We start from the raw sequence: 122977 nt of genomic DNA, 5'->3' as shown, positions 1-122977 counted from the left end.
ATCCAAAAAGGAAATGACATCATCAGCACCTCATCAACAAGTTACAGAGTTTGGGCTAAAAGTTTTAGTTTATGCTCTCATATTACGTGCCATGTACTACCAAACATAATGCTTCATCTGAGCCAATCTGTTTTCATCTTAACATAGTGACAAGTTTTGTGTAATACAGTAGTTGCAAAAAGGCACACACATGTATCATATTTACTTATACTAGCCATAGCCTTGCCTTTTGTATAGAGAAAAAAATTGATGCACACCCCACACATTTCACAACATTACGTTAATATGTGCAGGATCATATATTTTCGTGAAGTTTGTAGCTTGAGAATGGTCATAATTATATAATGATATCCAGTGCTGGGTAGATTACCTACCAATTTGTATTTCATTTCTGACTCCAAATTACATTACAAAAATTGTAGTTAGTATCGTAATCCATTACATTACACATTTAAGGTAATATAATCTGTCTACTTTTTGATCACTTTTGACCCAACTCGTTTATCACATTGATTTAAATAGGATAATATTGTGTTGATAGAAAAATACAACGAGAAAGAAAATATATTCTATTCTTTGTTATCAACAACAAAGGCTCCTTAAAAGTGAAATGATTTCTATAAATCCAGTGGTCAAATGCTTTGTGGCCTCTCAATTTTCCATGGATTTATAGCCACCTGAATAGTGTCTGGTCGACTGGGTGACAGAAACATGAATATCTTTAAATCTATAAGCACATAGCTGAGTCAAAAGGAAATACATTTAGAATACATAATTCAGTCATGAAACTCTAACCGAGCACTGATTGGTTCCTCTAACACTGTGACCAGAATAATTAGGGAGAATCAATAAATTATGAATGATTTGCTGCCATTGTGTGAATAATATGTAAGCATGTAATCAATAAAAAGTAACTGTAGTCTGATTAGGAGTATTTTGAAATGTAATCTAATTACAAGTACTTAATCTGGATTACATAATCAGATTCCAAAAATTATGTAATTAGTTACTACCCAGCAATGATGATATCATTATGACATGTAAATTTTTTATATGCAGATTTGAAAACATATGAAATCGTAGCAGTTGAAAAACGTTGCATGCTTTCAATCATAGAAAATTCTTTCATTTTCTTTTTTCCACCATAAATCATAAAACTTAACCACACATACAAGTGTTATCTACATTGTAAAAGAGAGAAATGCAAAGAATTATCAAGAGTGTTTCAGAAATGGATAATTGACAAAGTAGGTAAAGACACACTGTACCTATAATATGGCAGATTCTGAAAGATTTGAGGGTGTAGGGATGAGTTTTGAAAAAGCTGTAATAATGATATGACTTGAATTATTCTATGAATCAAACCACTTTCTCTGAATTTTGAATATTTATTTTGTCATTTAAAAATAATCATTTTTGGTCTAACCAACTTGTTTTCTTTAGTCAGACTTTTCTAGAAACTTTAGTGTTCCAAGCAGCCAATTGAAAATAATGTCACTTTTGTCATTGTTAAGATTCAAGGCCAAAAATGTGGCAGTACAGTCATTCATAAGTGATGCTGTGAGAGCTTTAGATTTTATATGCATAGAGATTGTTGCAAATAAAAAGTTACTTGTGCTGCTGTTTCCTTTTCGATTTTTAATTCTTGCACTCGATTTGTGGACTGAACAGTATGACTATTATGTTAAGTTCTTGTTTTTCACTTATGTGAAAAACATGTCTCCATTCAACTATATCAAGTAAACCTTTTCGTTTAGGCTAGGCTTTCTGTGTGTCCGTAGCAATCACAGTAAAGCCTCAGACGAATTTACAGAACAGTTTGTTTAGATTTACTTGTTGTTATATTGCAGAAAACACTGATTCATAACTGCAGATTTGCTGGCCACCGTGTAGGTTTATAGACAGGGTGGGGTTTCTCTGCTCTCACACTCCAGGCAGGTCAAAGTGCTAATGGCATTTCCCTGCCAATAGCCTGCTATAAATTCACATTTGAAAATTAAACGGGGAAAAAATGTGTATGTTCTAAGCTAATACGGTAATATGCTTATTATTCAGCCACACTCTCTCTAAGCGAGTTGTAACGTTGAATTAGGGAAAGCATGCTTTTCATTGTTGCCTTTTGCAGGAGGGGAAAAAAATTGTGACTCACTACATGGTTTGGAGGAACCCCAGACTTTCTCAAGGATGTATTTTTATATTTCTCTTCACATTTTAAATGACAGCTTTTAGTTTATGAGACAGCAAGTAAACTATTTTAAGCTCCGGGTTCTGCTGTAAAACTCAAACAAAATACAGTGACATATCTGAATGTCATCTGATGTAATTTTTTATTCATTTGATTTTCTTTACTTTGTTACAACTATGCTATAACATATATCAGTCAGTGCTTTTTGAAATTATTTTTGAAAAGTACTGTGTGTAGCTATACATTCATATATTATTAATCTAATAAAAACTTTATATATCATACATTTAAATAATTTACATGGCAACTGTTAAAAAAATCCCACAATGCACCATGTTAGTTGCAGAGCTTATTTTTATGACTTTATAATGTGGAAAACACTACGCTAATAATAAACAATGAGCTGTTGTATTAGATTGTAGAGAAAACCTATACTTGTGCTTGTCCATCAACAATTCTAGACATAGTAGAATTTATCTACATTAATAAATAACCATTTGTAAGTAGTATTTCAATTAATAACTTATTCTGACTTTAATATGTGAAAGATGGCATATTTTGCACAAAGATTAAGATGATTTTTAAACATGTTTAGTTGCAATTATAAACTTGGAACAGCTTATAATGTCCTTTATCCCTAAAATAATTGTCTAAATACTCTAATACATACATATTTATAATACACTTTACCCCTGTTTCACAGACAAGGCTTAAACCTAGTCCCAGACTAAAATGCAGGTTTGAGCTGTTTTAACTAAAAGCAAGTTGCACTGTCATCCATTGTTTTGTCTCAAGATGCACACCAGTAATGTTTTTTTCGAAGGCACGTTAAAGCTAAGTAAATGTCATGATTGAACTAAGGCCAAATCCTGGCTTTATCTAAGCCCTGTCTGTGAAACCGGGCCTTTAAGTCACAATGTATTAAAATTGATGAATGGCATTACATAAAATATTAGTTAGCATTTATGTTTAAAAAGCAAGCCAAACATTTCACAAAAAAAGTTTATTGTTTTAAGTGATAAAACATTAAATATACCATTCAAAACTGAGCCAAAAGGCATTTGAACTTTTGGACGAAAGTGATTCTACATCTGATTACTCTGCTAGGAAGGACACCTGTGTGAATCTGAAGGGGACTGACTTTATCTAGGTCTATAAAAATCTCCTTGAAAGTATACATTTACTGAAAATGCCTGAATACGTTATTTCTGATAAAAGCTTTAGCAAAACCTGTTTGCAGATGGGGAATTGCTTAGGTTTCTAATATAATGCAGTGACATTCGACGTGTGTTTAAATGTGAAATACTGTAAATAAACAATAGTACCGTATTATTATTTCTACTCTATTAGATAATTCGTTCGCATTCGCCCTCTGCCAGTGGCCCCAGTGAACCCTGAATCTGTCTCCGAGTTAAAATTAAACTGCATTGCCCAAGAGCGCGCTCACACATTTCAGCTCGCGCGCCAAGACGCCGCGTGTCAGAACAGCGCTGCATCTCCGTAACGCGAGGAACTGCAATAAACAATCTTTCCTGAAATCCCAAACTAAAGTAAGGTTTAAACACACACATGTGTAGTCCGCAGCACTATATCACGCGGCTTATGACCACATCAACGTACTAACTAATTCCTCTAGGCCTTTTCAATTTAATTACGCATTACATTTCACTGAGACACTTATTAATGATAAAATAACAAATCGGTTTAAAATGCGGCAACACTGCTATAACATTTTTTCCTTCTCGACATAGGCCCGGAATCAGAAAATGACATCTAAAAAGCAAAGTTTATTGAGAGAGGCGTCTCATCAGATCATTGCGGGTGGATCAGCAGGTAAGACGCCTTTCAAATTTCTATTTCACACAATCCGCAACTTTGTTTACCAACTCGTTCAGTCTCGCGCGCGGCTCGTGCACATTCAGCACCAGTTAGGCTAGCAGACACTTCAAACCGCCATGAGGTGCGTGTGAAAGACTTTTCGTCAGGTATTTTGTAGTATAATAAATCTGTTTACATTAAATAAATGTGTTTTGATAGTAATTTTCAAGTTGACTAACGGACGAATCCTTTAACCGGATGTCTGTCTGGAGATGTACGCGGGATACACGCGCACTTCAGTTAGTTCCGTTTACAAATCGTTCCCTCAGTTTAAGACGCTTTCTGTTCACGGATTTATTTGCGTAATAATAACCTATTTAGTTTATTCTTGGTAAAAGTCAAATGTTGCTTTAGCTCATCCTTATTGTGTTTACTTGGTTTAAATGCCATCAGTATATTCTATAAGTGATATTTTCTTTTATTTTGTCAAGAAATGTCTGTTTTTTTTAAGTTCAACAGCCAACAACGCCCAAATGACGCTTGCGTACATAGAACACCAATTGTTTTATTAATTGATGTAGCTAATATACATATAGCCTATATGTGTATTAGCTATATATAGCAGACAGAATTGAAGTCTGCACATTCGTAAAAAGCAATGATGCCAACTACTTTGCAAAAGGCTTCATTATGCGTTTTGAGTTGGTCAAAATGTATTGGCAGAGAAATAGGAAAATCTACTCATTAGGTAGCTTTAATAAGAAAGTGTGCCATTACAGAAATTAAGTCTGTGTTCATCAAATTCTTGATGTCATGAGGCTAAAAGAATCTCACTTGTGGAATAATTTCCTGGAATTATTGCCTGGAATCAAGCAGACTGCAAAGTTTGAGCTTATATTGCTTGTATTATGATCTACCAGGCTATTTTAGCAGTGACAATGAAGGATTTTGTTTGTTTGTAACGTTAAGAAAATTAATGAATAACAACATCCCCTTTTCATTTGATGAACTTTGCATCATATTTAGCAAAAAATAAGGTTTTTCTTTCTTTCTTTCTTTCTTTCTTTCTTTCTTTCTTTCTTTCTTTCTTTCTTTCTTTCTTTCTTTCTTTCTTTCTTTCTTTCTTTCTTTCTTTCTTTCTTTCTTTCTTTCTTTCTTTCTTTCTTTCACAGTGGTAGAATAACCAGTGTTATTAGCTCGCACCTCCTGCACTTGTCATATTCCCTCCAGCTCCCTGTTAACGAGGCTGGGGAGCGAGAAAAGTTAATTTGTGTGTGACCTGGTCACAGGGCTTGGATTGGGTCTGTGCTTGGCTTCTCTCAGACTTGGACTGACTCTCCAAAATTGCTTTTTTCCCCCCTTAAGGACACAAGAGTTAATGTCACTGCAGTGCGTTTTATATATCCTACCAGGACTCATTTTACAGCCTTTCCATCCAAGCATATATGGAGAAATTGGGGCATGTGTTAAAGTCTGAAATTGGGGAGAGTTAGGCTGTATCTAATAATAACAACCCAGTAATCCTGATGTCAAGTTTTTAATCTACCACAAGGGGGAAGCATTGTACTTGGCATTGATTGTAGTCTCAGAGCTTTTTTCAACTTTTGGTTGTTTTTCATGGCTTATGGAAATGTAGCAAATGTGACTATCATTCTGTGACAGTCCATCTGTTGTAAAATCGTTACATTTTAAAAACAAAATACACAAAAACATGTGAGAGAAGGTCATTATGCGACAGAATTACTTGAAAATGTATTTAAAAACACATTTTAAATATCCTCTCCATCCTTTAAGTATTGTCTCTTTAATTAATCAATTAAGTAATTAATCAAATCTGTGTTGTACCAAATCAGGTTTTGTTTCTTGCAGTATATGACAGTATATTTATTTATAAGTACACTAATATTTACTGACATGCCTTTTATTTAGGAAATATTCCATCTATATTGAACTATTAGCTGACTCACAAGACAATACACAGTGCACTGTGCAATCCAGCTTTAATTGTGAAAAATGGGCCTGAATTAGTTTAGCCGGATATTGCGATCTTTGCATTTGCCCAATTATATAAAAAATCCTCCTTCATAAGTGTTCTTAATGGGACTTTATTTTCCTTTCATCATTTATCTTAGTATTATCCAGAAGGTCCGGAAGAACGGTCAGATGTTACCTTAAGTGTTTTTGGTATTGATTTCCTCTCCCTGCCCCTGTTATGCAGAGTAATTTGGTAAGATTTACACAAAAATGTTTTAGTTATGATTAGTTTCTGTGTAAACGTATCCGCCGACTCCAAATGGAGTGTGACGGGAAAAGACAGACAGCCTAAGTATAATTGAACTCAGTCCACAGCAGACCCTCACTTAAAACACACTCAGACCTCTACAGTTTTAACTGGTGCTGCATAAGTGTGAAATAAAGTCTAGGAGAATCAGACGAAAAAATCCATGTAGCCTCAATCGAGAAGAAGAAAGGAGTAAAACAAGATCAAATAAATACAGGTAATTAAAAAGAGGACCCTGGGAGAAACATTCACATTAGATGTCTGCCGCAAACGACTGTTTCCTCTCCGGCCCGCGACTGGCCGCTACAATCAGAGCTGAATTAGCCCTAATATTTATTTCCAGAAACAATTGTACATGCCTCAGCAGGGCAATGATTGGACATGTTGTGGACAGATGTTTAGATGAGCTCATGTTTGAATGTTGATTTTGGAGGGTTCTTCTAGTCTCTAAATCGCCGCCTTACACCCACTTCTGTCGTTTTAAGACTTGTGTCTTTTTGTCACTGGACACTATATACAGCTATATAACCAGAGTTCTAATGACATTTGTGTAATTATGCAGAAAGTTTGACTGCATTTGTAGTTCGCTCCTCGATGTGTAGAAAACCGTTTTTGAAATGGGGCAAAAACGCAATTAAACCATAATAAACATTACAAAAACAAACAGAGGAGATTTATTGACTGCTACGACTAATTACCTCTAGAGGAAATGTGCAGGATCATAATGTCACAAGAAATCAGTTGACTGCAACCAGGCATGAAGTATAATGGTAACATATGCAGCAAGGAGCTTAGACTCTCCAAACAGATCATATACCTCCCACATGTACCTGAAGTAGATTGGAGCAACCCTTAAAAGAGCAAACCCCACAAATGTGCGCAATATGCGTTTGTTTACACCACGGATTACTTTCTACTGGTGATAAAACATCACTCCCTCTAAGTCTGACCCATACGCCTGCGAGAACTACCGTCGAACTACTGTTTGTATGTGGGTTGTCGCTGTTGTGTCAGCTGTTTATCAGAGAGCCGGGTCTTGAACGGATGGAGTTTAGTCTGCCGGGGTAATGTACGAGCCAGCCAGGGGCCGCCGACGTTATCTTAATGGTATGATTTATGGAGGTCGCACGCTGAACTGAGCAGAGGATCCGCGACAGATGGGGACGTGCGTGGGAGATGTTTCTGTAGACGCACACACACATACTCTCATCCATCATGCATTTTGTGTTGCTGTAAGCAATGAGGATAATTGCGGTGTTATGGTAAGAGTATAGCGTGATTATGATTGTTCGACATGGGAGGCTGTGTCTGGGCTAGCGCTCGTGCTCATTTTCCGGGGGAAATTGTTCAAATGAGGCCTTAGGAGCGAACTGAAAAGACTGAAAGGAGCTGGCTGGCTACTATAAACACAATACGTTCTATCGCCCGATAACGATGGTGATCTAATCAGTGATGTTAATGTTAACCACATTCATTTTTGATAAAACATAGGCCTACTCTTAGTGTTTGAATGACGTAGGCTGTGTGCCATTGGCATTTGAAATGCCTTTAAATGTTCTGAAATGATTTTTCTATGAAGAAATCTTGGCATATCTAACGTGAGTGGGTAAACGCATGCCTTTTAAAGTCTTTTTACTCGTTCCTGGTAAAGAAAAATGTTTTCTTTCGTATTCTTTTATTAAATGTTAACTACTTCTGGCTCGGAAGTTCCTTTCGGACCTATTCCGAGTCAGAACTATTATTAATCAGTAGTGAATAAAGCTATTAAGGCATTAATGTTGTAGATAATGCAGCCTTTCTAAAATCTTGGCCTTAGTTAATGAAGAAATTGGATGCCTGTTAATGTAATAAAGTTTACAGCAATAATTGCAAATAATGATAACAACTAAAATTCCATTGGGATCCATCAAGATGCTCTCAAGGGTGAACTTGACCTTCACCCTTCATGTCTATGGTCAAAAAAAAAAAAATCATCAACAGTGTTTGAGGAGGGGAATGGTTTTCCACAATCCAATGCAAACTTGTATTCAATCAATTTAGGCTATGTACAGTAACGCCCACTTTTCTAAGTGTAGTATATTTCCTATGTATAATGCACAACATTTTTCATCAAATTTGCTGTGTCACTTGAAAATATGTCATAGTGCGTAAGTAAAATGGGTTGCGAAGACATTATCATATTGATTTTTTAAACCTTTTACACAGTCCCTCAAATAACCAAAAAAACAGGTGGTCTGACATAACATGAAAACATAAAATATGAGTCAAGGGAGGGAAAAAAAAAGAGTCTGAGATGTCAGAGATTTCCAAAGGAATGAATATATTAGAACATGCAGTCATATTGGCCGAACACACTGTATTACATACAGTACCGTAATACAGCACATGGCAGCAATAACATAGCTGGAAAGGAAACTGGCTAACAAGCTATGCTTAATTGAGCACTTAGTCTAAGTAGTCAAGGGCCATAGTTTGAATGACCCTGTAGGAAAATGAAACTGCACGGTAGATGATAGACTGTGTGTGCATGCATTTGCGTGTAAGCATTCACTTTTTCTTGGACCGCTGTCCAGTTGGCTGTTGTTCGACCTTGTAATTAGCACAGAATGCTGATATGTCTTTTGGCTGGTGAAGAGCTTTTGATGGAGTGATCACAACATTGCATTGATCGTAAAGTCTTGTATGAAACGTATTCCCATAAAGGCTAAAAATAATCTTCTAAGGAGCTCTCCTTAAATTCACTTTAAATTTGTAATTGTTTCTCAATTCACCATGCTGTAATTTGCAATGACTTAACTGTGGTGGAAAACTTGTGTTTTGCTCTGTTTGAGAGACAAATCATTGTCCCGTTTCAGCTTTATATTGTCTGGAAACGTCGGGTGAATCTCTGCCCAGAGTTACAGTTCTGTTGTCGGCCTAGTTTGTCATTTGAAGGAGAACCAAACATGTCCGAATTTTTGGTCAAGTACAAATGTCATAGATGAAACAAAGTCAAAAAGTAATGTATACATCTTAACTGAAGCTAATTTGAGAAGCTAAATTGTAGAGGATTACAAACCTAGTCGTTTTTATAGTAGAAATGTATGACTTATAATTAAACACATAGGTACTGTCAAAAAAAGATTTAAGAACAGTTTTCTTGATTGTTGAGGTTTATGACTTTATAGGTTCTTTGCACTCGTGTACAGTGGCTAAATATTAATGTCAATGAATTGCATTACAAATATACACTACCGTTCAAAAGTTTGGGGTCAGTGAGAATTTTATTTTTATTTTTTGGAGGAAAGAAATCAATACTTCTATTTATCAAGGACAGTAAAGACATTTATAATGTTACAAAAGATTCTATTTCAAACAAATGCTGTTCTTTTGAACTTCCTATTCATCAAAGAATCCTAAAAACAAACAAAAAAAAACTGTACAACTGACAGACCAACAACTGTTTCAACATTGATAATAATAATAAATGTTTCTTGAGCATCAAATCCTCATATTATACTGATTTGTGAAGGATCATTTGATACTGAAGACACTGACACTGGTGATGCTGAAAATTCAGCTTTGATCACAGGAATAAATTACACTTTACTATATATTCACACAGAAAACAGCTGATTTACACTGGAATAATATTTAATACTATAACTGATTTTTGTTGTATTTTTAATCAAATAAGCGCAGCCATGGTTAGCAGAAGAGAATTCTTTTAAAAGTATTTAAAATCGTACCGACCCCAAACTTTTGAACGGTAGTGTAAGTTATTTTAAAGATGCTATTATAATGTATTATTTACACTACCATATAAAAGTTTGGGGGTCAATATGATTTTTTTTTTTTAAAGAACATAGGCTAATAGTTTTATTCATTTCTGGAAGCATTAAATGATCAAAAATGACAGTCGAGACATTTATAAATTATTGCTGTTCTTTTAAACATTCTTCATCATAGAATCCTGAAAAAAATGTATCACGGTTTCCACAAAAAATATTAAATAGTAAAGCTGGTTTCAGCATTGATATTAATAAGAAATGTTTTTTGGCCACCAATTCAGCATATTAGAATGATTTCTGAAGGATCATGTGACACTGAAGACTAGAGTAATGCTGAAAATTTAGCTTTTGATACATTTTTTATAAATCATTATAAATGATTAAAATAGTTATTTTACATTGTAATTTATGTTAACTGTATTTTTGATAAAAGAAATGCAATCCTAGTCAGCATAAAACACTTTTCAAAAACAAAACAAAATCTTAGTGTTCAAAGTAAATGCAGAAATTACTAAGTAAAGGGAAGTTACTTCTGATTAAAAGTCTGATGTAATTTGATGCAGATTCCACTTGCTTAATATTTTTAATGTAATGCAATGAAATTACATTTTAAGCGCGGCGTTTAAGTGTCCAAAATGTCCAAATCGTTTGTGGGAGCCGATATAAATATGAAATCCCGTGGACATCAATGAGTTTAGATATATGTGTGTGTGAGCGTAAATGTTGTTCTTTGTTTCTAGAGAGTCAGGGCACGGGTCTTCAGCAGGGAGATGGTCTCTTCACTCTTCAGCTGGGTTAACTGACTCAAGATGAGCGCTGTACGGGCAAGAGCTCAAATCATAATGTGATTTGTTGTGCTTGGGAGCCAATTTGAGTGTTTTTTCAGGAGAGATCCCTGCCCGGTCGCCGCTTGTGCGCTTGGCGAGGAGAGAAGCTCAAATTTATAGACACTTTTGATTATGGCTGATCTTGAGTTGTAAAAGGATGACATTGCCTAGGAGGGGGACGTTGGCAAAGGAAGCCGTACAATCTGATAATGAGAACCAAAGCTTAGGAGAAAGGCTTGTTTTGAATTTGTTTACACATTTATTATCCTTTCAAAAGGAGCGCTTCATCCAATAAAATCAGGACAGACACAGATGTCACAATCAAGAGGCAATAAGAAGGGATGGGGGGAGAAATGAAGCGGTTTCCATTATTATGTTTGAAATAAGGGCAATTATACAATGGAATAAAGATATAAAAAATGATGTTGGGTCATGGAAAAGTGCCCTAGTCTTGAATTCCTGTTTTCTCATGTTACAAAGTGGCACTGGGTGGGCAGTGGCAGGGAAGAAGGAGGGGATTATTGCACAATTTTGATGCTGACTAGTTTATAAATTAGTTCTGAATGATTGACAAGATCTTAATCCAATAGGGGATTTGGCCAGAGAAGCTGTTTAAGGTCGAATCATAAAAAAGAAAAATGAAAAACAGTGCTGCAAGTGTTGTTTCAGATTTGATCTGATCTGTGATTATATCCTCACTTTGATTGGGGTAATTTTTTTCCAGTCTGTCTGTGAAAAAGGCTGCATCATACCCGAATAACATGTCCACTAACATTTTTGGTCAGCCTCTAAATCTTAAGCTGTCATAATGTTGCAATAATCACTTCACTCTTCTGGTTTGTCTCCCCCTGTTTTCTGTCATTATGGAACTGTTGTAGTCAGCTGTCTTGCTTGCAGTTGCCAAACTTTGTGATAGGTGGCAGTAAAGAGCTATTTTGAAGTTTCACTTCCAGCCTTTATAAATCTTTCACCAAGTGATGATGTTCCATGTTAAGGTTCAAGCTGAAAATATAAAGCTTTTTATAGTCATAGAGAAGATTTATTCAGTTATAATTATGTTGGAGAATCGTATGGAACGAATGATAGTAAACCCTTTAATCTAGAAGCTGTTTGCATTGTGTACAATTGAGGAAAAACCCACATATAGGTTCTTTTTCCTTCCAATGCAATGGAGTGATTTTCTCTAGTGCTGTTATGAATTTTCCGTCACCTCACAAAAATGAAGCACAACTTCCTGTTTCGTTTTTCCTCTCTCTCCTGCTGTGATTCCTACGATGGTTTAAGCCTCATCAGTAATGAGTCTCAGGACTTCAAAGTCCCTCTGGACTTCAAATGACGTGATCAAATAGTGCTGATTTAATTTCCCACAAAAGCAATGGCTTCTAGCCAGTGGCTTAGCTAACATTCCAAGAACACTCCAATCTGTCATTTGCCCATCACTGTCTAACGCTCGGGCAACTCCACGGCAGGTGGCACTGCTCATCCTGACCGCGGCCTGACGTAGTTGGCCAGCTCGTTCTATTCCAGACGCTGAAGTCCTGAGAACATGTCCGTACCAACGTCAAGACTCTGGATGTTTGATAGAGAAATAAATGAGCTCAGAAGGGAAAAGGCATCTTCATCCTCGAGCGGTGTCTCGTACAGAATGAGACGTGCATGCAGAAGTCAGTGGTGCAGAGAGAAGACCACACATTCTGAGGGATCCTAGGGGCTCTCTGCTCGTTTTGAAGTGCAGTATGGTGGAAAGGTTAAGCTATCAGTCTGCCGACTGTGGCAGCGGCCTCTGATGAGAGATGACTGATGCTTTCTCCAGATAAAACTGTCCGGAAGGACACAACGACTGCTTTGCCGTATCCGCAGATGAGACTGAGAAGGGTTGTGGATTAGAATCATATACGCATATGAAAAAACAATCTATAGTAATTGTGCACTTTTTGTTGTTGTTGTTGTTGTGTTTTATATCATGGCCATTTATTCATAGATACAGTGGACACATCACACTTAAATTTGTCATTCCTATAACAAAATGTCAAACCACGTTGAGTGCATGTCACTAAAAAGTTTGAGACTTGCACCACATAACTTTTTCAAAAGTTTTGTAAAAAAATATATATAATAATGTAATTATTTTATGAATAAATATAATATATACAAATATTTTTAAAAAGCAGTGAAGCAGTTTTGTGAAAATAATATATATATATATATAAAAAGGTTTATGCCAAACTACTTAAGCTTTTCTTTTACATGAATTTTATTTATTTAATTCAGAATATAATTTCTTCATTATGTTAAGACAGTTGTATGACCCTGACAACCCCCAAAAAACAATATTATTTTAATTTAGAAATTAAAAAGTTCATAATTGAAAGGGTGTAATTACGTCCTTTGTTTTTATTGTATTTTTGTTATATGATTTGGTGCGTGCCGTGTATATATATATATATTAAGGTAAAAAAAAAAAGATCAGTTCATTGACCCCCAAGGTGTAAAAAATAAAGAAATAAATAGAATGTGCAAAATTTGGTGCCACTGTATATAATTAGACTAAAAGGATACATTTAAAACTTCTATTTTCAGTTTTATTCTTTATTCTACCTAATTGCATGAGCAGTATATTATACAGAAGCGTGTAATGTTCATAATCTGATGGCTCAGCAGCAGGTGTGTGTTAGTATGAGGGTAGAAGCAGAGCTGATGAGATGGGAGATATATCTCCTCTGTAAGCACTTGTTTCTTCCCAGGAGCCCATTGCCGCCCATGTAGAAAGGAATCTAGTATGGCTCTGGTGTCAGGCTCTGTCATGCATGGCCAGGCTCTGGGGTGCTTTTGAAAACGGCCCTTTCCGCCTCAGTCGGATGAATAGATGGAGCCCAAGGGGCACTTTTTCCACAGCCACCAATTTATCAGCTCATATCCAGACCGATATGGCCTGTCATTGCCTGCGCTTTCCCTGTTTGTCCCTCTCAATGTTTATAAATGGCAGTGAGTGAATGGCAATGCCTGGCGTAGAGGAAATGTCTCACTGTGATTATGTGCAGGTCGCTGCCGTTTTTGTGGGTCTGTTTGTGTTTTGATTGCTTAGGGAAATGTTTTGTTTGGTCATTTTTTTTTCAACCCACCCGTGCACTCTCAGATTTAAATACATTTATGATATGTACTTGTGAGTATCCTGAAAGAAACGGGCACATTACGCACACTACTAACACCCCCCAAAATGGCTGGTCAGAGGGCTACAATAATTGTCCCGGGGGCAATTAGGTAGAATGGCTGCGGGAGCTGCAAAGTCATTTTGTAAGCCAAACATCCTGGTGCTGGGCTGAAGAATCCAGTCAGCTTGCGGGAAGCTGTTTTTGGGGAAGTGGATCAGGGTTTGTTTTCTTTCTCCGAGAACTCTGCCAGATGAGCAGCACCTGAATTTCAGCACCATTCTTTTCTCCTTCATCTTCATGTGACCAAAGCAATAAATAATGGGAAAACCATGTCTAATTTTAATCTGAATCGCACAAATTATTTTATGGTGAAATAAAATAACATTAAACATATTGTTCTGGCTTTAAAACCAGATTGAATGGGCCACATTTGAAGCATTTATAGTGCAACAGTCGGGTTCCAGAGGTAAAAATCCCATTCATTTTCTACTAATGGAATTTATAAAAACAAAACAAAAAAAAAACTTAGAAACCTTTACAGACAGACCTACTGTGAGCTACATTGCTAGATTGTTGATTGATGGTACAGTATATGCTTTTGTTAAAGCCATCAGCCTGATTATTTGTTTAAATAATTGTGTTAAAATGATTTTGCATTCTTTAGTGGTCGCTTGTTCTCACAAAGCACTGCGAATGAAGTAAGAGAGTCAGTCTCTACGGTCTCAAAATATTTTGATATTTGCAATAAACTTAAAATTTGTTGTTTGAATGTATTTACACAGTAGACAGTGTTTTACCTTTTGTCTTTTTGTCCGATTTTCAAATACTGGTAAAAATGAACTGATATAAATAGTTCCACAACCAAGACTGCTGAAAAAGTGGGCGGACACTGTTGCACTCAATCCACCTTATATTATATTCTGATGTGATGAATGTGAGATGGACTGAGACACTTAACTCTGCATTTAAAATTTAAAAAATTTAAAATGTACAAAATCTGGTGGTAAACATTGAATTCTATATATATTCTATATTAATGCAAACATATGTGATTCCTGTAATGATTGGCCTAAAATATTAGTGCCCAAATATTATAATTATCTTAAATGGTCTTTATCGGTCTATCACTCAGGGCATTTATATTTATACCTTTTTTTTCTCCATAACATTACCAGAAAAATTTACCAGAAATATGTAAATAATAATAATAATTATATTACAATAGATGAATCTATTGCTTAAAGGAGAACTCCGGTCAATTTTAACATTGAGCTCATTTTTTTGTACATTTGGAGTGCTGTCAGTACAGACAAAAACGACAAAAATCGGTGTTGCCTACACCGTGTTATCCTCTTTTTAAAATTCGCACCCTGTTGACTTCAATGGGGCAAGTTCTAAACCTGCTTTTAGCCTCTTAACATCCTTGATTTGTCATTACAAGTGCACAGCCATGTGTGAGTGGTGTTATTAAGAGTGACCACGGTCAATCTGACTGCAATAGATGTGAAAGATATTAATAAAAATGATGTTTATTCAGCCAGCTCACATACCTGTATTTACTTCCTGGTTTCGTTCGAAGTCCACAGTAGTCGATTGTCGAGTTCGCGCGCGCGATCGTTAGTTATATTACTTACCAATGATCGCGCGCGCGAACTCGACAATCGACTACTGTGGACTTCGAACGAAACCAGGAAGTAAATACAGGTATGTGAGCTGGCTGAATTAACATCATTTTTATTAATATCTTTCAGATCTACTGCAGTCAGATTGACCGTGGTCACTCTTAATAACACCACTCACATGGCTGTGCACTTGTAATGACACATTAAGGATGTTAAGAGGCTAAAAGCAGGTTTAGAACTTGCCCCATTGAAGTCAACAGGGTGCGAATTTTAAAAAGAGGATAACACGGTGTAGGCAACACCGATTTTTGTCGTTTTTGTCTGTACTGACAGCACTCCAAATGTACAAAAAAAATGAGCTCAATGTTAAAATTGACCGGAGTTCTCCTTTAAATGTGTCACTGTACCTATGCACATTACTATATCTATATATGTATGTATTTTGCTGCCCCCCCACCCCCCCTTGTATGTGTGTTTATGTCATCAGTTCCTTCCTTTGTATAAGCTATTATGTCATGTTGTCATGCTAGCTTTGCTTCATAGCTCAGCAAATACATTTATTTTTATTATTTATTTACTTATTTGTTTATGAGGTTAAAAAACCCCAGTAATGTTACCATGGCTGACATTGTGTAAATGCCTGAACTGTGGTAAAATGCACAGTTATTGCTTCATTGCAGGGTTCCAGCCATCAAATCCAGCCATCTCCAGCAGCGTTTAGCTCCATCCCTAATCAAAGACACATGAAGCTAATAATCAAGGTCTTCAGAGTTACTAGAAAAATTGCAGGTTGGTGAGTTTGATCAGCTTTTGAGCTAAACTCTGCAGGACAGTGGCCCATTAGGGCTGGATTTGAGGAACCCTCCTTTATTTGCAATGATATTGAGTAAACGTAAGAGTGGAAAATGTGATAAATGCATTCAATGCTGAAAATCTCCAGAAAACAATGCAGAAAACGTGACCTGGTCAGACAGAAAGCAGGCACAAATGTGGAAATTTGTTGTATCTCAGCGCTCTGTTAGGTCACACACCTGATATAAAGCGGGCCAGCTTTAGCAGTCTGAATAAGTCTACGCTTTATAAACCAGAAGCTGAGCAGCTCATAAGTGATATCCATCATCACATGGGGCAGAGCCGACAGACCTGTCTTTGAAAATGGAAAAAAAAACAGAGTGGTGTGGGAAAAATGAGTGTAATGTGCATTTTGCATGTGGGTAAATTAAGTGTCATTCTGCCTGAGGCACTGAGCTGCCTAAATGGAAGACACAGTCCATTTATTAGTCATGCTAGAGGACCATATTATTTTCCTTAACTTCACTTAAATACTAAAATATGAGAAAATGAGCAAAAGAACAAGGCTTATAATTGCCTTCACAAATGAACGAAAATTAGTTTAGGCCCAGATCCAGGAATTGCTAATGAACAAAACAGCAAATGACATCATTCTAGTGTTGTCTGAGAAGTAACTTGTTTAGAATAACCCATCTCTGTCACTTTGGCAAGGAATCTCACGTTTGCATAAAACGGCCATTTTTCCTACTTGAGGTTGTGTGTTTAATGTGGAATAAAGGTACTTTTAGAAGGGCATGAAAAATGAACAGCACTCTGTCATTTTGTTTGGTTCTCTTGCATTTTTGTTTAGTTTGCTTACATTTGGGGGAGGAGCAAAGGCATATTTATCACTCTTGAGTTAGCACAGTCTCTTTTGGCCGAGACGAGTGAGGTTTGCCATTGCTCCCCTAAAAACAACATGGCACTCCTGCCAAGCTTCCTAGTTAATTAGCGAAGCATTTCACACGCTGCATAACATCAAAAAGGAAATGGAAAAGTGACAAATTTGGAGAGCTTGGCAGGGTGTGAGAGTCAGGCTGAGCTTGGGAGCTTGAGGTTTCCCAAGCAGTCCTGTTACCTGAACAGGTTCTACACTGTTCGGTTCTTTTGCTCATTATATTCAGAACGTATCAGAGGCATTCGTTTCCATCAGAAATATTTTCCCCTAAAGTCATCATTAGTTTTATTTACGAGCTCTTCCCCAAACTGACTGTGAAAGCTAAGAGAAGAACAAAAGGAATGTGTCGAATTGAAGTTTAGTTGTACCCACGGAGTGAAGTCTGTGCGGAAAGACAAGTTGAAATATTTTTGTGGCGAGCAGGACGAGGCCGAGGGCAGTGAGAGAACGACACGAGGTCGGTGGCGTGATTGATAATGAGCAACACCTGCGCGACACACCGGCCCCGTATCTCTCACTTGAGGAGCGGAAGCATAAAAGGAAGAGCTATGACAGTGAAGAACGAGAGAGGCCAGGCCTGGATTAATGTTTTGTTTCTGTTTTATGTGGCAGCAGTCGTCCGTGAGGGAGTGCTGCCTTTACTTTCGTTTTGTATTTGTTTATTTATTTATTCAAATCTGTTGATTGTTCGCCGGTTCCCGCCTCCTCCTTCCCATAACATCTAACCTTGCTACAATTTTGTTTTTAGATTTTTTCAGCAATACTTAGATCGGATTGCGTTTTATATTAAATTAAATCGTTCTGGCTAGAAAACAGTTTCCGACTCCTTAAAGGATGATTAGTTTGTTCATTTGCACTCTTTTTAAAGGGACAATGTGTACACTCTAAAAAATGCTGGGTTGTTTTAACCCAATTTTGGGTTAAATATGGACAAACCCAGCCGTTGGGTTACATTTTTAAATTGCATTTTTAATCCAACGTTTGGGTTTGTCCATATTTGACCCAAAATTTAGTTAAAACAACCCAGCATTTTTAGAGTGTAGGAATTTCTCCCATCTAGCGGTGAAATGTATTTTGCATTCAAACGAATTGTGCTGTCCAGCGCCTCGCTTTTTCAAATGCGCGTTGCATCTACGGTAGCCGTTATGTACCAAAAAGCTATGACAGGATGTCTTCTAATAGCACTTCGTCGAGTTTTCCTTCGGCTGAACAGGTTTGTTATTTCAAACAAACAGCAACTTGACACAACGAACAAACGAATGTTACAGAATGAATTACTGACTGTGAAAAACATGAACTATTGTAATAAGTAGTTATGCCTTCTTTATTCGTTATATTTTCTGAAGTACATGCATTGTTATATATCATCATCAACTTTTAACTATAAATGTTCATCTATCTATAAAATAAAGTACACAACCAAACAATGAAAAAAAGCTTGTAATTAAGACAGTAACATTGACTTACCTGTCGAGAAGAAACCAGGCAACTTCAGCGTCTCTTTTGAAATCTTTCTCCTGCATTAGCTCTATCCACCTGGAAAAAGCTATCCCGACATTAACTCGTGTTTTTCGTAATCTCCGGTCACGTTTCCTTTCACGGTCTATTTTGGACTTTTCTGGCGACGAGGATTTGCAATGCAGCCTTTTAAACTTGCCGGGGCAGTGACAAGCGCCGTTTCTGCTGCTTTCAGTTACGTCACGCTGGCTCTGAACGAAAACGCGTAGTGGAAATGCGTTGGCCTAGTACTTTTGTCCCTCTCTGCTATTATAGTTTTTTAAGATGGCGGAACTACATGGAAGCCTCCGTGGACCTACCCGTCCCATGTATATAAAGATAATAAATTCTTCGTTTACGAGGATAAGTCAGATAATTGGCATAGGTATTTGTACACCATTGAGGACATATTTATGAATAAAAATATTGATTTTAAATAATAAAATACATAAAAAAGTACACATTGTCCCTTTAAAGTAGGTGAAAGCTAGTACATTCATATGTTTTATTAATCTCCTCCGACCAAATAGTCACTAAGAGCCTCACTTCTTTGCGAAAAATTATAAGAGCTATCCTATAAATTACAGAATGTTAAAAAAAGAAATACTGATCCCTCTATTTCATGCCTGACTTTTATAGGCTGGTAGGCGTCAATATCCATGTAATGATGACTGCCAAATGTTACAAGAAAAAATAGCAATGCTTTATTTCCCAGCACTCTCAGCATTTTCAAAAATGTTAACCAGAGAATTCTACAGCTTGATATGGCAGCTCAAACCTTCATGAAGCATGATTGACATACATCACACCTGTTCTTAACCTAATCATATCTTCATCCAGAATCTTCCCTCCTGCAACAGACTGCTCAATCCCCACCCAACTCCGCTATAAGCCTGGGCAAACTGTCACCGCATCAGCCGCAACAGTCTGGGGAGTTGAACTTGACTGGAACATATGTCTTCAATTGTAATAGCCCTTCAATCCCCCAGATGGCCTGGAGGGGGGAAGGTTGCCTGAGAAGCTGCGTTTCATGTAAGAATAATTTGTGTTAAGTAGCTGGGCGATCTGTTTGTTACGCTAGAGCTGACAGTTTGTTTATGTTTCTTGAGGAGTATGATGGATGGGGCAGGAGTTGATGCTAATTAGGCTAAATTGTTGCTAAGAATGCAGTGGGCCTGCGCCACACTGCATAGGCCAGCTCCCATTGTTTCTGTCTCTTCGCACTCGAGGCGTAATTGAATGGAGCTTGCAGCCATTCATCATTGTAGCGAGAGGCAGGAACAGGAAGTTAGAGTCTGAGGCACTATGGACAGGGAGGGCCGGGGGACGAACTGGTTGGGCATGGGCGACGGTGATGGGACACGTCACAGCGACTTCATCTCTCATGTTGTCTTTAAATCTGTATTGACAGACACCCTCAGACTCTGTTCCAAAATCCTAGGGAGCTACCTCGCTCCCTAATACTGCTTACATTGCCAAATGGTATCATCCTAACAGAGATGGAACCTCATAAATGGGCTATTTGGAACACTCTACACTCCACATTGATTAAAGGTGCAATATGTGATCTGGGAAATGCTAACTTTAGCCTGCTAGCATTGAAAGCATGTGATCCCACCCTCCATGCAAATCACCATCCGAAGAAACGCCTCCTCCAAAACACAGGAACGCGCATGGACCAGTAGAGAGATGACCAGAGACAACGTTATTGGATTACATCATGTGTCATTCACCGGTGAGAAAACTTTACGTTCGTTATTGTAGTGTTTCTCATTGCACTGTAAACAACAAGCTGCCATTCTCACTCTGTCTGCACAGCGTACGTGAACGCGCTGATGACGTATGATGTCTGCGTGAACCGGCTGCACAGTGGTATGCAAACACACGTTGACTGACAGGGAACACGAACATTTCATGGTCCTACGCCTTCCACAGACGAGAAATTTATAAAAATACATTTAGACCGCTTAACATAGTGATTGCTATCTGGATATGAGGAGACTTTCAACCAGCATAAAAAAGAAAAAATCACCTATTGCAATGGTATAATTTAAATGGTATAATTTTATTATGAACTATTTTAACTTTGTTAAATTGTTGTTGGTATTGAATGACTTCTGAGTATTTTTTTTTTACTAAATGGTAAGTTGACATACATTCTGGTTTGTCCTCCATCTTGAATTTACTTTTTTCACTGAGCTTGTTGCAGTTTATTCTTGGATTACATTGTCTTTGAAGAATACATGCCATTCTGTCTTAGAACTGGGGGAGAAAACAAATTATCTTTGGAGGCAGCTTCTTTTTTTGATCTTTTGGAATAGACTTTGCATTAGGAGCGTTCCTATGATGTTTAAATGTCTCACTAAAAACCTACTAGGTTTTAAAACAGCTGAATTCTCACAGTCTGTAAATTGAATGTGACCCAGTTAGCAGTGGAATATTTGCATTAATAATGCTAATAACGTAATGTTGGATCTCTAGAAATTAGTTCTTTACAAAAAATGGTGGCTTCAACTTCAACTTTCTTGCATCATATAGTGAGAAACTGTATCACTTCCTCTGTACCACTTCCACTTCCTCTGTTCTTCTACCTATCCCTCCATGCGTCCTGTTCCTTAATTTCGCCCATATATTGCTAGTGGCACCTTCTCAATGTTCACCTTAATTTGTTTTCTCCCCTTTCCCCCTTCATTTATTTTCTTTGGTCTGCCCTTTTCCTGAAGCAGGAAAGTGAGGAAATGACCATTACAAATCTGTAGACCTGTGGTCCACAGCCCAGCAGGCCAAGACCCCCAATCATCCACCCCATCCACACGTGCCCCTGACAGCCATGGTAATGACCTCCACTCAGATTGCTATGCCTCTCACTATAAGGGTGTTACAGGGTAACTTCCGCCTTACTGTAACTTTATGCTAAACGAAGACACATGAGGACCACACTCAGAACCCTCGTCTCACATCAGCTCTGTATTATGTTGCAAACGGACAGAACCTGGCACCAGTCAACACCCTTGACCTTCTAAGTCTGATCTCCTTAAGCCGGAGAAAGCATTGTTTACTGTGCCCCTACAAATGTTTGTGTAGAAACATATGTTAGAAATTAACCTTAAATACGTACATTCACCATACAGCAATGCCATCTGCAAACAACAGCGTTATGACTGGGTGGAGGGTATGGGTTGGCTCGTGAAAGAGAGCAGAGCATGCTCAAGATGGGTTCAACTTCAGAGAGGTACACTTAAATTGTTTTGGATGACTGTTACTTAACTAGCCCCTAGCTAGCATGGAATGGGTTAGCATTGTCTCTCTAGTCATGAGCTAAACAAACAATGTCCTTTCAACAGTGCTTCAATCGACTAATTATGTTTGCAAATGTAAGACAACCTCTTGACATGTTAACTTAGAGATCTTGCAAACGTACAAAATAAATGTCTGAACAAAGGCCTAGCATTTAGCAAATATGCTCTGACACTTCGATGTTCCCTCGTGTGCAATGCAAGTTTGATTGAGCTAGGGTTGCCATCTTTCACAAAAGAGATAAATGGACACTCCCAGTTTCTTTTAGGGAAATAGGGGGCACTCTTAATTTCTTTGTACCACATATGCCTTTTGAGATTTAAATCTGATTAATACTACATGCAAAACTCAACAAATAAAAGTTAGTTGTACCTTAGTTGTCTTTGATCCTTCCCCTTGGTAGCACTCTTCCACCATTCACAAAGTGTTTTGTGTTTCACATCCATCTTTTGTGATTTGGTTTCCATTCTTGCATGTTAAATCAAATCAAAATTTCACCCTTACATGTCAATAAATAATCTCTAGTCACACTACTACGATACTCCTTACTAACACATGTTGCTACTAATTATACAACTCTGTCCAGAATTGTACATCCAATATTGTTATAATAACCCATGACCAAGCTTTTCTGGCAAACACAAATGCTTTCAACCTGAGCAGTTTATGCGTGACCTCGCTAGATACTCTGGGCAAAGTCTTATTATCATATAATCCATCCATCAAGGTATGTGTCAGATGATTGGTGGGACACATTTCTGCAGGCTTAAAAGCTGCATATACATGTTTGGTAGTAGGTTACGGTCTTGATGGGGGAGGTCAGAAGAAGGAAGTGAGTGTGTTCGGATGGGCGAGAGTGAAACCTGAGCATGATTGAGTTAGGGAAAGGAGAAGAAGCCCTCCGGCCCAAAGTCGGATGTTGTGTGTATACATAGGAGTCCTGTCATGCTAACCCTTTAAGCAAGCGGAGACCGACTTACAAATTGCAATAGGACTTTTTTGAATGCCATGGGTAGTTTTGCGTCCATTGCGGTGCACATAAGGAGGTCGTGTAAGTGTGTGTGTGTGTGTGTGGTAGTGTGCAATTGTACCTGTACATTCTCATTTTGTATGAGCACTGACAATGCAAATGCACACAGATGTTTGCATTTGTTTTTTAAGGCCATTCTTGATCCAAGATCACACAAGACCACATAAACGGATTCTGATTCTTTATATTTTTCCCAAATTATGTCCACTTTCTTGTGGATTTTGTAAAACACAAATAATGAAGAATCGATTCAATTAACTAATCAAATTCTCAGCCTCCTCAAAAAAGTCTTGTGCTTCCTTTTCTTGTTTTCCTTGTGCTTGTTTTTTTAACTAGGAATTTGTTCTTGCTGCTTGCTCCACCGTTCTTTGTCTTTGATTTGGCACAGCTTGTGAGGTGCTTTTTTAACTGTGGGAAAAAATGTCCCGAACGAAGAGCGGAGTGGAGGCGCCGTTCAGCGCTGAAGAAACGTTAAGCAAAAGCAGATGTTATAAAGTTTACAGAAATCAGAACATTATTTTCCTGTTTCCATCGCATTCTTCTAAACACTTAGTGAACAAGCTTTGAAGTCACCCAAGAAATCTAGTCTGCGGGAGGAACGATAGTATCTCGTAGGGGAACAGCATGAGGGAGGGGCAGAGGCGTCTCTCCTCAGCATTGCTCTGTCAGAACCAGTTTTGCACTGATGCAGACCGAGCCATTCAAGGCCATGGCAGATGCCGCCCCCTGCACACGCCAACACCACTGTGGTCCTCGACGTAGATGGCTGTGTGTATAGGTCCATGTATCCAAGAGAGATCAGATAAATCCCGAATCTCTTAGATTAGAGGCACACCACAGGACGTGAGCACAAGGGCAAGGGACCACTTTGCTTTTATTTCAGTAAAGCAAAGCAATCAAAGAGTCTTCGAGTGTCTCTAACCTGAAGCAGCCTGTTGGCCTCTACTCTATTGTTTCAAAGTCGAAATTCATTTCATGTGCACTTGTTTTTGATTTAGCAAGGCAAATCACTCTTATTATCTTGAATTAGGAGGAAAGGAGACAAACAAGTGTGTTTTCCTGTTTCAGTTCTGCTAGTTGAGCTCTGGGTCAGCTCAGCGCTTGTAGCATGGTGATTTGTTGTGGCATGGGAATGGGACAGATGGCCTTGTGTCTCTGACACAGAAAAAGATCTCAGTGTCACTGTCACTTCCTGCTGTCAGGATGCCTTCAAACCTCATCATAATGTATAGATGTTGTTTTCTGATCTTAATTCAGCCCTCCCAACCCTGCATAAATTGCATTCAGTCTTTTTCCCCTTTTCTATGTTTATTGTGAGCCTTTGTTTGTGTTTGGATAAGGGGCTGGTACAGGCCTAAAGCGAGGTGAGCTGTTTCTCTGTCCTCTTTGTATATCCTTTGTGGTCAATGTTAACGTTTAGGTGAATTCTTTCTTTTAAGGGATGGCATCTGTGCCCAAGGTTGTTTTTTCTCATGTTTCCTTCAATTTTCTTTTCTCAAAAAGTCAGAACCTTGCTCAACTAAACAAGACCCTACTGTAGTATAAACCCCACAAAAGATGGCATGAAAGCTTTAGTTACTGTTAGATTTTTTATTTTCTGTAGAAAACATGAATGGTACCCGCCACCATCATTCTGGACATTTTGGGTGGTTTTCACAGTGTTTTCAAGTTGTTTCCAGGCTGTTCTGGCTGTGAGGTAACTTACCACTTAAAATTCACATAGCTTACTCCTAAAAGGGTAGCCATCCTTGCTTCTGGAGGCCTTCCTTCCTGCAAACTTCAGTTACAACCTTGCTCCAATGCACCTTCTGTTCCTGAAGATCTTATTAGTTGTGTTTCAGGTGTGTTTGGCTGTGTCTGAAATCACCACCTATACCCTTAAATAGGGTACTATTTGAGCGGACGGCCATTTGTAGTGGTGTCCGAAACCATGGTGGACGTTATCGAGTGCAGTCATTCAATCCCGCAATGCACCGCAACAACGAGTGTACAACCGATTTACACTCAACGGCTAGAGTATAGTCAAGTCAAGTCACGTCACCTTTATTTATATAGCGCTTTTTACAATACAGATTGTTTCAAAGCAGATTTACATAGACATCAGGAAAATAATGTTGTAATAATATTGTTAAATATAAAATTAAATGTCCCCAACTAAGCAAGCCAAAAGCCAATGATGACAAAGGCGAAGAAAGGCGACAGTGGCAAAGAACCAAAACTCCATCAGGTGACAGAAGGGAGAAAAAAACCTTGGGAGAACCCAGGCTCAGTCAGGGGGCCAGTTCTCCTCTGGCCAACAAACAAACAGTGTATGATTATGATTCAGGCAGCATTATAGGTCAGAAGTCAGATTGGATCGGAACATTCACAATATTTATCCAGTTCCATCTGGTTGGAGGTCGGAGTCATCACGCCGGTATGGAGACGAGTTTGTTGAGGTGTCCATGAGGCCTTCACAGGACTGATGAGGCTGGCACTTCAGGGATGCGTTGTGGTCGTGTCCAGGAGGTGCAAGTCCACCATCTGATCTGGATACGGCCCGGGTCCGGCTGATTACAGTTAACCTCGTAACAAACAGAAAGACTAAAATTAGCGTAGATGCCATTCTTTTTATGATGTAGCGAGTACATCAGGTGTTATAGGAAGTGTTCCCGGTTCCGGCTGATCTAATTTATGCAGCCTAATAATCATTTAACTGATTTGAATAATAGGAATGTATAGTGTTCTATGTGTATTCCAGGTTGAAGAGATGTGTTTTTAATCTAGATTTAAACTGACAGAGTGTGTCTGCTTCCCGGACAATTTTAGGAAGACTGTTCCAAAGTTTAGGTGCTAAATAGGAAAAGGATATACCGCCAGCAGTTGATTTTGATATTCTAGGTATTATCAACTGGCCGGAGTTTTGAGATCGCAATAGATGTGACGGACTATAATGCATTAAGAGCTCGCTCAAGTACTGGGGAGCTAAACCATTTAGTGCTTTGTAAGTAATCAGCAATATTTCAAAATGTATACGATGTTTAATAGGGAGCCAATGCAGTGTTGACAGAACTGGGCTAATATGGTCATACTTGCTGGTTCTGTTCAGTTCTGTTCCTGGTTCTGTCCAGTTTTTTATATCAGCTATGCATTCCGTTAATTTTGTTAATTGGTAAGTTTCGTCAGGACGTGAAGAAATATAGAGCTGAGTATCGTAAGCATAACAGTGAAAACTAATGCCATGCTTCCTAAGGATATCTCCTAAGGGTACAGGGTAAGTGAACAGCAACGGTCCTTGTATTGAGCCTTGTGGTACGCCATACTGAACTTTTGATAGATAAGACAGTCAGTAGTCATGTCAAAGCAATAACTAAATCAGCATACTATCATCTGAAAAATATTGCAAGAATTAGATGCTTTGTTTCCAATCAAGACTTAGAGAAACTTGTGCATGCTTTCATCACCAGCAGGGTGGATTATTGTAATGGACTCCTCACTGGCCTTCCTAAAAAGACCATAAGACAGTTGCAGCTCATACAGAACGCTGCTGCCAGGATTCTGAGCAGAACCAGAAAATATGACCATATCACACCAGTCCTCAGGTCTTTACACTGGCTCCCAGTTACATTTAGGATCGATTTTAAAGTATTATTACTGGTATATAAATCATTCAATGGGCTAGGACCTCAATATATTGCAGATATGCTCACTGAATATAAACCTAACAGATCACTCAGATCATTAGGATCACATCAGCTAGAAATACCAAGGGTTCGCTCTAAGCACGGAGAGTCTGCTTTTAGCTATTATGCCAGCCGCAGCTGGAACCAGCTTCCAGAGGAGATCAGATGTGCTCCTACAGTAGTCACTTTCAAATCCAGACTCAAAACACATCTGTTTAGCTATGCATTTACTGAATGAGCACTGTGCCACTGTCCGTCCGACTGTTTTTACTGTACTGGTTTTGTCTTTGTTTGTTTTCTAATTTCTAATTTATTTATTTACTTATTTTTATAATCTCTGGAAGAGATTTTGAAGGAGAGCGGGAGAGTCTTCACTCCGATGAGGCGAGTGAAGGAGTAAGTTATACTGCTGTATAAGAAGTCGCTGAGAGCGTCGTTAAGGGTAACGGCAGCAGACAGCGCACACGAAGCGTGCTCTGTGGGGGCCCCGCTGGGCATTACTGGTGTAGCACCACCCCAGCAGAGTACGTCCCTGGGCTAGAGGTCCAGTGGCACCGTAAACCGGCTCAATCTCTTCCATCTCAGATAGGGGTGGACCAGTACTACTTTATTTGATTTTTTATTCTAAACTGTTTTAATTATTCTTATTTGTTTTGATTATTTTAATTTCTTCTATGTAAAGCACTTTGAATTGCCATTGTGTATGAAATGTGCTATATAAATAAACTTGCCTTGCCTTGCCTTGCCTAAGACATCTCCTCATTTACTGCTACAAACTGATAACGGTCAGATAAGTATCATTTAAACCATGCTAATGCAATTCCACTAATGCCAACATAATTTTCGAGTCTATTTAAAATAATGTTGTGGTCAATGGTATCAAATGCAGCACTAAGATCGAGAAGCACTAATAGAGAGATACAACCGCGATCGGATGATATGAGCAAATCATTTGTGACTCTAATGAGAGCTGTCTCAGTATACCCATAATGCATTGTGACGGTCGTGCCGAATGAATTTCTGTTTCTCACAAACAGTGCAGGACTAGTTCCACACCAAAGTTCAATACTTAGGTTTGAGGTTTTTTAAAACTGTAGTATGAGCAATATTAATTGAGATGGTTCCCTTAGGAAACACCACAAATTAGTGCTGTAAGTCATTAGCGGAGAGCTCAGGGGTTCCTTGAGTGTGAGTTAATGTCCAAGTCTCGGAAGGCCCCTGGAAAGAAATGACGTTGAGGAAAGATGGCTGCAGGCATTTCTGCAGCAGAGAGCTTCTCCTTATGTGTTTAGATTGCTTCTCCACGCGCGTCAAACTGTTATCATTGGCTGGACGGCTGGTGATGCTGCTCCACTGGAAAGGCTCTGGTGTGAATTTTACTGGAGGACAGGGAACACAGATCATAAAAGCTGCCTGAGTTTGAGTCGTGAGCCCAGACGAGCTGATGTGGCCCTTACCTTCACTTCCCACCATCTGCTCAAGCGCCCACACACTGGAATGGAATCGGAGTGTGTGAATGGAAGACCAGAGGGAGCCAAATAGAGAGAACCTGGGTGAGAAAAGGAGAATCTTACCTCACACATGTGGGCACAGGGCTGTATTTTGACAGTAAGTGCCATAAAAGCAAAACCAAAAAAAAGTGCTTTTCCCTACCTGTGGCTCATGACATCATGAGCCAAATATGTTTTGAGTGAAATCCATTTATTGCCCAGTGTAAACGGCCGGTGGGGTAATCACAGGGGAAGATAAAACAACAGCCTGTCTTTGCTCTTTAATGGCAGCACTGCTCATTGCCTCCCCTTGCGCCGTGGCATTAGGGCTCCAGATGCATTGGCCACCCTGCAAGCTCTTCCATCTATCTAGTTTTTTCCGTAGCTCCTTTCTTTCCCATCACATGCTTTTTCCAACGTGCAGACCTGCAGCAATGCTGCCAGGCTGAACAACAGAGGCCCAAGGTAGATGGACGTTCCTGTCCACTGTCCCAACCTCTAACCTCCTCTGGACTCTGAGACTGTCCATGGTGCCCAGGAGGGGTCAGGACCCCGATGTGACCGAGGGCCTGGGGTCAGCTGGAGGAAGAGGCTTCCGCTGCCCGCTGGCTTTGGGTGTGAAAGAGCAGAAAACAAGGAGTGAAAGATGGCCCAGGAGAGCATGAGCCAAGCCATGAAAGTTTAAACAAATACAAGGAGGAGAAAAAGTTACCTTGGTGGTCTTGCACTCTTTCCCTAGCTGATGTTTTTTTTTTTTTTGACAGGCCTTATTTTGAGAATCAGAATTGAGCCAGAGACAGTACCTTTCGTTGCCAGTGAGGGGCGTAATTAGTGATGCTCAGAGACATCATTAGTAATATTAGTCTTCTGCCATACCCCAGAAGTTTATCATTATAATTGCAAATTGTTGTAAATAATAATAGTCATTTTGAATAATATATAATGATAATAGGTACTTTTTTCCCCCAAACTTTTTACCATTACATTTCATGCAGGATTGTGTTGGGAAAGCATGTTGCCCAAGCTTTTTCTTTGTTTATGAGAGTGTAGGGCATATGATATTTATCTCAGGGAGAATGTTTATATGTATTTTTGACCATAGAGGATTATACGGATGTAGCTCTGATATTTTGTGTGAAGTGTGTGTGTGTGTTCTTACATAATATATGGTTTGTGTGATGTTATTCATTTGACACAACAATTTTAGAAACACTGATAGAACGAGTTTAGGACATTTACAAAATCTGAAATATAAATATGATAATATTATATATTTATGGTTTAGTTTTTATGTATTGCGTTCTATCACAGCATTCTGGTTGGTCAAATACTGTATTTCTGAATATTGACTTGTGAATAATGTGGGCCGTTTCTTAGATTTCTATTTTCTTATTTTGCTTGCGTTTAGTCTATCGGTGGCCTTAACAAGAATGCTTATAAAAATATTTGAACTCAAATTAAGTATTTATTTTTATTTGTTTGATATCATAACAATTGCAGTATAATACATGGGATAAGCCTGGTATTAACACAAAATAGACCCATTCAAGGTGATACAAGCCATGATCAATCTGTCAAGATTGTATTCAGAGATTTACAGACTTTTTAAAATTTTATTTAGAGACTGTATAACTGTAATCAGTGAAATACTGTCGTTAAATGGTCTCCAAACCCTTGAAATGAAAACAATATGAACTAACAAAACATGGCACATCTCCTCTGCAGGTTATCAAAGCATATATATATACTTTTGCAAAGAAAAAGAAAACACTTAATGAAATGTATTTATTTTCGGGCCAATTAAGAAAATTAACAAAGTTATTCAGTAATGTGAGGTATATTTTCTGTTTGCTGTAGAAGTTAGACTTAAGGCAATGTGGTACTGTCCATAGTCTAATTTGCATACACTGTATTTCTTTGTCACTTACCCATAAATAACACTGTAAATGATTTGAGAAGTAGTTTGTGTGACCTTAGTTGTCACCAGATAAACTCCCTCTGGTTTCGGGCAAGTTAATTTATGTCTGTATCAAACTGAGGTGAGTCACGTGAAGATATCAGCTGTCCTCTTGGACTAAGAAATAGTTTGAGCAGAAAATAAGTTTATTGGGTTGCAGTGAACTGTGTTGTATCTTTTTGGGGGACTCTGCTGGGCTGAAGTCGAGGTGTTTCTTACATGCCTCCCTATGGAAGCGATGAAATGTATGCTTTAAATCTGCTAAGTTTATCTATGGAGTGGAGGATGGAAGAATAACACATCATGCACTTTGTTCACCCTAGCCTGCAGTAAAAAATTAAGAATTACACAGTGAGAGACAGTTTAACTTGTGGTCGTAAATAACTGTTTTACTCTTCTCTGGCTCAGTGAGAGTGACTTTGGTGGCGAAGAAGCTGCTCTGGTCAAGTCCCGTCGTTACCAACACAATTCAACAAAACTTGCGACCATAGTTGGCTAAAGATTCCTTTGGGAAACGCACCCCAGAGTGGTATAAAGCTATCACAGGCAGCACTGTCTCAGGTTTAACGTGTACAGTATGTAGCTGTGACTAAAGATACACACCCTCTGATGACCTGTGCAGTTATCGTCAGAGTTTTGCTAACGTCTAACCACAAATACAGTAAATGAAAGAAGAAACACAAGCATCTGCATGCAATCTTCATTTTTTTTATTGAAGTGAACTACTATTTAATAATCAGCAGGTCGACTGCCTTGTTTATTCATCTGCATGTTAATAGTGTTGTACAATTTGTTTTCTGCTTTAATGTTTAATTACTTTGGCAAAGACTACTTTCACTATGAACAGTTCATTAATGATCATCCAAAAACTTTGACTTTCTCAGTGAATGTTCTTTTATAATACTTTCTAAAGTACATATGTTGTATAATAAGCTTAAAATCATAAATTAAACTAGAATATTTTGAGTATTTAGAAATACTCAATACTACTTTTATACTCAATACTACTAGATATTTTGAAGAACGATTGGAACCAAACAGTTGTTTGGCACCATTGACTTCCATAGTAGAAAAAAAAATACTATGGAAGTCAATGGTGCCAAAGTTCCAATAGTTCTCCAAAATATCTTCCTGTGTGTTCATCAGAAGAAAGAAACTCAGACAGGTTTGCAACAACTTGAGGGTGAGTAAATGATGACAGAATTTGCATTTTTGGGTGGAGTATCCCTTTAAATAATTTTCTATATAAACGCTTAAATTCTTGAAGGTCATGAATCAATGCATTCAGTCATGTGTGTCCAAACTTTCAACTCTATATGTTTTCATTTCCTTAAATATTTCATTGCCATTTATTTTTGGCATTTATTATTCCACCACTGAAAATGGCTAAAATATCTCTGCTTAAATATAGTAACAGTTTTAGCCCTGTATTAGCCCCAAAAATTCAGATGGTTGCTGTATTTGACTACACTCTTTTGAAGCAGAGAAAGAAGGTTTGTTTCCAGCCTGTAGCAGTGTCCCCTCCCATACCACAGGGGGGTAATAATCACTTAACCCAAATCAGAGGCAATCAGACCATGGTCCACAGCTGGGAGAACACACATCCCTGGTTGGGAGGAGAGCCACAGGAAGGAGAAATGAGAGGGGGACAAAGATGAAGATGAGGGTCGGAAAAGAAAATAGCTTTTTAAGACTGCTGGGTCTGCTTCACATGAAATAGTTTGGCACATTTGGACTTACACATGCATGTCTTGCTTGAAACGGCATGAGTTGCATTACATTACACTTTACATTCCTGGTTTTTGTAATTGGAATAGATCTGTTTTACTAGAACTACCTAAACGTACATTTGTACTACATTTGACGCTAGGGGTCTAACAACTAAAAATCAAGTCAGGAATCTTGGTGTGTCTCTAGAGTCAGACCTTAGTTTCAGTAGTCATGTCAAAGCAATAACTAAATCAGCATACTATCATCTGAAAAATATTGCAAGAATTAGATGCTTTATTTCCAATCAAGACTTAGAGAAACTTGTTCATGCTTTTATCACCAGCAGGGTGGATTATTGTAATGGACTCCTCACTGGCCTTCCTAAAAAGACCATAAGACAGTTGCAGCTCATACAGAACGCTGCTGCCAGGCTTCTGAGCAGAACCAGAAAATATGAACATAGGTCTTTACACTGGCTCCCAGTTACATTTAGGATTGATTTTAAAGTATTATTACTGGTATATAAATCATTCAATGGGTTAGGACCTCAATATATTGCAGATATGCTCACTGAATATAAACCTAACAGATCACTCAGATCATTAGGATCACATCAGCTAGAAATACCAAGGATTCACTCTAAGCACGGAGAGTCTGCTTTTAGCTATTATGCCAGCCGCAGCTGGAACCAGCTTCCAGAGGAGATCAGATGTGCTCCTACAGTAGTCACATTCAAATCCAGACTCAAAACACATCTGTTTAGCTATGCATTTACTGAATGAGCACTGTGCCACTGTTCGTCCGACTGTTTTTACTGTACTGGTTTTGTCTTTGTTTGTTTTTTAATTTTTTTGAAGGAGAGCGGGAGAGTCTTCACTCCGATGAGGCGAGTGAAGGAGTAAGTTAGTTATACTGCTGATAGTATAAGAAGTTGCTGAGAGCGTAACGGCAGCAGACAGCGCACGCGAAGCATGCTCTGTGGGGGCCCCGCTGGGCATTACTGGTGTAGCACCACCCCAGCAGAGTACGTCCCTGGGCTAGAGGTCCAGTGGCACCGTAAACCGGCTCAATCTCTTCCATCTCAGATAGGGGTGGACCAGTATTACTTTATTTTATTTTTTATTCTAAACTGTTTTAATTATTCTTATTTGTTTTGATTATTTTAATTTCTTCTATGTAAAGCACTTTGAATTGCCATTGTGTATGAAATGTGCTATATATATAAACTTGCCTTGCCTTGCCTTGCCTTGCCTTACTATTAATATTTGAAGGACGTTTATATATATTATTTTTTTGACAGTCAAAATTCACAACTGCAACCGATAATGATCAATATTAATTGAGTTGGGTCATGAAAGATTCTTTAGTTGATACACTCCCAATTTGCAAAGTTACATCCAAAGATAATCCTGAGATTTTCACTCATCTCGCAAATAGGATAATTCCGATGTGACCTGAAAGGAGCATGATTTAACCCCCCACCCACACATACACACACCTTTTTAAGTGGTTCCTACAGCTCTAATGCACTACAAGATTGATATTTTAGTCCCTTACATGAATTCGCTTCCCAAGCCCTCATTGCTTTCATTTATCCCGGACGAGCCCCCAACAACCCGTACTATCTGTGGGTAGTGACGTGCCACGGTCTTCTCTGTACTGTGATGTTCTGTAGTGATCATGTCGAGGCAGAGATTCTCTTTATGTCCAGAGTTAACACGGCCCCTGTGGCAGCAGCGATCTTTCACCGGGCTTTGCCACAGCCAAGACCTCCAGCGTTTCAGCTCGACTTCAGGAGTCTGAGTCCTTCCGCTCTGCACGGCTTTTCTTAGCATACTCACCGCTTAGCAGCCTGGTCTGCTCTTAATCAACTGGAGATTGCAGCAATAAGATATCAGGAACATAAATCTGTATGTGAGAGTGTGTATGTGTGTGTTCTCTCTACTGCCATCATCTCAGGGCCATTCAGAAAGGCCTCGCTGTTGCTTACAGCTTCTCACAGCATCTGCCATTCATTTGGAGGGGAAGACAAACACACTGATGAAAATGTAAGGGAGCGCAACATTGCCTCTACTTTCTCTCTTTGTGTCGCTTTTTGGTGTGGAGAGCAAGCGGTATTTCCACTCATTTGTGCACATTTAGACATTGTATGCTAACCTGCAGATGGGCCACATTTTAAATTAAATATAGTGAATTGAATTTTAGGTTGTTTAAATACAAGCTCATGAGAACGTGGAGTTTAGTCTCCGCTTGGATCCAGAGTCCTGTGTGTGTTTAAGGACATCTATGCATGTTAATTCCTCCTGATGATCTGTGATTGAGAAGATGATATAGAGTTGGGATGAGGTTCATAAAATGGTTAGACCGCTTGGAACGAAACATTGACAGCATGTTGTGAAATGTTGTCAACCATTAAGATTACATGACGGATCATGGAGATATGGTGCTCTACTTTTTCCATCCAGACCTTGCATTTTTTCGGAACTTCTCATCTCTCTCAACGTAGAGTTTGCTGTTAGTCACCAGGGCTGTCATGAACTTATTTTTCAGTGCTTTTTGCCTTCTTGACAGGACAAAGCTATGCCTTCGAACACATTTGGACTTTTTAACCTGTAACTAAATGTATAAAATATATTTTTTTTCCACCTGGCCCATTATATAAACACCAAAGGGGAGAGATGTTGACTTCCGAAATATTATGAAAGCGATTTTTTTAACTCTCTTTGTTCATTTTATGTTTACTACTACAAGAAGCAACTGCACAATCACAGACAATTGGGAGATATTTGGTGTTTATAATATAGATAAAATCAGGTATTGGCCGATTTTTATATCCTATTTCATTTGGAAACACATCATATTATGGAAGTAAAATGGGTTGTGGATGCCATCTCATATTGACTTTTATCTCATAAATGTTAGTGCACACATATGGACAAACACACACATACACACACTCATAGTGGCCGCTAAAGTTACGCCCTAATTTTCTCCAGTTAAATGAACATGTGGGATTCCTTCCTCAACCTCCTCAACGTTGTTATTGTAGGTGCTTGTAATAGCTATTCATGTTTGTTAGAATTTTCTTTCAAAAAAAGAAAAAAAAAAGAAGCTACGGCAGAATCTTCAAGGCAGAACATAAAACATGTTGAGTTGGGGGAAGGTGCATGTGCGTGCGTGTCTGTTTAATGATGAGGTGTTGAAGTGGAACTGCACATAGATCAGTGAGGGACACCTGCTTCCCGCTCTCTGTGACCCAGAACCCCCTAAATCGTCTCACACACACGTTAATGCCCGACTAATGGGTGAGCACCCCCCCCCCCCATACACACACATTCAATATATGTGTCTCATTCTCTTTCGTTCTTCTGACAGGCATGTGTTGTGCACACTGTCTAGACTGAGAGCGAGTGACACGACAACAACACTAAAATGCCCCTGAAACCAGCTAAGCTTAATAGAATTATTGTTTTTATAATGTTGATAAGACACTAATGTTCAATAAATACATTGACACTGTTAATATTAAATTAATTTGAACGCAGCTCATGCTGTCAAAATAATTGTATTATAAATTACTATTAGTATTATGATACATTATTATTATATATTTATGATCTTGAAAGTTACTGAATTATTCATAAGTTAACTTATTAGTTTTAAATAATTATAAAATGATATTGGTTTTTTTATTATATTGCTTTTATTAAAGGGACAGTTCAAACAAAAATGAAGAACTGTCATCTTTCACTTACCCTCATGCTGTTCCAAACCAGTATTACTTTCTTTCTTCTGTGTAACATAAAAGAAGATATTTTGAGAAGTGCATTCAGTGGATGTAAGTTGTAAACAAAACGGTTTGGTTACCAAAATTCTTCAAAATATCGTCTTTTGTGTTCTGCAGAAAGTCATACAGGTTTGGAAGGCTTAAAACTGTCCCTTCAAGCTTTCACCATGTTCTAACCAAATCTCACTTGACAAATTTTGCTACGAATACTACAGCATAATGTGACAAAATCACACAGCCAATCAGGATATATTTGATGTTACATTTTGATATTTGATATGGATGGTTGATGGTTTACACTTTTAGATGTTTGAGTTGCTTTTAAGCAACAAACTTCTCAAATATGTCATAGGTATTTTACATCTTGAAACTTGCTGGGCGTCTTGTGTCAGCCAAGGAACTACCATTGAGATGAATGGGAATGATAACAGCTTAATGTAGACCTCCTTGGTGTGGAGCTCACATGATCCACCTCATGAAACAGTGGATACTGCAACGCCTACTAGCAACCAACAGTACTGGAGCGACTGGAAGGCCTCCAGTCATTTTTGTCACAACGCATTGTGTCGTTCGCTTGTAGCGCAGAGTTTCTCCAGCACACTGCTCTGCTGCGAGGTGTTTTTGATAAGATAATGGTGAGGGCTGTCATTCCTCTGAGACTGCTGACCTCGAAATGGGTGCTGAGTGGAGTCTCGGGGTGGTTTCATTTGCTCGGGACAGCCTGGACGTGCTCATGCACTGTTGACTTAAGCGTTCCGCCTGAGCCATCAATCATCGGCCGGGTGACAGGCGGCTTCTGAACCCTGCAGAACTTCTGCCAGCAAATATTCCCCTCTCTCCCCATTCCCTGCATGTAGCAACCAGCTCTCTGAAACAACAATGAAAACAGCCCTGTTTCTCTCACACGCACATAACAGCACACACACCGCATTTAACCTCACGGACCCCCACCACCACACATACAGCTCGCCCCACTCTTTCAAAGACCAAGAATTGCTCCTAAATCCTTCCTTCCCATTTTTTTCAAAACCGCCAAGGCATTTGGAAGAGGTTTTTTTGCAATTATATTTAATCATACGCGGCCGCCCCAATCAGTGGGAGCGGGAGTGATCACATTTGCATGGGTTTCAGGTTCTACCCCTCACGTCAGATCACTGCCCAGCGGCCACAGTACACAGGACCACCTGGGCGATCTTTCTCTCTGTCTCGCTCTCGTTCTTTCTATCTCTCCGACGGTCACTCTTTCCATCCCGTTCCCTCGCTCTCTCACTGTTTCCTGACTTCAAATGTTTAGTGACTGGGTAATGTGGATGCACACACACACACACACACATGGGCTGTGGTGTGAACTGTGGTTGATCTGACTGGAAAAGCTGCATCAAAGTTACATGTGGTCAATCTGAAATTGGTCAAGTTATATTTTTACTTGGATCTATTTCAATTTGTTCTGTCAGAATATATATTAAAGGGGTAGTTCACCCAAAAATGTTGTCATAATTTACTTTCAAATCAAATATGGTTTTGTTTCAAAGTTTGATGTCAATGACATTTTTAAAATTACATTTATATAAATAAATCAATAATGGAAACAATGGTTCCAAGTGCATCAAACAATTGCAATGTACAGTATAACAAATTTAATATTCATTTTGAGATTTACTAAAGATTACATTTAACAGTGTTATTAAATTGGTGTTTTTGAAGATTAACTTTAAGTGAGCCTTAAATGGTGGCAAAGGTAATATAAATGTAAATATTGAGAAAAATATTTTTATATACGTATACTATGTTATTTTTTCATATAGTTATTTATTTATTTATTTATTAGGAAAGTAAAAAAAAACCTTTATCCATGAAACATTTCCATTTTATAAGCGGGTCTAATTATACATTTGATTAAAATGAAATTAAAATGATCTTAATAAATTAATAACTTAAAAAGTCAAATATGGTTTCAAATGGTACAAGTGAATCACGACATTATAATGTATTCATTTTGAGGTTTGCTAAAGATACCATTTAACAGTTTTAAGGTCATATAAACAAAATTATTTAGAAAATTAGCATGCATATCCAGCAAAAAAAAACAACAACAACTTGTATATAAACATTTTAGAAAACTCTAAAAACTCAATATATCAATACCAATATATATTGTGCATCCCTAGAACGTTTTTGGTGATTTATTTGTATGTTTTTAAGCTTGACATTAGAGCTCATTAGTGACTTGTTTTATGTGAAAGAGCTGTGTGAAGGCTCTTTTAAACAAGTGTACTTTTTGTGCTGCACAGAAAAAAAAAATTACAGCATGCGGATTTGGAATGACTGTCCCCTTTAAATGGAGACAGTTGAAGTCATGAATATGCTTACCGGTTGATTATGAGTCTCTTTGCGTCTATGTCTGTGTGTGATTGTCAGTTTTGTCTGTAGGGTTATTTTTTAAACTCCCTGATTCTCATCACAGAGTACAACAGTCAATCGGCCCACCCAGTCTGTGTGAGAGCATTCCATCATTCCTACAGATGTGTGTCCGTGTTTGTGTGTGTGGACATTCTGACCATTGTATGCATGAGTGTGCATTTGTATGTGTGTGTGCGCGAGGAAAGCCGGTCCTCCTCTAATTTTCCCCAGTGAAAGGCTGCATTATAACCCATTTCCATGACCTCAAGCCAAGCCCTTCCAGTCTTCTCCGTGGCCTGCGTTAGTGTATGTGTGTGTGTGTGTGTGTTTGCGTATCTGTTGCGCATGTGCACGTGGACGTCCTCTAACTGCTTTCCATGTCCTGGAGCCAGGGCTCTCCTCTGTAGCCTGCCTTACAGCGCTTGTTTAGACAACAGTGGCGCACATGTTGGCTGAAATACGGCCGCTGAGCTCCTTCGCTCGGGTGAATTAAGCTACGGCATGTGTGCTTAAACCCAGACAGCTCGCTGATTTAGCCATAGATTTAAATGATTGATTTAAGAACCCAACAGCCCACACTTGTTGAAGCGATGACCTTTCGGAGCTTAGGTGGGTCTCAGCGATGGGAAATAAGGGGGGATGAGGGTGAATTTACAGCTGAAAACATACAGCTTCCTTACAGGCCGATATGTTTACATTGTCTACGCAATAATATTTGTTTTACATTTTATGATATATAAAAAAGAAATTAGGTGTCGCTTCTATTCCCTTTACCCAACTATGAAGATGGAATCTTAATGTTAGTTATCAATTAGATATATAAAAGTATGTGTGGGTCTATAAAGTGGTGGCCAAAATTATTAGAACGGTAAGATTTTTTAATGTTTTAAAAGAAGTCTCTTCTGCTCACCAAAGCTTCATTTATTTGATCCAAAATACAGCAAAAACATTAATATTGTGAAATATTTTTATAATTTAAAATAACTGTTTTCTATTTGAATATATTTTAAAATGTAATTTATTCCTGCGATCAAAGCTGAATTTTCTGCATCATTACTCCAGTCTTCAGTGTCACATGATCCTTCAGAAATCATTCTAATATGATGATTTGCTGCTCAAGAAACATTTAGGCTTAATACATTTTTTTTTAACTGTTTTCAACATTGACGATAATAATAATAAAAACATTCTTGACCGTCAAATCATCATATTAGAATGATTTCTAAAGGATCATGTGACACTGAAGACTGGAGAAATGATGCTAAAAATTTAGTTTTACCATCACAGAAATAAATGACATTTTAAAATATATTCAAATAGAAAACAGTTATTTTAAATTGTAAAAAAAAAAAAAAATCACAATATTGCTGTTTTTGCTGTATTTTGGATCAAATAAATGAAACTTTGGTGAGCGGGAGAGTTCTTTTTCTTTGTTCTTTTGTTCATGTTCTTTTAAAACATGAAACAATCTTACATAAAACACCTTCTTCCAGCTTCCTTGAGCCTCCCTAATATCATAACATTACTTCATCACTATTTTAATAATAAAAATAATAATTCTTTAAATTTAAAGCATTCTGCATACAGAATAAAGTGGAATTGCGTAACCGGTGAAATGCTGACTCAACTGCCTTCAAATATGTGAAATCTGGACAGTAACATGTTATTTCCTAGGAATTCTGTCAATGAAGAAATGACTAAAAGAGGAAAACATTTTATTCAGTGAAAAAGGCAGTCTAGTCGTAAATACACTCTCTCCCTCTCTCTCTCTCTCTCTCTCTCTCTCTCTCTCTCTCTCTCTCTCTCTCTCTCTCTCTCTCTCTCTCTCTCTCTCTCTCTCTCTCTCTCTCTCTCTCTCTCTCTCTCTCTCTCTCTCTCTCTCTCTCTCTCTCTCTGTCAGCGTACGGGACTAAGTTAGGCATAAGCGAATAATTAGGTAATTGCCCTCCTGATTGAGCCCAATAGGAAACGTTTCAATTAGGCTAAAACTGCACGAGGAGGAAGTAGGCTCTTACAAAGGGAAACATTTCTTGTCATGCAACTGTCAGCTCCTCAAGCCCACACCACAAGCAAGGATTTACTGGATACGAGGAGGAAATGCTCAGAACGAAGGGAGCTCGCTTTTTAAAGAGCAAGGAAAATAAATGGGGGGATGGGGGGGTGGGGGGCATGCTAGAGGAAGAGAAAAAAAAAAGACAGCAACAAATGATTGCAGTAATTAGGGCTATATTTAAACAGGCCTCTTCTCTGATATGATTTGCCAGTGATCCTCTGTCCAGATAAGAGGAGGGCTTCTCAGCCCGCTGAGCCTGTTACAAATTACAACCTTCCAGCCATGGAAGAGACATAGTTCCTGGAAAGAGAAAAAAGAGTTGGGGGAGCGAAAGGGCTTCAGCCGTAGACTGAGAGAGAAAGGTATCAGAGCACACAGATGGGATTGCATCCTGTTGGACATTATCAGATGTTAGCTGTATCATTTCTTCTCTTGCCTCAGCTCATCTCATTAGCATCATCTTTGCATCTCTTTTTTTTTTTGTGTGTAATTTCTCTTATTCTATGTTATCTTATTTATATTACCTGCTTTATTGTACTGTTTTAGTGGTGCCTTATTTTCTTTTTATGCAAAACTAGTCTCGCTAATTAAAATGATTATAATAGTAATTGTTTGGCTGCAAGAGTGAGGTTAAGTTTGATTAAAGATTAAGAGCACATGAATTTAAAAGATATAGTGATGTGCACGAATAAATCACTTATAATTCCATATTCCATAAAAAAGCAATTGCCCATTTTGATTTCATGGTGACTTTGAAAGCATTAACACTACCGTTCCAAAGTTTAGGGTCGATAAGATTTTAAATGTTTTTAAGTCTCTTATAATTTATTTGAGCAAAAATACAGTAAAAACAGTCATATTTGATTAATATCAGTCCTAAGTTCAGTCCTAGAGAGCAAGGCTCCAACCCTGAAAAAAACCCTAGTAATCCCGAAGACTTTGATTAGCTTGTTCAGGTGTGTTTGATTAGGGTTGAAGGTAAACTCTGCACGACAGCGGCAAAAGTCTTTAATTCCTCATTGTTGCAGTTGGTCCGATGCTCCCAGCGCTGCTTGCATAACCTTTTTTTTTGTATGTGCTTGGCCCCTTGATTGCTGCTTCCAGCTATTTGTTATTATGGTTTAAACCATTGAAATATACACAACTACTAATGGAAAAACTCTTTATAATAAAATGATTCTTTTTACATTACAAAACAATAGTCAGAGCTATATCAAATAATGAAATTCAGTATCCTGTTAATGATGTCAGTAGGCACACAGCACACAAATGGCACTTAATGTTTTACTCCTGTCATAGTTATTGATGGTGAGAACTACCTGTCCTGATGTGTAAATAAACTAGACCTCATACAGTGGCTCAAACTGTACCCTCAGCAGAGGAATGTGCCTGTGCTGCTCGATGTTTGCATAGGCTTGAATCCTTTCGGTGGGAAGCCAGTCAGACTGTGTGCTCACTGCAGGCTCTCTCTGAAATATGAACTCACACAGAGCATATATTTGACAGCCATGTTCCACAAATAATTGTTTACGACCAGCCATAGGCAAGGCAGCGGTTCATCGGGGGTGTTAATTGATCGTCTATGGATGTTTATATGAATAAAAACTGATGGTAATAAATGTACGAGAAGTTGGGTAGTGTTCTGGGGTGTGTGCGCTCTTGTGTTTTTTGTATATGTAAACAGACGCTGCCCTGCAGGCATGTCCCACAGGGCCACAGTGTGGTTAACAGAGTAAACTGTGGTCAATGTTAATACATTTCCTGTGTCTGACGGACTTACCTGAACGGTTCACACATGCCGATTAAAGAGAGTTTCAGTCTGATTTTCTCGTTCTGTTAGTCACTCATTCCATCTCCTTCTCGTTCAAAATCACTTTTTTTCTTACTCTCAAAATATGAGCGCGCATCTACGGGCAGTGGTCTGTCAATTGTGGCCAACCGTGGTGTTCCTGTGGTCAGGCTTGGCACTTCACTGTTCATTGCTGGGCTCCCAAAGTGGGCCGAATTGGGCTTATACATCTCTCTCGTTCATTCATTTGTGTTGGGCTTCACGTGACAGCTGTGATGAATGAGAGCCCTGCAGTCACATGCCAGCCTGAATCGTCTTGCTGCCTCTTGCTCAAGTGGATTTATAACCCGCTTGCTTTATCATGTATACCTCTGGATTTAAAGGGTTAGTTTAGTCATATTTTTTAGTGGGACACAGAAGGAGATGTTTATCAGACTGTGAATTCTTCTTAAAAAGTCAATTGGGACAGGCACTGTTGAACTCTAAAAATTACAAAATGACAAAAAAGTACCATAAAGCAGCATTTAAAGGAACACAAAAGATGATATTTTTTTAAATAATATATTAGCTGCTCTATCTAATATGATGGAAGGCAGTGAATGTAAAAATTGGGCTGTCAATAACTGCAAATATCTCACAAAAACACTATGAACGTGCGCTATATTCCAAGTCTTCTGAATCAATTTGATAGCTAAATAGTAATATTTGGAGATCGGCATTATCTGCCCTCATTCAATTTCATTTTATGGAATATAGTGCACAAGTTCACATATACAGCGAGCTACCATTCAAAAGTTTGCTAACGGTATTTAAGTTCTTTTTTACAGTATTTTTTATTAATTGATTCATTAATGTAATACTTTTATTTAGCATGAAATTGATTAAACTTGATGGTGAAGACATTTCTAGTGTTATAAAAGATTTCCATTGAAAATAAATACCGTGCTTTTGAACTTTCTATCCATCAAAATATATCACATTTCCACCAAAAAAATGAAGCATCACAACGGTTTTCAACATTGATAATAATACGAATGTTTTAAATCAGCATATTAGAATGATTGACTGGAGTAATGATGCTGAAAATGTATCTGATTCACAGGAATAAATTACATTTTAAAATATATTCAAATGGAAAACAGTTGTTTTGAAATTGTACTAATAGTTCACAATTGTTACTGTATTTTTGATTAATAGTTAAAAAAAAATCGAACCAACCTCAAACTTTTGAATGGTTTTTGTATGTGTGTATAAATGTGTCTAAAATGTCCTTGTTTCATGGAAGATAGAAAATTTGATGATTTTGGAACAACATGTGTTATGATGACATGCCTATATGGCGAACATGCCGTTTTCCCAGCTTTCACGGCAAAGCAAAGATAGTGCCATGGCCCTAATGTCCACACACGTTCACTGCCACAACTTCTGCATTTTCCAACCTCAACATTAACATCCTCCTGGGCATTTTTCATCTTAAGCGTATTCTGTCATCAGGGTGGGGGAGGGAGTGAAGGGCAGCGAGCTCATTACCGGGATAGGAGAGGAGCAGCGCTGGTAATGTTTTAACCCCAAAATGAGTTCCATTCCTGAGGAGTACCGTGTGGAGTCAGGGATGTAATGCTCATATGGAGCAGTTTATGAGGATTAAGAGCTTTTATTTAGTCTACAGGGCCAGGCCTGCTCTCAGCGTCTCTCTCCTCTCTGACTGTAGGCTCAGGCTGTGGGTATTGTGTGGCTGAGCTTGGGGGCAAAGACTCTAATTTTAGTCATCCATGCACAACACGCTCCCACTTTATGTAACACGCCACACTAGTAATAGGCACAAATCTATTCAGCATTTAAAAATGGTTTTAACAACCATCAACATATTATAAATGATAATGTAGAAGGATGTTCTGTATTATCATTGTATTGTTTGTGTATGAATATACATTGTTCAAATGTTTGGGGAAGTAGTTATTGTTTTTAGTTTTTTTTTAATCAAAAGTGACTGTCAGTGCATTTTAGTCACACTTTAGTTTAGGGTCCAATTCTCACTATTAACTACGAGTTTTGCCTCAGTAAACTCCTGATTAAACAGTTTTTTATTAATAGTTAGTTATTACGTTTAGAATATGGTCATGCAGAATGAGGCATTAATACTGTATGTGCTTTATAAGTACTAATTAAACAGCCAATATCCTAGTAATATGCATGCTAATAAGCAACTAGTTAATAGTGAGAATTGGACCCTAAACTAATGTGTTACCATACTTTTTATAATAATAATACATAATAAATGCTGTTCTTTTGAACTTTCTATTCAAGGAGTCCTGAAACAAAATTTCCCAGTTTCCCCAAAAATATTAAGCAGCACAAAGGTTTTTAACAATGGTAACAATTAGAAATGTTTCTTGAGGAGCAAATCAGCATATTAGAATGATTTCAGAAGGATCATGTGACACTGAAGACTGGAGTAATGATGCAGAAAATTAAAAACTACATTTTAAATCATATTAAAACAAAAATAATATTTTTTTTATCAAACAGATGCAGCCTTAGTGAGCATGTAAGACTTCTTTAAAAAACAGTAAAAATTCTTACACCTTACCAAATGTAATTATTATACATATATGGTATTTGTGTATCATCATTGTATTATTATTATTATTGAAACCTACATTTGCTTTTTTAAATGGATAATATAGCATTATCTAAATTTAATCATTTGTTTTCATGACTGGTCAACCTTTAATATGAACTTTATTGAAACTTTCTATAACATTTATAATAATGTTATTATGCATATATGTTCTTATATTTAGGTTAGTATAATTTTGATCATGATTTGTTAATGGAAGTTCTAACGCTTGTGCAAAACATGTAATAAAATGATTTTTTTGGGTGTTGGTAGAGTTTTAATTGTGTTTGGCTAGAATATTTCTGTTAAGTTTCACAAATTTAAGTGATTCAGATAATTCAAATAACACCAATCATTGTATGAACCTTTCATTACCTGCTAGGGTTTCAAATGTTCTATAGTGTTAAATGTCTGACAGGATTATGTGTTTACTGTGGGTTACTGTGATTTCACCACATCCAGTGCCGTTTACTGTGTGTGTGAGTTTTATGTTCTCTCCTGGTAGTGGCCTCTCTTGTAATGGCACCCAGGCAAAATAGACTACTTGTGATGATAACTTCTAAAGATTTCCCCTGTGCATTTACACCGTCTACAGCTGAAATATTATTGCACATTCTAATACAAACTCCATGTTTATTCAAATGATCTGTGTTCATATAGTTCTCTGGTAGCTTGATGTCTCCGCTTCTTCTCTGTGATTTTATTTAGTGTATGTGTGTGTAGTTTTTGTTTGTGGGGGTCTGTTTCCTCATTTGCATGTGTCCTTGCGTGTCTGAGCTTGCAGTATGTGTGTGGCTTTCCCCTCCTTCTCTCTCCCAAAAGGAAAAGTTTCATGTTCGCTCACTAACTCGTCCCTGTAGAGGGTCAATTGCAACCAGTTGGCCACCAGTCTGGTCCAAAATAAACATTTGGAGAGAGGAGACTATATAGGCAGGTACCGGGGGCCCCTCTCTCTCTCTCTCTCTCTCTCTCTCTCTCTCTCTCTCTCTCTCTCTCTCTCTCTCTCTCTCTCTCTCTCTCTCTCTCTCTCTCTCACACTCTCTCACTGGTTTTTTTAGCTGTGTTTCCTTGGGAAACTCTCTCTCTATGCATGTATATATGTGTGTGTGTGTGTGTGTGACTGCTATACTAGATGACATTATATAGCGCTCTGCAACCTTTGATATGCCTATCATTTGATTTGCAAAAAAAAAAAAAAAAAGCTTTCCTGTAATCATCTTGTGAAATGTGCTTTTTATTTCTCAGGCTCTCCCGTGTCTGACACATTCATTATAAACGCAAAGCTGTAGGCTGTCGCATGGCTCTACGTCATGTATGTGATGCTTGGTGTGGGCAGGTGTGTGTAATTCATGGGTACAGTGTGGCGGTTTGAGGCTGATGACCAGGGACTGGTTTAACTGGGACGGGGGCTCAGCAAACGTGGCTCAATTTAGGCTACATTAATCACACTGCCATTTCCTCACATCAGCCGGTGTCTGTTTGGCCAGCGAGTGCTTTCAGCATAATGAGCTCAGGTGGCTGAGCAGAGAGGGCCGCTCTGTTCTCCTCTTCTCTAGAGGACCGGGGCAGCTGCCCACTGCCACTTCAGCGAGAGATTTCACAACAAATATCAAATAAATCAGATACATTTGAAGTAAAACAGCTATCTCTCTACAAGAAAAATATCGTTCTAATTAGGGCTGGGTATTGACACCAATTTCATGATTCGATTCCATTTAATTTTCGATTCACAAGCTTACGATTTAAATTTTGATTCTAATCATTAATCTAATCAAATCAAGCCTTGAGTTAGCTATATTATTGTTTAACAATCAAGAACACCAGCAGTTTTCTTTTACAATTTAATTCAATATATTAAATAAAAGATATAAGTGATATATAAAAATGTATTGTTAAATTATTAAATTAATATGATTTATTAATATAATTCAATATATTAATATAGTTTAAAAGGGTCCTATGCCCTTTTACAAAGTCTTGATTTTGTTTTTGGGGTGTACTAGAATGTTTACATGCTTGATTGTTCAAAACACGCATTATTTTTCACATATTTTACAATATTACAGCTCCACTCTCCCCAGTCTGGTTGAACGAGTCCCAGATGTAAATATTAACTATGTAAATATTAACTAATATTTAACCCTTAAATATTAAATATTCAGATGTAAATATTAACGATGGCTTCAATTTCAAACCATTTCAAGCCCGATTCAGACCCTGACAATGTTAACAAATAAGATTTTGCTGAACTGATTTTGACTTTGCAAGCGCGGATTTCACAGGACGTTTCAGAGTGGTATGTTTTTTTGTAATTTATCCACCATTTAATCATATTTGTCGGAACACTATGGTAATACAAAAAGTAATCGATCGAAAAATCATGGATAATTTTCCTAAGGGGCAGTGAACAGTCTCACAAAAGCTAAGTAAACACTACATCAATACTGTAATGTTAGTTAGCAGGCTAGCGGAGGCAAAGCTTTGCCCTTCTTTTACATCACTATCATAGCAACTACATAAAGCTTATAATTGGAACTGTTAATAGAAAACACAACTACAAATAAAACATGCTTACAAGTTGTGATCCATAAACAACAGATTGTCCCGACAAAATGGGAATGGCTACGTCTTTCAGGAGAAGCTTTTGTGCTATAGCCTGCATTGCACTCTCTTCTGGAAGCTGTTCTCCGTAAAATGTGCAGCGCACAGACAAACGCTGAGGTTATAATCTTCATGAGCAGTGTTAAAAATACATTTTAGCAGCCCAACATGGCCTGAGCCCCTTTGTTGCGTGTTTCCCGGGTTTGTGATGTCACCAACTCGGGAAGAAGCTCGTTGTAGTCCCTACCAGCCGTTTGTTGTAGTCCTTAAAAAGCGATTTTTGTAAAAGAAAAGATCTCCCTTTGCATTAAACTTGAAACGTCATAACTTAGTCTTTGCAGATGTTGTTTATGCTCAAACAGCAACATTACATAACAAAGTTAAAAAAGGGAAATCATAATCAATGACCCCTTTAAATATAACAAATCCTTTTTTATATAGGCATGATTGTATTCATTTTTATATTTAAATTCCATATCATTTTTATATTATAGTTATTTTATAACTTCATCATTTATTGCATTTAATTAATGTTTTAAGTACTTTTAGTATTTTAGACTAAAACCTGTACCACCACATTCTTGCTTAAACCATTATTAAACTCAATTGTATTAATTGTGTTTGACAATACAACACTTTTTATTATATTTAATTAATTACTAAATTAACTATTGGGTTAACCTAGACTATAATTACAACGTTATTAGGATTTTAACATTTCTTATATTGTCAAAAACAAGCATTGTAAAAAAGTATATTCAAAAACATGGTTTAATAACTAACAGAAATACATTTTCTGCCGGATATTGTCAATAACCTGCTAACAAAGAAACATGACATAATGAGTTTACAAAAAAGTCGGTCATGTTTTTATGGTTCTGATTTATTTACTTTCACTTTCCTTCCCTGAGGATGTTTCCTCTTTGCTCTTGCAGCGCTAATTCTTTGCTTATACGTTCTTGTTCTGAACTTGACATTTTTTGTTTTATCTGTCTTTTGCTGAAAGAAATATTGAGTTGAGAATTGCAGTCAGTTTGGCTGAGGGATAATGAATCTGAAATGGGTCATAATGTCCAAAAAAGAAGATTAGGGTTAAAATCTGAATGGAAAAGGATATTTAAAAAGCAGAACAAGTAGTTTTATGCAGGTTGGCTAATTCGTGACCTAGATGAAATCAGCTAATATTCCCACAACATGGTGCTATGTTTAGTTTTACACAAATGAGGCTGCGATGGTTAGACTTCTGTTCTATGAGTTTCTCATTTCGTTTGGTGTCAAATTAAATGCATATTGATACGGATTAAGAAATAATGATGATTCAGTATTTGCACAAAAACTATAAAGGTGGTATAAAAGCAAAACTCACCTCTTGACCTTCAGATGTTGTTTAAAGATCTGTTTTTCGTAGCTGACCCGCTGCTTTAAAACATAAAAAAAAATACATAATTAAAAAAAGTTAGAAATAAAAAGATTTGCTTAGTTTGAAGAGAGAGAAACATGTCAGACCATAATTTTGAGTAATTTCCTATATAGATGCTTTAGGACTGAATGGAATTACAGTATACCAGTATTTAATTAAAGGCCCGGTCACATCTAGAACAATAAAGATAACTACCAATATCAGCGTCCACATTGAAGCACAATATCGTTCTGCTTATTCTAAGCGCATGCTGCAGTTTTGTCGTCTGCAGCTTTAAATGCTCGAGATCTTAAAAGCAGGATGGATTCTGATTGGCTGTCAGTGTTTTTATCATTCATCAGCTGAAAACAAAAATCGTTCTAAAAGTGATTCAAATATTGTTTCTCTTTGCCGTTATCGTTGTAGTTGTGGTGTGAACTCTGCTATTCTTTTAGAACAATTTTTAGAACTATTGTTATTTTTATAGTTATGGTCCTTGGTGTGAACTGGTATCATGTTCATTATAGAGTGTTTGCAGCTTTCATGGCATCCTGGACACATATACAGAGATTTTAACTATGTGAAGTATTTAAAGATCACTTACATTTCAACAACTTAAAAAAAAAAAAACTAGCATAAAAAACCCTGTGTAAACTAGCATTGGCAATATTAGCTGGCTATGTGTACGTTGTTATGTATACGTGTGTCGTCAGACGAAAGAGAGACGCAGTGGAGTGTGTGTGGAAGGCGATCTGTAGCCTGTCGTACAGGTGCTTATAATTTGCAGTGATTAATCATTGTTGTGTTTGGGGGTGACATGTTGTTTAATACATCTGTCTGTCTTCCCTCTCTCCATCCTGGGCCAGCAGGCCACGGCATGCTGGGTGTCACTGAGGGGTTAATGTGCCGAAACACACCAACACACTCTGATTTACACATCACACATTTAGCATTGTAATAGAGACGCCTCTTTGTACAATATTGGAAGAGTAGGTAGGATCCAGTTTAATGTATGCTTTCTCAAAGCCTTTATACAAATAGTGTGTGTGTGCGCGTGTGTGTGTGTGTGTGTGTGTGTGTGTGTGTGTGTGTTTGCTTTGGGTACAGGGCAGGCAGCCTGGTCAGTGCAGGCTGTAAATCAGCTGCTCTCTGATGGAATTCTGACAGACAGGAAGCTAATCTGTCCCTCGTGTGTCATTACGGCCAACCTCCCAGATTGCCACATATCCTGCTGCTACGCTCATCTTCTGCACACACACACACACACACACACTCACACACACACACACACACACACACACACACACATTTAGCCCGGCTGCCAGAGACAGTAACAAACACACATGTTGAACATAAAGTGGCTTTGGCTGTGTCAAGAGTTCATTGTCCACATCTGCCAGAGGCAAAGAAAGAAAGAGCTCACACAAGTGTTCTCTCTCTCTGGCTCCATCCACATCTCCAAACCTGCTTTCCCTCATTTATTGTTGATGGTCATCATTCATTCATTTTAGAGATGTTTCATTCAGCGTGTTGCTTCTCTTCCTGCTTAAAGAGATGGTTCACCCAAAAACTGTCATTTACTCATCCAACCTCATATCGGTTCAAACCTGTATGACTGCCTGCCTTCTGTGCGAGATATGTTTTGAAGAAAGTTTGGGCTGTTTTTTCATATACAACGAAAGTGAATCCGGACTAGAGACAAAAAATAAAATAAAAGCACCATAAAAGTAGTTCATTTGACTTCTGTGCTATATTTGAAGCCTGTGAAGCCATATAGATTTGAGGAACAGATAAAAAAAAAACTTTTCTTTGAAAATCTTTCTGTAACTGAATGCAATGTATGAATATACAGAAGTTTAATTGAGATTTAAGAGCGTATAGCAACTTCAGTTGTGATGTATAAAATTATCTTCAGAAGACTTAGAATAAAATAATTCTAGAGAACCAATTATGGTGCTTTTTTGTCCTGATTGATTTCTGAAGGATCATGTGACACTGAAGACTGGAGTAATGATGCTGAAAATACAGCTTTGATATCACAGGAATAAATTACATTTTAAAATATATTCAAATAGAATTTTTTTCACATTTTACTTTTAAATTGTAATATTTCACAATTTTTACTGCCTTGTTGATGTTTAAAAAAAAAAAAAATTTAAACTTACCGACCCCAAATTTAGAGGTGTGTGTGTGGCTTGTTAAACCCTACATTATGGGGACAAAATGTCCCCACAAAGATGGCAATATCTGAAATCCTTGTCTTTGTGGGGACATTTTTGGCCCCCATGAGGAAAACTGTAAAACTGTAGTACTGTAAATCTTACTAAGTGATTTTTTTTGAAAATGTAAAAATGCAGAAAGCTTTCTGTGATTAGGATTTATAGGGTTAGTGGAAGGGAATAGAATATACAGTTTGTACATTATGTCTAAGTCCATAAAACATGAAAACACAACGTGTGTGTGTGTCCAAACTTACAAGAGTTTAATTTAAAGAGCTCTCAAGTAAGTGTGTGCAAGCAACCGTAGTTTCACTCGTACGCCCCATCTTTGCGTTTCATATCTCAACCCACAGCTTGCTTTACAGCTCTGCTGTAATACCACAAGCTCATGAGCAATTTCAATCTGACAGTTTGAAATATTTTTTTTAATACTTTGACAAATTGCTGCTTGAAAAAAGCCCAAAGCATAATCGGCTGGTTTGGAAAGTGTCCAGTATTAGGATCCTGACCCTTCAATTATGGAGTTATGGTGCTTGTTTTCATGCATGGTGCTGAATTTCATTAGTGGTTATAGTACTTTTTTGTAGCATGAATACTGCTGCTCAGCAATAAAGATGCTACAGTATGTGAAAGTCAGCTATGTTTTAGTCTTAAGGTATATGAAATATTATTGTGGCTGTTGTTTCTCTTCCTTGTCATGTTAATGGAGTCAAGTCTTGTCTAAGAATGTTGACTTATTCAACAATTAATACAAACAGTGGAATAGATACCTCTTCTATGAGGAGTATATTTTTAATTTCGAAATTAGTACAAAAAAAATGCAGGTTTAAATAAATATGTCTGATGAAGCTTGTGTGCTCGAAACATCACCTTTGTGAGAGTCTGTCAATACATTTTATAGTTTTGGAGCTATGGTGTGCCAACTTTATTATTTTTTTAACATCATAAATAGGCTATATATTATTTGTATTATTGTTATTGATGTATTTATTTTTTGTGGAATAAATAAAAAAAAATGTCGGGTTGAGACAACTGTCCTGATATCATAATGAAAATGTATTAAGTAGTTTGGCATCTTATATTATTTCCTACCTCATTGCTTAACATTTGGAAAAACCCTTATGCCAAATCAAAGTCATGAGATGTTACCAATACCCTTATTTGTATCCGGAGAAATTCTTTAAAATGTAATGGTATTTATGAATTAATAATTTAAGTTTTTTCATGAAAAATATATAGGCTATAAAAACTTAAATAAATAAGGAAATAAATGAATAATAAATAATAACTGATTAATACATTCACATGAATTAAAGGTGTAATGACAATTTTAAGTTTTACTTGATGGTTATACCACACGCCATTTTTAGTCATTAAATTGGAACTTTTCTTGAAAATGGTATAAAAGTTTTTCAAAACCATATGAAACCAACATGAATACAAAGAGTATGTTTCTAAGAACTTGAAACATGTGTTTTAAACTAGATTTTTAAAAGATTTTTCTTTTCTTTTTTAGTCACAGACATTATTTTTCCTTACCTTTAATGCATTTTCTGTGTATGTGTACCTGTGTGCACATGTGTAACTGTGTGCATTTGTATGCCAACCACGGATTATGATGACAAGTTGGATTTTTCCCAGTGCACGTGGAATCACTGGCGTTGCTCTTGCCAGTTCACCCGGTGCCAGCCGCTGTCAGGGCTGCCATGTCATCAGATCGGACAGGTTACTCGCTCTACAGATCAGGATAATTCATTGCACCGCCTCCAATAATGACAATACATCACACAACGCACAAAAAAAGGCAAGGCTGCATGGCTGATTTCATAATTACTGCCGTATGTAACACAATCACACGCTCTCATCAGACCCAAACCGCCACCATGGCTGGCCAGCACCGCTTATGTAACGTTTGGAAAGAAAGAGTCTGTGTGAGATTGTATGAACTTTATAAAACCGAGACTTTTAGAGACAGTTTAGAGATGCTTAATGTGTTTTTACGTGTGTGTGTGTGTGTCGTTGGTTTTCTCTGAGGCTGGGTGGTGAAACATGTTTCTCTTGTGTTTGGCCAGTGCTGGCTGAGTGCGTTTACACTTCAGTAATGGCTTCCTGCTTCAGTCTCTCACGCTAAACTCGAGGAGGGGACACACACATTACAGCACACACACATTTCTAATCTACAAGGCAGACAAACACACTCACACAAACACACATACTGTAAACCCTAAATTGGCAGAATTCAAAAAAATGTGAGGTCATCATTTATCAAATATAAGAAGTTTCAAATGATTTTGTAAAGCACAAGCATGTTAATTGTGATATAATTAAAATATTGTCTAAACAGTTTGATACCATTAATGTCATATCGTTTGCGGTATGCGGTAAACAGCAACATAAGAAAAAACCCGGGTTATTTTAGGGTGTCAGTGATATTAATTTACATGTAATTGCTATACGGTTAGGATTAGAGTTTGGTTTAGGGTTAGTTGCATGTAATTATGCATAATTTATTGTTATTATTACAATAAGTAACATATATCAAGGACACTGTAAAATAAAGTTTCCGAAACCCCTATATATCCCAACATAACATAACAACTGAGACATCTCTGCCTAGTTTTCAGGAAACACAGGACGAGATGTAATACATCCTTTAAGTGCAAGCGCGTACCAGGAGAGTGTACTTGACCTTGGCAATGTAGTTGTCTTAGTGGAGTTTTCCGGTGGGTATCCTCCCTTGATGGGTGATCCGAGGGACACATCATCAGTAGTACACCTCAACCTTCATTGGATGTTTCGGCCATTATAACTAGACATCCTTGGCTGAGGAAGGCCCTACGGGGGTGATCAAGTCCCCGCAGTGTATCCCCCAATCACCTAATCAAGCTGGAGCCCAGCAAGAGTCTTGTCTCTTTATCCACAGCCACTGGCTGCTTCTCTCAGCTGCCTCAGACATTGCTTTGATGGCCTGGCGCAGACTCTGGCCTCTGATTCCCAGGTCTCCAAGCAGTCTGGTGGTAGACACTGCCACGAACCCCCTGCACCCCACCTCCACTGGACGGACTTCAGTTTTCCATCCGCGATCTTGTGCTTCAGCAGCTAACTCAGCATAGCGTAGTTGTTTTCGCTCATATGCCTCATCCACTGAGTCCTCCCAGGGTACAGTGAGTTCAATGATGAAGACCTTCTTCAGAGAGAGGGACCAGAGAACTATATCAGGCCTGAGTGTGGTGATTGCAATCTCTGGAGGAAAAACGAGCCGCTGACCAACATCCACTAGAATCTTCCAGTCACAGGCCCCTCGAAGCTGACCATGCTCCAGAGAAGTGGGCCTGCAACTGGCTACCTTTGCCCCCATGCGGACAAAGTTGATATGCAGTGGATTGGGTGCTGATGGTGGTAGGGAGTTGGAAGCAGTCCGTTTGTTCTCCAGGGTGGCTGCGAGGATCTTAAGGACTTGGTTATGACGCCACGTATAACGTCCCTGGGTGAGGCTGACTCTACACCCGGTCAGTATGTGCTTGAGAGAACCTGGTCTGGAGCAGAGGGCACATCCTGGATCTTCACCCAACCACTGATGGAGATTGCTAGGTGTTGGAAGAACATCATATGTAGCCCTGATGATGAAGCTGATTCGCTTCGCTTCCATGCTCCACAACTCCTTCCAGCTGATCCTCCTCCTCTCCACACTCTCCCAACGTGTCCATTGTCCCTGTTTACCAAGGGAAACTGCCTTGGTCCACCTTGCTGCTTCTTCCTGCCGATGTATTTCCTCCACCACCAATTTCCTCCGTTCTGGTGCCGTGGCTGTACTCCAGGCTGGTAGCCTAGTTGTTAGCCCAAGGCCTCCTCTTCCCTGCTGGACATGCCCCACAATGTCCGCAAGTCTCAGAGCGGTTGCTGCATCCTCCACCGCACTGGCTGGACTCCATTTTCGGCCTGCCACCAAGGTTGGTGCGTTGTTACTCACCATTGCATCACGAGATTCATTCAGTGTCATCTGGAGTCTTACTTTAGCACACTTGAATTCCTCTGTGAGACTGGTGAGGGGCAGTTTGAGGGCGCAATCTCCGTAGAGGCCTATGGTGGTAAGGCATCGAGGCACTCCAAGCCATTTCTTGATGTAGCCTGTGATTCCTCTTTCCAACTTCTCCACCGTTGAGATTGGGACCTCAAAAATGGTAAGGGGCCACAGCACTCGGGGAAGAAGGCCAAACTGTAAACACCAGGCCTTCAATCTTCCAGGGAGCTGAGTGTTGTTGATAGCCTGGAGTCCACTTTTGATTTCTTTCCGCAGCTGCTGTACCTGATCTTTATCCTTTAGGCTGGCATCATACCATCTTCCAAGGCTCTTAACAGGCTGGTCAGATACTGTTGGGATGGGCTCCTCTCCAATGAAGAATCTGCAGTCAGAGAGCACCCCCTTGACAATGGAGATGCTGCGTGACTTTGATGGCTTTATCTTCATGCGAGCCCAGCTGATGTTCTCTTCCAGTTTTCCGAGCAGCTTCCTGGTACATGGAGCAGTGGTGGTCAGAGTAGTGATGTCATCCATAAAAGCTCTGAGGGGAGGAAGGCGAGTGCCCAAGTCAAGCCGCTGCCCACCCACTACCCATTTTGACGCCCGGATGATGACCTCCATTGCCATTGTAAAGGCCAGGGGTGAGATGGTGCATCCCGCCATGATGCCAACCTCCAAGGATTGCCAAGACGTAGTAAAATCAGCAGTGGTAAAACAGAACTGCAGGTCTTGGAAGTAGGATTTAACCAAGGTGGTAATAGTGTCCGGAATGTGAAAGAAGGTGAAGGCGGCCCACAGGAGTTCATGGGGCACTGACCCAAAGGCATTAGCAAGGTCCAAAAAGACAACATGGAGGTCCTTTTTCCTTGCCTTTGCGGTCTGGATCTGGTGCCAGATCATGCTAGAGTGTTCCAAGCATCCAGAAAAGCCTGAGATTCCTGCTTTCTGTATTGATGTATCAATGTACTTATTTCTTTGAAGGTATTCGGACATCCTTTTAGCAATGACGCTGAAGAAGATTTTACCCTCTACATTTAGTAAGGATATTGGCCGAAATTGGCTGATGTTCTCCGCCTTCTTCTCCTTTGGGATCAGGACCCCTCCTGCCCTACGCCACACTTTGGGCACCATCTTCCTCTGCCACACTGTTCTCATGAGCTTCCAAAGAAACCTCAGGACTTGCGGCGCGTTCTTGTATACTTTGTATGGGACTCCATTAGGACCTGGTGCTGATGCCGCCCTTGCCCGTTGTACTGTCTTTTCCACTTCTCTCCAGGTTGGAGGACCAGTCTCCATCTGGTGTTCTGGAGAGTTGATTGGTGGGATGTCTGGTGGAATGGTCATCCGTTCATGTCGTTTTGGATCAGAGTGTGTCGCTTTTAGGTGATCTTCTAGGTCTTTCCTTGCTGCCTTCAGAGATCCACTTTTCTCTCTAATGAAAAGGCTTTTTAGAAACTTGAAGGGGTCTTTGTAGAACTGTGTTCTAGATCTTTCTTTTTTCCTTCTGCGTTTCCGTAGGTTTTCTGCTCTGCGGAGGGATGCCAATCGGTTTTTGATGTCAGCTTGAAGCACCTCAATGCCTTCCTTTTCCCCCTCCAAGGCTTTCTTCCACTGCTTCCGAAGTTGCCTCCTCTGTTGGATGAGGCGCTTGATCTCTTGTTGCCTCCTGGAGGTTGTCGCAGTTGGAGACTTTTTCTGGCCTTTCCCTTCTTGTATACCAAAGCGTTCTGCTCCATACTGGTGGATGATGTCCCCCATACTCTCCAACTTCTTTTCCGCAGTGCCTTTAAGTTGCTCTAAGGTCAGGGACAAATCGCTGTTGATTGCTTCCCACTGTTTCTTGTCGGCAGCAGCTGGCCATTTCACTCGTGGTCTGTGCCCGACCAACCTCCTCTCGATCGCGGGTCTGGAAAGTTGGGTGGGATTCTGTGATGTAGCCATCTCTGTGCTTGAGGGTACTTCCTTGATGACAGTGGTGCTGATGCACTGCAAGCTGTGGTTTAGGTCCGGTTGCTGTGCTTCATTCGACTGACTTGACTCCTTCAGCAGAAGGTAGTCAATGCGAGGCCCCTGTCTCTGGTTTCCCAAACACTTTCTCTTCCCCTGATGAATCCTCAACCCATGGTATGACGTTACTTTCCTCCATCCGCAGGCACATATCTGAAGTGTGCGGTGCCCTGCTGCAGATGTAGATACGACAATTCCTGTGGTGCTCTCCTGGTCTGCGCTTTTTCCATTCGTAGTCGATTCCGGTCCAGGGTCTGTTACCATAGTGTCAGCCGATGAGTCTTCTTGCGCCCTCGCTCTCGCAGACTCTGAGGGTATTTTCTTCTGTTGTGTTTTCGTAGCCATAGCGGGTGTTTCCATATGCTACAAAAGCTATGGAAACTACAGCCATGGGTAGCTAGCCCATGACCGTCCCATTGGGGTCTGTTCCCTCCTGCCAGCTGTCTCTCCATGCCGTCACAAGGACTTTCCCCTGTCGTCAGCTGATCTTTCTCAGCAGTCACTGGACTTGTCCAGATATTCAGTTTTCAGGAAACACAGGACGAGATGTAATACATCCTTTAAGTGCAAGCGCGTACCAGGAGAGTGTACTTGACCTTGGCAATGTAGTTGTCTTAGTGGAGTTTTCCGGTGGGTATCCTCCCTTGATGGGTGATCCGAGGGACACATCATCAGTAGTACACCTCAACCTTCATTGGATGTTTCGGCCATTATAACTAGACATCCTTGGCTGAGGAAGGCCCTACGGGGGTGATCAAGTCCCCGCAGTGTATCCCCCAATCACCTAATCAAGCTGGAGCCCAGCAAGAGTCTTGTCTCTTTATCCACAGCCACTGGCTGCTTCTCTCAGCTGCCTCAGACATTGCTTTGATGGCCTGGCGCAGACTCTGGCCTCTGATTCCCAGGTCTCCAAGCAGTCTGGTGGTAGACACTGCCACGAACCCCCTGCACCCCACCTCCACTGGACGGACTTCAGTTTTCCATCCGCGATCTTGTGCTTCAGCAGCTAACTCAGCATAGCGTAGTTGTTTTCGCTCATATGCCTCATCCACTGAGTCCTCCCAGGGTACAGTGAGTTCAATGATGAAGACCTTCTTCAGAGAGAGGGACCAGAGAACTATATCAGGCCTGAGTGTGGTGATTGCAATCTCTGGAGGAAAAACGAGCCGCTGACCAACATCCACTAGAATCTTCCAGTCACAGGCCCCTCGAAGCTGACCATGCTCCAGAGAAGTGGGCCTGCAACTGGCTACCTTTGCCCCCATGCGGACAAAGTTGATATGCAGTGGATTGGGTGCTGATGGTGGTAGGGAGTTGGAAGCAGTCCGTTTGTTCTCCAGGGTGGCTGCGAGGATCTTAAGGACTTGGTTATGACGCCACGTATAACGTCCCTGGGTGAGGCTGACTCTACACCCGGTCAGTATGTGCTTGAGAGAACCTGGTCTGGAGCAGAGGGCACATCCTGGATCTTCACCCAACCACTGATGGAGATTGCTAGGTGTTGGAAGAACATCATATGTAGCCCTGATGATGAAGCTGATTCGCTTCGCTTCCATGCTCCACAACTCCTTCCAGCTGATCCTCCTCCTCTCCACACTCTCCCAACGTGTCCATTGTCCCTGTTTACCAAGGGAAACTGCCTTGGTCCACCTTGCTGCTTCTTCCTGCCGATGTATTTCCTCCACCACCAATTTCCTCCGTTCTGGTGCCGTGGCTGTACTCCAGGCTGGTAGCCTAGTTGTTAGCCCAAGGCCTCCTCTTCCCTGCTGGACATGCCCCACAATGTCCGCAAGTCTCAGAGCGGTTGCTGCATCCTCCACCGCACTGGCTGGACTCCATTTTCGGCCTGCCACCAAGGTTGGTGCGTTGTTACTCACCATTGCATCACGAGATTCATTCAGTGTCATCTGGAGTCTTACTTTAGCACACTTGAATTCCTCTGTGAGACTGGTGAGGGGCAGTTTGAGGGCGCAATCTCCGTAGAGGCCTATGGTGGTAAGGCATCGAGGCACTCCAAGCCATTTCTTGATGTAGCCTGTGATTCCTCTTTCCAACTTCTCCACCGTTGAGATTGGGACCTCAAAAATGGTAAGGGGCCACAGCACTCGGGGAAGAAGGCCAAACTGTAAACACCAGGCCTTCAATCTTCCAGGGAGCTGAGTGTTGTTGATAGCCTGGAGTCCACTTTTGATTTCTTTCCGCAGCTGCTGTACCTGATCTTTATCCTTTAGGCTGGCATCATACCATCTTCCAAGGCTCTTAACAGGCTGGTCAGATACTGTTGGGATGGGCTCCTCTCCAATGAAGAATCTGCAGTCAGAGAGCACCCCCTTGACAATGGAGATGCTGCGTGACTTTGATGGCTTTATCTTCATGCGAGCCCAGCTGATGTTCTCTTCCAGTTTTCCGAGCATTAAGCTTGTGCAAAATGACACAAAATAACACTTACTTTTAACATTTATTCTTCTTATTTATTCTGACGCAAAGTATGCTGGGATCTATAAATCTGCTGCAACTCGTTCAGTTTAAGTTCATCTTAATTAGTTATTGAATTCATGTAACTTTTTCAGTAACACTTTACAATACGGTCCCATTAGTTAACAGTAGTTAATGTTTTAAATGTAGAATTCAGAAAACCGTGTTATTAGTGGCTATTAAAGGGATACTCCACCAGTTTTTATTATTAAACTATGTTATTCCCTTAACTAAGACGAGTTGATACATACCTCTCTCGTCTCAGTGCGTGCACTATATCGCTCTGTATTGCCGCAAAACTATGTTAGCACTTAGCTTAGCCCATGCATTAAATATGGGCCAAGCAGAGAAGCGACCAAACACTTCCACGTTTTCCCTATGTAAACACAGTTACTCGAGTAGTGTAACTTGACCTGGGCTGGTGACACAAAATAAACCGTTGCGCTTTTCTAAGCGTTTAAAATTGATGACTATATTGTATGGCGGAATACCATAACAATTGCTTTTGAGCACTCCGACTTGGCGCAATAATATCTTCACTCGTGAAAAGTCCTCTTACCGGCTCCCGCTTCCTCTCCCCCTCCCTCTGACATTTCCGTCAATACAACGTGACATGCGCCGGTAGTAGTAGTTCGAGCGGAGTTGACGAAGTAACAGGTTGTTGGAAGCTAGTTTGTGTACAATAATGGTTAAAGCGTGCATCGTAAAGGGTTGTGAAAGTAAGGAGAATGTACATAGTGCTGTCATTTTTCACCGAATTCCAACACACCACATACAGCGGAGAGCTTGGTTAGCTGCTTTGAACAAGAATCCCAAAACACCATTGATGACTCTGAAGAAGTGGCGTGTTTGCTCCGAACATTTCACAAAGAAGGACTATACCTGCACAGGAACACGCCTAAAGGATGAGGCTACACCAACAATATTCAGATCACTTACAGAAAGCCTGTGGTCTTTCGCCAGCTCCGGTCTGTTCTGGATCATATCTTTCTTGCCTCTCACGGTCCACAAGAGCTAATTCCTCCTCCGTGTACTCGGGTTCAAACAGATATGGCTCTGGGTCTTCTAAAAGAAGTCATAATCATCTACAAAGTCGGCCATTGCAAATGATCTGCAGTTTGCTAATAGCACAGGTAGTAAAAGTCACGTTGGTAGTATTGACGGAAATGTCAGCAGCTGGATGCTATTGGAGGGAGGGGGAGAGGAAGCGGGAGCCGGTAATCTTTTCACGAGTGAAGATATTATTGCGCCAAGTCGAAGTGCTCAAAAGCACTTGTTATGGTATTCCGCCATACAATATAGTCATCAATTTTAAACGCTTAGAAAAGCGCAACGCTTTATTTTGTGTCACCAGCCCAGGTCAAGTTACACTACTCGAGTAACTGTGTTTACATAGGGAAAACGTGGAAGTGTTTGGTCGCTTCTCTGCTTGGCCCATATTTAATGCATGGGCTAAGCTAAGTGCTAACATAGTTTTGCGGCAATACAGAGGGATATAGTGCACGCACTGAGACGAGAGAGGTATGTATCAACTCGTCTTAGTTAAGGGAATAACATAGTTTAATAAGAAAAACTGGTGGAGTATCCCTTTAAGAGGATAATTCACCCAAAAATGAAAATTCTGTCATCATTTACTCACCCTCAAGTTGTTCCAAACCTGGATGAGTTTCTCTCTTCTGCTGAACACAAAAGAAGATATTTTGGAGAATGTTGGTAAACAAGCTGTTGACTTCCATAGTATTTTAAAAAATATATATAATTTTAGGTAATGAATTACACTTTTATGATAGTTTGATTATTAAGTATATTTGAGATATGGCTATATGAGACGTTTGAATGAATCCCTTTTCTTTGCATGACACATTGACATGACAGTACAGAATATCTCTTTTGGCATTATTCTGAACAGCATTGGTTTCATGTGTCATGAAAACATGTGGCTCTCGTAAACGTCACATCCTTTTGTTTTTCCCGGCAAAAAACGACCTGTGTCCTTTGCATAAAAAGGCTTTCATACAACCTAGGAAATCTGGGAAGTTTTTTAACTTTCAATACAGGCTGTTCATTTGGCAATAAAAATGCGATTAATACATAAATTCGTGCACATAGCCCTTTTAACTAACATTAACTAACAATGAATTTGCATGTTACATTTGTTAATGTATGTATTAATCTGTTAAAGTTATAGTTCATATAAAATGTTCATTGTTAGTTCATGTTAGCTCAGGTCCATTGAATAATATTACTGTAAAAAATGATCGTGATTTTAACGGTAAAAGACTGTAAAAATGCTACAGTGAAAAACTGTTAATTGGTTAACAGAAAGTTTCCTTACTATATACGGTAAATAACTGTGATATATATAATGGTACATTTAATGTAATTTTACTGTAAAATACCGTTAAATGTACAGTTTTTGGAAGTGAAAAAGAACAAGTCATTGTATAATTTACAGTGAAAAAATGTAAATTGACATTCCCACAATTTCCTGCGTGACACTTCACATTTGATGTATTTTGTTTTTAAATAACTGTTTCTTCATAATTTTCTTAGTTTTTTTCGAATCAGTTATGTACATTAGGGTTTTATGTTACATTTAATGTTGTTAAATTAATGCTTATTGCATTTTTTAAATTTCAACATGTTACCATGATGGTGTTTAATGTTTGTGTGAATGACACTGTGCAGCTTCTATATGTTAGTATTAACTTTTTTGTGGAATAGCTGTTTATGATGAGCTTTGGTTGACCATTTGACTTTCATCACTGCTGTGATTGTTGGCTGTCAGTGTATTATTATACAGTGTGTATTGCATATTTAATATGCAAGCACACAAATGTGTTTGTTATAGATCTTTATTTCCCTCGAATATTTTCATTGTTTCCTTAAAAATACCTCCCGGGGAAAGGAAAGATCATATCACTCCCTAAGAATGTCCGTTGTTCTTTCCCATAGTTTTCGGATCTGCTTGTGCACCTTGCAGGCAGAGGGCTGTTTTTCGAACCCTATCTTGCTCCTCCGTACAAAAGACGTCGGGTCTGTCTGTTCGTTTAGTGAGGAATATCAAGCTTATTATTGAGTGATGGGACGGCAGAGATGAGTCTTCACTCACATAAACTCTCCCCAGCGGCGCCTCTGGCCGACACAGATCCAGGGCCCCCTTTCCTGCACTTGTCCAAAGAGACACAGGGTGTTAACAGGTAATTAAAGAATTTACTGCCCCACTAAAACTCTATTATTGCTGTTCCCGGCCCATAATTGGGTTCATTATCAGCTTTTATGGACTATAGGTGAGCGTAACTATAGTCACGAAGCAGTGGACAAAGCGCTCTGCAGCCGCTGTCCTGGTCATACACGGTGCGTGAGTTTGGAGAGGTCACACGTTGTCTCCAGCTCCCGTGTTTTCACGACCAGAGACAGTCTTGCCAAAAATAATGCAATAAAAGAGTGAGATTGTTTCACATTAGGTAATCAATAATTACTGAATGAGTTTAGCCTAATTTTGAACTAGTAAGTAACTAAAATATATTAAATAATAATTTTAACATGTGAAGCCCTCACTTGTCACCACTCTTCAGGTCTGGTCCATTATTTGAAAGTGGAAAAAAGTGGTCCAGATCACTAGTTCACACAGAGTGACTAACACTTGGGTAATTAGTGATGCATTTTATGACCATTTTCACAGTAAAACAGACAATTGCTCATGCTCCGACACATTAATGTTGTGATTAACAATTAATTGGTAATTCTTTATAATTTGTTACAATTAATAGTTCCAAATAAGGCAGATCTCATTCAATAATTATTGATTACCTAATAAGGAACTGAGATACAGTTCTAAATTTCCGATTACTTAGTGATTAGTTGTTTCCACATTAGTTATTATTAGTAGCAAATTACCACAGTGTTACTGTAGTAATAACATTTTTATCATCTATCTAAATAATAAAAAGGTCATTTGAACAATCATGCGTTGAAAACCTCAGAAACGTTTGAGTTTGATTCATGAATTGTGATAATAATGTATTATTTATTTTATTTATTGTATTATTTATATTAATCATATTAAAATATTTACATACAAATGCTTTTTCCACCAAATTGTTTTGTTTTTCCAGAACTTTTTAGTTGCAAGAAAACTGATTTCTTGTCAAAAATCTAATTTATAATGGCAGTACATCTAATTTATAATCAGATTATCTAAATGTGAAGACAATCTAGCGGCACAAACAGTGCAGCAAGTTGGAACATGAACATGAAAAATGTTTTGTTGTTGCTATGTTAATACTATTTTAAAATTTTTACTGCAACATAGGCTACTGTAATTTAACAAACAGTCCTTTTAAGTTTAGTTTTTTCCCAATTAAAGCAGATTCAAGGCGCTTTACTTTAATGCATATTTACCCGCATAGAAAATAGCTGTGTGGCGACGTTATCAAGATGGCCACCGAGTGCACTCACTTTCTTTTTAAGAGACTTTGGTGAACGCCCATTGGGAGTGCAGAACTAATATAGCGTGAAGCGTGTCATTTGTATTCTCTTTCATTCTTCAAACTCTCATTTGTTTGTCTCCATGCCACCGTTACTTCCCAAAACACTTTCACTTCTCTCTAGCTTTCATGGTAGGTGAAGATGGCCAAGGTTGTTTAGCAAAATATAGCAACTCCTGGATGTGTATGTGTGTACACTATCACAAGTCTTGTGTGTGTGTCCATCTCTCTCCTTCCTCTCACTCTCTCATGACTGTCCACTAGGTGACAGTAATGACACAGCTCATCCTCTGGGGTGATTGACATGGGAAATATCATGTTTTACACATAATACGGGGCACAGCATGACTATATTGTGTGCCAATGGCCAGTTTGTGTGCTTAAATTGATGGACATTATTTACAGATAAACACTAACTAGCTTAGACATATCACATGTTAAACAATAATTAGCTACATGATATCAGCTACATTAGTTTAAAATATCACTAGAATGTTTGTACTTGACTTTGTATTGAGAGATGAACACATTAAAGTGTGTTCTTTGGGGTGGGTCTCCAACTGCACGCCCAACTAACATGAAAAACACCGAACTGGCTTAAATAAACAAAAACCCAGACAAACAGTTGAAACACATAAAAGAGCTGTGAAACTGACACCCACACACACAGGGCCGTGTAGCCGGCGGCCCCAACCACCCTTCTTTGACGGTGATGGGCTTATCAGATTGCACCGAGATTGTGCGTGGCTAGGCTAGTTTGAGGAAACGGTGCATTAATTTCAACAGCTCCTTCCGTGTATTTTCTGTGGAAATGTTAATGTAAATGTGGGCAGCGTTTTTTTGCATATTGTTTTGTTAACTTATTCAGGTGTTGGAGTTCTCTGAATGGAGTGCAGAAACAAAGAGAGCTGTTTGTCTGTTCAGCTACAGTGATCTAAGAAGGAAATCGCTCAGCTACAATGTTTCGTTTGAAATTAGGGTTAATTGTTTTTTACTAGCTAGTTTGAGTTTAGAAATAGCTGGCATGGAAACTGTACCCAGACTATACACTTTGAAAAATGGTTTAACCTGAAAATTTTGTTTTCACTTTGCTGTATTGTTTATGTTCCACATTTGTTTGCAGACTATGCTGCCATTGTTCAATGGAGCGCTGCAGTGATGACGTATTTTTAAGGCCAACACGGAAGTATGCATCACCCTGTTTCCCTCAACAAAAACCCAATAGGATTTTTCCATTGGCTTTTGGATGAATGCAGAAAATGAGCTTTGTGACCAACAAAAGTTTATTATTCTTACACATTTTGTTTTATCATGATAACAAAAGGACCAGTGCCGTAAGGTATGTCTTAGTGATGACGCTGAAGGTGAGATCGTTCGCCAGCAGTGCAATGGTATGCAATGCACTAGTTTATGATCGAATTGAACATGGTTTCTCGAGAGAGAGAAATTGCAAGATCATAAGCAAACTTAAGACGCTGCAGACACATTACACATCACATCAATGTCAGGTGTCTTTACGGGATCTTTACCGGATGTGTGTGAATGCATGCACAGATTCCAAATCACCAGCAGTGTGAATGAACCAAAGTCATCCATCAACGATCCCGGGACAAATCCTAATTTTAGGCATTTAACCAAAAACCCATTGACTTCAGGACGATGGTTTTGCCCTACAAAAATATGTCATCCTAACTCTGTCTTCTGAACTCGTTCTTCTGAGTTCTATTCTACCACCAAGATCTTTGTGGTTCCCTTATTTGCTTATAACTTTTCCAGAGAATGGACTACAACTCCACATATATTTCCAGTATCCTGGTGGTTATCATCAGTTAATGCAAGATTTGCATTTAATTTCCAGCCTTTCGGCTGTATCTCTTGTATGTTTATATGTAGTCCTCAGGGTATTTGCATCATGTGTTACAAATGTTATCATCTGTGAAATTCGATCTCAGGTATTTTCCATCTGCAGGAATGTGAATGCATGATTGTGTAAGGTCGTGTTAGGTCAAAAAACTTGTCAATGACAAATAGGAATGTGATGATAAATCTTTTTAAAAAATCTAGTTCTGAAAGCAAATGCAAGTTTATGTGTTTTTAAAAAAAAAACATATATTGTTTAAAATTATTGACCCAAAGGTACTGTGGCAGTACCATGTTACAGTGATAGTATCAGATGGTAAAACAATAGGCTATTACTTTGACGTTTACTGTGTTACTAAATGATTTCCATATTCATGTTTCATGGTATTACCAGAAAGCCTTTGGTGTAACAGCATATTTTGAGACTAACTTCCATAAAACCTCTCACTAACCATGATTTGAATAGATGCAGGACAATAATGTAATTTTTCTATGAAGAAATGTTTCAGACGTGCAAAAAGAAATATTTAGACCTGTGCAGTAGCCAGATAAAAGCTGTCAATTGAAAGGAAACAAACCTTGGGAGGGAATATGTTTGACAAATTACTTGTAGCATATTAATTTTTTCATCCCCTCTAGTCTTTTCTTCATACACTTTCATTCTTCCTCCTATTAAACACTTTCACCCCAGGTTAGCATATTTGAACAGTGTAGATGAAACATGTAGATGTTTGTTTACTGTTTGATGTTCTCATTTATGTTTTTAATTGCTTTCCATGTTCAGGCATGTATATTTGTACAGTACGCTTTCCTCCTAAAATGCTTTTTTAAGCTATAAAACGAAATTTCTACAATATTAATATATAGTCACAACTAAGGGCCATACACATAATAAAAATACACATTTTATCATAAAAGCCCAGAAATTTAAATTAAAACATTTTGTTAGGCAAAAGTATTAAGTTCTATAACAACATATAGTCCATGGCATGCGTTAACAGTGAAACGTACACTGGCAACGTGTTTTGTGTAAGAGCTATTGACCAATTAGAATCCAGGAGCAAAACTATCAATTTTACTACTTTCTTTTTGGTGATCCCTATGCGCACATGAGAATTATAATTAACAATCATTTGAATCATAAGTCAGGTTTGGCTAAATGTGTACATACTTAGTATGCATATAAGCACAGACAGATAATAGTGAACTTCTTATCTGCATAGCTCACACTTCACCTAGTTTTTGTTCCCCAGTGGTGGAATCTGATGCTGGTGTGAGGTTTCGAGCCTCTGATGGCTAATCAGATGTTCATTGTTAGTCAGGATGACAAATAGTGCAATGCGGTCGTGCCGCCTGTATGTTTAGCATTCCTGTGTCTGTGTGTTTTGAGAAGCCGTATTCACGAGGTTTAGTGAGGAGGTGTCACCGATGATGAGGGTGTGCTCGATTAGCTACTGGTGGAAGCGGGAACGAGGCCAAACCTCATCGCTCTGGACTAATGTGAAAAGGAATGCCTGATACGCATCTCCCAGATTGCCAACCTATAAAGAACTCCCGAAAGCCATCTAAGGAAAAAAAGGTTCAGAGGTGTCCTAATATTGTTGTCAACAAGATTTATACCCGGCAAGGAAACATTTAGTGAATTATCTGCTGAAAGAATTTTTGAGAAGTGTCATGAACGGCAATATGTCGAAACCATCACTACTATTTCACGCATGGTTGCACAACTTGACTTTTCCACCATGTCAAGCCAGACCATTCAAATTGATTGATGTATCAACAAGAAGGATTAGCACTTGTGAAATTATTTAGATATGTAAAAGAACTATAGTAACTGGGTGTTTTATCTCAGTAACACTTAGACAGAGCCAAGCGCATTTTCTGCCTTGTTTGAAGTAACTCAAGTGTGACTGTAACCCATGTAGCTGAAGAGCCAATGCCAACAGCTGTCTTAGTCAGCTAACACTGATAATAGTAATGGTGCTGCTAGTTAGCTTCAGTTACAACCGCAACTTCAGACAGTCCAGCTTCTCAACACTGTACTTCAAGTGAACGCCCCCTTCCCTCACCCGCTAACCTTTTCTTATAGGCTTTTAGGGCAAATCTGCTCACTCAGTCACTGTCTCTGGATGATTGATGACACCTGTGCATGTTGAGCAATCATTTACTGTCACCGCGCTATTTTCCTTTCTTACTTTTGCGTGGGAGCAAAACTCGGGTACTTGCCTGAGCCAAGACCAACTGCAAGATAGCGATCTCAACTGTGGTGATGAATGGTCTTCTATCAGGGAAGATATCAGACTATTATAAATGCATGCTGAGGAACAGTTGCCTGTGTTATCACCTCTATGGACTGTTCTTATCTAACTCTGAACTGTTCTATTAACATTTCCTAGTTAGGTGACAAAAGATCAATGCTTGAGGCAACTCGTAATTCAACAGTGCCTATTTTAAGGTGTGTGCTGGGGTGACGCTGACCGTCTAGTCATCCAGCTGTGAGATTGTGTGTATATATATATATCTATACTGTATATAGGCTAGGCTATATATTCTCTGTGTGTGCCATGTATCTCACATTTCTCTCTGACTGAGAATGTTACACACCTGGCTCGGGTGACTTCCTATACAGTTTGGTTTTACCATTCTTCATTTGGGAAAGCCTTACGTCAGACTTTCCATGCATGAAAAAAGTTCATCATGAAACAGGCATATTGTTAAAATAGATAATGTCACAAATGATAAACTCACAAACATGCATTGGTTTCATTGTTGCAGAGTGTAATTTGAGAAAGCGTCTTGAGGGCAATGGCCTCTCCTTGTCAGTCTGTTTCAGTGCACGTGTGGCTGTTCCCTCGCATGTAACTGCGGGTGTAGACGCCTCGGTTGACAGAAACTGTCAGTGCTATTGTGATTCAGATACAAAAGACACGGAAAAAAATGGAACTCAATGATATGTCACTCACTAAGGCGGAACTAATCCTAAAACACCAACCAGATGGCAGGTCAATTTCTGCCTGAACTTTGACTAAATGACAATATTACATTGGGGTTCAGAGAGAGACTTTCTATTTCTCCACTTTCTCCACTCTCCACTGCACTTAAAGCACATGATCAAACAGTAGCATGTGGTGACAGCTACAGAAATCCCATAGTGCAACTCAACATTTGGATGGGAAAGCCTACAGAGAATTTTGGATCAGAATGGAGGAGGCTCTTGATCATGTTTGATTATGCTCCTCTTGATGGATTACCAGAAACTGTTGTCTCCAGCTGATCATATCGATTCTGTGGTTGCATTTAAAGGTTGTTATTTGCATTACTATTTTAGGTAGATACTGGAGCAGATAATTCCTTCATCAGGAAGTACTGTAAAAAAAAAAAACTGAATCATGTTTTCTATGCAATTGAATTCAGTAAATATTTCCTCAATCATGAAGCTAGCCTGGCTTAAGATCTGATAAGGTGTCTGATCATATCCCTTGCATCTTCATAGTGATGCGCTCATCATAAGAGTTTGTTCGTTTGTATTCAGCTGTCAAGGAAAACATCCAAATAGTGAACGCATGCCCTTCTCCACAACCACCACACATGGCAGAGCTGTCTTATTCTGTTCTTATACCCCAGTGAAAATTATTTTGTTGGGTAAACAACATTATTGAACCTTGCAATGAAGTAGGAAAGTAGAAGAAAGTAGAAACTGCTGAGTTTAACTTTGTTATCCAATAGGACTTTATTGTAATATTTATATACTATTTTTAGCATTCATTTTATTTATTTTTTATATTTTCAGTTTTTTAATTTTAGTTTAAGTTTTAGTAATTTTATTTATTTGTCATTTTTATTTCTGTTAAAGTTTTAGTAATTTTAGTTCTTCAGCTTATTTTATTTCAGTTAGTTGCTTAGACAATATATAATATTGTTTTTCATATAATATTTATTTTTAATATTGGCTTTATTTTAATTAACAAAAACGATTTTTAATAGTTTGTTCATAAAACTACAATACACATTTCCTTTTTTATTATAATAATTTATTTTTATTTAATTGTTTACACATTTCCTGATACATTTTTTAATGGATTCAATTTCAGTTTATTAAAGTATTAATTTATGATGTCCATTTTGCTTACATTTGATTCTCTCTAAATTGTACTGTAACATTGTGTGTATATAATTCACAGTTTATGTGTATATACACACGAGTATGTGTAACATACAGTATATATATATAAATATACCATTTATATTCAGTCAAACAATTTAACATAAAAAATATGTTTTCTATTATTTTGCATTATGTTCCTTTTTATCTCATTAGATTCAGACAGCAAACTGTGGTAAAATATGGATCCTTTGACTTCAGAGTTCAGACTATAGATTCAGCTGTGCAGGAAACACTGGCAAAGAATAAAACAATGATCTTTAAAAGTTCGATATCAAGTGCAAGTTATTTGGCAAGTTATTACTACACGGCCCTAGATTTTTACAAAAAAAATGATCTTGTTCCCATCCAGGGTCGTCGTTAAAATTCACAGAGCCAGGGACAAATGTTTTATGGGTGGATCATCTGTCCTCTGGGTCCAATGAGTAAGCTACCATACTGGGCCCACTGACGACAGCCCTGTTCCCTTCATGGTCCCCATTTCTACCAATACGTTCTTGGCCAACAACATCACCATTATGCAACTTCTTCATTTAGTGGCTTTCTTATTTCAAGAGCACAGATTGCATCCACCTTAACCTTTTTATGTACTTGCTAGTGTTGTGTAGAGAAAGTCTCGCTTACCCTTTCAGTCCCTCCATCTCTTGCCTCCCTCTTGGCGTCTTTTTCCTGCTCCTTTAAATCCCCCATATGGAATATGGCAACGATGGATGTGGTTTATTCTTTGGCCCTCTCACCTTGTTTGTGCATTTTCCCCTCTTTGGAAGCTCTTAGACGATAACTCTTAAGTGTTGCTGCTTAACTAGGGTGTTCTTTTCTTTTCCGCCAAACATGGAGTTCATTAGAGTCAAATGAGTGACAGGCTTTCTCAACTACTCACTGCTTCCTACCTTTGATCCTCTACGAGCCCCTCTTGTACAGTCCAGAGCAGCAACAGGGTTCACACGGGTCCAGGCTTCCTCCACGTTTACCTCAACGTTTGTTGGTCCTGAAAGAACATTCCTATAAAAAAAAAACAGCCCTACAGGGTTCAGCAAAATTCTGAAATTAATGGAATATTCTGGGTTCAGTATTAATCTCAGTCAACTGCACTTGTGGCATAATATTGATTATCACAGAAAATAGTTTTCGACTGGTCCCTCATTTTCTTAAAAAATAAATGCTTACACTTACAATAGCTATAAATGGCCCACATTTCTGGAGAATTTAAAAGAAGAAATGTAATGCTTGTTTCATAAATGCACATAGGCCTACTTTAATTATTCTGCTAAAACTTGATGTAAAGTCATTTTTGTCATTTTTTTATGGTCGTTTTAAAATGTAAAAAAACAAACATTTGTCAACAACAGATTTTTTTTTAAATCCCAGCTAAAATCAATTGACTATTTTAACATTTGTGGATTGTGCCCTTTGTAAGTGCCTCACTGTATTTGTTTTCCTTCTTTTTTTAAGAGAAAAGGAAGGACAAATGGAAACTAATTTGTGGTAATATTATGCGTATGCCTAGCCTGGTTAAAACCAGACCATTCTCAGTTGTAACTGAGTTATGGTCTGGGAAAGCATCATAGACAAATCATTTCCAGAGGGGCGTCACCAACGGACGTCGCGGATAGACCTAAAACCAATCAGAGCGATGAAGGAGATGATGTATGCAGAGCGGCGGAGAAACATCTCCGAGTGTTGTTCTTTGCTCTGTTTTTAACAAAAAGGAAACATTCAAATCGCTTAAAACAGACGCGATAGCTGATTCGAACGAGTGATGTTCGACGGCGGCATCCATCTTTGTAATGTAGGCTACAAAATCTGCTTCAAAATCCCAGCGCTGTCGTCATCGTGTAAAGCCCGCCCCAACGTTTCTGATTGGTGCCGCGATTTTGACGGATTGGAAATGGGCTTGAATGAGCTCTTTGCCAGACTAACTTTCAGAGCAAATCTAAATTTGCCGGAAGTTGTCTGGGTTTTCCCAGGCTAGCGTATGCCACAAGTGCTGTCAATTGAGCTTAACTTGTACTGAACCCTGCAAATATTCCTGTAAAAAAATGTCTTCCTATTCATCAGTTGGAGTTTGAATAGAATTGGCCACACCCACCGGAATTTGAATTAGAATTACAGGAAGTAGTAGAAATTCAACAGTTACTGGCATTCTGGAAAATGGAATGTTATTTTACCTTGGTTTGAAATGTATACTTGATATACATTTATACTTATTTGTATTTAACAAATATATACAGTAGATCAATCTGTTTGTAGGCCTAAAACCTTTTACTTTCAAACATAGCTTTGTCAAACATTCGAAGTTTTTTGCTTAAATTCCAATTTGAAGTGCAGTTTTTTATTCTATGTCCTTCCACAAATTAATTTCAAATTCAGGAATTAAATTGAAATTTGAAACACATGCTCAATTCAATTATGAACAATAAATACCTCTAAAATCTGAGGCAAATAATAGCTTGATAACAATGTTGTTGTCACGCTTTAAAGTCCAATTAAGATGAAAAGAGTCCAAAATGATTCTAATAACAAAAGGTGTGTATTAAAAAAAAAAAAAAAAAAAAAAAAAGGTAATCCACAGAAGAAAGGCAACAAAACTGAAAACCTGCAGGGCTTAAATACACATGGTTCGTACAGACAGGTGTGTTCGTTAAATGAATCTCTCTGGCAACTAATGACTGGCGGGAAACTAGAACAAAGGAAACGATGATGAGCAAATTAAAAGTCTATGAAAATGAAACTAAGACAAACTGAACTGAATGTTATTGTGACAGCTGTTACAGGACCACGTTCTACTTGATAAAATGACTGTAATTAATTCACTGAAATGAAAATGTTTATCAAGTGGTATGGAATTTTAAAAAGACACATCCCTTTACATGACTTTACCGCTCCACCTCAGCTCCAAGTATAGATGGGTCTATTCCTCCAGCTGTCTCGCGGCTGAGATGACTCTCCCAGGCCTCCTTCTCTTTTATTTCCTCAGGATGGATAGAGTGCTGAAATGGAAAACATATGTCTCCTGAGTGCGTAACATTATTTTCCCCTGTGATGCCCTGGCAGCCGTGATTAATTAATGATAAACGTTATTGTGTTATAACGCCTTGGGCGACAGGGAGACTATGACATACCTAATTTCGCCAATTTCGTCTGACTGATGCATCTTCCACAAACTCATATCTGACCTGAAATGAATCACACCACCTCAGCATGTCCTACTGCTAGGATTTGTTTATGAATATGCCACATTCTCTGTTCAAAAGACTCTCTCGTTTCCTGACAGGTAACATGCAAAAAGACAACACAAGCCTGTTTCTATCACCTTTTGTCATAATGGTGGACTGCAATTCCTCTTTGGAATTTCTCTTGATTATTACTTTCCTGGAAAATCCCCAAGGAGGCAATGTCTTGTTTATTATGGACAATACTTTTAATGGAAGAAATTAGAATAGGACCATATTTCTCAACAGCTGTGTACACAAAGAGGAATCTGTGAGGGAAACCATTAAAGTAAACGCCCAAACGGAGCTGGGAATTGCGATAGAGATGCATAATTGCGCCTCTAAGATCACGTTCACTGTAAAAAATGATTTTCATGATTTGTTATCACAAATTTTACGTAGATAATAAATGTGGTTCAGATAACATAATGTTTTTAGTTTCTATTTATTAAACCAATCTCCCTCGTTGTATTAACTCAAATTTTTTATTTCAATGAACTCTAATTTTAAGGCAACCAGGTAAACTTTTTTTAAAGTTAAATCAACAATAATTTTTCGTTTTGCGACAAATTGCACTCGTCAGACACCCCGATATGTTTATTTACAGTTACCTTGAATAAAAAAAATGTTCTATGAACTGTCTAGCGCAAAACAGATACTGACTTGTGCTGTTAACTATTTACATAACTTGTAGCCCAACACAGATAAGGTTTCAGCTGTTGTTCACTGTCTCTTTTAAATGGAACCCAATCTGTGTGGTAACAACATACAAACTATTCGCCATGTTTTGTGGTGTGAAATCACCTATATTCAGCATGTTAAACATCCCTCACCCTTTCTGTCATGGCTTGAGCGCATATGAACTGGAATCCTGGCATTAGGAAGGCCATTACGGCAGCCTTACAGTGGGCCGGTCCAGATAAAATAAGATTCGAAAATACTTTGGGATTTTACGTCCATCAGCACATTGGAACCGAAATAAAATGGATGATGGTAATGACTTGCAGGCCAGGCGAGCGCAACGTCCCACATCTCTGCATGGAGGCCATTTTGTTGCCAGATCCCTTACCGCACGCTTGTCAGTTGCAGTGGAGTGGCAAGGAGGCAAAAACAAGATCAGAGTGACGAATGTGGCTGCTGGCCAAGCAGCTCCTGTCGGATGTGAGTTCAGGGGACTGTTACATAGGGATTTTTGAGGGGAAAACCCTCTGTCTACCAAATACAGACACGCAAACCACACACATGCACCCAGACAGACGGTGAATGGAATCACACAAACATCTGTCTTTTTATTTGTATTTACAAATATATGGATCGTGGTGTATAATACATCACCATTTCAACGTGGTGAAATATTTGTGGATTAGGTCTCGAGAGACTTTGCACTTGGCAGGATCCTGAAGTGTTTGAAATGAAGCTGTGTTTGGGATGATTATGCTGTTAAAAAATCACTGTACAATGCAATAAGGCTTGAACGGTCTTGAATGAAATCGGATTATACTGAAATATTTCTTAAAAAGCTCAGTGAAATATGACAAGAGAGAGTGGAAGAGAAGGAAAGAAAGCTTGGCATTTGGTAATGACAGCTTAATGGCCTGTGAGCGAATAATAACATGTTCGGTTGTGCTCGTGTCCTGTTTTAATGACTGATTTATGTCGGTTTAGCAGGGCAGTGTTATAATTACTTGTGATTTTTGTCCTCTGTAGGTCTTGTGGAGATTTGCTTGATGCACCCGTTGGATGTTATGAAGACCAGGTAAAAAAAATAATTCATCATGTAATTGTCTTTCATTCCTTGCTGTTCTTAATGCCGGGATTCTAGGAATTCTCTGGCAGTAGCGTAATATTTCCGTGGAAAATGAAATGCATCATTTACTCATTCTCCCATAATGTTTAAGTAATACTTTTTAATGTTCTCAAATTGCTCACATACTCACCTCATTATTTCACTTAATTACATCCATTGTTTTGATGTGGTTCTGAAACTGAAGTAGTATATGTGAATACCAATTGTGAGTTGTGAACCAAGGTTGCTCTAACAAAACGGCACTAAGTGGTGATCGTTTCCATTAACGGCTCTTGCACGTTCATTCTACTACATACTATGACAGTTTTCTTAACCTTAAGAAGCCTAATATTTTATACAGTAATGTCTACTACGGCCTCTAAATTATCAACATGATCAAAACTTGTTGCACACAATCTACTTCATGCCTCTTGCCCTCTGATTGATAATTCATAATTTGTTAGTAAAGTAATTATACTTTTGGCATAGTTCTAAAAATCAGGTATATATTTTTGCTGTACAAATCTTTAATGATTTTCATAAAGTAAACATAAGTATAACTTTTATATTGTTTCAAAATTAACATTTACTGGCCTGTGACAACTTGGGTTTACTTGATTATCCACACATCATTTTATAGAAATATGTTAAAATCTAAGTTTCAAATATGATACAATTACAAGAACATTTTTCTCTCAATCATCATTGCAGTGCACTTACTATAATATGTTTTGCCCTCCACAATTAAAACCACAGAGCTTTGATCATATAAATAAGCATTTATTATCATCTGACTAAGATATGTGTTGCAAGTATCTTACAAACAAAAATACTTTTTGGCGATATAAATAACAGCAACTGCACTGAATATATTTGCTCTGTTTGGCTCTGACAAAAATGTGTGCCCCCTCCTCCAGTGTGAGCACAATATTCTCACTATTTCATATAATACAAAACATAATTAACATAAACACTTCAAATCAATAAAAAAAATATATAGATTTCATATGTCAGGCTTTACAGGGTTAAACACTTTTTCAGTGACACTGCAACACCTCTTTTGAATTTACATGAAGTGTGACCAGTGTAGTCTGATTCCCGAGCGAATGACTGTAAAGAGTCGGTCCTGTAAAGTGAATCATAAACCTACAGTATAGTGCTGCCAGTTCAGTTCAGTCTAGTCTGAATCACAAACTAATGACTCTAATGAGCTGGTTCTTTTAATTGAATCAAATAACTGAAAGTTAAATTTGGGGTTCCTTACTGGTTGTTCATGTCACAACAACATTATGCGTTTGTTTGGAGTATGTTATGAAAATAAATTAATGAATGTTTTGTTTTGTTTTAGTATTGTTGTTTAATATTTAGTTATGGCCAGTTATTGTATTTTATTTATGCACTAATAATAATAATAAGAATGTTTAAAAAAATGAACTATGAATATATTTTAAAAAATCACTATATTTTAGAATTGGTTTGAATTTATTTATTATTTAAATGATATTTTTTGGCAATTTAATTGCATTTCCCCTCCCAAAAATATTTCTTAATTATTAAAATAAACGTTAATGGAATCATTACCAGGAACTAGAATCATTAAATTATTTCAATTTCTCATTCCTAATACCAATCAATTCTGAATATTTTGGGCGGCAGTACCTCTTTCACTCTGTCATGCAAGAAAAAAAAGGAATGTTGAAGAGAGGAAAAGAGCAAATGAATCAGCGCCCTCCCTCACACTGGAGTCGCTCAGTATGGAGTAAACAGGTTGTGGCCCGGTACTAAACCTTTACAGCTTCTGGGTGCCCTGCCAAGACCTCTGGCTCTGTGACTAACACCCCTCACACATACACTATGAAGTTTCACATTTTCTGCTACCGTTTTCTGGTAAATAAACCTTTTGAGATGATAATTAGATATTTGTACTTTAAAGAGGAAGTGTTTCAAAGTGGCTTGTTTGTGTTTCTTTGTGTCTATTTGCGGCTGTGTGTCTGTATGTACACTTGTATGAAGCGACATTCGATACTCTAGAGTCCTGTAGAGTGATTTAAGATCTAGCGCTGCTAGTAGAGGGTTTATTACAGGTAAGGCCACAGTTAGGCCGCTCTCTCCTCACACAGGGTCAGGGTTAAAAGTGCACTCTCTATTTCCTTTGTAATGCTCTTCCTCAAGAAGTGATAAAAGGCCCGTGTAAAGAGTGCCAGTTTTATTTATTTGTTTTCTGTGGGTTTTTCTGTTAGTGTGAGTGCAAACAGTCAACTGCTTAACGTATGTGTGTGTGGCTCGCATATGTGCCCTGGTTTTTCATAGGCTCAGATTGAGAGAATCGGCCAATCAGATATCTGCTCAATTTCTGTTCATCTAAATTCTATAACCCATAATGCAATAGCATAATCCCATCTATCTATCTATCTATCTATCTATCTATCTATCTATCTATCTATCTATCTATCTATCTATCTATCTATCTATCTATCTATCTATCTATCTATCTATCTATCTATCTATCTATCTATCTGTCTGTCTGTCTGTCTGTCTGTCTGTCTGTTTCTGTCTGTCTGTCTGTCTGTCTGTCTGTCTGTCTGTCTGTCTGTCTGTCTGTCTGTCCGTATCTATCTATCTATCTATCTATCTATCTATCTATCTATCTATCTATCTATCTACCTGTTTGTCTGTCCGTCCGTCCATCCATCCATCCATCCATCCGTCTGTCTTTTGACCATATATCTATCTGTCTGTATGTCATTTGACCATATCTATCCGTTCTGTGTCTTTCATTCTACCAATTGTCAATCTGTGATTCTCTTATTCTATCTGTCATTCTCTTTCTGTCATTCTATCATTCTATCATTTTGTTGATCTGCATGTCTATCCATACCAATCTACAAACTACGAAACTTCAAAGCTTTTTTTTTTAATTGTTTTTGAACTTTGAAATAAAGCTTTGTAGAGGTTGTGTGTTTCGTACAGGCCAGCACTACTAACTAGTTGTTGTATTACTTGTGTACCACTTTCTCCCTCCCTCTTTCTTTCTCTCTCTCTCTCTTGGACTTTCAGTCACACTAAAGCAGGCTAATTGGGAGAATGAAGGGTTAGTAGAGCTGAAATCTATTAGCATAGGTCTCAGAGAGTTGCTAAAGCACAAATGCCCAGCACACCTCCTCTCTGACGCTAGCTGCAGGAATGGCTCCTATTAGTGACTGGCTGCCGCTTTAATGTCCGCTGCTCCAAATTAGATGCCAACTGGAGAGAACAGTTTTTTTTTTTTTCCTCTCTCTTTTTCAACAAGCCGCCTTAGTGGAATCAAAGGCTTTTTTTCTGAGTGGAACCTGACAAAAATGTATACTTGGGAATACATATTTACCCTGTGCAAATGAGGGTACTGGAGCCATGTAGAGGCGGAGACAGGAATTAGACGACTGAGGGGGCCGTCGATCTCAGAGACACACACACACACACACACACACACACAAACTCACAAACAAACATCTGGAAGCAGATCAGGAGAACATTAAGAGGATGTATTTCAAGGCCATGATTGTTTGTAAGGTTAAATCAATGTTTACTTTAAACTCTTACTACCATTCTTCATACGTGTTTATAGATCAAGCACTTCCAGCTGGAAGCAAAATTATGGGTCGTCCTCTGACCGTCATAAGTCTCCGCCGTATATTCAGATGTGAACAGTCCTTCACAAATAAATGTCTCTTAGAAGAGGACAGGTCTATGTGCCACTTATATTCATTTGCGTTCAACGGTGCTCATTTCTTGGTTGGAATGTTGACTTTTTTTTTTCAAAGGGGGCTTGCTAGGGTGAAAGTAGGGGGATTGGGGGGTTAGTTAGACTTCTAAGGAGACAGTGAGACTGGAGTTACAGCTTTTCATTAACCTGGAAACCACCTAGTTACATGGTTCATGGGCTGGTCTCAGCTCACTTGGAGGTAACAAAGGGTGTCAGGCGGCACTTTCGGCAGGGGGCGGCTGCTCGGGGCACCCCATCTGACTCTGATCATCATGCCGGCCGCCCTGCCGCACTCATTAGAGACCAGAAATGAGCTCGCATTGCTCTTGTTGAAGAGCTCCGGTTACGCCTCCTCACCCCACCCCAAACACGCCCTTAGCCCCTCCTACAGTCTCCGCTGTTGTTCTTTTTTGAAAGGGGGAGGAAAGTTTGTTTTGGAAAATAAAATGTAATATGTGTTTGCTGTATTGATTTAGGACTGTATGGAAAACTAATTCATTTGTAATATTGTGTAATAATTTAAATAGCTATATTGAAAAGTAGTTATTTGCATGATATATATATATATATATATATGCAAACATTTATATTTGAACAGTGCCATTTTAATGATTGATTAATTGACCCTAATGAGTATATTTACCTATATATACACATAAATCAATAATTTAAAAAAAAAAGTTACATTTTTATTTTTCAGTTTTTTTGAAAAACCTTCAATATTTTCATTTCAAGATAATAAGAACATTATGAATTAATATAAACATAATATAAATATTAAATATTTTATTTATTTAAAAAAATATATATAAGAAGGAAATGTTGGGGTAAGACAGTTTTTCAAACATTCAAAAATAAAGTTTAATTTATGTATTGATTTATGTCTATATACATTCAGATTTAAATTGTTATAATAAATAATGAATATTCTTTTGATATTATATTAAAATATAACAACTATAATATTAAACAGAAATTTAAAGACCTATTTCAGTGAAATAAATCACCAGCACTGAGCCTGTCAGTGCATCTTTCCATGTTGAGCGATCTAACATGACTCTTGGCCATCAGTCCATAGTTTATCTACGTTTCTCCACTACTGGTGGTGATTAAGAAATCCTAGAGTTACCTCCTCATGGGAGTCGCTATGATGAGACAACCTTCGTCAGGTCCCAGCATGCTTGAAAGTTAGCTTCGCCAGGGAAGGGGGGCTGGAAAGGGATGTTTGACGAGAACAGTGAGAGATGACGTCCTGTCCCAAACACACGGGTGACGCTGAGAGAGGAGCCCACAAGCTTCCACCCCCGACTGGTGGCTGAACCCTGGTGCACTCTTGATGGAATCCCTCAAGCAGCCCTTAAACAGCAGGGCTCAAAGCTCAGAGGACTGAGAGCCGATCCGGCCCAGTAAAGCAGCACGTCGCTCAGCTGTGCTCCAGTGATCTCTTAATCCTACCCTGCCCTGGCTGACGGCCCTGGCGACGTAAACTGAACGCAGGTATCCGACCGGGGCTATCTGTGCTTAGGAAGCCGGCAGTCCAATCACATCAGTGGTCGGACAGTAACTACTCACAATTCCAGTGAAAGAAGTCAGCAGAACATTGGTTGTGGCATGTTTCATTATAAAGGGGAAATCTGAAGCCAGTCCAAAATAACTCAAGGCACTACTCTTTGTGGTTAAGAAAGGGAATTAAAAAGCTTTTATATTAGTGGCTTACCACTGACATATTTTGGCCAAAATCTTCACCAGGGTGTACAGAGTACAATATTGACTGCTAAACAAATACACAGGAGAATCAGGTGTACGTCATTTGTATTATTATTTATGGAGGAGTATAGATATTAACAGTAACGATTAGATTGAGGTAATTAATGAAGACGTCATATCAAAAGTTCTGGTTCACTGAGACTAAATTACATTAAATGTGTGTTTATGTGGAATGAATGAAACTTGGCACCAAACTACGAATTTTCATCAGAGAAAGGTTTACATACCTTAACGAAAGCAAAATTCCCTCTTTTCATTTGTGGGCTTAAATATGTAAGGGATGTTTTTACTTTCCTGGAATGGAACAATGAAAGAATAGGAGTGTGATATCGTGACATGAATATATTACAGTATGATGGTAATATTGGTGTGTTAGTGATAATAATAATAGTTGTAATAGTAGAGCTTTTATAATACTTTGCTGTTTGGTAGGTATAGTATGCCTATAATAAACACTTTCCTGTTTTGTTAGCATATCACGTTTCACCCAAAAAATCAAAACCTATATGACTATCTTTTTTTTAAACAGTGAAAGTGGGATACAGTGTTGTTTTAGACCCCTTTGGCTTTCATTGCACAGAAATATTTTACAAAATAGATTTGTGTTCTGCAGAAGAAAGTAAGTCATAGAGGTTACATTGTTGGGTGAACTAACCCTTTAAAGGAGGAACAAGAGTCATTTAAAGACCAAAATATCTTCTTTTTTTTCTTCTTCTTTTTTTTGTACAGGCAAGCTCCACTCGCACTTCCTTCAGAAAATGTTTGACATCAGACTCTAGAATTGAACAACTAATGTGCTCATAGAACAAGTACCAGAGGTGTGACCTCCCGCTGATGTGACTGCCATTGCACATTATTACCTGGTATTAAACAGGTCTGCTTGAAGGAGTTGTCACAAACACCCAAATGCATTATGTTACAAACATACTAAATAAAGACAAAAATGTCCCAGTGTGCTGAAATGACCCGTTTTAGAGAAGCAGTAAAGTGCCTGATGAAAACTCATTTGTCTCCCGTGTCTGTCAGACGCCTCACAGCATCTGTGACCCACTCCTTCAGAGTTTTGTTTTGCAGCGGTCGTGTTCCTACCAGGCAGGGGGCGAGAGGCACAAATGCAGAGTTGTAATTCAGAGACTCAGGTTTCTGTTGCTGAAGAGCCAGCGAGTGCAGTATTGATGACACTGTCCCGACCGTCTGTGTAATACCTGCCAGTCTCCTGCTGTCTAAGGAGTCTCTACTGTCCTCAGCCAGCCATTTCCTTACTTCAAAGCAACCAAGAAACCTGACTGAGATAGATTATACATCTCCCAATCTGATATGTCCAGTTCAGCAATGTTTGTTTGGATGATCAGAAAGAGTAAACCTTAAATTTCAATCATTGCACTCAATAGGTCTGACTAGTTGTTCAACTACTGACTAACCCATTAACTCTTTTTTACAGTAACACTTTAAAAAGGTTAACTTTACGTTAATGTTATATTAACATAAGATAATGAAACTAACTTACAATGAGCAGCACTTTTAGACAATTTCAAGATTTATAAATCAATTAAAACATGAACAATGAATAGTAGTCTATAGTAATAAATGTAAGGGTTACTTCACCCCAAATTGAAAAAAAAAAAAATCTTCATCATCCTCATGTCGTTCAAAACTTGTATGCCTTTCTTTCCTCTTTGAAACACAAAAGAACACTGTACGAGAGGAGAAAAACGGAAAACAGAAAAGGTGATTTTCTGTCAGGACCTTTCCTTCAACCCTAAAACACAACACATTGAAACATCAATACAGAAAATTATTTTATATTAACAATACATTGAGCTGTATTTTTACTTTTCTTGGAGATAAAGTATTCTGAAGAATGTTGGTTACCATACAGTTTTGGTTACCATTGAAAACACTGAGACATTTCTCAAAACATTATTTTACGTTCAACATAAACTCATTCAAGTTTGGAATGACATGGAGGTAAATAAATTATGAAAATGATTTTTTTGGGGGGCCTTCAACAGGAACTAATAAATTGCAGAATGTTTTTTATTCTGATACCTAATATAATAACTAATGTTAGTGTAAAAATATAATTGATATTATATCAATTGGTGCTTTACTAAGCTGTTACAGTCAATGCAGTACAGTGAACCATTTGAAATTTAACCACTTTAAAACACCGCTACAATTGGACAGATTTGGCCATTGCATCATGTTTGACCATTGTATCATTGAAGCTTGTCAAGCCAGAAATAGTGCAACTTTTATAAACATATTCTGTTCCATCCATTGCACTCCATCTATCTGATGTCGTTTGAGATGATGTGTTTTATGGAAAAGCTTTGTAAGAAATGTGTCCAATTGGGACAGTTGAACCCGAAACCTGAATCTTTATTCAGAGCTTCCTTAGGACCATTCAGCCAACTAATTGTGCAGATAACCAACTAATTAGTTTTTTTTTTTTGTCGCTTTACACATCGCTGATCAATGCTTATGGAATGTCTTAAAATGTTGTGTCTCACTTTGGAAGTCAGCCAGAGTTTGGGGCAAATCAGACTATGAGAGGGGACCATTTGTGGGATGTCTAACTCGTCATCTTGAGGACGTCAATGCCCCCCCCCCCCCCCCCCCCCCCATCTCCTTGGGCCCCAGTCACAGTGGGTCCAGTTGGCCTGTGGTGCCGCTGAAACCCAAGCTGTCCTATCCCAGACCGAGACCTGGAAGCATGTGGTGTCACAAGCGCCATGACTTTATCACTTCCCCTTTGCCCCATCTTCCATTTTCTCTTCTGCTTTATCTCCTTCCCTCCAAAGGCTCAGCTTTATAGGCCACCTCCAGCCAAGGGCCCAGTGGTATTAGCCTGGAAAGCCAAAAGAACAGAGGAAAGTAGCTACGTATGTCTATCGAGAATTTAAGAGAGAAATGTTCCTGTGGTTTCCCAAAAGCATTGCATTTCATTGGTTTTACGTTTATATTCACCCCGCTGCTCAAGTAAATGGTGTTTTGCTTGCATACAATCCGATTAATGTAGTTCCACACCACTGTTTGATATTCATGAGTAGCATGATCACAGACGGTCGATTGGTCCTTGCTGTTTGATTGGATGTCGGCATCTGCCATATTGGAGCATTTAGGTTAGAGAGGTTTTACCTCACGTACCATTGCAATGGACGTCTGCCATCTTTATGATCCTGCTCATTAAAATTAACTGTCTGGCTGTAAAAAATAGATTTCCTTTTAATGCTGCCTTCTGGATTCTCTTATGCACCACTGATTGTGTGTAAAAGAAACCTTGCTCACGTGTGTGTTTCGCTTTTTCTAATTTTACTTTCATTTCAGCTCTTGATGAAAGTGTTGTTGGTTCAGAGGCAGCAAATGGAAAACATATTAACATGGCTAAGAATTAAAGACTGAATAATTGAAAGCAATAAATACCATTATTAAGAGATTAGCTATAGTGATATTTGTTCCACTTCTATTCTTGTAATTGAAAAACAGTTAATTGTTCATTCGTTCAGTGATTGAAGAAAATATGTTGCCAAAAATGTACTAGTATTAAATGTAAAATAATTTTGCAGGTAATTTTTTGCCTTGTGTATACCACATAATTTTTGGTTATCATTGTACCAGACTGGAAACATAGACGTCAATATCAAATGCCAACTGTTTAAAAATGTTCCTGCCACAACTGCAGTCACACAGTTTCAGTTGTAAAAAGGAAGTCCTGCAAAAGTTATAAATGGCACATTTGCAGGATGGTTTTTCGCTTATGGGACCTTGTTTATCATAGGGTTGATATTTTAGTCATAAATGAAATAATGCAGTTCCCACTCCATGCTCCATTCTTTGGGGGAATACCCCTATATTTAACAAGGCAAATTTAAGAGACCTTTTTAAAAGTTTGGCCTGGCCCTTAAAAAGGCAAACCCATCAGACTCAAGTCTTTTGATCAACCCAGTAACCTCCCGGCCTTCCCACAGGGCTTTTTTTAACACCATCATTATTAGGCCTCAACCCATCAAGCTTGTCTTCCAGCGGGGCACAGCCCCCCCTGTCGGACCTGGTACGGGGTCTGAGAGGGGACAAGGCCCTAGTGCTCGGCCTGGACCTGAAACACTTCACTCCTCTCTATAAAAATACAAAGAGGAGGTGTTCTCCTGCTCTTTATTCTCATTTACCTTCCTGTCAGAATGTTCAGAGTTCGCATTTTACAGGGAGTTTGGGGTCAGGTGGAGATGGTAGGGTTATTTACCCCCTGGTGCTCATTTCACCCGTAGAAGCTCCATGTTGGCCTTACCTTCACCCTCACCTGGCTATCCAAGATGGTGCTCTGGTCCTATTAAAACAGAGTACAGAAGGTCATTGGAGGTTTTTGATGAACTCACAGATATCGTCACCTGCAAGTATATCTTTACTTTCTAGGTTTACTTTAAAAGGGATTCTGAGAGCTGGATATTTTAACAAAACCCTTGGGCTTTTCGCAGTTCCTCTGTTTGTTGACTTTACAACCGGGAGCCTGGCTGCAAGGCCGACTGAATCAACCCTTGACTCTTCTTCTCTAGTCTGTGAACTCTTTCGATATAGGTCTCCAAATATGTCTGAATGTGCACTCCTAATTTTCTGGTTAGAGAGTTCATTCAAATACAGGAAGGTTTACCTTATCTACAGCTCCTTTTCCATTCCAAACATCTTCCAGAATCTGGGTGACTCTTTCTGAGAATCCAGAGGCATCTTCTGCTGCCAAATCTTCCCCATTATCTTTCACTCCCCAGGCCGTGATATTTGGTCCAAGGCTTTTATGGCAGGGTAGGCAAGGGGCATGAGGAAATGAGGTGACCCCGAGGTCAACAGCGGAGTCAGGCAGCTGAAAGCGGACCGTGGCCCTGCCACCTCTGGGCTAGTGTGGGTTGGGCCATCCCAGTGTACTGCAGAAATTGAAACTCTGGCATTGGTGGGACAAGGCCGTCTTCATTCCTTGACCTTGCTCTCATGTGCCTTTAATTAAGACTGATTTAAATTTGTTTACAAGCTCCACTGATCTTAAATCTTTTGGTTCGGTGCCCCATCCTTTTGCGTGCCCCAATCCCTGCATTCTCCCTCACTTGACTGCCTGCCGTTTCAGAGACCCTCTTTTCTTCTTTCTCTTTAATATGGTGTTGGACGTTCATTTATGATGCTTTTTTAACTGGTTCTTAGGCACGGGTTACAAGCTATTTGGGAATCTACAAAATTGGATGCTGGGGACACCCCTCTAAGATGTTAATCTGTTGCCGATATGAAAGGCTGCTCACCTCAGTAAACCCCCTCATCCGATGGAACCAGGGCACTTTTATGGTCCCATCAGGCACCCGCCTGGATGACTTACTGCTGACCTCTTGACCTGGCAGTCAAAGCCATATGAGGAGAATCTTTCTCATTCTATGTCTTCCACTCTGAGTTTGGTCTGGGTTCATCTATTTACACTTGGAGGGCAAAGGTTGATTTATTTATCGTCTCTGTGTGCCCAAAAAGATACCCAACCTGAACCACTAGTAAATTGTTGTGGCATGTCAGCCTATAAACAAATAATAGTATGTGGTGTCAAAGTACCAAAGGCCCTACAGTTGCTTTGTCCATTTCTTCCCGCTAAAACGTCTATATTGCATGAGGAGGGGAGCAGTAAATCCTTTTTTCCCCAAACTTGCGCTCAGCGCTGGTACCACGTTAAACATTTACATGGTTCAGTATGGCCTTTATTAGGGTGTTACTAGCATGCTTGTTGCTACAAAAACATCTCTTGACCATTTGTATCGTATAAAAAATTTACACAGAACTGCAGAACTGTTACCAGCAGGTTATTAGCATGTTAGCGGCAAAGTTAGCACCTACAAGGTCTATGGCTATAGAAGAAGCAAAGCTAATTGGTAAGGATGGGTTAAGTAAATGTTTGACTTCTCCGCTGTGCTAAAGGGACCGAGAAAGTCAGTTCCGCCTCTAAAAGAACAGAAGGTAAGAGCAGGAGAAAGGAGCGATTTGGATTTTGACAGACGTCTGAGACTTGTGTCGACACTTTGTGCAGATTTGCCAGTGTCCCACATTTCTTGCACACAGATAATTGATAGCATATGGTGGTCATGCTCTATGATCTCTGTCATTTAAGCAGAGGAATGTTGAACATAATGTATGCGTGGTAGTGATGTTTTCCAGAATTTATGAATTCTTAATCATTATTTTCCTTGTGGACATTATTTTGGACGATCTCAAATGTGATGTGTAGCCATTACAAACATGAAATATATTATGTTTAGAGGGAGAATATGGTAAAATTATGTTATGAAAAATAAGTTAAAAGACTTCTGATGTAATAAAATTATTTGATGGATGGATGAATGGATATTTATAATTTGGATTATAAACCAGTATTATGCTGTCCTTGGAACAGTGCTCACTGGTTGGAAAAGTTAGTTTAATATTTCTAAAATAAAGGTTTGTGAATTAATATTTATTGTGAATCTTGTCTTGTGGTTTTCAGGTTTCAAATCCAAAGAGGGAAAGGTGACCCAAATAGCTATAAAGGCCTTGGAGACTGTTTCAGAACTATATATCGCACTGAGGGGTAAGTTATAAATGCCTGTCTGTCTGTCTATCAATTTATCTTTCTGTATATTGCCATCCTATTCAAATATCTGTCGATCTCTGATGTCAACAATTTCATGTATAATTTCAATTTATATATATTCTATCAGCAGTACCATGCACCAGTCCTGCCTCAATAAGTTCAATGTGAAATAAAACATGACCAAAACAAAATATATATATTTTAGGAATATTTAGGAAGATGGTATAGTCTGAAAATGCATCTTTTACTTTAACTTGTAACTTTTAAAATGTTAAATTATTCTTATTACCGTTTTTGACACATGACACTTCTGGTTTGTAATGTTTTCTTTTCAGTACTTGTCATCTACTGTTTTCAGCATGTATTTAGTGTAAACTAAACTATGCACACATGTCTGTTGTATGCATGGTAACAACATACGCCAGGTGACAGGGAATGTTTTGAGCTTTGTAAAAGCAATAAGCCTGGTGTACAAAAATGACAAACTTCAAACCCACCATAGTCCACCATAGGTTTATATTATGCATTGGCAGTGGCATGCTCCACATGTGTCGTGTTAACTGCCTCTGTTCCTAGGAAATCACACATATGACGTAGTGCGCTTGAGGCAGAGATTTATCTTTTTCTGTCTCTCTCCTCTTTTTTTCCCCACCCCTCCCCCTCCCCTCCTTTCAGTTTTTCCTCCCCTCCCTCCAGCACACAACATGAGGCACGTGTCAGATCCTAGACAGTGTGCAGACTTGAAAGAAAGCTCTGTTTATGGCTAGATGACAGCTTTACAGTGGATCTAAAGCTGATCCGCAGCAAGGTGTGAAAATATATGTGCGCGTGCGGTCCTAGGTGACGCTGGCAGTGTGAGATCCTACACCAGCTTTCGCTCTCTGCGGAGCTGTCATCGGCTGCATCCCGCAGGCCTCCCCTGCAGATTATGGCTCTTCTTTCTTCTAAACCAATTATCACCCTCCGTCTGTTTGTGCTGTGGCTGGAATCGCCACACAGTAGCCGGTAGCATGATCAGCCCCAGGCTGAACCACTTAGTTTTAATTTACACAAATGGTGGTGGGAGTTACTGTTGTGGAATTATTATTGAAAATAAACATGCTCTTGCTGTATGGGCCAGCATTGCACTTTCACTCTCGGTCCGTATTTTGCTTTGGTCTTCCCCTCTGTGCGGTAGAAACCCGAGCCCTTCGGCTTCCACACACCAATTAGTTCAGAGCTGGAGATCCGTCTGTGAATTGGCTCGGAGTCTACTTGAAATGTTATGAACGTTCACTTGCGTCATAATGTAGCATGTGTGAATCATCATAGAAAGACAGTACTAATAGTTTTAGATCACATATTTAAATAGCTTGATTGTGCATAATTATTTTACAGTATGTCTTGGTCAGCGATTTTATAGAATTTTTTTAGCATCAGGTAAGCAGACCTCTTGAGTAAGTTTACACTATCGTTCTGTAAGATTTTTGAAAGAAATCTCATTCTCACCTTTTTAAAAAAACAATACAGTAAAAACATTAATATTGTGAAATATTATTACAATTTAAATATATTATAAAATGTAATTTATTCCTGTGATGGCAAAGCTGAATTTTCAGCATCATCACTCCAGACTTCAGTGTCACATGATCCTTCAGAAAGCATTCTAATATGCTGATTTGTTGCTGCTTTTAACATTTCCTATTATTATTGTCATTGTTGAAAACAGTTGTGCTGCTTAATATGTTTGTGGAAACCATGATACGTGGGTGTTTTTCAGGATTCTTTGATGAATAGAAAGTTTTTTGTCTGCTTCCACTAATCTATTAAAAATACACAGAAATGCATATATCTGGTGATTAACGCATAGTTTTTATAGTAGATTCGTTTGAAGGTTCTGATTATGTTCAGACAACCAGTTTCCAAACAGAAATGTTGTATGAATGTTTCCTGTAAACGTAAAAAATAAAAATAAAAGGCTTATGTTCCTTTACATTACATACATTTATCTTACAGTACCGGTCAAATAAATTCTGAAGGATCATGTGACACCGAAGACTGGAAAATTCAGCTTTGCATCACAGAAATAAATGATATTTTAAAGTATATTAGAATAGAAAACCATTATTTTAAAAACAATATTACTGTTTTTTCTGTATTTTTATTTTTCTGTATTTTTATTATTAAGACCCATATTTATCTTTTATGGCTTTAAGCCCTGAAATGATCCACATTCACTAGACAAAACCTACAGTAAAGTATGGCAGATTTGATGTCCATTTTGTATTGATACTTTTGTGTATCAGACATAATGATGAACCCCTGTAAGAAACCAATATAGTCATCACATATTTGCCCCCATTTGAAATATTTCATGAAATAATAGTGTTAATAGTATACAAATGATTACATGTCAGTATCTCCTGTAGTTCAAATTCAAATGATCCGATCAGTTTCCAAGCTACTTCTTCTGCAGTAATCACTGCAGGCAATTAGCAGATTGTGCTCCTTTTACTCTGTCTGTCTTGTTTGATTTCAAGCAAAAGCACATGAAACGTCCCTGCATGCTTCTCATGTCCTCACTCCTTGATTTACGAGGCTAGAACTGTTGTGCCTTCCCGAACCAATGTCAAGGGTAAAGTCTCGAGAGGCAAGTGACAATATTTGCAGATCAAGCATTCAGGTTGTTGACAAGGGACAGAACAGGTAGAGCTCAAAGTCCCCCGGGCCACCGTATCCTCGGCAGTATAAGATTGCAACTGTGCACGTTCTTACAGCTGATGAAGACCGAAAAGTAAAGATTCCATACGTTTCCCCGTCAGCCCTGTGATTCATTGACGGTCGCCCCTATAACAGGGATGAAACATTTTACCTCATTATCCAATTTGGTTAATGTATCATTTCCTTCCTCTCCTTTTGTTATGTTGAAGGATGTGGCTATGAGTTGAATGGAAGAAATGGGGTTTGATGCAAATAAAAGACAAATCACACCTATACAAACTCCAGCAGCTGGACCCACACGTACCTAAATGTGTGAGCATTTGCTTATGAGGTCCAACTGCGTGCTTACATTTAGAGTCAAATTGGCATTCAGGGATAGTCAAACCAGGCGTAGTCAAATGGGGTCTTAAGTGCGTGTGTAACAAATTGGAGCTTTATCTCACCACCTGATGTTTCTTAGACTGACCACACCCGGGAAACACGCGGCCGGCCTTTGCATGCGCCGCAAGGGGGGCGACGGGAGGGGGGGCTTCCGTTTCGGCCAGACAAAAGCCCACTCTGCCAGACACTTTCATTTGACACAATGCCTCTCTGTTGCCGTTTCACCAGACAAGTGAGGCTTGTGACACCTGACACATCGTGAGGCTGGTGAAATAGAGATTGTTTGTCATCCGATGAGATGTGTCGTAGTAATTAGCCGTGGGTCAGAGCTTTCAGAGTGGCGGTCACGGCGTGGGCAAATTTGCTCGCGCTAATCGCATCATCTCTGTTCGCAGAAACGATAATATTTACACCCCAACTAAATCAGCCGAGGACATCTCTGTTGACTACTGGGGCATGTTTTCACAATACAACGACAGAAGTTCACATGCAGCTGTCACGCTACTCTGTCCACCCTGTCCACACACACGTGTGTTCAATATCAATACATGCTAGAACTGATACTGAGAAATCTGTTTCATTCTCGCCACCCCCTCTCGGGATGTATCAACACTCTTATACACACACACACACACACATACACACACAAATGGATGTTACATGATATAAAGCAGTTATTAGTAAGGCTGTTCATTTTAAAGGGATAATGAAAATGAAAATTCTGTCACCTAATGTTGTTCTAAACTAAAACTTGTGTGACTTTCTTTTGTGGAAGATAAAAGATCACTCCTCTTGGTGCTTATCAAGAGCAGGCGAAAGGACACTTTTTGTAATGCCAATTTAATCTGTTTTTATAATGACTTGTTTTTTCAAAAAAGCTCTACAGTTAATTAATCCATTAAGTATCATGAACTAACATCCAACAACAACCATTTTTAACGCATGTATTAATCTACACACCACTGTTCAAAAGTAAACAGTAAAAGTACAGTAAAAACAGTAATATTGTAAATATTACCACAATATAAAATAACGTGTTTCTGTTTTAATTATATTTATAAAATATTTTATATATTTAAGTTCAATAGAAAATGGTTTATTTGAAATAAAAAAGCTTTACTGACATATTTGATCAATTTAATCCATCTTTGCTGAATAAAACTATTCATTTTTAAACAAACAGAAAAAAATATCTTACTGACCCCAAACTTTTGAACTGTTTTGTAGATTCATTTATAAATATTGTAATGCCTTTTTTCATTCATGTATGCATGTACTGTACTTTAAACTTGAAATGTCACAAATGTATTTGTAGATGTAGAAAGAAAATTAACAATAACCTAGTTTAATAATTGCTGTTAAAGTATTGTCCATTGTTAGTTTATGATTTCTGATGCATTGTTATTAATGTTAACAAACCAAACTGTATTGTGGCTTAAGTGTTTCCAAATTATTGATATTGATAGCAGTTTAACTGGATTAATTTGAATATTAAGCGTATCATGTTATTAATTGACATTTTATTGATTTATGATATTTTATTGAATGTTTTCTAAATTATTCGTTAAAATACTTATGACTGCACTTATTTAATACCATATTTAATCTATATTTTTTATGTTTCCAGATAAACCAAGTTCTAAACAAAAGAGTATAGTCCTCATTCTTAATTTTAGTTCTTAAATGGACACTGTGTGGACTTCAAAGCATAAAAGCAAGTCTTTAATAAAGTTTGGCTAATACAGCTCTAAAAAGAGTGACCTGATGATTTCAAGCATCAGCATTAACCATCCAACTAACCTATTGTATCACCACACAATAAATCCAATGACTGACCTTTTTGACATATACTGAAACTACACGCACAATCCTAGGTAAATGTTAGCTCTTTACCATACTGCAGAGTTTTTGTATGAGAGAATGAGAAGGGAAAAGAAAAGCTCAGGTGTTTCGCCTGCTCGGGCTTGTCCTGACTCTCAGATTGACAGAAAGCAAAACAGAGTCAGGTTTCAGCTTCAGAAAAAGTGCACGTGCTCTCCAAACAATGTCTGCTTCTCAAAGTGCACATGTCTGCGTTTAGGGGTGGTGAGAGTGGCCCGAAGCATTGATCAGACTGGAATCTCAAAATACGGACTCTTATTTTGGACACCGTTGGCTTCAGCAGGATGTCAATGTCCATCACATACTATAATATTTCAAATAAAATATTGGACTGTCACACATAAAAAGTCATTTTGTTCTCTTAAAAAGTTACAACATGGTTAGCCAACACAAGTAGTCTTGATATAAGTTATGGAGATATCTAGATTAATTCAAATTTATTTCAGCTTTCTAAGGGCACGTTTACACGACAACGATGCACTAAAAACAGAAACGTTTTTCCTTTGTTCCTTTCTCGTACAGACTACACCATTGGCAAAATGATTACAATTCACACACGCTTATAGACTGAACACGTAATACGCATGTGCATGACGTCACCGTTTTCACGAAATTCGTGTTTTTGTAGTTTACACAGAAATGATAACTTGAAATGAAATGGAAAAACTTGCACTTTGTAACCTGTCTTCAAAAGTTTGCATTTTCAGGCCCCCAAAATGTGGTTGTCGTGTAAAAGAATGGCCAAAACACATAAAAAGCTTTACGTCAAACGGCCCCCTAAGTAGATTCAAATGAGAAAAGATATTAGATGATGCTGTTGAAAGACAAAGACTGTTTTTTGGTTAATTTGCTTATCGTACAGACACCTGTCGAGGGTTACAGTTCTATTTGCTGTTCTAACACTAAAATCTGATAAGTATCCCTTTACAGGGTTTTTTTTTAAGCAATACTATGACAGTTACACTTTCTTATGAACTCATTATTAATTATATAGCACAAGGCAAGCTAAAGAATCGCACCCATTTTGACACAAACACCTGAAGAGGATTTGACTCAATGTCTCGAGCTTTTTAGACATTTGAAACCTAGAAATGTAGTTCCTTTGGTTCCTTTTGTTTTTCATTTATAAATGCTTGTTTGTGTGTTTAGACCAGTTTAACCTGTTCTGGTTTGGAAACAGTAATGCTTTACAACCGAAGCTGAGCTCAATGCATGATAATGGGGGTGGATTTCCATAGAATTGGCACATCAAAGTAGGATTCAGCATTCCTGTGTGGCACCATGGGTCAGGATGGGAAATAGTTGTAAATATAGTATTAGTCACATCTCTGTAGGCTACATGGGGTTAGTATCATGATGGTAGTTGAACAAACTGGTTATGGGATCAGTTTTGAGATGACAAAACCAAACCAATCAAATCCGGCTTTGTTGGTATCATGATGCTGATCATCAACTTCCTATATGGCAACTTTCAGGCTTTGATCCTGAGTTCCTGGAGCGCATGCACGTGAAAGTGTGACATCAGTGGTGCAAACTAAACTGAAACGGCTTCATGGTATAGGCCCCTGGTCATTTACTTAAGCCACCTTAACACATTGTATGGATTGCACCAATAAGGATTAAGATAAACATTCAGTTGTGCCAAACCTTAAAGCTCTAAATAAATAAATGGTTACATTTAAATCTGCTTGATTTTAATTCTACACTCTAGAAAAATGGTTCTAAACAGTACCAAATTAGGGTTCTTCGGCTTGTAACAATAGCAGAACCCTTTTTGGTGCTAAGTAGAACCCTTTCTATAAGGTTCCATAAAGAACCATGCTTTGAAAGTGCTATATCCCTTAATGGTGTTATAAATAACCTTTTCAGCAATATTTATTTTCATTAATATTATGAATATTATTAATATTACTATTATTTTTATATAGTATGTATTAAAATAGTTTTTTATTCCTCTATCTGCCTGGTCTTATTATGCCTCTATTTGGGTTTTACATAAAAAACAGCATGTTGTGTCAATTGGGTACTTTTATTTTTTATTCTTGACGTGGCAGATTGTAGTAAAAATGACAGTGCTCTACAGTACAGTTGTTAGCTGAATACATTAATAAATAACAATTGACATTGAACACGATATAGATGTAATGAAGACCAAGTTCCAGTAAAATATCTTCACACTCCTCTGTCTTTACGTCCTTCATTATATGTGTATTCTGAGTTTCTCTCTGCAGATGAGGAGGTTATGGTACGTGACAGCATCTGAAATACACAATTTAGTTTAGAGTTACATCGTGTCTCTTCCATTTGATTATGTAAAAACAATTTGTTCATGAAGGCTAAAATTAGCAAAAATGGACAGTATACTGTATGAGCCCTTTACCATGTTAAAAGGAAAAAGTGATATAAAGTTATGGGATATCTTTAATGTTTTTTGTGACTGGGTATGGCATAAAGTCATTATTAAGAAAAAAATCAAACAATATGGATCATAAATTCCATATCTGTTACTTACTTTGTGGAGAAGAGAAGATGAGTATCCTTAACTGAACAGAGCTGCTCACACTTACATGTTTGTTAAACTAAAACGAGAAAAAGACATGATTGTTAGGAAACGATTGTTACAATTTTTAAAGTTATAATTTATAGACATTTTAAGAATGAAATCATTTACCTGTTGAGAGTATGCTGACAGTCTGTGTAGTTGTATAGCTGAGCTCCAGGAAATCAGTAAAAAGGTGGCTTTAACAGTTACAGATTTGAAAAACAAAAAGGCGGGAATAAGAGCTCTGAACTCTAACACAAAGAACCATTTCAGCATATGAAGGGTTCTTCAGAACGATACGGTTCTAAATAGAACTGTTACTACATGTAAAGAACTTTTAAAGGACCATCTTTTTTTAGAGTTAAGCCTGTATTTAATTTAATCCCAGTTAGGGATTAATTTTAACAGCTAAAGAAGTTTACTTTATTTATTTTTTTATAAATGTTTGCACTTATTTAATGGACATGGGGAAAATATTCAATATTATTATTATTATAAAAATATTTGAACTACAATTACACACTGTGACCATTATCTGTCCCACTGTCTAAATGCAGCAAATATTTTTCATTACTTGTGAAATTGAAACTGCAAACGCACTGATCCAACATTTTTCACAGTCCACTTTATCAGCCTGTTATGCCAACGGTGATAGTGAAAGTAGGTGCTTAACCTTTTCATTTTCTGTTCTTTTTATATGAGGTGACCATTTTTTCCTGACCTGTTACCAAAATGTCTAAATGTAGTTTGATTCGTTGTTTTGTTTGAGTCATTTTTTTCTTTGGTTAATCATAGTTAAGTTTAATGAATGCAGTCAGCACAACAATATTTGTAAAAAAACAACAACAAACAAAAACATTTTTCCATTTGTTTCTTTACTGCATACATAATTGGCCAAATAGACATTTAAATGTTGCTTGTCCATAAATCTTTATTTATTTATCATGTTTTTCAAACTCCAATAAGTGATGTCTTTTCCTCAACAGAGTGTATGGCTTCTACAAGGGAATCCTTCCCCCAATTTTGGCCGAGACCCCAAAGAGAGCAGTGAAGGTAACAGGAACCACATTTGACTTCGAGCTTAAACTCATCACTTAAACCATAGATGCTCTGATCTTTGCAACCTGGCCTTCCGAGTGTAAACATATACACACAGACCACATACGTTTGCCCTCAATGTACCGGCTCTATCCAGGAGGATCAAAAACACTCATCCCCTCTCTATGTTTGTATTCATGCCACATGTGTTTGCCGTTGAGAACTCCCAATATTGACCTACATGGCCAGAGATTGCTACCGGCCTCACTTTAGTATCATGTATAAACAGTACATATATACACTCTTGAGTTTAGATGAGTACTTACTGTGGCTTTAGGCCGTTGGTGCACTCTTGAGTTTATATGAACACTTACTGTGGCTTTAGGCCGTTGGTTATGGGTGTCTGAAAGGAGGGCGAGCACATTAATGTCTCACTTTTCTAATCTAAAACAACATCTGGAAGGGGTTTAATTCCATTATTGGAAAGTCCTGGATTGGTAGACTCAACAAGCTTTAACAGTTTACCATGAAGGGTTTGTCCACCTTAAAATTCACATGAAAATGTGAATGTCATCATGTAATCATTCTCATGTCGTTTAACCCATTTTTTAATGCCACATTTGTCATTTTGGAGCTTGGCGGACCCCGTTCTCATTCACTTTATATTGAAATAGTGGCCAGGATATTTTTCAAAAATCCTTTTGTAAGACGGATTTGGAACGACATGAGGGTGAGTAAATGATGACAGAATTTTCAATTCCTTGAACACTGATCAATGAATTTACTTGACGCTCCACATTTGTTGATTTTAAAGCTACTAAACAGGCTTGGTGTACTATACAGGCCCTGGCATCCATCAGTCTTACTCAATGTTTTATTATCTAATATCTGTCAAGCTGAGCAAAGCCTTACTAATATAAAGAATTATACGCCATCGTCTGTGTGTGCATTTATATTTGCGCAGTGTCATGTTGACAGCTTGAGTGTTCTCATTCACTACAGTTGAGCTGTGTTTGCTTTGGGTGTGAGCATTCATCTTGTCTGCGTGCATGTATGTGAATGTATGTAGCGTTTGAAAACACTTCCTGACAGGTTGTCCTGATCTTCTTTGCAGTTTTTTACCTTTGAGCAGTACAAGAAGCTGTTGAGCTTTAGTCCTTTATCACCCGGCCTGGTAAGTCATCTGATACAAGCGAGATACACACACACACACACACACACAGTCATTGATACTATACACGCAATCACATTCACAGTCAAGCGAAGCACTCTCCTCATTACATGGCGTGCTGGCAGCGGGAACGAGGTGTAATCGAGACAAATGCTCCTCAGCGAGGCGTGTGAGAGATAGCCCATTACTTTGACAGCAGTCTATCAGTGTGGCAGCAGGCTTGACGGCTGAGCCCGAGGGCGAATCCCAAATCCACAGCCTTGTCGAGCAAAACATTCACCTGCCTTATCAATCACACCTGTCTCCGCCCACTAGCTTGAGATGTCAATCCACACAGAGCCCACAGGCGCTGGGAAGAGTGATGTATGGAGTGTGTGAGAGGCGGAGAGGATGAGTGAGAGCGTCTGCACATCTGTAAGTGAATTCAAGAGAGCGATTGAGCTGTGACTCCTCCCCCCACCGGCCCAGATGAAATGACTCGTATGATTGATTCAGATGTATGCGGTAATATGACAAATAAGAATCGAAAGAGCGGATGGCTGGCTCTGTAAACACGGTCAAGGAGATGTCGGGTTTTGAGACAGAAATGAGTAATGAAGCTCTCACACTGACTTGCAGTGTATGTATGCACTAGCATGGATACATGGCTACGCATGCACAAACACAAAAAGACTAAATTTGCGAGTGTAATCATCACACACACATTTTAGAGGTATTAATCGAGGGTGTGGGTGTGTACTATCCCCAGCTTACCTTATACAAACACACTCAAATATCTCCTTTGTCACTCTTCAAGTAGGCCGGAAGCCTGCTGACATACAGGTCAAGTGCTTGAATGGAAATCATAAAAGTAAAACCCAACCGCACATTTATTTAATTTTTTATAGCAACATTAATCACTTCTAATTAATGATTAAGTGTATCTACATAAAACGGATCTGCATGATTAATTATAATTAATTCAAACATTTATTTAAATTAATTTAGTTGATTAAATTGATTCAGTTCAGTTGATGTTGAAGAAATAGATATTATATATAATATAAATAGAACATGATATAATATATTTATATTGTGTGTGTATAAGGATCGAAAGGATACACAATGCAGATTTATTTTTACTGCCATCTTTGGTAATTTACCAATAATTCTGGCCATATATACCGGTATATAGATATATGATCAGCAATATTTTACATTGTCGACTAAAACGTTATTTTCATACATTAAAATTGTGCCATTTTAGTATGGATGGATGGATGGATGGTGTGGCAAAATATGGACTAAACTAAAAAATGACATTTTCATCAAAGTAGAAAAAAAATCTATGACTAAATCATAACTATGTTAAAGTGAACACTGCTGTTAATTTGGGGTAGAGTCGATGCCTCTTTTCATTTTTGTATGAAAATATGAAACCATTTGCTCCATCATACAGTTGAGTTGATCTGTCATTGCAACAAATGAAGTAATTTGTCTTTGTCTCAGTCATTTTGTCTGAGCCGGTTCATTCATCTTTGATTCCTGTCTGCGTTTCCTTTCTAACCCCTGCGAATGATTGACGCTGGCAGTTTCATTCATTTATTTGTAGGTTAAAGTCAAACTCTGCGTCTGGACAAACACGTTTCTGAAGAAGAAGTGTCACAGTAGCATTGTTCCTTTGAGTTATGAGACTTGTGTGACATACCTTTCGTCTGTTCTGAATTAAACACAGAACGACTTTCACTAAACTCTTTGTGTCTTTCTCGTTTGTCATGTGGCGTCATGTTCTCTTGTGATGTAATTCTGCCTGCTTCAATATGCTAGGCTCTCTCTGTGGCTGGCCTGGGGTCAGGGTTAACCGAGGCACTGGTTGTAAATCCATTTGAAGTAGTGAAAGTGAGCCTACAGGCCAACAGGGATTCATTCAAAGTGGTAAGAGGCTACAGCTGTTGATTCTCGTTTTGCTATTGTTTTTGCCTTTGTCTTGTCACAAAATGTCTTGGTCATTCATTTTGAGGGTGCTAATGTTTTTGCTCTCTGTGTTTCTCCATGCAGCAACCCTCTACGTTTGAACAGGCCAGAACTATTATAAACGCAGACGGCTTTGGCCTCCGTGGCCTTAATAAGGGCCTGACCTCCACCCTTGGACGGCATGGCATTTTCAACATGATCTACTTTGGTTTCTACTTCAACGTTAAAGATGCCATACCTGCCAGTCAGGTAAACAAAGGCAGATACAGTGTCCCCAAAAAACTATTTAGACACTTAAAGGGACAGTCCACCCAAAAATGAAAATTCTGTCATCATTTACTGACCTTTATGTCGTTCCAAACCTGTATAACTTTCTTTCTTCTGCGCAACCCAAAAAAAGATATTTTGAGGAATGTTTAAATTATTTTTGCTCATACAGTGAAAGTCAATGGGGTCCAAAACAACTGATGTCAACTGTACTCAGATTCAAGGCATCTGCAGAGCTTTCCTTACAACAAAGAATGAGATATATGTTTGACCATATATCTCTTTTTGTCATACGGTGAAAGCAGCTTTTTACATTGACATGTAAAAGATAAATGCAGGTATATCTATTAAGAGAAATATGGATGTGATTCAAAAGGAAATTAAGTTTTCCCTAAATGTTTATAGGAAACATGCACACATTCATACAACATGCTGTTTTGTTTGGATACAAGTTGCCCTGTACATATAAGTACAACATATTAAGGGGTGGTCGCCGGTCACAATACACTTTTTATTTCATTAACTACAATTGATATGAATGCAAAAGATGAAGTCTGGGAACGTAAGCTCACCTGAACTTTTGCATTTCGCTGCATTCCAAAGTTCAAGTTTGGTAAACTCTGACCTGTAAATTCATATCAAGTGAAGACGTGTGATCAATAGAAGACTGATACATCACGATGTAAATTAAAATAACAAGCTTTAAAGCTGCAGGTTTGTAGCATTACAGGAAAGTGCAGTACATTGTAATTTTAGAATTTTTATTATTTGTTATGTTTCATTTATATATTTAAAAAAAAATGCTGCACAGCATGACATCATATCGTGACTTTTGTGGTGTCCAAAGAAATTTTGAGTGCTCAAAGTCTAGTGTGACCTCCCCTTTAGTGAGAAACCCATCAAACACATACACAAATCATTTTGTGTATCCGTTTATCACCACATACATTTCTCAAACTTTTCAGGTGGCACCTATAAGAATCCTATTAATTTTAACATATATTTTCAGTATAGGACGACATTATCTATATTGAAAACAGAATATTTTTCAGATTCTGTCCAAACAGAAATGTCAAATTTTTAATTAATACATTTTTCGAATGTATTTCCTTCACATTTTTTTCTTTATATTATATACATATAACATATACATAATAAATAAAAAACTCATCTGTATCTTTCTCATGTGCTTACGTCACATGAATAAGTTGTTTTCATATCTCGAAAACTACAGTGAGTGTAAAATATATGTTAATCTCAGAACTTTTTCATTTGAGATCCAAGTCTAAAAGTAAGAGCTTTTTTCTCATACGCATCCACAGGCTGAAGACTGAACATGTAGCTTGGCGAATTAAAGGAGGGATCAGTCATGCACATTAACAGAGTGAGAGGGAGGAGGAGAGGAGCTGCTAAGATAAACCTCACTAATACCTTCCCTGTTTGCTCTCCATCACATCCTCAAAGGTTCAGATTACACATCCGGCAGGGCTCAACTCCCAAACAAAAGTTAATTTTGTTTAATAGAAACGTTACCATACGCCTGCTCCACATGTATAAACTGGAGCATTAGATTTACTCAAATGAACTAATTGGAAGCAGACTGAGGTATTTGTTGGGGGGAGAGTTACAGTTGAAATCCTACTGAAGATTTGTATTCCCCCTTCATCTGGCGCTAAGATCGTCATTGCCTGAGAAGCCAGAAACCTCCAGTGCTCAATCATGCGAAAGGGCAGAGCTCACCAACCCTGATTTGACTGTCTATTGCAAATGATCTCAGGGAAGTGTATGGCTTTTTAGGTATGAGCATCTACTTTTCCTATCTATTTTCAAAGAAGCCAGTCATTCTATTGGGATTAGGATCCAAATCAATGATCCTTCTCCAGGGGTGTCAATCCATCAACCCTCACAGACTTCAAGATTTAAGCAGCATTTGCTATGAAACCGACGACTCCTTTCTGTGAGCATTCGGGACAGTGTGCTGCAAATGTAATGTCGTTGAAGGGAGTGTTTGGTGTGGAAGCTATACTTAAGGCGGAGCTCTGTTGTTGCACAGCCATGCTCCTCCCCTATAATGCGATGTTCAGGTTTAGTTGTCGATCTTGCGTGTCACTGCTGGGCTTCTGTCATTTGTAAAAAATATCCTGGCCAATTAGATGTCAGAGCTGCGCTGGTTCGGGCTTCTTTTGGTACAGTAATACGCCAGTGTCGAGTCGCAGCCCAATTACCCAAATTGGCCCCATATGCCTCCCAGTCTGCCTGTATGGACTCTGTTTATAAATCCTCTCCCAAAGTTTGCCTTTGGTCACATGACCCACTTCAGCCAATTGTAGAGCCTCGCTCTTCTAATGAAACGCTAATCTGCGCCCCGCTACCATAAAATGATCTGAGCTTATATTTCAGCTCTCGTATTCTCTCGCTTCTTTTTTTTTTTTTTTTACTCCTTCCTCGCTCGTTTTTTTCCATCTCCATTTTCATATCTCTATTAGCTCTTTTATCTGCTTTACGTTTGTCTCTGTGTTTGTTAATTTGCATTTTCGTATCAACTAGAGTGTTATCTCAAAATTTTGAATTTTATGGCTCTACCTATAAAACTGTCATCAAACAGTAACTGTTTTATTTGTCATTAAAGGCAATTGACAACTCTTGTGGCATTATGTTGATACTACAAAAACTTATTTTGACTTGTACCTTGTCCCTTTCTTTAATAAAAGCAAAAGGTACTGTGAGGCACTTACAATGGAAGTGAATGGAGCCAATCCGGAAATGTTAAAACTCACTGTTTCAATAATATAGTGACAAGACGAAAACAATATGAATGTTAAAATGATTTTAGTGTGAAAAAAATCTTGTATTAGTCTTTCCTGTGTAGTTATATCCAATTTTACAACCCTTTTTTAAGGGACGAGTCCTTTTTTTGTGGTAATCAACATTGTCCCACAAGTGCAGTTTGAACTTGTAGAGTATTCCTCTCTTTAGACCAGAAAATGCGAAAAATGTGTGTTGATCATCATTATTCATTGTATAAACAAAAGGCCTCTCTCTCTTTACCTTGAATTTATCTCTCTGTCCATATGCCAGGACCCTCGACTGGAATTCATGAGGAAATTTGCCATCGGTTTGGTTTCGGGAACAGTCTCGTCCTGTGTGAATATTCCTTTTGATGTCGCTAAAAGCCGTATACAGGGTCCTCAGCCTGTTCCCGGGGAGATCAAGTACCGTAGCTGCTTTCAGACCATGGGCCTTGTGTACCGTGAAGAAGGGTAAGGCCTGAGTCTACACCATCACCCAACAACTACAGGTGTCAGAATTACACCCGGCAGGAGATGTTAAACCAACCTCAACTGCTACGAGGTTCACCTACAAGAAAAATGACACAACATTTTGTGTTTATCCTCTGCCCACAGGGGACAAGAGGGCAAGTTTTGACAACCGGCATATTTAAGCACCCTCTAAATAGCAGTGTAATTATGTTGTCATATCCGGGAATTGTACTTTGTGTCACTTCTTCTGTCTAGATGTATTTATATTACATAAACTTCTTTTTTTTAGTGGATACTTGATATGAATCCATAAACTGGATATGGGTTATGTTTATGTTTATTCCATTTCTCTATACCGTGTGCATATAACATCCTAAAACTCAATACATGCAGTAATAACTGGGTCAATATTATAAGGCTCAATTATGATATAAGGTTTGATATAAGGCATAAAGTAAAAAATATCAGGGAGCTACAATTATGCTGCATAACCTTTCATTATTATAATTTTTTTATGTTTTGCTGTGTATTGATATTTGAAGAAAAAAGAGTCAGAAAAAAAGAATTTGAACAATTGCTTAAATTGGCATTTAAGGATTTTATGCAATAAGAGCTTGTGTACATTCATTGAAAAGCTGTTGTTTCTTATAGTGGAGACTCTAATAGTGCCCATAGCGTCCCTCTGTCTCTCTCTCCTTCTGAATTGACAGGCCTCATGGGAAGCTGTGAAAGAATCAGTAGTTTTATGGCCTTGATTGGCCCCGTTCACCCTGTACAAAGGGAACGGCAACTCGTTTGTTATTAGAGGCAGGGAATTGAGGCCTGTACTTGTGTGTGTGTGTGTATTAAAGAGAGAGACACTGAAGCTGTTTTAGTTTTAGGGGTGCTGAGAGGGTACCCCATCCTGTCCAGCCCTCTAACACGACACAGTCCTGGCTAATTAGTGGTCCCTATGGGAGACGTCGTTAAGCAGGTCCTAACGAGGCGCGCGGCGCTCAGCGGGTCAGTCTAATCAGACAGCGGGGCAGAGAGGAAGTGGCTCAAGCCTTATTAACACCAGCACAAGCAGAGGACAGAGGCTGGGACAGGGAGACGGCCAGAAATCAGCTTGAACGCATTAGGGCAGGTACACAACTAGAACAGCTATTACTGCACTATACCTGATCCAGCTTCACAGACAGACCGAGCCTGAGAGAGAGTTGACTTACAGTACCTTAAATGGAGAGATAAGCAAAAGAAAATGAAAATTCTGTCATCATTTAGGCACTCTCGTGTCGTTCTGAACCGGTATGACCGAATTTCTTCAGTGGAACACAAAAGAAAACGTTTATGCTGCTCTTTACAAAGAAGTGAATTGCAAGCTCCAAACAGGAATCAAACATAAAAGTTCCAATAAAGTCATCCGTATGACTTGATTCTTCTGAAGCCACGTGATAGATCTGTGTGAGAGAACAATCAAAACCACAGAACTTTTGTTCATCTTAGAAGCACAAATAAAGATACTTTTAATGAAACCTGAGAAATTTACCTCCATTGAATGTCAATTCCACCAAAACTTTGACTTTTGAAAAAGTTCATAAAAGGATTGTAAAAGCAATCCATATGCACGTCAAATATGGTAAACGGAAGCTCCACGTTTGAGCTTGCTCAAGAACTCGAGGTTTGTTCTCACGTGTCAAGCAAGTATGACTGAGCGTTTGTTTGCCATATTGATGAGCTCTATGTAAATGCGTGTGAATAAAAGACAAAATTAAAGCATTTTCAAACTTGCCTTGTGAGAACCAATTGCATTTGATGTTGTTGATATTTAAATAGCTATTAAAATTTTAGTCCATTACTTTAAATGTAGTGCACAAGTAGTATTGATTATTTTTATGATGCTCTGATTTGCTTTTTGAAGTCACTGCGTTCTGTATGGAAAAGAGCAGCATTAACCTTTTGTGTTCCAAAGAAAAAAGCAAGTCATACGGGCTTATAACTACGTCATTAATTTACAGTAAATGTAACTGTCTAACATTTTATTTCTGCAGATATCTTGCCTTATACAAAGGACTGATACCCAAGATAATGAGGCTTGGACCAGGTAACATAAATTAGTATATAGTTTTCCTATATTAAAGGGATAGTTCACCCACATATGAAAATTCTATCATCATTTACTCACCCTCATGTCGTTCCAAATCTATATGATTTCCTTTCTTCCGTGGAACATAAAAAAAATTATTTTGTCCATTCAATGGAAGACAGTTTTCCCCAAAACTTGTTTAGCTACTAAAATTCTTCAAAATAGATAGTGTTCTGTGGAAAAAAGGAGGTTATACAGGTTTGGAATAAGGGTGAGTAAATGATGAAATTTAATATTTAGTGAACTATAACATTTGACAATTATCCATGACTATTAATTGACATTTACTTTCTGAATATAGGAGGCGCAGTTATGCTGCTGGTTTATGAATATGTATCTGGCTGGTTGCAGAAGAACTGGTGATAATCTGCACATCACCATCAGTCTTTACTCCATCGTCCCCCAGGTCTATCAAACAGAGTTCCTCAGCAATCACACTACCTCTATCAAAATCACAGTTCATCAGACATGTGACATGTAGACTCTCCACCATTAATGCTTTACAACAGCACAGTCACTCCCTGGATCTATACTTGACATTCCAACACTTATACCAGAACATATCTGAGAGTTACCTGTCCACGTGCCAGAATATGTAATAACCAGCTCTACACACCCTAACTGAAAATACCAAATAGATACAGCACCTCATTTTTAACTTAAAGGGATAGTTCACCCAAAAATGAAAATTAAGTCATTAATTACTCACCCTCATGCTGTACCAACCCCGTAAGACCTTCGTTCATCTTCGGAACACAAATTAAGATATTTTTGATTAAATCTGAGAGGTGGATCAATCCTCCATAGGCTTCATAAGGGAGTGAAACTTGACGGCCCAGAAAGTCATTGAAGAAAATGTTTAAATATTTCATGTGCCTACAGTGGCTAAAGTATTCTCGTCGCTTGATAAACTTATAGTGGAGCCACTGTAGGCACATGAAATATTTTAACATTTTCTTCAATGAATTTCTGGGCCGTCAAGTTTCACTCCCTTATGAAGCCTATGGAGGAGTGATCCACCTCTCAGATTTAATCAAAAATATCTTAATTTGTGTTCCGAAGATGAACGAAGGTCTTACGGGGTTGGTACAGCATGAGGGTGAGTAATTAATGACTTAATTTTCATTTTTGGGTGAACTATCCCTTTAAATTAAGACTGAATTACTGAAGCCTGAGGGATCCGTCTACTATCTTTGGATGGCTAACTGAGGACTGTGACTTTATTAGATTTAGTTTGTAAATTTGTTCTATGTTGGATTTCTGAGACCAGAATTTCCAATACTCTCAAAGTCAAACTCTAGCAATGTTTCAAAATTCGGAGTGTAAACAACATTTACAATGACACTTCAAAATATGTTCGGCATATCTTACCTAGGAAAAGTTAAATTGGCAAATTTAGACAAAAGCACTAACTGAATTATGGAAATTAAAATTAAACTGAAGTATTCTGTGATTTCAAAAGCATTTTGTCATAAAAAATAATTGTAAAACAGCAATTACAAGGTCTTGTATCCCAAAGTGGTTAAAATCATTCATGCAATGGCTGTGTTTTGCTAATAAACGATAAATCGGTGGAACTGTTTGTTGGTGCCTTGGAAATAAAACTCTTTCATTGTAAAATGGCTAACTCCTGGAGGAAGATTGTAAAAACTACTAATCATTTGCTAGCAGAGTAAATGTTTTTGGAAAAAAAACATATAGCTTTTCAGGATTTTATGAATTTCCATGACTTATTTCCTATAGGCCTGGACTGGAAAATTTTAAAATTCTCAATTCTCATATTTTTCAAGGGTTTCCATAAGCATTGGCCCTCATTTTGAATTTAAATCATCTGTATTTTGAGGTTTGTAACTTGTAATTCTTTGTTACTGGTAATAACAGATTACAGTGGGGGAGGAATCTCTGTGGTGACAATCACTGATTTATTTATTTATTTTTTCTCTCTCTCGTTTTTTTCTTCCTTCATAATCCAGTATGTCATCATATAGCGTCATGAGCCAAGACACTCACTCTCACTCATCTCTCCTGGCCTTCAGGCTGATTCATCATAGCTCAGCACAACTTGAAACAAAACTGAAAAATGCTAATAAAATCTAAACAATCAAGAAGGCCTCTCGATGCTGTCATAATAAAAATATGAAGCGCTGTGGCCTTGTCAGGACAAACAAACTCTGTGTTGCTTAAAGATAACTTGTTGGATAAGTTAAAACAATGTCATCCGTTAAAATCCACCCTGACCAGTTCACATTTCCCTCCTTCTCTTTAAAGGTCATGTTTTATCTAACTTTGTTGACTTAAAGACAGTGAAGGCATTTGTTACACTCCTTCAGTCTGGGTTGCACCTCAGGCTCTCATCCTCCGCTTCAGCTCTTGATTGGTCGTTTGCTGTCAGTCCTTTCAACGCTCTTTTAAAGCTTCTCTAAAACACCAAAGTCTAACAACAACCAGACGCATTTTCAGACTATACTCTTATTTTTCCGCTAAATATTTGAAAGACCTTTTTCCGAGTCATTTGAAGCGACATATCAGATAATTTAGTCTTTTTATATATAATCCCCTAACCTTTCTCTCCATTTGACTTTTTCGCTTGATGTTTTTGTTCGCTGTTTCTTTTTCATGAATGCAGATTGCGAGGTGTTGAGCAGCCAGAGATTCGCTGTAGGCTACCAGAAGAACGAGCAGAAACTGGTGCTTACCTTTGGCTTTGAGCGTTTAAAACATACTAGTTCTAGTACACGAAGGAAAACAGTCTGCTTATGGTCAGCCGGCCTTTAAAGTGAGGCTCGCACCTCGGCCCGGTCCACCCGCAGCCCCTGTGCAGTGTTACCGTGCTCCGTGCTCCTGTCTTCAGCCTGATTGCACACAGTCAGCTTAAGATAACCATGTGACATTTGACTTGACTTTCCATAGGAATTAATTCTAAACAGATGTGGGCGCGTGAGCAAGTGTGTTTTCACTTTCCTCCGTTTCAATGGTGGCTTTAAGATTAAGGTGTTTGTCATGTTTCCTCCTGTCACGACTGCACGTGTGCAGCACCGCCTTAAAAAAAAACACTTTTTCTATTTAATTACCCGTCATAGTGATGTTTAAATTCGATTAATCGTCATGTTTTGACTGTACAGTTCTGTGTGTGTCAAACGCCCAAATGGAATGGACCAAAGTGCCATGTTTTCCTCGAATAGGCTGGTCTCGCCGTGTTCTCCGTGTTCACCCTTGTTTTGAGAGCTTTTTTACGTCTGTTGAGCCTGCATTAAATGAACGGCTGTGATATGTCCGTCCAGTCGATGCATTTGTATTGTCAGCAAAGCCAACGTCCGTATCAATGGCATCAGAATAGGAAAATGGCATTCAAAGCTGTTCATTTGAATAGAATAGGGTCTTGGGGAGTTGGTCTGGCTCATTGTGACATGTGATGGCCTCTATGTGTGGTGGTTTCTTGTCTGCCTTTTTGGTGGTTTATATGTGCTCAAAAACAGCACCGTCCTCGGTCCCGATGCAACGGTCCGTGACCACGGGGTTGGGGTGAAAGTGTTTTCCAAGTCAAATCAGCAGTAGTGCCTACCAGAAGGACTGTTTGCACTGCAACATGTGGGGACTGCGTGTATGTTAAGGACTGAGAGCGTGTTTTTGTGGATTTTCGGCACGGAGGTGGTGTGTTTGTATTGGTTGGGGTCCTGAATATGAAGTATTTTGTTGTGTTTGTAACATATTAAAAAAAAAATGACATGGCATTGAATACAGTGCCTTTCATTTGTTTCTGTTTTGGCCCACCAGAAAAGGGAGGCAGTGGGTGTTTAAAAAGCTTTGTCCCAGTATGACATGCAGCCCACAGTGATATAAGCTTTTCCTTTCTCTTTTAACCTTATCGTTTCACATCAACTTTGACTTTAGACAAAGCTCAGGGGAAAGAGCACTCAGGAATGTGTGGCCATTCATGTAACACCTGAGTGAAAGGCCTTGTAATGGAGTTTGTGCATTCATGTGTGTGTGTGTGTGCGTGTGATTCAGGTAAACCCTATATTATGGGGACAATATGTCCCCACAAATATGGCAATCCTTGACCTTCTGGACATTTTTTGGTCCGCATGAGGAAAACAGCTTCTAAATCTTACTAAGTGATTTTTTTTTTTAAACGTCAAAATGCAAAAAGTTTTCTGTGAGGGGTTTAGGGGATAGAATATAGGCTACAGTTTGTATAGTATACAAATCATTATGTCTATGGAATGTCCCCATAAAACTTGAAACCCCAACGTGTGTGTGCATGCGTTTCTCTTGGTGGGTATATAGAATTTCAAATAAATTCTATGCAAATCTAATAAATTATAAGCAAGTTAATTAAAACAAATAAATTAAGGTATTTTGTCTGCCCCATTCTTCAAAGAAGGTATTTATTTTTGGTAGATGAATAATTCGAACACATGACACATTTAGACTTTTTGTAAAACCAGGGTCTTTTTTTCTTCATTATCTGGCTGAGAATTTTCATGTAACATAAGAATTAAAACTGTTATTAGTTCATCTGCATATAAATATCATTCATCTACTAAATTAATAACAATTGTCTGAAGCATTATTTTTTAAAGGAATCAATATTTTGATGAGCTCTAATCTTTAGTTTTATTATTTCATCATAGCAGATATTATTGTTAACACTATAATAATTAAATGTATGAATATATTAAACTGTAAAATTATTATTTACAGTAGTTATAATTAGTACACTTAATTTGTATTATTTGTTCAAGTAGTAGTAATAATAGAGGCAGTTAATATTTATATTATCATTAAGTAAAATTAAGTAAAATGGGTGGCAAATAAATAATGAAAGAACATTATACTGAACAGGGGTTTTTACACATGTCTCTTTTAATAAGATACATTCAATTTCATTGTGCAATGTCTGGAGGTGTGCAGCTTCACTGATCATTAATGTTGCATGAATGAATGCTCCTGTTGTCAGAATGTGTGTCAATGTCCCACATAATGCCTCCTCTTCCCGCAGCCGTGCCGACTGCACTTCATTCAACGTACCATCTAATAAATAAATCTAATAACTTTTCCCTAGAGCTCTGGCGTACATTATTAGAGAAGTGAAACTGGTATCCAAAAAGACAAAAATCTGATTTTTATCAAACACATTGAACAAAAAAAGGAACAAAGCAGAACATCTAGACATTAGCGATTTTGAACACCCTGAAAAAAAAAAACATTTAAATGCAAACTGGTCAGTTGTTTTACATGAGATTTGCTTATTCATTCATTTTCTTGAAAACATACACAAACAATATATTCACAGAGAGAAGCACCAAAATTTGACTTGGGCTAGTGATGATGCAATTTCATGAGGAATGGCCACCACTATCAGATCAAGTGCACTGCACACCACTGGTGCTGTTCTTTACTGGTAAAACCTCTGCTCAGATCAGGCGGGAAGGCCTTTGCATATCCTCACTCTTGCTCTTTTTTGTCCTGTGCAGACAAGTGCGAGATGCTGATATGGTGCGAGAGAATGTGGGCATTCACAACAGTACATGGCTCGTCCGACAAGTCTTTCATAAATATCGTAAAGCGATAAGATTGGTCCATCTAGAGAGAGCCAGGATGAAAAGGTCCGTGTTGCTGTGCTCCGTGATTGTCTTGTAGTCTCTCTTTGACCCTAGTACAGTCCCAGAGCCGAGTGGACGGAGTCTCGCGTGGCCGCCGTGCTCTTGAAGGTGATGATGTCACAGCTGTGGGGAGAGAGAGCACTGCCACTGGGCGGCTGCCATGTGGGGCCGGTCACATAGGCCGACGTGGTGCCGCTGTACCCCATGTAGGGTGACACTTGGGTGGGAGGGTGGGAAGGATGGATGCTGGGAGCTGTGACATAACTGTTCACTGTGGGCAATCCATTCAGCGTCTGAAAACAGAGAGCAGTGAGCGTAAGACTTCTGGCCATAAACCACACACGGCCATAGAGATGAACATAAAGATACCATGATAGCGAGGATAAGACCGTGGCGGGTGAACGTTAAAAATAGAAATGAAGACTACCTTGGAGAGTCTATGAATAGAAACCACAGAAATGGATAAGATATTAAAAGATTTGCCGGAAATGGAAAAGCTATATCGAGGGAAATGCAAAAACAGGAATGTGTGTAACCCTTTGGCAGAATGTCAATATCAGTTCAGGATGAAAGGAATTCACCAAGGCTTTTCGACATAAAGGGAAGAAATTCTGACGCAGGGTGGTCTTTGACTACTGGAAATGTTTTCCACAGATGACATCCTTTGTTGCAGAGTTAGGATTTGCCCATGATTTACTCATTATGACATTCTTGACCCCTACCACTAGTACACACACATGAACGTACATGCATGCATACATGTGTATGGTATTCATTAAACTTTAATTCATTACTTAAATAGTAAACAGCATAGAAAAAACCCGGTAGCACTTTATTGTACAGTTCTGTTCCGCATGTACATACTATGTACTTCTTAGCATTTAAAATAACTGGGTTATAACAGGTACTAACCCTTAATCTATCCTTAAACTATAACCTTAACCCATAGTTACCTTATATTACCCAGTACTTTCTTGGGTAACTACACTGTAAGTACAAGTACTGTCAAATAAAGTAACCCTCATTTGCATTCTGCAAAAAAAAAAAATCTATCTTTCTTTGTATGATTCAAGTCATGCACTAACTAATAAAAACGAAGTGAAGGTAACACCATGGAAAGCATTTAAAGTCAAATCAGACATAAAAAGAACAACTTAAAAAAATCTTACACATCTATAATGAAGAATTCACAAAGATTTTAAATTATTTCAGGAAAAGTTGTATGAGTCGGACACTCAAAAGTATATGTGGCATACAGGCCTATAGATGAACATGTCGAGGCGGCAGTTTATAGATTTATCTTGTTTTAGTATGATGACCTAAATAATAATCTGAAGTATAGCCTACTTTTTGCAGATCGTTAGAGTGTTATGGTTTACCGAGCTTAAATCTAATCATTGGAGTTCATTAGATCTAAAACACCGCGCGAAACAGAAAAAAAGAAAGTACTGAAAAGTGCTAAAATGTAGCCCTATATTTTTGCTTATACTTTATATATTGCGCCCGCAACTGCTGTTGTTTAGGGTGGAGAATAATGGATATAATCTATTTTCAAATAAATCTATAGCCTATTTGTTTGTAAAATCAGCAGTTTCCATGAGAAGCTGACGAAAATAAGCCGTGACAGCCTTTTTAGTCACAAAACAAAATATAGCAATATTATTTTTCTTCAGTCGTTAACTGTATTTGTGGGTGTGTCGGTATAATGAACAGATCATCAATTTTCAATTGTCTTTTTTTTTTATAACTTCTCACATCGTAGATTATATATTTAACATTTAACTTGATTTAAGTCCCAACCTCAAATGATGTTTCTGCATGTTGTGTTTGGTAATGAAGCATGTTATCACGCTGTGTCCAGAGAATAAAAAAAATGAACCTATAACTTCTCAAATATCGCGTTGTGCTTTATTCTGTAACCTTATAAAATGTAGAGGTTAAGATAGTTAAATATTTTCAATTGGTGTAAAACAAAAGTTTTCTGGGAAATAAGAGTTCAGTGGGCTATATCCTTAATAACTTTGAATATTGTATTATTAGTCTATAGGCTACCTAAATTCACTGCACAGTAAATGTTTATCGGGTTAATTCCGTTATAGGAGATGCATAACATAATGTATATTCATTAAAATCGTGTGAATGACGATTAATTTTCCGTGACCCCTCTTGGATTTTAATCATAATGTTTTGGTTTCAAGCTATCGGGCGTTCTGACGGATACAAACTTATTTAAACCACAGCAATGTATCTATTTACTCTATTTACTTGCGTAATGCAGTCTGACTCGTGATATTTGATCATTTATCCAAGATGACAGACTCAGTCATTCGGTAGTCTGTGATATTTATCGTCTTGCTGAAGGTTACAATTTTAATTTCTTAAGCAAGCTACCACTCTAATTTTTAGATTTCATTCAGTAGCCTACACGCATAATTTACGCTAAAACAATGTTTCATAGTCGGTAATGAAGATTTATTCCATCTTATTCTTTCAACGACACATAAATCTCCAAGACCCACAAACAACGATTAGTCAGTCTGTTTGTTGCTGCCCAGCAGTGCGCGAATAAATAATTCGACTGCACCGGATGGCACGCGCGTTATCCGCCCGCACTCTCCCCTCTCATTCCAGCACATGAGCAGGCAGAAACCGGTGCGCGAGCTTCTTGATAAATAGAAGAGCATTTGTCTTTCACATGTCGGCAGGACACTTAACTGTACAACACTAGTATATGCAGAACAGCCATGAGCCAAAGACTTTTCCATAATAGCCTCTTAATAATAACAAGAATGATAATAATGATGATATAATATCTATCCGAGTATTGCCCTTATGTATAACATATGGAGGTAAGAGGTTTAGCATTCCAAAAGTTTCTGGCGAATATTAAATTGGGCGAATAGAAATTATTTGAATAATGTATGACACGTGTTTATTTTGTTGAATGAGATCGGTGGCTTCAAGTGGAAAGGTGCATTAAAAAAACAAAGAAAGCCACTTTAATATTTATTTATTTATTATTATATTTTACATCTGAATGTAAAGCAATGGTTTAAACTTATATTTAAAGATAAGTGATGTCGTACACAAAATGTTTACAGTTTTAAATGGAGCTGTAGAACAATTAAGCATAAACTGATATATTTTTTTAAAATAATAATATTTAACTTTTAATATTGTTGTATTTTTTCTTCGGCTCATGCACGTGTTACATAGAAATCGTAAATCATTTACCTCGACAAAACAATTTTCTTAAGAAATAAAAAAAAATTCGTTAAATCCTACATAAATGTATTTTGACTATAAAGTAAAATATACGTTTGTGGCAAGTACACTTAAGAGTTGCTTAATAAGTAAGAGCACGATAAAGGTATTGATTAAATGTTTAAAAACTATGCAAAATATTGGATCAAAACATTTATTACAATTTTATTGGTTAAAGAATTCCACTCAGTATCACGCTCTTAAATAAAAAGTATTGAGGAATACTAATACATTTCGATTCATTACACGCATCATTTTTGCATTGTACAAAAAGCCTCCAAAAGTCATGCCTACACATTAACAGCTGTGCGAATACAGACACAAGTAAATATTCCTTCGTTTTAATTAACACGTGCGATAAATCATTTGTAAATACTTATCAAAAAAATGGAACCCAGTGACATACACAAGGCCTCATATGCCTGCCCACGCCAAAGAAACACAACACACACACACACACACACACACACACACACACGCCGAATTGCCCAAACAATTTTTTTATGGATTTTATGTCTTCTTTACAATTACTATTAATTAACTGAATCAGCATTTCTGTTTCTTCCAGATTGGGTTTGATTGTTTTTATGGTTAAGGTGGCTTCTTTACCTGTGTGTATTTTGCTTCAGTTTCTAAGTGAGGCTTATCCACACCATTGGCTAGTGGAGAAATCGCTGGTGAAAAATTACTCTTGTTAATAGCTCTCCATTCTTCTAGTTTGGCGCTGGGAAAGGACGGACTGTCACTAACTGGGGGGCAAAACAGAGACATGGAAGACTGGAGTCAGACAGGACAAGCGTGGGGTGTAGAACTGCCACCAACAACTTATTCAGTAAAATCTGCTGCACTGCCATCCATCTCACTAGACTAAACACAAAAAACTGCTATATCATCTTGTGTGTGTGTGTGTGTGCGTGCGCGTGCGTGTGTTTGCATTTATAATAGCGTGTGGTCTGTATCAAAAAAACTCAGACACGTTTTTCATAAGCAAATTATGATTATAATGACGTAATGTTAGCATGTTTTTAAATTAATAAATAATATATATTTGTATATTGTAAAAAAAAAATCATCAATAAGTTATGACTACATATGTTTTTACATTGCTTTAACTCGTCAAAATAAGTTAAGCAATTTGCCACCTTTTTTAGTTTTAGAAGATTCAACTCATTTTTTAAGTCCGTTGAATGTGAAAATTGCGACACGAGACATAAAGTCACATATATGCCCTATTTCTATTCAAACGAAGATGCAGAAAAGACTGTGCGCTTCATCTGATGAATTAACCACACACATTCAGTGTCATGGAGTCCTTCGGAACATTTACCCAGCGTCTTCCTGGGAGGACAAATTAGATTTACTTTAACCGTTTCCCCTTTGTGCCTGATGGATATTATATTATACACGGTTCCTAAAGTTTGAAATTGGAAAAGCAAGCCCACCAGTGTTGTAACCTGAGAGGGCCACAAAGTAGATTTCCTCCTGCCTTCACGGAATCTTTGCATTGTTTCACAACGTATAAACAGGAATACACCAAAACGAAGCCATACTTTCAGTATCTACTTTTGAGTTTTGTTTATGCAATTATGCAATCGATTGTGCAATCTTTTATTTTAAAAAGGTCGATTAGGGTAAACAAATCTACAGTTACATAGACCAAATTTAATTAAAGTGCATGCTTAGCATGAAGACCAGATGATGTCTGAGCATGAACAGCCATTACTCAGTGTCTATGAGTGTGTGTGAGAGAGAGAGAGAGAGAGAGAGAGAGAGAGAGAGAGAGAGAGAGAGAGAGAGAGAGAGAGAGAGAGAGAGAGAGAGAGAGAGAGAGAGAGAGAGAGAGAGAGAGAGAGAGAGAGAGAGAGAGAGAACTGAACGCTAAATGATGACAATCTGTCCAAAAAAATGCGACACACATTCTTCCTGTCAAACCATCCTCGAAAGTAGTATGTGTTCGGGGATGTTTTTCGGTGTTTGCTTGTTGTAAATGGAGAAACGGTTGCACGCTACACCTTTTTGAGTGTAGCCAACATCATGTTGAAACGTCTGCTAATAATTTGGAAATGCATTAATGATTAATAAAGGCCTCCTAAAAGCAATATCCTCCTCTGCGTTTGAAGCATTAATGTCAACACTGCCTTTGAAAATAGGCAATGAAGGCTACCATTAAATAGGACAGGCTGTGGCCTTCACACTACTGTAGGCCTACTGAAACACACCACATAGCCTATGAACAGACAAATGGATTTTAAAGACATTTTAACATCGACGTCTCTTAGATTAATTTAAAGTTACTTGAAAGAAATGATGATAATAATTGAATTCAAGCGATGCGTCGCGTAACATTTAGGCTACTGAAAAGCATTGCTGTTTAGGCATTTGCATGTAGGGCTATGGCTAAATTGTTTTTGTGATGAGTTCAAATGAGCTGGGGAAAATCATGTAAAGTTTGTCCTATGTTGTAACACTGCTAGCTTTGAATATCTAATTTTGTTTCGTTTTTTCCCGCTCTGCTACGCCAACTCCAAAATATTCCACATCCGCCGCCTAATTATTACTAAAAGCACTAAACCATGTGTTTCAATGCAAACGTGTAGCTTCTGCACAAATTCCAGCACACTGTTTGTATCGTGCCACTCGCTGTAAAAATCCCTCCTCCTTTTTTTCTTGCGGATCTACGATAAATATTAGGCCTAGGCTAATAATTTTGAGTCCAATAAAATGATAGACATTTGAATAGCTTAACGGCCTTTCCATCACTACCAAAACGTCTCTTTTAATTTTCTCTGTCACACACACACAGACATACACAAAATCTCACGCACGCTTTGACAGGCCTTGGTGTCTTTTGACAGGATGCCCCCCCCCACACACTCACACGAACAAGGACTTTCTTTTACCAAAAACTGAGAGGATGCTTACTTTGCTGCTCCGTTATTGATCGAATGCCCAGAATATCTGTTACAGAATGAGAAGAAGGCCATATCCTATGCATTGCCATGTGTGCAGGAAGAGTGGGCATGCCAGGCGGAGTCGGTACTTTAGTCCCAGTGGCGGAGATCGGAGTGGGATACGAGTACAGGTGGTTGTAAGGGAGGGCGGGTTGAGGCTGAGGATGAGCGGCCTGTTTGCTCGACTCGTACTGGTTCTGTTGAGACAGATTTCCGATCTTGTTGCGGAGAATCCTACTGATCGAGCTGACGGAGGGCAGATTGAATTTATCACACACACCGTCCGCAAGCAGTCTGTCTCGAATCTCCCAAGCGAAAATGCCAGGGTCCCGTTGCTTGTAAGTCCTAATGTGCTTGACTACGGTTGGGGTCGTGACCCTCGGTTTACTGCCGCCAATAGCGCCGGGAAGTATTGAGCCGGTTTCGTTGTACCGAGCCAGAATCTTGCTCACACACCCGTGAGAGACGCGGAGCTGCCTGCTGATGTCGCAGGGCCTGATGCCCAGCTGGGCCAGCTCTACTATCCTGAGCCGGATGGCATTGGGTAGGGGTCTTCCGTTCACAAAAACACCGCCTAGCTGGTTCACCTCCCCAAAGGCTGGCTCTAGTGATGCAGATATATGAAGAAAAAAAGAATTGCAAAAATCATCAGATTTTACCAGGCCCTGAACCGCGTCTGAAACAGAAAACCTACGGATAAATGTTTCAGTAAAACTTTCGATTACTCTTTGTGCTGTTCATATTTGCATTTGAAGTTTTTCGTTTCATTTTAATGCAATGAGCTGAACAAAAAGTCATTCTATAAATTCTGCAAATAGAAGGGGGGGGGGGGGAAACACCGTTACTACATTCTTTAACACGTATGTCATATAATAAATGAAATTGCACATTCAGTAGGCTAGTTTTGGACGCGATTAAGCTCATTCGCGGCAAAGTGCCATTCTGTTCCCCGAAATGACGGTCAAAGCATCAGTCAGTTTAACAGTTTGAGTCGAGAACTAAACCATATATAACTAAATTGTATAACCGTCCCCCCCTCCTAAAAGTATTTATGCATGCCCGTTCCCATGTGGGAAAACATGAAATATGGACCTTACCCATTGCGTTTAGCCTCCCGAGGAAAAAGGAAACTTCAGCGTGCTGTCCTGTTCTGACCTGTTCCGAGTCCAGTTTAGCTGATTTTTATTGCACCGAAGACGATGTGGATGAAAAGTAAGCGTCCGAGACGGATGCGATGCCGATTAGTTGCAAGAGAGGAAAATTCGCCTTCTGTTTCCTGATGGCAGGGAGCACAAGCTTACATTTCAATCCCAGAAACTGATGGGCTGGCCCTTTACACATGTCTCGAAAGCGAGGTGCTGCCAGCCAATGAAACCGCGCGTTTTCCCCTATGTTGTTTTTCTATTGGCTGCCAGATTTGACATGACAGGCTTTTGCACCGGCGTAAACTCGCTTTTGAGGGTTACCCGAGTGTTGGTTTTCTATTTAGACACATCTAAGAATGGTAAGTGTTTGCAACATTGCACTGTAATTTTGTTTCATAAGCATAATTCTAATTATTTCGTTGACTAGAACAAGGGAGAAATTTGCGGGGCAGTGGGCTATTTTTTTTTCTTCTAAACAGGGGCCCTGTGATTTACCCTGATGTCATTTAAATTGCACTTAAAATGCGTCCGATTTATTAATACATTTATTCATTTATTATTCCGATTTATTACAAATGCATTTTTAGTTTGTGGTATCCAAACCAATGGTTAGACGTGCTTTAAAAAAAAATGCAATAAGACGGGTTAAATATGTGACAATGAACAGTCATTTATGTCCATGTTATTTATTTAGCTTTATTTTACGTTTAACTGTAAAGAGCCGATGCTTTACATAGGCCTACCCCCGAAGTTATTTTGTATGAACTCTTATTAGACATTGACTTTTCTGTCACAATGTAGTGACTCGTGCGAAAATATAGGCCTAGTGAATTCGACAAGGCCATATGTGGGATTCTTTTGCGCTTTTATTTTAATTGGATTATGATGATTCCATGCAAAGCAATCATGGACCAATGTCTTAGTGACGACGACGTATGGCTATAACAAACTAGTCCGGTGTTTGTTTGATGCTGTGGATACCAATAATTGTGAGTAATCAGGCAACAAATTGACCTCATGTTAAAGTAATATATAGGCTATTTAATCAATAACTTCTTTGTTTTCTAATTGGTCAGAATATTCAACGTTTATCTTAAAAAATGGTATTGTTTAGATGCGCTCAGGCCTGTTTGAACAGCATAACAGCCACTGCAAATATAGTGGCAAGTTATTTGTATCATTGTTGTTTCCTGTTTACTCGAGACTTGAGCCTATCAGCGTTTGCTTTTCTCTTAACTTTCAGAGTAATTCAAATCTCAAAGTATCTCAAATATCACGGAAGGCTTTACTCTCCAGCTATAATCTCGAAGTTGATCGAGTTTTTTTTATTATTATTATTTGATCCTTTTCACAAAATTGTGTGTACAGAACGAATTAGCGTTCAATTGTGCTTTTTATGTGCATTTGAATGTTGTCTCAAAAAGTAATTAATTTACGATGCTTCTATTGCATGTACATTTTGACCTTCTCTTACTAAAAAATGTCCTCCTTACTCATAGCAGTATTACATCTGGGCAGATGTTAAGGCCCATCTCCTCTGTTCCACCACTCACTAAAACGATTTATATTTGTTGAGATTCTTTAAATCACCCATATAGGCCTACCATTGTTTCTGATCGATCTATGGAGGGAGATTCAAAACATGCATTATTATTACTTTGTGAAGAACTACCACCAAACCAAGTTTGGATTTCTTGTGGCTTCACCCGAGTGAGGGGACAACACAAATGTGGACTATAGGGAACTCCGAAAGAACATGGATTAAACATGATCGCATGCATAGCTGGCACGAATACGACGACTATCCTCCAGATTGACAGTTGGGATATGTTAGAGCATTTTAATGTAGGATTAGTTTACTCTAATACACACTGTATTAAATGTTCTCTTGCGTCTTTTGCTGTGATGGCAGAAAGAGAGCATAAATCCAGCGCACTAACTGACCGCCGAAAGATAGAGAAAGGGCTTCGTTAATGAGGTGTAAAGACTGATGTGCTTCTGTCACACTTTCCGCTTTTGCGTGGGAAGAAGGGCCCAGATGATATTATACTTACAGTGGGGCTATACCCAAGACAACATGAACTTCTAGGAAATAGTCCACGAGTGAATTGGAACAAAATAAAACAATATATATATAATTAGAAACGTAGTGTTTCGTGAGAGCAGCAGTGACAATAATATTAGCATACATAGGCCTACAAAAACTAAGCGTATTGTGTTTAAAGAAACTCGATTGAAGTAGGCTATAAGCAAGAATAGTCTAGGCTAATTAAAATAGGATAGGATATAGGCTATCTTTATGATTTGTATACTATTGTTTTGCAATAGGAAATAACGTGATACTTGACGTTTGAAGATTATGCTACCCGATCAGACCCAAATAAGAAAAGCCTTTAACCACTTTTAAAGCTTGTTTAGAGTTTTTATTTGTTTATTTGTCATTTCTAAATACTATATAGTAGTTAGCACACAATACGAAAGCGCACATTTTTATTTCATGATAGGAAGTCCATTGTAGGCTAAATGCATAATTTCTGACTTCGGTTTATATTTGTAATTTATTGTTAACTTGTTATAATTTCTAGACATGAACATCATGAATATGTTCTACATCGTAAATATAGCTTGATTATCTCCGGTGTTATGCTGGAAGGGAGCTGATGAAGGATGAGAGTATACAGCATGCATACTTTCAGCTCGAGCTGCACAGACTGCTGACTTTCTATGTCGTTCTTTTAAAGATTTAAATGGATAGTTCACCCAAAGATTAAAAAAAATCATGTGATCATTTACTCACTATTATGTCACTCTAAACTTGTTAGAATTTCTTTCACAAAAGCCTATATTATAAAGAATGTTGGTGACTAAACAGTTTTGGTATGCATGTTCATTTGAATGGTCAAACAAAACACCAAGACATTTCGCAAAATATCTTCTTTTGTGTTCCACGGAAGATATAAAGTCATGTAGGTTTGGAAAGACATAGGATTTTCATTTTTGGGTGACGATGGTTCACAACAAGTCAGTTTAAATAAAAATATTTCAACTCTGTTAATGACGCATCACACCAGCACGAACCATTAATAAATATAATTATATTCTGTGTGGTGTTCAGTATTTCGATGACGTTAAATGTGATTACATGTATCAGGAATATCTTTCATACAAATGAGTAGTCGTTTATATTTCTCTGATACATAACTCACACAACAATTTAAGACAACTCGAACTCGTTTTTTTTTTTTTTTGCGGAAATGTAAGAAAGTGCAGCTTACTTAATATTTTCTTATTCGTCGCAAGAGAAATCCATCATCCTGTCATACTTGGAGAAAAAAAACATTCCATAAAATTAATATTGAAATTAAAAATCACTTGTGAATTCGACAGAAAACAGCGGATTATTTTCAAACACTTCAATATAATAATAATATTAATTAAAAAAAATTATTATTATTATTTAACAAAAATTGTGAAGTTGATGAGACCGTATAATACAAAAGAAGGGTTGCACTGTATTTTAAGGTGACGTAATTACATTGTACTTAAATATGTACTGAGTAATATTAATTAACTACTTGCAGTTTGCGTTTGGTCTAGGTTTATTTACTTGTGATTATGCATAATTTACTGTTATTACTATAGTAAGTGCATGTAGTAAACGTGTAACTACGTCACCTTAAAATAAAATGCTACCAAAACAAGCAAAGTTGAACTGATACGCTTCATCTTAAGAGCACACATGACACATGGTCCGAGAGAGAGGGTGGAAGTCAGGAGTTTATTTTGACTCATTACACACATCTCAGCTGCCATGCGCTCGTTACTCTTGAAAGCATCTGACCCTCTGATATAATGACTTTGTACATTAAGAGTAGTTCATCTCGTTTTAAGAAGCACGCTCAAAGATTTTCAGGACTACAAATTAGGAGAAGACTGAATGTGTGAATGATTTTAATCATTTCCTCTTCTCTGTGTTCTTTAGAGCCGATGCCATCAGTCAATATACAGCCGACTGTGGGGTGGGGGGGTGGGGGGGGGGGGGTCAGCAGGTATTTCTAAAACGTGATGGATGAACGCAAAATAAAATAGGTGATTCAACGACGAGCATGCACAGTATTTACCTTAGCTGATAAAATGATCAAAAATATACATTTTTGAGTTTACTTGAGGGGCTACGACAGTGTTTTGATACGGTCTTGAATGCTTTGGGCTTCTCATTCATAAACATACGGAACGCAAAGTGTATGGTTCGAGTCAGTGTCTAAAGCATTAGACCAAAGTACTTGTTACTGTGTATCAAGATACCAATTGAGACTCAAAAGTGCTTAAAAGTGTGAAGAAACATTCGCAGCGGTGTCTCGAGAACGTATCTTTGGTTGTGTCTGCCTGGAGCATTAGTTCGGGTGTGTGATGAAAATATAGCTTTCAAAGACAGTCCAGAAATATTATATAGCCTGCTATTTCACAAAGGGGAAATTTGACATGGTCATTTGACAAAAGCAATTGTCACAGGGTCATGTTTACAATTGGCCTTCTGAACTTTAGAACATTCAAATGTGAGAGTGCACAAAAACAACCAAATATTGCTGAAAGAAAACAATGAGTTGCAATTTCCTAAACGGTAAAAAAAAGAAACGTAGTCCTATTTTAGATCCAACAAATAATTTACCATAGTTTACCAAAGTATTAATAAGTAGCCTATTCAAATCAATGATTTGAAACAACACATAGGTAATTTTTTTCACCTTTTTCACCAATCATATTAAAACTACAATGCATTTTGTTGCATTGTCTAAACGTGACATCATGATATTTGCTGTATTTGAGTCTGATTGGTTGATTCTAAATGGTAAGTGAAGTGACCCGTCCAGTAGCCTATATTCCGCTAAGAATGTCCAAAACGTCGGAGTATTTCATATGAGTTAAAGGAAGAGAAAATGATAAAAGAAGCTCTTCTTTGAAGCAATAGCCTAACCTTCAGTTATTTCATATGATCCGATTAACTGATGTATAATCGTCGCTTTAAACAACATATAGGCCTACAGGGGGAAGTGATTTTGACTTGACAATAGCCAATTTAATTTAGGCATAATTTCTTATGGAAATTACTTTTTTCTTTAGAAAAGAAAATGTAGGCTATTTGCCCATTCCAGCTTAGTTCGTATGAATTTGTTATGCAATAATCTATTCCCCGGAAAGACACATTATTGCGTATCTTCGTAGCCTAAGTTCCTGTTTATCATTATTGTATCATCAATCTAATGTCATTCATAACTCATCTCATCGTAATAATTATATGGCATAGGCTATATGTAAATGTCTCGTTTTATCTGTTAATTCTGGTGTCAACCAACCATAGTTATTGCTTATATCAAAACATTAGGCTACCACGAAACACACACAAAAAAAGATATCTCGGGAGAAAAACAGATTTATCAAACTGTTAGTTATCCCAACCGTGGTAGGACTTTCCAGATGAGTCACAATGAACACTGAGCTGCCCTTTTTCTATGTCAGAAGAAGCATCAACACTGCGGTATTGAACGAATTCTTTAAAAGTGCTAAATGAAATTCGTCACATGAATTGATATAATAATAATAAAAACCAAAACAAATTAAGATAGGCCTACATTAAACCAATCAATTATCTAGGCTGTGGACGACCGCGGTGATCGTGTATCAAATCT

General features: G+C 38.3%; 2 protein-coding genes across 4 annotated transcripts; one reads left to right on the top strand and one right to left on the bottom strand.

The window, feature by feature from the left end:
* Positions 1-3633: 3633 nt before the first annotated feature.
* On the top strand, positions 3634-104760 carry slc25a21 (solute carrier family 25 member 21). Its single transcript, XM_056245572.1, has 11 exons — positions 3634-3735; positions 3937-4018; positions 74830-74878; positions 86920-87003; positions 95497-95563; positions 96663-96722; positions 98526-98633; positions 98757-98921; positions 102018-102199; positions 104230-104282; positions 104626-104760. The coding sequence occupies exons 2-11, from the start codon at positions 3952-3954 to the stop codon at positions 104685-104687; spliced, it is 897 nt and encodes a 298-aa protein (XP_056101547.1). The 5' UTR covers positions 3634-3735; positions 3937-3951; the 3' UTR covers positions 104688-104760.
* A 4408-nt stretch (positions 104761-109168) lies between these two features.
* pax9 (paired box 9) lies at positions 109169-117468 on the bottom strand. Of its 3 annotated transcripts, none has more exons than XM_056245564.1 (4): positions 117243-117468; positions 116117-116821; positions 113804-113943; positions 109169-110223 (listed from the first exon to the last, which is right to left on the bottom strand). In XM_056245564.1, exons 1-4 carry the CDS (start codon positions 117244-117246, stop codon positions 109981-109983), a joined length of 1092 nt encoding a protein of 363 aa, XP_056101539.1. In that variant the 5' UTR covers positions 117247-117468; the 3' UTR covers positions 109169-109980. The 3 variants fall into 3 exon arrangements, with proteins under 3 accessions (XP_056101539.1, XP_056101540.1, XP_056101541.1); XM_056245565.1 differs by having other exon boundaries at positions 116117-116749; positions 117243-117459; XM_056245566.1 differs by lacking the exon at positions 113804-113943 and having other exon boundaries at positions 117243-117458.
* Between the last annotated feature and the right edge of the window lie 5509 nt (positions 117469-122977).

The sequence above is a fragment of the Rhinichthys klamathensis genome, unplaced genomic scaffold, assembly GCF_029890125.1.
Source record: "Rhinichthys klamathensis goyatoka isolate OS25496 unplaced genomic scaffold, OSU_Roscu_1.1 h1tg000032l_1, whole genome shotgun sequence".
In the NCBI taxonomy this organism is placed as follows: Eukaryota; Metazoa; Chordata; class Actinopteri; order Cypriniformes; family Leuciscidae; genus Rhinichthys; species Rhinichthys klamathensis.
The sequence above is the reverse complement of the archived record's forward strand: the minus strand, read 5'-3'. Positions and strand labels throughout refer to the sequence as shown.

Excerpts from the sequence above, each read along its gene's own strand:
- pax9 (XM_056245564.1), bottom strand. Across the intron at positions 113,944-116,116 it reads ATCAATAACGGAGCAGCAAA|TTAGTGACAGTCCGTCCTTT; the intron begins GTAAGCATCCTC and ends TTTGCCCCCCAG. Across the intron at positions 110,224-113,803 it reads CTGAAGCAAAATACACACAG|ACGCTGAATGGATTGCCCAC; the intron begins GTAAAGAAGCCA and ends CTCTGTTTTCAG.
- slc25a21 (XM_056245572.1), top strand. The coding sequence starts at position 3,952 with ATGACATCTAAAAAGCAAAGTTTATTGAGAGAGGCGTCTCATCAGATC. Across the intron at positions 4,019-74,829 it reads CATTGCGGGTGGATCAGCAG|GTCTTGTGGAGATTTGCTTG; the intron begins GTAAGACGCCTT and ends TGTCCTCTGTAG. Across the intron at positions 104,283-104,625 it reads GATAATGAGGCTTGGACCAG|GAGGCGCAGTTATGCTGCTG; the intron begins GTAACATAAATT and ends TTCTGAATATAG.